At 42.6% G+C, this 105,877-nt stretch overlaps 1 protein-coding gene and 1 non-coding gene across 3 annotated transcripts; both read right to left on the bottom strand.

The window, feature by feature from the left end:
• Window positions 1-15,558: 15,558 nt before the first annotated feature.
• On the bottom strand, window positions 15,559-98,190 carry Cfdp1 (chromatin remodeling protein CFDP1). 2 transcript variants are annotated; one of them, XM_090357265.1, is made up of 7 exons: window positions 98,006-98,189; window positions 96,589-96,706; window positions 92,675-92,900; window positions 92,346-92,473; window positions 86,304-86,423; window positions 24,603-24,761; window positions 15,559-15,864 (listed from the first exon to the last, which is right to left on the bottom strand). In XM_090357265.1, exons 1-7 carry the CDS (start codon window positions 98,067-98,069, stop codon window positions 15,774-15,776), a joined length of 906 nt encoding a protein of 301 aa, XP_090213391.1. In that variant the 5' UTR covers window positions 98,070-98,189; the 3' UTR covers window positions 15,559-15,773. The 2 variants fall into 2 exon arrangements, with proteins under 2 accessions (XP_090213391.1, XP_090213392.1); XM_090357266.1 differs by lacking the exon at window positions 24,603-24,761 and having other exon boundaries at window positions 98,006-98,190.
• On the bottom strand, window positions 81,276-81,376 carry LOC150046855 (U6 spliceosomal RNA). The gene has a single exon (XR_016539578.1). It is a non-coding gene; the product is annotated as a U6 spliceosomal RNA (small nuclear RNA).
• Window positions 98,191-105,877: the final 7,687 nt, after the last annotated feature.

Raw genomic sequence — 105,877 nt, 5'->3', positions numbered from 1 at the left:
CCTGCATCCAGCTGGCACCCGGGCTCCTAAGTGGAGAGCAGCAGCTCAGCCTGGCGCCCGGGCTCCCAGCCACATGCTGCCTGCTGCGCTGACTCCCTGTCCCTCCCCTCCTCCTTGTCGCCCCAGGCTCCTGCCTCCCTTCCTGGTTTCTTTGGCTGTGCTGTCTCATCACCCACTTCTCTTTCCCCCTCTTCTCAGTGACCAGGCCAGAGCAGGGTGAGCAGTGGAGAATAAAGGGAAATGTACTCAGGAGGAGTGAAACGGAGGCTGTAGCCCTATGCTCTCCATCATCTTCGCCCTTGCCTCCAGCTGCCCAATAAGCAGCATCCAGAATTTGTCCCTTATACAGAGAGGGGGAGCCCTGGCAGATTGGTGTGAGGCAGGGATCCCAGCCAGAAAAGCCCTCAGGGACCCAGTACATTTCCCAGACATTACCTTCTAACCTTCAAGGTGATGGCTGTTCCTTCTTATTGGCCCTGCAGGCAAAACATCAAATCAAATCAAATCCAGGATGACTCAGTCCTCAGGAGAACGGCCTCTGAGAGCCTAATAACTGGTAGTCCAGACCAGAAGCAACAGTGAGGCACCAGCTCTAGAGGGTCCTTGAGGGCTAGCTTGGACTTCACACCATGGGCACCCACTCCGGACCCCACAGAGGTAGGGCTCATTGTTATTCCTGGAACTGAGAGAGAACGGAATTTGGGCATGGCTGTTTGGCCTTGTAAATCTGAGCAGAGACTAGCTTCACAGCCAACTGTCTGGATACCTCTGGCTCCCGTCATGGCTCTGTCATGTCTACAGGGACTGAGGGGTGGGAAGTGGCTTCGTGCCCTTTCCTCCTCAGGTAAGGGGACTGTGGTGAATGTGTAGGAGCCTCCCCACCCCCATACCAGGTAGCAACTTACTTTCCTTTCTTTTTTTTTTTTTTTTAAATCAATCATGGAGCTTGAACGCAGGGCCTGGGAGCTGTCCCAGAACTCTTTGCTCAAGGCTAGCACCCTACCTGGCCACAACTCCACCACTCCTGGTTTTCTGCTGGGTAGTTGGAGCTATGAGTCTCATAGACGTTCCTGCTCAGGCTGGCTTTGAACTGTGATCCTCAGAGCTCAGCTTCTTGAGTTGCTAGGATGATAAGCATAAACAAACTGTTGCCTGGCTAGACCAGTTCGCCTTCACTTGTCATGTCTCCTCCCTCACTAGGGAGGTTGAAGATCAATTTTTTTTTTTTTTTGTTTTTTTTGCCAGTCCTGGGCTTGGGCTCAGGGCCTGAGCACTGTCCTTGGACTTTCTCAAGGCTAGAGCTCTACCACTTGAGCCTCAGCACCACTTCTGGCTTTTTTCTATGTATGTGGTACCGAGGAATCGAACCCGGGTCTTCATGCATGCTAGGCAAGCACTTTAACCACTAGGCCAAACTCCCGGCCAGTTGAAGATCAATTTAGGGGCCACATTTAGCTGGCTTCAGGAGGCTTAGGAGGGCCCAATATTTCTCCTAATTCCCCATTTAGAGGCAGCTTTTGCCCTCAGGTTGCAGACCTGGGCAATACAGGGCCACTCATGACCCCCAGCAATTCCTCCTTCATTGAACATCACAGCCTGGGCTTCTAACATGGTTGTGAGACCAGTGCAGAAGTCCTGGGGCTCAGTGTAAGCCTATCTGTCTGTGATCAAGGGAACAAATGCAAATGCTGAGGCTTCACGAGATAGACTGGCAAGAGAAAACCAAGCCCCTCACCGGTATGAATGCTTTCGACCCCCTAAGTTTGGAATTTATTCTACAAAAATGCACCGATGGGCACCGATAGACACTGGTGGGCCTAAATCCTAAATCCCAAATCCTCAGGAGGCTGTGATCTGAGGATTGCAGTTTGAAGCCAGTCCAGGCAGATAAATCTGAGAGATTCTTACCTCCAAATTCATCAGCAAAAAGCTGGACATGATTATGTACTTATGGTTTATGTCTGTACTCCTAGCTACTCAGGAAGCTGAGATTTGAGGATCACAGTTCAAATCCAGGCAGGAAAAATCTGTGAGACTCTTATCATTAATTAACCAGCCAAAACCCAGAAGTGGAAGTATGGCTCAATTTGTAGAGAGCTAGCCTTGAGTGAAAAAGCCAACAAGTTTGTGAGGCCCTGAGTTCAAACCCCAGTACTAGCATACACATACACAGAGGTAGAATGGAGATGTGATTCAAATAGTAGGGCATCAGCCTTATGCCAAAAAAGCTAAACACAAACCAACAAACCAAACGTACTACTGAAGCCGTCATTAACTGCATTCCCAATATTGTGTAAATATTGTCCTTGTAACGCTTCTTTCCTTAGCCAGGCCAGAGAGGCTGCCTGATAGGACAGCTGAGCTGACGCAGACCTCTAGACTCCCAGAGCACTGGCTCCTGATCGCCTAGGACTACTGGGTCTTTGAGGCTATTTGTAAACGCCAGCAACCAGAGCCCCTGGCAGGAATGAACAACCTTCCTCAGTGGCTGTGACAAGCTGAATGTCACTGTTCAGTGGGAACAATCCCTAGGGCGCTGTGTTTCTGAATCTAGAGATGAAGCCAACCAGCTGAATAGTATACATTCTTTAAATTATTAGAGAGTCCAAAAGGGCGGCTGCCACATTGGGGTCACTAGTGCGCGTTCCCAGAGCCACAGTTTCATGTTCTCAGGGAGGACAGGTCACCAGGCACCTCCATCAGGTGCCTAAAGCCAAAGGGTCTGGGGGTGCACTGGGAAAAATGCCCACAAGTCCCAGGGAGGGAGGCAGATCTTTGTGAAAACAGAAAAGGACTCTGTGGTTGGAAGCCAACATCAGCCCTTTGATAAGAACCCAGGCTGCCTGTCACCTTTGACCTCCAGTGAGCTGGCAGAACCCAGGCTGAACCTGGGTTCTAATCCTACCCTGTGAACTTCTGCTTGGGTCTGGGCCTGGGCGCTATCCCTGACTTCTGCTCAAGGCTAGCATTCTACCACTTTGAGCCACAGTAGTTTTCCTAGTTTTTTGGTGGTTCATTGGAGAAAAGAATCGTACATACTTTCCTGCCCAGGCTGTCTTTGAACCCTCAGATCTCAGCCGTCTGAGTAGCCCAGCTAAATCTGAGACTCTTACCTTCAATTAACTACTCAAAAGCCAGAAATGAAACTGTGGCTCAAGTGCTGAGCAAAAACCCCAAAACAACAAACCAACAAAACAAAACAACAACAAAAAGCCCTCAGGGACAGGACCCACACAGCAAAACAGAACAAAACTGTATTGTCCAGTCTGACTCTAAGATGGATCCTTTTTTTGGTAGTTCAAGGCAGGTCTCACCCAAACACTAGGCCTGCACTCAGAGCAGGCCGACAGAGGGAGGGGGTAGGAACCCATTTCCTGGAGGGAATTAGTTAGGGCCCACTAGTTCAAAGCTTAGAAAATATGCAATTTCCCTGACAATAGGGAAGTAATTTAGATATAGCCATGGATGCAGATAAAACACTATTCATAATAAAATGTGAGTAAATTATAATTATAACCCTTTAAAAAAAATGTGGGGCTGGGATGTAGCTTAATGACAAAGTGCTTGCCTAGCAAGTGTGATATCCTGGGTTTGATCCTCAGTACGAAAAGAAAAAAAAGACCCCCCCCACCCAAAAAAAATGTAACTTCATCAGGAGTTTGAGGCCAGCCTGAGTTCTACAGCAAAATTCTGCCTCAAGAAAAGACAAGGGCGAGGGTGTGGTTCCGTGGTAGTGTACTTGCCAATCATATGCAAGACCCTGGATTTGATTCTTAGCACCATCTAAAAACTAAAAACAAATCAAAGCGGCATATAGCAGTGCATCTGCTAGAATCTTCCAGCAATGGAAATGCTCTGTGCCTCTACTGTCTAGCACCCATGCCACTGATCTCACATGACTCCAGAGGAAATCTGCATAGGGCATCTAAAACACTGCATGAAACTCTCTCTCTCTCTCCCCCTGTCTCTCAAGATGAAACCCAGGGCCTTCCACATGCTAGGTGTACATGCCATTACTAAGAGATCTACATCCCAATCCTTCCTTCCTCTCTCCCTCCCTCCCCCTCTCTCTTCCTCCCTTCCCACCCCCCCTTTCTTCCTTGTTCCAATACAAAGACTTCAACTCAGGGCCCTGGGCTTCCTGCATGCAAAAAAGAAAGAAAGAAAGGCCAGGAGTTTGGCCTAGTGGTAGAGTGTTTGCCTAATATGCACGAGGACCAGGGTTTGATTCCTCAGTACCACATACATAGAAAAAAGCTGGAAGTAGTGCCTGTGGCTCAAGTGGTTGAGCTCTAGTCCTGAGAAAGCCCGAGGGCAGTGCTCAGGCTCTGAGTTCAAGCCCCGGGACTGGCAAAAAAAAAAAAAAAGTTAATTGGAGATAAGAGTGCCATGAACTTTGCTGTCTGAGATGACTTCAAACCATGATCCTTACAATTTATGCCTCCTGAGAAGCTAGGATAAAGGTGTGAGCCACCAACGCCCAGCTTTTAATTTTAATAAATTACAATTTTTAGTGTATATAGAATCACATGAGTATAGCTCACTGCCAGTTACATTGAAGCTATGAAAAAACAAAAGAAACAAGACCTAAAGTTGTATTTTGTTTAATAGGGTGTTTTTTTTTTTTTTTTTTTTTGCCAGTCCTAGGGCTTGAACTCAGGGCCTGGGCACTGCCCTTGGTTTTTTTCTCAACCTACCCCTTGAGCCATAGCATCACTTCTGGCCTTTTCTATGTGTGTGGTACCAAGGACTCGAACCCCGGTCTTTGTGTATGCTAGGCAAGCACTCTACCACTAGGTCAAACTCCTGGCCATAGTTTTTTCTCCCCATTTCCTTTTCTTTTTTGGTTGTGGGGCTTGAACTCTGGTCCGAATGCTGTTCCTGAGCTCTTCAGCTCAAGTCTACCACCCTACCACTTGAGCCACAGCCCAACTTCCAGTTTTCTAGTGGTTAATTGGAGATAAGAGTGTCACGGACTTTGGTGTTGAACCACAATCCTCAGATCTCAGCCTCCTGAGTAGGAGTACAGGCATGAGCCACCGTGCTCAGCTCTGTGTTCTTTTTTTTCCTCCTCCCTGGGGGTGATATGCTAAGAATTACAATCCAGGACCTCATGAATGCTAAGCATTTTATCACAGAGGTACACTCTCAGCCCCTTCCTTCTATTAATCTGGATACCAGGAAGAAAAGTATCTGAAGAGGGGAGGGAGGAAAAGCAAAGCCCAAAGTAGGGCAAACTCCGGAAGGGCCTGTGCTGTCGGGGGTGGCCTGGAGCTGGGACAGTCCACCTTTCAGGGGTCGTTTTATGTGGTTGGGCTCTGTCCAAACAGCATGACCACCTAGCCAACACACTGCATACTCAGTGTGTGTGTGTGTGCACACATATACGTGCAAATGGAACTTACCATCTGTCGCCAACCTGCAGCACGGTGTTGCCTCTTCAGCTGTGTTTGTTGGGACTTGGGTGGATTTTATTGCTGGAATTTCTTGCCTGCTTCCAAGGTCTGAACTCAGCTGCTTCTTTTAAGTTCCTGACAGCTTTACGGAGGCTTCAGTTGAGTTCCTTGCTGAGATTTCAAAACCTTCATAAAGGAGCCAGCTCCTGCAGGTGAGTCTCAGCAGATGTGGCCAGGAACTAGGGCTGGCTTTGCTCATTACGGTTTTGCTGGTGCAGCAGGAATTTAGGAATTTGAATTATTTGAAGTGAAGATAAAGAAAGATGTAATTTCCCCAACTACATAGCTGGAGGCTGTAATTTTTTTTTTTAAACAGGTAGGGAGGCCCTAGGTCCTTAACAGTGCTTTTCAAATAGTTCTCAAACATTTCTGGGTTATATGGAAGCGATGCACCTGTAATTCCAGCAATTTTGGAGATTAAGGTAAGAGGCTAGTTTGAACACAGGAACCAGGACCAACCTAGGAAAAATAGAATTAATCTACTGAAACAAAACAAATGTTTCAGTAGTTTTTGTTGTTGTTGTTGTTTTGCCAGTCCTGAGCCTTGAACTCAGGTCCAGTGCACTGTCCTTGAGTTTTCTCAGGGCTAGTACTCTACCCCCTTGAGCCACAGCACCATTTCTGGCTTTTTCTATGTATGTGGTACTGAAGAATTGAACCAGGGTCTTTGTGCTTGGCATTCTACCACTAGGGCAACCTCCCATCCCTACCTCAGTAGATTTCTAATGTTAAACTCCAGGAACAATTCCATCCATTCCTTCATTTTACAGATGTAGCAATGGGGTCAGAGGTGGTGGCAGAAGGTCAAGTCACTAGGTCAGTAGGGCTGGGATTAGAGCCTGGTGTCTGTTTGTTTGTTTGTTTGTTTGTTTGTTTTTTTGCCAGTCCTGGGCTTGGGCTCAGGGCCTGAGCATTGTCCTTGGACTTTCTCAAGGCTAGAGCTCTACCACGTGAGCCTCAGCACCATTTCCGGCTTTTTTCTATGTATGTGGTACTGAGGAATCGAACCCGGGTCTTTGTGCATGCTAGGAAAGCATTCTACCACTAGGCCAAACTCCCGGCCCCTGATATGGCTGTTTTTAAGCCTATCACTCTGCAGCTTGTGATTTGCCTGTGGACGTTGGTTTGGCTTTAAGGGAAGTTGGATAATGGTGATTGTATGTGGTTTTTCTTAACATTAACTAGATATCCAACAATCCAATTTTAAAAATCATTGTGGGTGGGCCGGGAGTTTGGCCTAGTGGTTAAAGTGCTTGCCTGGCATGCATGAAGACCCGGGTTCGATTCCTCGGTACCACATACATAGAAAAAAGCCAGAAGTGGTGCTGAGGCTCAAGTGGTAGAGCTCTAGCCTTGAGAAAGTCCAAGGACAGTGCTCGGGCCCTGAGCTCAAGCCCAGGACTGGCAAAAAAAAAAAAAAAATCATTGTGGGTTTTTTTTTGTTTTTGTTTTTGTTGCTGGGCCTGGGGCTTGAACTCAGGGCCTGGATCCTGTCCTGTAGCTTTTTTTGCTCAAGGCTGGTGCTCTACCACTTTGAACCACAGCTCTACTTTTTAGCTTGTTGGTGGTTGATCGGAGATAAAAGTCTCATGAACTTTCTTGCCTGGGCTTGCTTCAAATTATGATCCTCGGATCTCAATCTCTTGAGTAGCTAGGATTCTGGGCGCTTAGTCCAGGTCAATTCTGACACTACCCTCAGTAGTTACCTACACAATCAAAGTAATGGTTCCAAATTGAGTCTAAGTTCAGCTGCCAGTTGCAAATGGGATGCCCAGGCAGTCGCACTTCTGTCCAGTTGTCTACAGATTTGGGGCCTCCCATACCCTCTTCCCTCTGTTAGGTTTGATTAATTTGCTAGAATACCTCACAGGCTCAGGAAAGTGCTAAATTACAAATAGGGTTTATTATATAGCATGCAAACATACCGTCAAATGGAGATATACACTAGATGAGGTCTAAATGGGAACAAACATTCCTACAGATTTGCACCACCACTGGGACATATGGATGTGTTCACCAGCCTCCCAGGACTATGTTGCTTAGGAGTTTTGCATTGTTACAATTGGTTAAGTCATTGGCTATTGGAACTTGACATACTAACTGTCGAATCATGCTGCATGTCTAATTCTTTACTAGCCTACATATGACAGTAAATTGCAAGGGTTTGGGGCTCTCTATGCCCAAAACAAAAAGCTACGGGCTCATTTTTGTTATACTAACATAGAGCAACTGCAGTTTGGGAGAATCACCATTAAACTGAAATGACAAAGCTAACTTGTGTAATGCTGCTTATTCTATTTTAGCCCAGTTGTTCGCAGCTGGCTCCAGGACACAGTAGAAAAGGGCTGGGAGGGTGTCAATGGGTTATGGACACCTTTCCCTCACGTATCTCAGAAGTTTGAACCTCCAAGATCTGATAATGAAGCTCAATGGCTGAGCAGCAGTCGAGCTGTGGGCCTGTTAGAGATAATGGGAAAGAGAAGAGAAAGCAATCCACCTGAGACAGCATTCTGAGGCATGGCTGCCAGGAGCTTTAAAAATGGCTTCCATCCATCAGTCAGGATGTCTCAAGCTCTACCAGGCCTCAAGCTCTGCCAGATCTAGGTTGCAATGTAAACATGTGGAGTGGAACAGGGACTAGGACACTGGCCAGAGGGCAGTTTTTCACCTTCCTTTCTTGGGATCTGAGCAGGAAGCTTAGCACAGACAGACTCATCCATGTGCTGAGGGATTTGGTCATATTTCTCATTAAGGGAAGACACCCAGTATGGTCTCTTGGTACCCACCTTGGCTGGGATGAGGGAGCCTGGGATAGCTCGAGATACTGAGCAGCGTTTGAAGATAAGCCATCCCACAGGAGATTTCTATTAGAAAACTAACATGGACTGTGATTTCTTTTAGAATTTTCAGATTTGAAACTCATTTATCCAGGTCAGGAACCATTTGTTTTACATCTAACAAGCTGAGACCTGCCATGGCATCTTTCTGGCCCTGTTCATCTGTCAGGACCATGTCGGTGAGGGTGAGGGGAGGCTGACAGAGCAGGCATCACACTATTGGCTGGAGAAGCAATTCTTCTGTGTGGCTGTGCCGAGAGCAGCCACATGGCCCCGCCAGTGCCCTCAGCGTCTCCAGCCATCCCAAACCTGCGTTTGAAGTGGGGTGTTACTCTTCTCCTGAGAAATGCTGCTGGCGCCATGTGGGAGGATCGCTTTAGAACGTCTCCTAGTACAGAATGGGTGCAGAGACAGCTCTGCATCCCGCTCATCACTATGGCAACACTGCCATCCTTCAACTGTCCTCCCTCTGGACTCTTGGAAAGGAGACTGAGGTGAAATAGTGAAATCTGTCAGAGAAATACAAATACATAATGAGGAGCAGTGGCACATATCCACAATCCTGGCACTTGGGAGGTTGAGGGAGGAGGATCCAGAGTTCTAAGCCAGCCTGGGCTACATCCTGAGAGGTATTTGTCTCTTCCAATTTACATACCTGTAAATGTAGCTCCAGATCTTTCTCTAACCATGGAGCCTTCTCTATCCCTTAAGACGTGGCTGTTAGCTGCACTTGTTTATTGTTATATAACACTGTCTAGCTATATTCCAAACCGATCAATATTTAGTATTATTTACATGTCTTAATTTTTTTAAATGGAGGTGAGATTCGTGAAAAACCGTTTATTTATTCATTCGCGGTGCTGGGGTTCAATCCAAGGGCCTCACACATGCTAGGTAAGTGCTATACCAATAAGATATATTCCTACACTGTGTGCCAGTGGTTCATTGCCTACAATCCTAGATACTCAGGAAGCCGAGATCTGGATAGTTCAAAGCCAACCCAGGCAGGAAAAGTAATGAAATTTTTTATTTTTTTTTTGTGGGTCATGGGGCTTGAACTCTGGGACTGGGCACTGTCCCTGAGCTCTTCAGCTCAAGGTTACCACCCTACACCTAGGCCTGGGCACTGTCTTTAACCACCAAACTGGAAGAGCAAAAGCAGATGGAATTCCCTTGTGAAATGTATCTTTCCTACACTAGATCTGCCTTCCTTCCTGCCTTGCCCACCCTCTCTCCTCTCTCCTTCTGTGCCAGTCCAACTAAGGGCCTGGACATTGTCCCTTAGTTTTTCCCACTCAAGGCTGCCCACAGCTCCATTTCTAGTGGTTTTTTTTGTCGTTTAATGGCGACAAGAGTCTCACAGACTTTCCTGCCTGGGCTGGCTGGAAGCTGGGATCCTTAGATCTCAGCCTTCTGAGTAGCTAGGATTATAGGTGTGAGCCACTAGAGCCCAAGCCCTTTGTTCTTTCTTATCACCAAGAACTGGAGGTCAGACTCAGAGAAATCTGTTCCAACAGGCTCACCCTTATCCTTCTAGCTACTCCCCACTCATCCCTTATCGCAGCCCTGGCTCCTCTGCCTCCTCAGGTTCTCTCTACTCTTTGGCAGACACAGGACATAAATAATCAACTCTGTATCCCTGGGTTTTCCTATTTCTTACTGAGGACTCCCACACATGTGTAAAAGAAAGATCCAAAGCTTGAATACTTTTTTCTCCTTCTGTTAACCTATCTATGTCAGTTGAATTCTTAGGCCCAGCTGGAGACCCTGAGGGTAGAGAAAAAGGGTTTTCCTCCACTCCAAGGGTTTCTAGGCTTTTTATGATTACAAGGAATCTTGCTTCTTTGCATGTGTGCTAGGACTTGCCTGGAGCAAACCAAGGAGGAGAGTCTGCTGTTGTGAGCCAGGTACACTCCACATTTATTAGGCATAATCAAAGTATTCTTCAACGCATCCTAATTTTTGCCCCCTAAGATTGGCTTTCAAGGGCCAAGGTGTGCAATTTAATTACAGCATCTTAATACTTAGGTTGTTTCACTTAATAAAATCTTGAGAAGTAGGCAGTGAAGTAGTACATATTCTCAGCAATCTTTTTTTTTTTTTGTGCTGGTACTGGGGCTTGAACTCTGGGCCTGGACACTTTTTCCACTCCCTGCGTATGTGCCCCCCTTCCCCCTCCCCCCCCCCCCCCGCTCCAATTTCCCAAAGCCAAGCTGTTTCCAAGTACAGAGGGCAGTGCCCTGATACCCCCTGGCACAGCTGTGTCTTCATGGAGCACAGCCTGGTTTTCTGTGATGGCCTCCCTTGCACTTCTCCTGGGCTCTGGCCAGGGCAGACAGGGTTCCAGGACCGGAGCTGCGGCCAGGGCACCACTGGTTGTGCTCTGTGCCAGTTTCCTCTCCTTGGCACTGGAGTCCTCCCCTCCCAGCAGGAATCATGAAATACTGTGGCGGGAGCCACAAGGTACCATCTTGTCCCTTCACATGACCCTCTGCTCATGTGCCATGCGTGTGCCCACCAGCTGGCTCTGATGACCTCCAGCCAACTTCCTGCTCTGGAAACTGGGGAGACTCAAATGGACAGTGGAGGAGGGAGCACCACCCCTTTTCAGGGAGTCCTCCATCCTCACAGAACTTCAGGTTTGTTTACTTCTGGTGTTTTGACCCACAGCTCAGGACAACACTTGTCAAGCACTCTGGAGCTCTGGCAGAGCAGGACTACACTATCCAAAACCTGTCGTCCTATTATGCCCTGTCCTAACTGATGGCACCAACCAGGCCATGAATGCCACCGCACACATCACCCACCACAGCTCAGCACACTGACCTATCATGTTCCCTGGGGCCAGGCAGCCAGCTTAGCTGGTGGGGAGCTTGTGCCCTGGTCTCGCAGGCCCACTGATCACTCAGTTCTCTGGGGGTTTCCTGGTCCTCCTGTAGCGCTTGCCACTCAGCTCATCTCCTGTACACACAGACCTCCAGCTAAGGGGCTGCCAGGCCCTTGCTCCACTTTCTCCTTCTTAGCTCTGACATCCGAGAGCTCGCTCATTCCAGATCTAGTTTTTAATGTGTCCTCATGGGTCCCTGGAGGCTTTTCTTCAGCGTTCCTAATTGGCACACTGCATTCCTCAGGAATTAGGTGAGCAGAGCACAGAATGAGGCTTGTTTCCATCTTTAATCTTACATTATTTTAGGGCAGCTTCTTCTGTAATGAGAAGGTAGCGGATGCTCTGCCAATGTGACATCTTCATCTGAGACACGAAAGGGACCGAGATTGATGGCCAGGAGACAACTCCTTGGGAGTCAGGGGACCCTGCAGGACAGTGCAGTGTCCTGGTTTGGGTCTCATCAGCCTTGGAAGCCACAGCGAGGGTCAGCAGCTGACCAACTATCCCAGAGCCCTGACTCATTCTTTCCATTTCCTGCAAACATTTCCTTGACAATTCCCAACTCCTGGGTAAAGGGACACCACTTCCTTTGACAGTGAGCTTTCACTAAATGTGGATGTAAAGAACTAGATCAAGTATTACTTGTTTTTTTCACAACTTAGGGCCTAGGCAGTATCTGCCATGGTTCAAACAAGGTGTGGATAAAAGGTAATTTTCCCCCCTCCATATAGTGCTAGAGATTGAACCCAGAGCCTTTCATGCCAGGCAAGTGCTCTAACCACGAAGCTACAATTCTGTTCCCTAAAATGGCAATTGTTTTAGTGGCACTAGAATTTTGAATTAGTACATTCCACTGGTTGAGTCAGGCCTTCCCTTCCCTTTCTTCCTTCCTTCCTTCCTTCCTTCCTTCCTTTCTTTCTTTCTTTCTTTCTTTCTTTCTTTCTTTCTTTCTTTCTTTCTTTCTTTCTTTCTTTCTTTTTGGTGGTTGGGCTTCAACTAGGTGCTGTCCCTGAGCTTCTTCTCCTCAAGGCTTTACCACTTGGGCCACAGCACCACTTCCAGCATTTTGGTGTAGTTTATTAGAGATAAGAGGCTCACAGACTTTTCTTTTTTTTTTTTTTGCCAGTCCTGGGCTTGAGCTCAGGGCCTGAGCACTGTCCTTGGACTTTCTCAAGGCTAGAGCTCTACCACTTGAGCCTCAGCACCACTTCCGACTTTTTTCTATGTATGTGGTACCGAGGAATCGAACCCGGGTCTTCATGCATGCTAGGCAAGCACTTTAACCACTAGGCCAAACTCCCGGCCCCTTTTTTCTTTTTTCTATGTATGTGGTACCAAGGAATTGAACCCGAGTCTTCGTGCATGCTAGGCAAGCACTCTACCACTAGGCCAAACTCCCAGCCTGCTCACAGACTTTTCTGTCCCTCTGGCTTTGACCCTCGACTCTCAGTTCTTAGCCTCCTAGCTACAATTATAGGTGTGCGCCACCGTGCCCAGCTTGCTCTAGTTATTTTTGAGAAACGGTTTCACTGTTTGCTATTTATGTTTCTCTCACTGCACCTGGAATGACAAGTACGTGCCACCATGCTCCATTTTTTTTTTTTGCCAGTCCTGGGACTTTCTTAAGGCTAAAGCTCTACCATTTGAGCTTCTGGATCTTAGTATATATGTGGTACCGAGGAATCAAACCCAGGTCTTTGTGCATGCTAGGCAAGCACTCTACCACTAGGCCAAACTCCTGGTCCCCGTGCTCAATTTTTTATTTGCTGAGATGGGGTCTCATGAATGTTTTTTGCCAAGGTTTTTGCCTCAAACTGCAATCTTTCTGGTTTTTCCTTCCTAAATTGCTAGGATTGCAGAAGTGTGAGCCACTGGCACCTGTCCAAAAGTAATTATTATTCTAAAATGCAATTTTGCTGTTATTACTAAGGTACCGTATAGAGTGGTTACCATATTATGTCAGGTAATGAGTACATTAAATGATCATTATTATTTGCAGCAGTGGGGATTGAATCTAGGGCCCTTTATGCTAGACAAGGCTTCTACCACTGAGCCATACCCTGATCATCAAAGAGTAATAATAATAATTATTTTTATTTTGCCAGTCCTGGGCTTGAGCTCAAGGCCTGAGCACTGTCCTTGGGTTTTCTCAAGGCTAGAGCTCTACCACTTAAACCACAGCACCACTTCCGGCTTTTTCTATGTATGTGATATCGAGAAATCAGACGCAGGTCTTCATGTATGCTAGGCAAGCACTCTACCATTAGGCCAAACTCCCGGCCTCTCAAACAGTAATTATTTAAAAGATGAACACACTTTAATCAGCCTGACCACCCCGCCAGGCCTTGTCTGTGGAGAAAGCAGTTCAGTACTCCGAGAGATAAAAAGCAGCTAGGACAGGTAGCAATGTGGCAGATGCTGCCACAGGCACTAGTGAGTTCACAGAAGCACCCACGTGCAAGAGAAGGCCTGAGGAAGGACCAGGTGCCTCAGCTACCCCATGGATGTTTAGACACCAGCTGCTCCTGCCCAGCCAGGGAGCTTGCCTTGCTGGCCAGTTCCTCAGTCCCTTGAACTTGACTATTTATAGTAAGGAGTGAACAAAGGGGCAGAGGAGGCACTTCAAAGTCTGGGAAGATAAGGTGGCCCAGGATCTACAAAGCTTCCCTTGACAGTTGTTCAACACTAGACCTGCTTAGGAGGCAGTGGACTCAGCAGCAGCAGGAACGTATCCTTGGGCTTCCACCACTGGAACCACAGCACCACTTCCAGCTTTTCTACATTTGTGGTACCAAGGAAACAAACCCGGGTCTTCGTGCATGCTAGGCAAGAACTCTACCACTAGGCCAAACTTCCAACTCCGCTGTTTGAGCTTTTTTGCTCAAGGCTAGTCCTTTACCATTTTTGAGCCACAGTGCTACTTTCAGTTTTCTAGTGATTAGTTGGGGGAGTCTTGGGACTTCCTGCCTTGGCTGGCTTTGAATCATGATCCTCAGGTATCAGTCTCCTGAGTAGCTAGGATACAGGCATGAGTCATTGGTGCCCAGCCATGGGTTTTTAGTTAGGAAAAAAATCGTATCTCTATAAAAGCAGAGAAAGGAATGGACAGAATCCACTCCTCTTCCAGCTTCCATAATTACCAGCACATGGCTCCTCTTGTTTCGTCTCTAGCCTACTCACTTCCCAGGGACAATTTTAAAGAACAAATGGAGAAAAGTTAGTAGTCCATGACAAAGAGAGTGTGCAGGGGACACCGGTTGGCCGACCTATCACCTAATTCTCATTTCCTTCCTTCCAGCCTGCCTTCCAGGGCAGGGAAATACCATCCCCCACAATGTTCCACTCTACTGTGCAAGGTGAAGCGATGGCCCAGATATGACCCAGGGCTGCCCTGAGGCTACCAGTGAGTGAAATACATTCGTTCTTAGGTGTACACGTGCCTTTTTAAATGTGCATGTACCCGTGTCACCCTGGGCACGTGAATCACCAATGAGCCTAAGTACATTCAGTACAGGAGGTTGAGATACTCCATGGCTGGATGACACAGGGTAAATGACAGTTTAAATGGGGGATACTGTGAGGGCATCTGTGTCAGGAACAGGGCAAAAGGTGGCAAGATTCTGTCCAAAGGAAGACCAGAGGGACTTTTCAGAAGACTCATGATGCAGAGTCTCTGCATGGAGATGGGTGGAAAAGATGCATCCATTGCTAGACAGCAGAGCCATGGCTGCCATGGAATGCAGAGCAGAAGATGGGCAGGCAAGGCCCAGGCACACAGCTGGGATCTTCGCGCCCCACGCCGGGAGTAGCCCATCCATGGGGAATACACCTTTCTTGCAACTTTCATCCTGACTTAAGCTTCAAAGATGTGAACATTTGCTACAAGAAGAAACCCTAATTTATCATGAGTTTAGTACCAATTATTTAGAGGATTCTGGATAATTTTCCAACAGGGAGAGAAGCCTGCTCATGTCCGTGGATACATTAGCCCTGAAGTGAAGAACTGGGCAAAAGAAGGATGAAGCACACGGAGAACAGGCAGTATCCCACAGGCAATGAGCAGTGCGAGATGCATGACAGCACTACTGGGAGATCTTGCTTGCCTCGAGTCTTGGCTGGCTCTGCCTTAGAATCTGGAGGTCATACCTTGCCCACTCTGGCTAGGCTTAGGTTAAAGGACCTCGCTCTGTTCTTGCTGTGTTCCAATATAGGACAACAACTGAGACCTCACAGGCCACCCATTTGGTCACAGCCTATACTGCTCTACTGTCAATCAGGTGTGGTTGCTAGGTAAGGCCTGAGATGTCCTGACTGGGTTGGGGTCATACTCTGCAGCCCAGCAAATGGAAGGTAAGTAACAGCTTCACCTTGACCAGCCTTGTAGAAGTCCAACTTTTATTTATTTATTTAACAACAAACTTTTAGAAGTCAAATGAATGAAATCACATGAGCATAAGATATATAAACAGAACTTCAATGTAGAAAAAAGGCCTTGCTAGGTAAGGGGATGAGGAACACTGGAACCATTTCAGAGACACACAGAAAGCTCACATTGTCAACAGGATTAAGCTGCTACAGATTCTCCCCAGAGCATCATGGTTTCATTTTGCTCAGTCTGAGATCTCGCTCAATTTCAAACTGTCTGTGGTCCACTCGGTCTAGAAAAGCTTTCCGTTCAATGTACCTGGAAGAAGATGAGAAAAGCACGTGTTAGTATTGTCAACAGAAACCTGAACTGTCCTACCCCAGGAATAAACCAGGCTGCAGTAAATGCAAGCAGATGAGCATGGCAAGTCTGGAAGGATGGAGATTCTGTACTACCATCCAAACCACCCCTGAGAACGATTCTGGCCTAGATATAGGTACAAATCAAACGCAAAGGACAGAGCAACAAGTATATCCAAGGGAAAGTACATCAGAGGTTCAGTGTCCAGAAGTCATTCATTTATAACAAGACTAAGTGAAAATAAAAAATGGTCAACACATAAGCTGGGAAATGCTGGATGAGATAGCCTTGCTCAGCCTCATTTTTCTCCACAGCAACATGGTGATGCTCCATTTCCTGGCCTTGGAGGTGTTTTCTTGGTGGGTGAGGGAAAGCTACACATCTTATCCATTCCTCACGACACAAAAAAATGTGCTTTAGAGAGCAGGTCGAATAGGACAGAAAGAAGACTCCCAAGCATTGATGTGTGGTTTATGAGCTGGACCCTTTAATTGTGCTTAACTAACTCTGACTACTGCTTGCTTCTCTTCCTGGTCCTCCACTCTGGCTGGGGCCCAGCTGTTTCAGCAGGGATGACAGGACAGGTCTTCCCCTAAAGTCATTTAAGGAATGAGATTATGATCAAGAGCTTCTTCCTCCAATGTCACACATAAGGAGGATCCCCTTAGAAGGCTGGCCCTCTGTTGGGGCTCTGGGGCCGCGGCAGGCAATCCCAGGCAGAGTGGGAAGGAGAGAAGCAGAGCTGAAGCAGGAGGCATGCTGGTGAGCAGTAAGGCTGGCTGCTTAATGAGACCCAGCTGCATTTTAATGTACCTTTTAGCCATTAAGTATGCTGCAATTTGCTTTGGGGGAGGAGATTTCTGCTAATTAATGTACTGAGAGAGCAAAAGTGCCATTGAAAATGGGAGACATAATTGAATCTCTGCACTAATTTTTCTTCTGTTGCACAGCATAAAATGTGCATCTGTCACTGCAAGGTTATTATGTTTACAGTGAGAATGTTACCAGGGTCAGGAACCTGTGTTTCTTGCTTAGGTTCAGGCCTTTATTCCCCTCCCAACAGCATCATGTGCAGTAAGGCCCATTTTACCTGCTTGCCAGCCACACACACAGCCATTAGCCTTATACTCATTCCCTATGGGCCAGAAGGCACTGAGTTACAAATCTTGACTATCACTGGCTGGTTGCATGACTCTAGGCAAGCCACTAATTCTGTTTCCTAATACACAACAACGATAACAAGAAAGAAGAACCTTCTGTAGGGAGGGCTGTGTGGATTACGTGAAATTGTATACATAGTGTTGAGCACAACACTATCTCTATGGTATTCCTTGAGCTCTTCTGTTCAAGGCTAGTGCTCTACCACTTTGAGCCACAGTGCCACTTTGTTTTGGAGTGATTCATTGAAGGTAAGAACTACACGAGGACTTTTCTTCGAGGGCTGGCTTTGAACTTTGACCCTCAGATCACAACCTTCTGAGTAGTTAGGGTGACAGCTGTGAGCCACCTGGCTCACACTACAGTATGCATGAGGGACTTGTGGTGTGTGTGTTATTAGCAAGCAGTAACTCTAACCTTGATGAAGAGTTACGCTGCCAGCAAGCGCAGGACGCAACTGGATTCCCAGGGTACAACCCCCACAAAGACCATCCAGACAGGGCTGGAGACCTCATTTTCCTACTCACAGCCACCAGCAGCTGCTAACAGGATCCTGTGACAATCTTGGTTCACCACCAAGAAATGACCATAAACAAACAAACCCCGCAATGGGCAGGGGTTCCTTTAGTGCCAAGACACAGAAAGGGAACTGAGGATGAGTGCCTTTGATATTTACTGCTTGTGCTCTGGGACAATATACGTACAATCTGACAAACTCTACCTTCAATTAATCAGCAAAATGGTGGACTGGAGATATGACTCAAGTGGTAGAGCTCAAGCTATGAGTAGAAAAAGCTGAGCATAAATCCCTGAGTTCAAGCCCCACTACAAGCACAAAAGAAGAAAACAAAACAAGATCCTATAGACTTTGCAATGAAAACTGGGAGACATGCTTTGTAAACAATAAAGTTATTAGGGTGGTTTTGGAGTTCTTTCGTCTTTTTTTGGATTGGGATGGCTTCACCTCCAGAGCCTCAGTCCTCAGGACAGTTGCAACAGAGGTTCCAGAAAGAAGGGCTGTCTCAAAGGCCTCCTGAGGGCTCACCCAGTTCTGCTGGGACTCATGGGTTTTAAGGCACTTTAGAAGTGGGCCACAGTTCCGTCACAGACCCACTGGCTGACAAGTGTGATGGCAACTGTGCTCTTGCTCATTTTCTGTCTTGGTGTGCTTGTGGCCTGTGCCCAGGGGAGCAGCCTGATTAAATCCAGTCCACAGGGAAGCATGGGGGTGGGGGTGAGGGAACACTGCGCCTTTTTCTGCTGCAGTTATCTTTTGTGGCCCAGTTAAGCAGCAGTTCTTTATTTTCATTAACAAAATATGCCAATATCATTAAGGACCAGTGGGATTTATTTTTCTAGGTTTTTCTTTTATAACCAGGTTAGACACACAGGTTTAAATACCTTTTGTATCTTTCAGCCCAAATTACATTTCTGGCCACAATTTCCCAGAAATCCAGAACAAAGGAAAGTGGAGGAGATTTGGAAATGAAGGACAAAGAAAGTGGGGGGGGGGATTGCCATCCGGGAAGGCAGAGACCCACTTAGAGGGCACTAGGCTCTGGGCTGGGAGGGCTCCGTGGTCAGCTGACCTCCCAAAACTCCAACACCCAGTTAGCATTCTGGCTAGACACCCACAAGACACTGCTCCTCCCGGACCCCCCCACACACTAGAGAGGAAAAGGGCCACCTGAGGCAGGCTCAGGTCACAGGACATTCAAGTGCTGGGTTACTACTTCCAGCACGTTGCGCTGCCAGTCCTGGTTCCCAGGTGAGCACATACTCAGGGTGGCAAGTGATGGGTTTTGGTTCCTAACTCTACAAAGAAGGAAACATTCTGGATTAATGGAATGGGATTGTAGCCTTCTGTCCTCAGAAATTGAAATGAAAGAAGCTAGCTGCCCAACACAGACGTGCCATTGCTCTGCCTCCAGGAGCTAACTTGCAATGATGTCATAGGCAGGCTTAAAAGGGTGGGTATTTTAATGATTTTTTTTCTCCACGGCTTTTCTTTCATATTATCTCAAGGCTGGGCTGGTTTTGGAAGAGGAACTCCTAAGGGTGGTAGAGACAGATTCTCTGGAAAAAGAAAATGAGTTTTTTTTTTTTTTTAAACCAGTCCTGGGCTTGAGCTCAGGGCCTGAGTACTGTCCCTGGATTTTCTCAAGGCTAGGGCTCTATCACTTGAGCCACAGCACCACTTCTGGCTTTTGGCTTTTTGCTACATATGTGGTACCAAGGAATCAAACCCGGCTCTTCGTGCATGCTAGGCAAGCACTCTACCACTAGGCCAAACTCCCAGCCCCAGAAAATGAGTTTTGTTGGTACTTCTTTCATGCCTCTCTGAGTCACAAAACACCTGGTTTCCAAGTCATTCGGCTCCCTGACCTTCAGTGTAACTGGACAGCAGCCACAGCTGGTGACAAAACATATATTTCCCTTCTTACTATATGCCTCGCCCCTCCACTGTGCTTGCTGGGTCATGCTGGGCAGCACTGCAAAGCTGCTCCAGGCACACCAGCAAGACACTGCATGCTAAGTTACACATCAGAGGAAGCTAAGCTCAGCATTCAAATGCAGTCTGCTGACAGGGGTCCTAGAATGCTGCACAGGCTGAGGGGCAGCTGGGGAAGGACCAGAGGAAAAGCAGCTGCTCCTCGCTAGACAGATGACTGCTCTTAGACAGGCATTTAAACCAACCCTGCTTGCTGACAATGATGTATTAGCACCCCCCCCCCCCCGAATCTTTTCAGTCATTCATTTTTTTTGGGTGGGGGAGTGTTGGTCCTAGAGTTGGAACTCAGGGCCTAGGCACTGTTCCCGAGCTTTTGTATTCAAGGCTAGTGCTTGACCATTATGAGCCACATGCCATTCCTAGCTTTTAAAGAATATTGGGCCGGGAGCTGGTGCTCATGCCTGTAATACTCTCATGGTTCAAAGCCAGTCTGGACACAAAAAGTCCCTGAGACTCTTATCTCCAATTAACTACCAGAAAACTGGAAATGGCACTGTGGCTCAAATGGTAGAGTGCTAGTCTTGAACACAGTTCAGGGATAACACCCAGGCCCAGAGTTCAAGCCCGACAACTGACCCGAAAAAAAAAAATTGGCATGGGCTGGGAATATGGCTTAGTGGTAAAGTGCTTGCCTAGCATGCATGAAGCCCTGGGTTTGATTCTTTAGTACCACATAAATAGAAAAAGCCAGAAGTGATGCTGTGGCTCAAGTGGCAGAGTGCTAGCCTTGAGCAAAAAAAACTCAGGGACAACACCCTTCCCTGAGTTCAAGCCCCACAACCAATTTATTATTATTATTATTGTTATTATTATTATTATCATTATTATTACCACCAGTTCCGGGGCTTGAACTCAGGGCCTAGGCACTGTTCCTGAGCTTTTTGCTCAAGGCTAGTGCTCTATCACTGTGAACCACAATGCCACTTCCGGTTTTCTGGTGGTTAACTGGAGGTAAGAGTCTCATAGACTTTCGTGCCAGGGCTGGCTTTGAACCAAGATTCTCATATCTCAGTGTCCTGAGTAGCTAAGATTTCAGGTGTGAGCCACTGGTACCCGGTTACTATTTTTTGTTGTTGGTCATGGGGCTTCAACTCTGGTCCTGAGCTCTTTTGTTCAAGGCTAATCTACCACTTTGAGCCACGGTGCCACTTCTGTGGTTAATTGGAGATAAGAGTCTCATAGACTTTTGTGCTGGGTTGGCTTTGAATGGAGATCCTCAGATCTCAGCCTCCTAAGTAGCTAGGATTATAGGTGTGATCCACTAGCAACCTGCAATGGCCTGTACTTTTTTTTGGGGGGGAGGGTTGATTGTGGGGCTTGAACTCTGGGCTTGGGCACTGTCCCTGGGCTCTTCAGCTCAAGGCTACCATCCTACTCCTTGAGCCTCAGCCCCACTTATGATTTTCTATGGTTAATGGAGATATGAGTCTCACGAACTTTAGTGCCTGGGCTGGCTTTGAACCTTGATCCTCAGATCTCAGCCTCTTGAGTAGCTAGGATTACAGGTGTGAGCCATGGAGCCTGGTTACCTTTTTTTTTTTTTTGCCAGTGCTGGGCTTGAACTCAGGGCCTGAGCACTGTCCTTGGGTTTTCTCAAGGCTAGAGCTCTATCATTTGAGCCTCAGCACTATTTCCGGCTTTTTTCTATGTATGTGGTATCAAGGGATCGAACCCGGGTCTTTGTGCATGCGAGGCAAGCACTCTACAATTAGGCCAAACTCCGGCCCCCTGGCCTAAACTTTTAAACTAACATTTCAGCAACTGGTGGAGAATAGATAAAAATATTCAGAGGTAGATGCAGGAGAGCAGACATCTGCTGCTTGTATAGGAGCAGTGGTGAGGTGAGGACGAGAGGGATGGCCTGAAATACTTTGTGGCTTGGACATTCAGATGGAACTATCAACCAATCAGCAGAAACCTAAGTCTAGAATTCAGTGAGATGGTTAAGCAGGAGAACTCTCAAGTCATCAACAGAAAATGATAGCCAAGTCTTGTTATGAGCTGTTCTAGGAAGGAAGATGAGGCAGATTCTCAGGGCCAGGGCTCCATAGTTGAATGTCCAGGGAAAGAAGAGAAGCCAGGAAGGTGGATGAGGAGATGCCCCCATGCTGTATTTCCCACCATACGAAAAATATTCCTGAAGACTTGGCAAGGATTTAAAGGGATAAAGCATGGAACTTGCTGGTCATGGTGGCTTACACCTGTAATCCTAGTTACTTAGGAGGCTGAGATTTGAGGATCAAGGTTCAAAGCCAGCCCAGGAACTAAAAAGTCCATCAGACTTTTTTTTTGGCCACTCCTGGGCTTAAGCTCAGGGCCTGAACACTGTCCTTGGACTTTCTCAAGGCTAGAGCTCTACCACTTGAGCCTCAGCACCACTTCTGGCTTTTTTCTATGTATGTGGTACCGAGGAATCGAACCCGGGTCTTCGTGCACTCAACCACTAGGCCAAACTCCCGGCCCCATCAGACTCATATTCAGTTAATCACTAGAAAAGAGGAAGTGGGGCTGTAGCTCTAGGGGTAGAGTGGCAGCCTTGAGCTGAAGAGCTCAGGGACAGCCCCCAGACCCCCAGAGGTCAAGCCCCATGGCCCACCCAAAAAAAAAAAAAAAAAAAGTATGGAACTTCCCAGTAAGGCCTCAGTCTTGGCAGAGAACTAGGGATGGGAGAAAGGGAGGGGACTCCTATTTATAAACATGTCTGGCATTTCTGTTACTTATTTAATTCCCACCACAACCTTGAGAGGTATATTAAAGTTTATAGATAAGAAACTGAGTCTGTGCTGGGAATGTGGCTTAGGGGTAGAGTGCTTGCCTAGCATGTATGAAACCCTGGGTTCAATTCCTTGGTACCACATAAACAGAAAAAGCCAGAGGTGGCACTGTGGCTCAAGTGGTAGAGTACTAGCCTTGAGCAAAAGAAGCTCAGGGACATTGCCCAGGCCCTGAGTTCAAGCAAAAAAAATAAAAAAGAAAACCTGAATTATTATAAAGTATTTTACAGAGCACTGTGGGGTATGTGTGTGTGTGTGTGTGTGTGTGTGTGTCCCTGTCCTGACAGCAGGCCAGAAGATCAGAGTGGAGCACAGAAACCACAGGATCTATGGCAGATTTATGACATCATCCAGTGGTGTTGAAGAGCTTTAGATGAAGGAGGGCAAAGCAGAGCACAGAAGAGGCATGCTATTAGTCATTCCCTAAATCAGTTACATGGTTTTCCAGTGCCTGACAAGTCCTCCTTGAGCAGATGGCCCCTTAATCTTGTTTTCTCTCCATTCTGTATGTTATCAACTCTTCTTATCTTCAACAGGTCCACACCTTACTTTTACAAACCTTCTATTTGCTTAAGTAGAAGGAATGTTGTCCAACTTATATGATCAACACTCAAGGAAGCAAGGAAGTGTAGCACACACTGGAACTGTCTCTGTGTCTGAGGTCCCTGAAGGAAGTGATCAGGGAAGCAGAGCTAGAGATGTGGGGCAAATGTCAGAGCCACCTGTTATTTTTTTTTTTTTTTTTGCCAGTCCTGGGCCTCAGCTCAGGGCCTGAGCACTGTCCTTGGACTTTCTCAAGGCTAGAGCTCTACCACTTGAGCCTCAGCACCACTTCCAGCTTTTTTCTATGTATGTGGTACCGAGGAATCGAACTCGGGTCTTCATGCATGCTAGGCAATCACTTTAACCACTAGGCCAAACTCCCGGCCCCGAGCCACCTGTTCTTAGAGAAATTACCCCAACTCATGTTTTGGCTTGTCCTGGGCTTCCCCAATAGCTTTAGCTCTTCTGCCTGTGTCTTGAGGCACAGACAGACTGACCTGGATTTGGTAATTAAGCAGACATATAAAATATTTTTTTCACTAAAAAGTATTTGAACATGTTGTTTGGTTCCTAGACTCATTCAAATAATATTGAGGCCTCATTTACAAATATGACCCCTGAACAAGGGGGTGGCCCATATCCACAATACCATGACTCAGGAGACTGAGGCAGGGAGATTATATGAGGCCAACCTGGGCTACCCAACCTGTCTCAGGTCCCCTAAGACTACGAAGCCCAAACCCAACACAGAACAACAAAGAACTATGACCTGTAAAGGAAATATCTAACTTGTTTTTAATTTAATATAGGTTATTAATAACATGGATGATTTGTACTTACTTCAGACTGATGTGTGGCAGGTATCCTCAAGGGCTTTGGGCATATTGCATATATGTAAGTAACACACATATTACATATCTTGTGAGAGATGCATAACCGCCTGCACTACTGAAGGTGGTGATACTGACAATGGAGCTGAACCTCAGACATACCTACTGTACTGGGAGGAGATCTTAGTCAGGGAGGACACCCAAATGGTAGGAGGGGCACGCCACACTTTCTTCCACTGTTAAGTGTAAAAAATATTGACATGGAGCCATGGACACGTCTGTAGTAACCTTATTAATACTTTCCTGGTTTTTCATTCGATCACTAGGAAAACAAATGTGACAAGCAAGGGACCATTTTTACAACTAGATGCAATTTACAGACATCCACTTTGTATTCCACAGTGGAAAGGAAGGGATAGGGCAACAGCCTGGGATGATGTCCAAGAGCCTGGTACATAATCCAGGTGACAGTCAAGGGTGAGGCCCCACCTTGGCCACAATGAAATAGACCAAAAAATCATGATGATGTTATACCACATAGGCACTCCACTGGCTTTACTTCTCAAGCATTTGAACTAGCCTGGCTTCTCAGAAGGTCAAATGATTCAGGTTAGGCCAAGGCTACTACCATTGAGTTAGATTTCAACCATGGGAATAAGCCAGGAAACTTACAGCTTACTAGAGATGTAATTCATCAAACTCAGCTTGATACACATGCTGGCTGGAAAAGTTATGTTCTCATATACCTTCCTTCCCTCACCCATGGTAGGACTTACCCCCTCCATGTTAGAACAACCTAAGCACTCTCATTTCTTCATTCCCCATGTTCCTGCTGGCTCAAACTGAGTGCCTCTACAATAAGTCATTTCAAGTTCTTACCCCTCTTTCCCTCGATTATGGATGGCCAGCTCTTCACCAATTCCTTCTTCCTCCTTGAAGCTTTCCCAGTCCAATTTGGACTTCTCAAGGGTGCTCATTTTCTGCTTCTTGGCTCCAATTTTCCCCAAGAGGCTGCTCATACCACTTGGTCTTTTTAAACTAAGAAACGAGAAAACAAATGCATGTGGCATATGAAAGACTGATCTCTTCAATAGATTTTTGGATGCACACAGGGTTGGAGCCATTTATCTTAATGGAAGCCATGTTCATACCTAGGGTTATTTCCTTCCTGGTATAGAGAACATTGTAAGTACAGCAGAATGCGAATGTGCTTTTCCTGTCTAATATCTGACTGCCCCACTCAGAGCTGACAGGAAGCGCTTGCCCCTCAGACTTTTGACTTTTGTGTGCCCATGTGGCAATTTCCACTTGCAGGAAGAGAGGAGGGGGTGGGCTCAGGAGAAGCTTTGGGGTCACATGGCCCAGTCCACATTCCATCTCTGCCTGAATGACTCAAGGCTAGTTATTTAACTACGTCTCCTAATCTCCAGTGAATGCTTGCTCATTGGGCTGTGGCCTACCTTCCATGTGAAGGATTAAAACAACACCCGGTCTGGGTTAAGATGCCACAAGCCCTGGCCACTTTGAATCACTGCTATTGTGCTTTAACGTCTCTGGAAATTCTTTCTTTTTTTTTTTTTTTTGGCTTGAACTCAGGGCCTAAGCACTATCCTTGGGTTTTCTCAAGGCTAGAGCTCTACCACTTGAGTCACAACACCATTTCTGGCTTTTTCTATGTATGTGTACTGAGGAATCAAACCCAGGTCTTCATGCATGCTAGGCAAGTGCTCTACCACTAGGCCAATCTCCTGGCCCCTGGAAATTCTTTTTTAAGAGTAAGAGCCAGTTCCCAGCACTGATGAGCAAAAAGTTACAGTAGGGTAAAAAATCCTTTTAAAGTTAGCAGTTCACTTGCCTTTCTACTTTTATTGAGCCAGTCCTGGTTTTCCCAGGAGGTGGAGAACATTCCTGAATACAGGGAATGTACAGCTTGTGCTCTATTTGCTGGTGATGCTATCAGGGGCTGTGGGAGAAACCCCATATGCCCAAATTCAAGTCTTGGCAGGCCAAATGTTTCCAGTCAATGTTACATATATGAGATAAAAGAAGAAAAACAGAAGACAGCTGGTTCGTAAGAAGGTGATATGAGGGGAAGGACTATGAAGGCACATGGCTTGTGATGTTTTTTTTGAGGGGGGGTGTCATAGGGCTTGAACTCTGGCCTGGGTGCTGTCCCTGAGCTCTTTAGCTCAAGGTTACTGCCCTACTCTTGTGCCACAGCCACACTTCTCATTTTTTCTAATGATTAATTGGAGATAAGAGTCTCCAGGCTGGCTTTGTGCTTCCTGGGCTCATTTTGAACTGTGATCTCAGCCTCCAGAGTAGCTAAGATTACAGGTGCCCGCAGCTTTTGATCTTTTTAAGAAACAATCTACCAGCACATGGATGGGAAACAGGAAGCTATTTCTGCCTCATAAAGATATGCAGTAGTGTTAAATCACCTAAACACTATGAGTTCACGTCACAGTGCTCATCCTCTGAATGCTTTCATAGTCACTTTCTTTCTCATTGGATGCTCACTACAGCCTAGGCCAAAGGACCATGGGTGGTGAGTCAAAGGGTCATCTTTCATCTTTGAGATCACTCATGTCAGCTTCAACCTAGTCCGAAACCCTGTACCCCAAGGGAGGACCGACAGGCTAGGCTAGTGTCCATATGAAACACTAAACTTTGGGAGCCAAAAAATCACCTTAAATATTATTCTATTAATATTAGTGTAGAGAAACCTGCTTCCTTGTCAAGTTTACACCCCACTACACACTGTGCTTAGATGAACTCAGAACAGGCCAGGCAGACGTCATCCTCATGTTGAGCTGGACAAATAAACAAAGTTCCGAGAGGTTAAATGAAACAACAAAGGTCAAACCAATAGAAAATGTAGCTCTGCATTTTCTCTAGTCTCTGAGTAGTGGACTGGAATTTATATGTGTGTGCTGGGGCTTGAACTTAAGGCCTGTGAGCTGTCCCTGAATTTCTTCACTGGCAGTCTAACACTTGAGCCACAGCTGTATTTCTGACTTTTTAGTGGTTAACTGAAGGTAAGAGTCTTCACAGACTTTCTGGCCAGGGCTGGCTTTGAACTGTGATTCTCAGATCTCAGTCTCCTCAGCAGTAAGGATTACAGGCTTGCACCATGGTGCCTGACTTAAATGGGATTCTGTCTGTCTGTCGTGGGACTTGAACTCTGGGCCTACGTGTTGTCCCTGAGCTCTTCAGCTCAAGGCTACCACCCTATCCAATCAGCCACAGAGCCACTTCTGGTGGCTCTGGCTTTCTGGTGGTTAACCGGGGATAAGAGTCTCGCAGATTTTAGTGCCTGGGCTGGCTTTGAACCACAATCCTAAAATCTTGGCCTTCTGAGTAGCTAGGATTACAGGCATAAGCTACTGTGCCAGCCTTACATGGGATTGATTGATTTCCTTCCTTCCTTCTTTCTTTCTTTCTTTTTTTTCTTTCTTTTTTTTGTGTCAGTCCTGGGGCCTGAACTCAGGGCCTAAGCACTGTCCTTGGGTTTTACTCAAGGCTATTGTTCTAAAATTGAGCCACAGCACCACTTCTGGCATTTTTTATGTATGTGGTACTGAGGAATCACAATGTCCCTCAGCTCTCCAGCTCAAGGCTACCGCCCTACCCTGGACCTGGGCATTGTCCCTGAGTTCTTCAGCCCAAGGCTACTGCCCTACTCTAGAGCCAAGCCCCATTTCTCATTTTCTAGAGGTTAACTGGAGATAAGAGTTAATTGGAGATAAGATCTCAACCTCCTGAGTAGCTAGGATTACAGGTGTGAGCCACAGGCCTGGCTTACATGGGATTTCTTTCTTTCTTTCTTTCTTTCTTTCTTTCTTTCTTTCTTTCTTTCTTTCTTTCTTTCTTTCTTTCTTTCTTTTGCCAGTCCTGGGCTTGAGCTCGGGGCCTGAGCACTGTCCTTGGACTTTCTCAAGGCTAGAGCTCTACCACATGAGCCACAGCATCACTTCTGGCTTTTTTTCTATATACATGGTACCAAGGAATCGAACCCTGGTCTTCATGCTTGCTAGGCAAGCACTCTACCACTAGGCCAAACTCCCATCCCTTACATGGCATTTCTAAGGGGAATAATTTCTACTTCTACTCACCCACCCATTCTCAATACCCCAGATCTTGTATTTGATGTGAGCCACACCCAGGCTATGTATACTATCTTGCCCTCCTCAGCCTATTCTTCAAATGGTATTACTCCCTGACCACATTATCTTTTTCTTCCTTTTGGTCAGCAATGGAGCTTGAACTCAAGGCCTGGGTACTGTGCCTGAGTTCTGTTGCTCTAGTGTAGCTATGGCTCAAAGTTAATTGGAGATAAGAGTCTCATGGACTTTCCTGCCCCATCTGGCTCTGAACCACAACCCTCAGATCTCAGCCTCCTGAGATGCCAGGATTACAGGTATGAGCCATCAGTACTAGGATACATAATTTTTGAAAAAATGTTTAGATAAGTGAAATGCTTCCCCCTTCCTGCCCCCCACCAATCCTGTGGCTTGAACTCAGCACCTGAGCACTGTCCTTGGGCTTTTTCAAGGCTAGAGCTCTACCACTTGAGCCACAGCACCAATTTAGCTTTTTTCTATGTATGTGGTACTGAGGAATTGGACCCTGGTCTTCATGCCTGCTAGACAAGTACTCTACCACTAGGCTAAACTCCTGGCCAGAAAAACGCCTTTTTTTTTTTTTTTTTTTTTAATTTTGCTGTAAAGTTGTGAGATGGTTTTCAGAAAAAATAAAAGAGCCACACGTACCTTTTCTCAGTCACCACTAACACCAGCAGGAAGGCACATATCTATGCTACTATGCTTGGGGAGGAGGAGAGCTTTCAACTCTGCCTTCACTGGGCCATTAACATGGTTTATAATATCTTAACCTGACAGCCTCTGAAGCAAAATAACCTATGTTTAATTGAGGCTAAATCAAAGCAAATGATGCCCTGATAGCAGCTAAAACAGTAATGTGTGTGCATGTGTGTGTGTGTGTACATACATACTCATCATCAAGTGACTAGAGTCTCTTCCTAGAATCTGTTATGTGGGCCCCGTATACTTTTTTTTTCATATATTTATTATTGTAATTAATAGAAGGGTTACATGATATTTGCCAGATAGATGGTGAATTAATTCCCATACATTGATACCCTTTCACATGTCTTGGTCCCCATTTCCCTCCCCCCGCCCCCACCCCGTATACTTTTGATAGCATTCCCAAACATCCCTTCCACCTTGCTATGGGATTTGAGTGGCACAATCCTGGCACCATTCCACCACAGCTTTCACAAGGGAGATTTACTATCACATTGTTCCTGTCTCTGTGGTTACAGTGCACTCCTCAGGCTTTCAGGAAGCCAAGGCAACTTAAAGTTGCCTTTTAGGCAGGTACCACTGGCTCAGCTATGAAGGAGTATCACAGAGTAGCTGAGAACTGCACAAGATAGAATGAAGTTAGCTTTGCATGAACTGGAAAGCTGAGGAAGGGGATGTCAGAACTCTCCTGGAGATTTCGGTTATCACCGGGACCCTGGGACCCAGTTCTGGATTCTAAGTCACAAAAATTGGCTTGAACTCTTTTTTCTTTCTTTTTTTTTTTTTTTTGGGGGTGGGTCATGGGGCTTGAATGGGCCTATACATGTCCCTGAGCTCTACAGCTCGAGGCTATCACCATACCCTTGAGCCAAACCCCATTTCCTGTTTTCTAGTGGTTAAGTGGAGATAAGAGTCTCAGGTCCTTTTGTGCTCGGACTGGCTTTGAACTCTGATCCTCAGATCTCAACCTCCTGAGTAGGTAGGCATTAATAAGTCACCACGCCTCGCTAAGAATTTTTTTTTTGAGGTCTTTAAAATGTGAAAGAGCAGGAGAAAAGGCAAAGAGTTACAGGATCACCAGCAGAACCCTCTTTTGGGACACCACAGAAGTCCCTTGTGAACACTGTGCTCAAGGCCTGTAGTCTAGTGGCCTTGAGGGATAAGTGACTTAAAACCAGTGGTGAGGAGATACCCTCTGATCTGGCTCTAGACCTCTAGGAAATGATACTTCTGAAATTCCCTTCCCCAGTGTTCCACCCAAAAGTGCTTTCTCTCCTCTGGGAATGATAATGCTAGGGCCATTCCTACCCTAGCAACTGCTCCAGCAGTTTCCTTCCTGGAACCATTCCCATGTGGGGACTACAGCAGGGAAGGTCACACTACTGTTTTTCAGCAGCACAGGAGGAAATGTACAGTTTAAAGGGAACTAGGATTAAACCTGGGGAGGGCATGCTTTACCCCTGATGTGTGAACCACTATGGCCTTCATCTGAATGAATAGATACAGCTGGAGCTGGAGCTAATAATTTGCTGATCAACCAAACGGACTAATTATACTTCTAGAGATGGATTTTTAAAAAAAAATTATTAAATTCAGATTCTAACAAAGCTCTTTTTTTTTCTTTATGCAGACCCCTGGGAGTTAGTTCAATGGAGGAAGACATGGCTCATTTTCCAGATACTGGTTCCATGTGGACTCCCAACCAATCACAAGTACAGAGGCCAAAAGGAGTGGAATGGAATCAGGATCTGACATCTGTTTGTCAGCCATGGCTTGAACTCAGGGATTAGGCACTGTCCCTGAGCTTGTTCATTCAAGGTTAGTGTTCTACCACTATGAGCCACAGTTCCACTTCCAGTTTTCTGGTGGTTAACTGGAGATAAGAGTCTCCCAGGGACATTTCTGCTCAGGTTGGCTTTGAACCATGACTCGCAGCTCTCAGTCTCCTGCATAGCTAGGATTATAGGCATCAGCCACCAACTCCCAGTAGACTTGGCACTTAGAAGGCAACAACCTCTCTGAAGGAGAACACTGCCTGGTTTTCCACCATGACCTGTGCTGAGCCAGCAAATGTCAGCCCTGCAATCCCAGGAAAACAATGGCCCTAGACCAACAGCACATCTTTCACCAACTATCCAGAGCAAGAAGCAAAGCAGACCAATGTGCTTCAATGATGGTCTGTCTGTTTGGCTAACTGTTGGCTAAGGGATGTGGCATACATTCTACACCTCAGTGTTCTGCCTTTTAACTTCCACTCCCCCCTTTCCTGCTGCCACAAGTCACTGCCTCCTTAGGAAAAACAAATCTGATGATAACATAAAATAAAATTTAAATTCCTGGGTACCTCCATGTTGAGGTCACATTTAAGCATCAGGACATGGGGAAGAGGGGGTGTCAGACCAGAAGTAATTCCTTTAGTTTTACATCATGGAGGCCTCATTTAAAACAGGTCATGTCTGCCCTTTTTAGAAAGGGGTAGGCACATTAGCCACATGGCTTTAAGTGAAACTCAGATGAGTTGGCTCACGTATATTTTACAAAATTATTCCCTATCCTTCTCCAACTTTTTTTTTTTTTTTTTTTTTTTTTGCCAGTCCTGGGCTTGAGCTCAGGGTCTGAACACAGTCCTTGGACTTTCTCAAGGCTAGAGCTCTACCCCTTGAGCCTCAGCACCACTTCTGGCTTTTTTCTATGTATGTGGTACCAAGGAATCGAACCCGGGTCTTCATGCGTGCTAGGCAAGCACTTTAACCACTAGGCCAAACTCCCGGCCCTCCTTCTCCAACTTTTAACTGGTACTAAACAAGCATGCAAAATCCCGAAATATAAAGAATCTGGAGGTTAGACACAGGCATGCCTGACATCTCAAAGTTATGTCTGGAGAGGAATGTATCTTATGGTCCTTTCATTAGATGAGGCTGAGAAGGTCATTTTTCAGCACTTGGCACTCCTCCCAAACCCCTTGGCAGTATCATTCATATCATTTCATCACTCAGTTGCTAGAGTAGCATCTCCGGCTCTGCAGTTCTGCTACAGTTCTGCTATTCTTACTGGAACGTGGTAGGCTTCACCCAGTCTGTCTTTCTCTCTCCAAGGGCAGCTTCCTGCTGTCCTCTAATAGCCAGATACACTATCACTAGCATCGGAAGTTTTTCCTGGACAGGCCACCTAACATAAGCCAGGATTTAAGGGCCCTTGGGGAACAGAGATCTGCACAAGCATATCAGAGGGATACTTTAACAGGAACCTAATACTGCTGGGGAAATACAATGGACTTTTTTTTTTTTTTTTTTTTTTTTGCTAGTCAGTCCTAAGGGCTGCTTAAACTCTGGGTTTTGGTGCTGTCTTTGAGCTTTTGTGTTCAAGTCTAGTGCTCTAGCACTTGAGCCACAACCTCACTTCTGGCTTTCTGTGGTTAATTAGAGATAAGACTCTTACAGACCTTTCTGGTTGGGCTGGCTTTGAACCATGATCCTTAGATCTCAGCCTCCTGAGTAGTTAGGATTATAAGCATGAGCTATCAGCATTCAGCTAATATAATGGGTTTTAACAAGTGTTTATTCCCATGCAGTTTAGTATTGAAAGCAAAAAACAAAAAAAAAAACAAAAAAAAAAACCTGTCTTTTTTTTTTTTAAACCGCATGAAGGAAATGGTTTTCATAGATGCTAGCCACAGCTAGGCCATCTGTAAACCACTACATGGTTTCTCTTTAATAAATGTAAGATTTTTATGTATTGCGTCACTGACCACCAAAAAGAGTTCCCATCTCTAAAGCAAGTGAAATGTTTAAGTAGAGCTTCCTCTAGTCTGCCAGGCAGAGATGGCCAAAGCAGCTTTTTCATACAGAAATACACTGTCTCTAAGGTTCCTATCATGTCTCTCTATTGCTGATTGGTGGATGAACCACTGAATAATTTCTATTCCTTTGCATTCTGGGATCCATTAAGAGCATATGCTTTTTTTTTTTTGTTTTTGTTTTTTTTTTGCCAGTCCTGGGCTTGAGCTCAGGGCCTGAGCACTGTCCTTGGACTTTCTTAAGGCTAGAGCTCTACCCCTTGAGCCTCAGCACCACTTCTGGCTTTTTTGTATGTATGTGGTACCAAGGAATTGAACCCTGGTCTTCATGCATGCTAGGCAAGCACTTTAACCACTAGGCCAAACTCCCAGCCCCGAGCATATGCTTTTTGTAACCATAGCCAGGTGAAAAATCATGGGTCATAATGAAAAATAGGGATTACAGGTCATGACCAAAATGTCTAAAAAGGTGTTTAGCAATTGCTGGCTGATCCTACTAGATTCAGAATGGGAGATATTCATAATAATAAAACCACTCACATGTGGCCAACTAAAGATCCACTAAAGAGGAGATGATTCAGCTCATTGATTTGTCCTTATATATCAGCCATGTGCTCTGGGAAACTTGGCATTACCCTCCCTACTGATAGAGAGGCCTCTGACCTGTGACTCCCAACTCTGAAGCCAGAGCACAGCCTGTGGGAGTTTGTGACTAACACCCTCTCCCAGAGGACCAGTGGCTTTGTGGCTCCTTCCTGTTAACTGAGAGACACTGTAAGCAAGACCATCATTCTCACAACCCAGATGCAGGAAGGAGACTCTGAACTGAAGAACACTGATTGTCTCATTTGAATGATTCATGCAAAAGATAGGGGCAGCCATACAAATCCCAGAACCAAATTCAAACCATGACTTCAGTCACACCAGAGTTTTCCTCTAGGAATGAAGATTATGGAAAAAATCCAAATATAAGCTACTAAGTCTGTGTTTTGAAAGAATGCTGGGAATTCTGATGACCGATGAGTTCTTATTCTCAGAGAATACTTTAATAACTTTACTGAGATGTAATTCACAAAGAAGCTCATCAACTAACTACACATTGGGTTGGGTACCTCTCAAGTGTATGTACCTAGTAAGGACAAGACTCATGTCCAAACCTCAGCCCTATCTTTCCCCCTTCACCAAAAGCGAGGAGGGGAGAGATACATTATTTGACTAAAGTGCACAGCCAACTTTTTTTTTATTATATTATCACTAATTTTAGAGCCAACTGTAAACCCTAACAAAACTCCTTATACTACTTATTAGCAGTCCTGTAGGATCTGGATCCCTTAGCAAATACTGATCTACTTTCTGCTATACTATTTTATTTTTACTCTGGACAAGTTAATTTCTCTGAGTCTCAAGTAACTAAATAATAAAATGAGAGCAATAATTTGGAAGGTGATAATCTGTGGCATGCCTTTGGTGTGCTGGACCCTTTGTTGGGCACTGGGGGACAGAGGCATAGATTTCTTCTCATTTAATTCACTCATAAGAGACAGATATACAAATCAGCACTAACACTGCAAGAGAACAATACAGGAAGCACAGCAGAGCAAGAAAACACAAAATGGGGAAGGCAGTAGAAGGATAAGAAGGACTCTGCTCAAAGGGCAAGCTGGAATAGGTTGCTGCCCAGTTGTCCCCACTCTGTCTTTGGATGTCCTTGAAAAGATAAGATGATGCTCTCTAGAACACAGGTGGGGTTTTTTTTGTTGTTTGTTTTTTTGTGTCATTGCTGCTCGGGAGAGAGTGAGGGAAGGGGGTGACACTGTTTTTGTTCAAAAACAAATGTACTATTTACCTGACTTATGTAACTGTTACCTCTGCATATCACCTTTATAGTAACAATTTTAAAAAGCAAAAAAATTTAAAAATTGCTGCTGTTAGGAAAAATCTCTGGATGTAGGATTTTGGCAGGAAAGTATATTTTAAATTTTTGTTTCTTTCTCTTATGCCATAAACTTGATGTTGAGACACTTCAAACCAATAAAAGTTGGATCCCTTTTAATTTAGAACAGCCTCGTTGCCTGTAGAATGGCCTGTAACTTGGACCTGTCTGTTAAGTTTCAGCTTCTTTGAAGGTATCTGGGGATCCTTCAGCATATATCCTCTGGGCTTTATGTGTGTACGTGTGTGTGCTAGTTTGTCAATACTAGGTCTTTAAGGGCCTTGCATTCTCACTTGGCCTTTTCGGCTGAAGGCTGGTGGTGCTTTAGCACTTGAACTACACCTCTCTATGTCCAGCTTGTTTTCAGTGGGGAATTGAGATAAGAGTTTTATGGACTTTGCTGTTGGCTTTGAACCAAAATCCCCAGATCTCAGCCTCTTGAGTAGATAAGATTATAAGCATGAGCCACTAGCACCTGGCCAATCTCTGGACTTTTCTTGAAGAACACTAACTTTGACTGTTGTGTTACCAGTCTCAAGGCTTATGTTCTATTACCTCAAGCACAAACCCACGTTAAGTCTTTCCTTTTGCCACTCAAGCCATTTCTTCTGCCCAGACTCCTCCCAGATCTCAATGGGCTTGCTAACCTCCCATGGCTCTTTACTAGAATCTTCATTGCTTACTGAGGTCAGCACTGACTATCCTAGGTAATGCTGCAACCCCAACTCCTTCCCATTCCCACATTCCAGATCCTCCACCTTCCTCACACTTAGCAAGAGCTGACAAAGCCCAGTCATTTATTTCTCATGCTACTGTTTGCTGTCTCTCTGCTGGAATGGAATCTCCTCTAGGGCTTGAACCATCTGGTTTTTGTTTTGTTTCTACAATGCTGAGGATGGACTCATGCCTGTGAGGTAAGTGCTTTGGCCAATCCTCCATGTGTTTTGTTCACTGATATAATCCAAATACCTGGCATAGTAAATAATTGTCAAGAAAAGGTATGGCCAGGCACCAGTGTGGCTCATGCCTGCAATCCTGGTCACTCAGGAGGCTGAGATCTGAGGCTCACAATTCAAAGCCAGGCAGGGTAGAAAAGTTTATGAGACTCTTATTTCCAGTTAACCAGAAAACCCGAAGTGGCTCTGTGGCTAAAAGTGGTAGAGTGCTGGCCTTAAAAAAAAAAAAAAAAAAAAAAAGGATAGGAATAGCATCCAAGCCCTATGATTGACCCAAAAAACAAAACAAAATAAAACAAAAAACAGTACAATGTCTAGTGCCAGCTGTTCATGCCAATAATCCTAGCTACTCAGAAGGCTGAGAACTGATGATCCTAGTTCAAAGCCAGCCCAGGGAAGGAAAGTCTGACAGCCTCCCTGATTAATCAGCAAAAAACTAGATTGAAGGGCCGGGAGTTTGGCCTAGTGGTTAAAGTGCTTGCCTAGCATGCACGAAGACCCAGGTTCGATTCCTTGGTACCACATACATAGAAAAAAGCCGGAAGTGGTGCTGAGGCTCAAGGGGTAGAGCTCTAGCCTTGAGAAAGTCCAAGGACAGTGCTCAGGCCCTGAGCTCAAGCCCAGGACTGGCAAAAAAAAAAAAAAAAAAAAAAAAAAAAAAACTAGATTGAAGATATGGCTCAAGTGGTAGAATGGCAGTCATAAGTGAAAAAGCCAAGCAAGAACATAAAGCTCTTGGGGCTGGTAGTTTGGCTTACTGGTAGAGTGCTTGCCTAGCATTCATGAAGACCATGGATCGACTCCTTGGTACCACATGTATAGAAAATCTGGAAATGGTGCTGTGGCTCAAGTGGTAGAGCACTAGCCTTGAGAAAGCCCAAGGATAGTGCTCAGGCCCTGAGCTCAAGCCCCCCAGGACTGGCACCAAGAAAAAAAAAAAAAAAGCAAACAAACATAAAGCTCTAAGTTTCTAAGTTCAAGCCCGTTCCTGGAACACAATAAGAAAACAAGAAAGAAAATATTAACTTTGTACATCCTAAAGAAAGTCCCCTAAGTGATACATACTGAAGTAACAACTTTATATTGGATAGTGTCTCATTTGCTGTCCTTCTTTAGCTAGGTCTCCACAGGGAGCTGCACACTTTATAGGAAGCAGAGGAAATACATTTGCTAATTGCAATACACAACCAACATATTTTGAATGGCTGGCAGCAGTCTGGAATTTGTCCTTAGGTTGGCCTGGGCACTACTCCCTTGGGGCCTGTGGAATGTTCTACAATCCTGTCATAAATTGTACTCTGAGACAGGGGTGAAGACATCTTAACTGACATATAAACAAGGGATAGAATTAAGAGGAAGACTGAATGAATCACTGAGTTTTCTTTTTCTCATGATAACAATATTCAGGGGTAGGGAGAGGCAGATAGATACAAAACAAAACAAAAAAACACCAAGCTGGATGAGGTGGCTCACGCCTATAATCCTAGTTACTCAGGAGGTTGAGATCTAAGGATCATAATTCAAAGCCAGCCTGGGCACTATATTGTCTGTGAGACTCTTACCTCCAATTAACTTCTAGAAAACCAGAAATGGGGCTGAGGCTTAAGAGATAGGGCAGTAGCCTTGAGCTGAAGAGCTCAGGGATAGTGCCCAGGCCCAGAGTCTAAGCCTCACAACTGACAAAAAACCCAACCCTCCAACCCCCCCCAAACCCAAAAGACCTTCACATATGCAGTTTTTCCTTGATAGTAGGTACAACATGACATTGTTCTTTTTGGGGGGGGGGTAGAAGCTAGTATTTTTGTTTTATTTTATTTTGTTTTGCTTTTGTTTTCAGTGCTGGGGATAGAACAGGGCCTCAAGTAGGATAAGCAAGCACTTTGCCACCGAGTTCTAACCCCAGCCCCAGGGAACCAGTTTTGACATCATATATATTGCTATGCTGTTGAACCAGAAGCCATGCCTGGATTCAGTTTGGAGGCTAAAAACCAACATTGGAACACTTAGCTAACTCAATACTCAGCCAACTGAACCATTTTTTGTCAGAGGGAAGACTTGAGCAGGACGGAGGCTCTAGATGGGATGTGTGGGATAGAGGAAGGAAAAGAACAGCATTCACAGATTACAGAATGTAAAGTTGGGCTGGTGATTCAGTGAGAGATGCTTGCTTTGGGCTTCAGCCCCAGTTCATAAAAGAAAAATTCTTCCAATCTCTACCTCTTGACTAGCCTGAATTGTAGGTATGAGCTGCCAGTGCCTGGCTCTAAGTACATTATCTTAAAATACAGACAAAAACACCAAAGGAAATAGCTACAAGTGTTAAATAATTTTCTATGAAACCCTGACCCAGAACTGGGTCCAGAGACCACATGGTTTATTCTGACCATGTGGTATATTTTGACTTATCAAACTATGCACCTGTATGACTTCCATTAAAAAAAAAAATCAGTGAAAATCAATCTGGGTTACTTTGAATGTCCCAGGAAAAGAGGAGAGAATGGGATTTTCTGGGGAGTACACAATCTGCCTGTTAAGTCTCTGACTTTCCTAAGTTTTTTTTTTTTTTTTTTTTTTGTGGGTTATAGGGCTTGAACTAGGCCTGGGCACTGTCCCTGAGCTCTTCAGCTCAAGGCTACCAACCTACCCTAGAGCCAAGCCCTACTTCCCATTTCCTACAGGTTAATTGGAGATAAGAGTCTCAGGTCCTTTTGTGCCTGGGCTGTTTTTGAACTTTGATCCTCAGATCAGCCTCCTGAGTAGTTAGGATTTCAGGTGTGAGCCCAAATGACCTACCTAATTTTAATTGGGCTCTATTTTATCTCTCCTGCTGCTCTCCTTTAACACATACACACACATATATTAAACATGTTTATATAGTTTATATATAGCACACACACACACACACACACACACACACACACACACACCCCCTCTCTGTTGTTGCTGGGGCCTGAACTCCAGGCCTTGCTGTCCTGAAATTCCTCTGCTCAAGGCTCTACCATTTTGAGCCACAGGTCATTTCTGGTTCTCTAGTGGTTAATTGAAGGTAAGAGTCTTACTTTGGGACTTTCCTTCCCAGGCTGGCTTTGAACCAGGATCCTATGATATACGCCTCCTGAGTAGCTAGGATTACAGTTAAGAGGCACCAGTGCCTGCCTAACGTGTTTTTCTACTGTTTGTTCTTTTTTTTTTTTTTTTTTTTTGGTGCTGGTATGTTAGGGCCTGGACAGTGTATTCTCCCTGAGCAGTTTTGCTCAAGGCTGGTACTCTACTACTTTGAGCCATAGTACTAGTTTTTTATTGTTGTTAGTAGTGGGACTTGAACTCTGGACCAGGGCGTTGTCCCTGAGCTCAAGGCTACTGCTCTACCATTGAGCCATAGTGCCACTTCCTGTTTTTCTGGTGATTAATTAGAGATAAGAGTCTCATGGACTTTAGTTTGAACCTCGATCCTCAGATCTCAGCCTCCTGAGTAGCTAGGATTACAGGAATGAGCCACGGCGCCCAGCCACAGTACTAGTTTCTAGGTTAATTGGAGATGAGACTTAAGGATATTTCCTGTCCAGTCTGACTTGGAATGATGATCCTCAGATCTCAGTCTCCAGAGCAGCTAGGATAACAGCATGTGTTCATTCTTTTTTTTTTTTTTGCCAGTCCTGGGCTTGGGCTCAGGGCCTGAGCACTGTCCTTGGATTTTCTCAAGGCTAGAGCTCTACCACTTGAGCCTCAGCACCACTTCCGGCTTTTTTCTATGTATGTGGTACCAAGGAATCGAACCTGGGTCTTTGTGCATGCTAGGCAAGCACTCTACCACTAGGCCAAACTCCCGGCCCGGTATGTGTTCATTCTTAATAAACAGGGCCTCTTTCCTAACCCCATGAATCAGACTCTGGGAGCAGGACTGCAGGATCAGCACTTTGCTGGGGGCACACTAAAGTTCATGGGCCATTTTAGAGCAAGCCCCTGATGTCTCTGGTTGAAGAACATTACCACAAAAGTAATTATCTAAACATTATGGTTTGGAGATAAGCTATCCTAAAATTTAGTCAAAGTTGTGGATTCAATTCGGGTCAATTGAGTGTTGTTATTAAAAGCTAGCAGGAAGACGACTTTCAAAGACAATGTATAGATTTAGGATAGAGGTGAGGCTAAGATGGGGTAGTCTATTGTCTAAATCTATTTTTGAACTCTCTTTAGGCAAAAATCACTCAACTCAACTTACTGTACTTTCCCCTCTGAAAATCTGATGAAATGTCAGACTAAGTGCACTGCTGAAGAGGAATGAAAAGCAAGAACATTCTCCTAGCACCTAGTATACAAAGTTTTTCAAAACCACACTTCTCAGTAGACTGTGCACTGCCAACCAGACTAGGAAGAATGCCTACCTCTCATGAGATGAGAATGACCCTCCCTTGACAATCAAGTCCCACTGTTCATCTCCAAGTACACTAAGTTCAAGTAGTACAATTTTGCTATTATTCTGCAGGCTGCCTCTCCAGCAGACGTTTCTTATGACCAACTAAAGCAAATACCAGCTATTAAATAAAATACAAAGTGGGCTTTATTCATCAGAGCTACTTCAATAGGCTCTGGGACTTATTCTACAACTATTCAGGACGAGCCTTCCCTGTTGTTGGCATTATGCCACCTGCTGCTGGTGGCATCAGGAGCTGATGGCCCAAAGCTTAAAAGGAGTAATAGAGTATCACCAGCTTTCACACCTGCCCAGTTTCAATGGGGGCTAAATGCAGTTTGTACCCTTGCCCAGGATGCATGCCTCCTAGAGGGGAAAAGGGTAAGTAATTACTCCAGTGTTTTCCAGGTTAACCCCTGCCTCTTCAAGAACTGAAACTTATATACAGTGAACCGTACAAATTACAGACACTTCAATTTTCTAGTCGTTTTAGTAAATGCATACTCCTGCACAACTCATACTTTCAGTCAAATACAGAACATTTCCATCCTGGAAAGTTCCCTTCCCAATTTCCCACTTCTGGCAATGACTACTCTGACACTGTTTTTGCTTTGCTTTGCACTGTATAAGATAGAATATATGGTATTGATTCTCTGAGTCTGGTTTCTTTCATGCAGACTGGTGTTTCTGACACACATGGTGTTATAGGAATCTGGGCTATGCTGTGTTATTCCACACACTTTGTTTATCCATCCACTTACTGCTGGACACCTAGGTTGTTGTGCAGTTTTTCACTATTAGGAGTAAAATAGGCTTGCATAAAAGTACCATGTTTTCGGGCCGGGAGTTTAGCCTAGTGGTTGAGCGCTTGCCCAGCATGCACGAAGACCCGGGTTCGATTCCTCGGTACCACATACATAGAAAAAAGCCAGAAGTGGTGCTGAGGCTCAAGTGGTAGAGCTCTAGCCTTGAGAAAGTCCAAGGACAGTGCTCAGGCCTTGAGCTCAAGCCCAGGACTGGCCAAAAAAAAAAAAAGTACCATGTTTTCTTTTTGGATGAAAACCTAGAAGCAAAATTACTGGTTGTACAGTAAGTATATGTCTAACGCTACAAAAAAAGTTCCAATGGTTCTCCAAAGCTGGGAACTCTCATGATTTATGTTCCCCATCCCATTGTTTCACATCCTTACAGCATTGGAGTGAGTGTATAAACTGAGACAGTGATTTTCTTACTGATCAATGCCCTTTTCATGTACTTATTTGAATACTCTCTCTTTTTTTTTTTTTGGTGGGTCATGGAGCTTCAACTTGGCCTGAGGGCTGTCCCTGAGCTCTTCAGCTCAAGGCTACAGCCCTACCCCTGGGCCTGGGCATTGTCCCTGAGCTCTTTAGCTCAAGGCTACCAACCTACCCTAGAGCCAAGCCATACTTCCCATTTCCTACAGGTTAATTGGAGATAAGAGTCTCAGGTCCTTTTGTGCCTGGGCTGGCTTTGAACCTCGATCCTCAGATCTCAGCCTCCCGAGTAGCAAGGATTAAAGGCGTGAGCCAACACAGCTTTAAATACCTATTTTCTTTTGATAGTCAGGGACTGGTGGCTCATATCTATAATAGCCACTCAGGAGGCTAACATCTGAGGATCAAGGTTCGAAATCAGCCCAGATAAATCTGAGAGACTCTTATCTACAATTAACCAGCAAAAAGTTAGAACTGGGAGGATATGTGGCTCAAGTGCCAATCTTTTTTTTTTTTTTTGTGGGTTGAACTCGGCCTGGGAGCTATCACTGAGCTCTTCAAGCCCAAGGCTATCACCCTAACCTTGAGCCAAACCCCACTTCCCGTTTTCTACATGTTAATTGGAGATAAGAGTCTCAGGTCCTTTTATGCCCAGGCTGGCTATGAACCTTGATCCTCAGACCTTAGCCTCTTGAGTAGCTAGGATTATAGGCATGAGCCACCAGTGCCCAGCAAGCGTGCCAGTCTTTAGCCAAAAAAAACCCCAAAACAAACAAACAAATAACACAGTAACAACAAAAAAAGAGCTGGAAGTTCTGAGTTCAAGACCCAGTATTAGCATTCACACAAAAGAAATGAATTGTGGACTAGAGATTTGGTTCAATTAGTAGAAGTACCAGTCAAGAAACAAGAAAGCAAAATGTGAGCTCAAGGTCCTGGGTTTAAACCACAGCACTAAAAAAAGTAAATCTAGTTTTTCTTTTAATTGCTGAATCAAGTAATCAAGTAAATATATGTTGTAAATAGTTCCTTTCTAACTCTGGATTGCCTACTCATATTCTATCTCTGTCTCTGTCTCAGTTGTAGGGCTTAAACTCTGAGCCTGAGTACTGTCCCTGAGCTCTTTAGTTCAAGGCTAGCGCTCTACCACTTTGAACCACAGCACCACTTTCAGTTTTCTGGTGATTAATTGGAGATAAAACAGTCTCACTGACTTTCATTCCCAGTCTGGCTTTGAGTAACAATCTTCAGATTTCAGCCTCTTGAGTAGCAAGGATTACAGGCATGAGCCACTGGTGGCTGGTGACTTTTTCTTTTTTTCTTTCTTTCCTTTCCTTTTTTTTATGTGCTGGTACTGGTGCTTGAAGTCAGGGTCCAGGTGCTGTCCCTGGAACAGAGATATTGACAACCCTGGAGCCTCCTTCAAATGACAATCACCTGATTTAAAGGAGACTGTTTTTGTCTAGTAAACTAAAGGTAGGACTTGTCTCCTTTGATAAGATGCCAGGTTAATGTTTCTATATGAAAGTAAAGATTTACTTTACCCATACATTGAAATGTTGACATGAAATTCAAACCACTTATGTTCTTGTATTTAAAGCAGTTTTTTTGTCAAGGGCAATGGGTGCAGAAATCCTTCACTAAAATGTCAGTCTTGGAGCATAAACACAAATCTAGTTTGGGCTGGAGATGCAACTGTATGGTAGAGCACTTCCCTATTATATGAGGCCTTGGATTTGACCCTCAGCACACCAAAAGGAGGGGGAAAAAGTGTGTGTGTGGGAGGGTAGTTGTATGAGTTTTATTAAGGCTCTGCAATAATGAGGTAGGCTAGATTGACATAAGAAAAATAACAGGCAAACTGCACAATGACTAGAGTTGATCATATGATTATTCAAACAGTAAAAAACAAGATCACCCCAAGATACACAAGACTGGCTCAGACCATTATAGTTCACTAATGAGATGACTCATTAACTGTCCTTTGCTTTACTATAATGGCATCTCTCTAATATCAGATTAGCAAAATCAGCTACTCCCATCATGCAGTTGACAACATATCTAAAAATCTCAAAAAAATTCCTGTTCTAGAAAAATTCTGACCCATTCCTGAAATGCCTTTTTTCCCTAGTTGTTTTTTTTTTTTTTTGCCAGTCCTGGGCTTGAGCTCAGGGCCTCAGCACTGTCCTTGGACTTTCTCAAGGCTAGAGCATTACCACTTGAGCCTCAGCACCACTTCCGGCTTTTTTTCTATGTATGTGGTACCAAGGAATCGAACCCGGGTCTTCATGCATGCCAGGCAAGCACTTTAACCACTAGGCCAAACTCCCAGCCCCAGTAGTTTTTTTTTTTTTTTTGCCAGTCCTAGCTTGAACTCAGGGGCTGAGCACTGTCCTTGGGCTTTCCCAAGGACAGAGTTCTACCACTTGAGTCACAGAATCACTTCCAGCTTTTTCCTATGTATGTGGTACCCAGGAATCAAACCCAGGTCTTCATGCACGCTAGGAAAGCACTCTACCACTAGGCCAAACTCCTGGCCCTTTCCCTAGTTCTAACTCATTAATGATTCTGTCCTCTATTCAATAAGATGTTCTCCAGAATTTTAGGTAGTGGGTCTATCTCTTTTGAGAAGACTACACTGCCTCTTGAGTATGAAATTGCACTCTGAACTAAACTTCCTTCCAACTTTGTCTCTGGATTCTTTATCCGACAGTGACAGAAACCTAGAAACATTACGTGGAGATCTTGATTGGTTCTCTAGCCTTTACCCTAGTCTTCATCCACTGGCAACATCAGGAGGAAAAAAAAATTGAGTGACATCTTGCTCCATAAATCAAGTTAAAAGTTCTGAAGTTCTAAATAAAAGGTACATAAAACATAGAAGCACCCTGACAAACTCTATTTCTTTTCTTGTTTTTTGGCCAGTCCTTGGGCTTGAACTCAGAGCCTGGATACTGTACTTGGTCTTTCTCAAGGCTAGCACTCTACCACTTGAGCCACAACACAACTTCTGGCCTTTTCTGTATATATGGTACTGAGGAATCAAACCAGGGCTTGTTGCATGCTAGGCAAGCACTCTACTACTAGGCTACACTCCTGGCCTGGCAAACTATTTCTTTGTCACATTATGTTCTGTTCTGTTTCTCATTTGCCGAGTAAGAAAGAGTTAACTCATAAATTAGAGGAATGTTGTTTTAGCTCTACAGAAAGCTTTTTAATGATGAGGTCAGTGCAAGGACCAGATTCTTTGCTAACTCATTAACAAGACAGGTCACTGTGGCCTAGGGTTCATTTATCAGCAGGAAAACCTCAGCTGGTAATGGCTGGTTGTTTCCTGCACATCTCAAAATGCAGAGTAGTGAGGGCGACTCCATTGTGAGTCTGTTTCCTGACTTGGAAGGAAAGAAAATATTTTCATGATGAGTATTCTTTTCTCAAGCTGGTGTTACATTTGGCCCAAAGGCATAATGGGCAAGTGTAGAACACTGCTCTCCACAAACTCCCTGTCCCCAGCACTTCCTAATGATTTTTGTTTTTGTTGTTGTTATTTTGTTTTGTTGTTGTTGTTGTTTTTCCTCCCTGGAATTATGTTCTAAAGATGCTGTGAATACCTCATTGGATTTAGCTGACAAAACACCAGTTTTTAAATGAATTTTATGTAAATGTACGTAGCTGTTAACAAGACAAGTTTCAGCAGCAATTGCCTGCCCACCTACCTGAACCACTCACCATCAGCTATAATCCTTGACCAGGTCCTACTGTTCCTAGTCCAAGCTATCGGTGAAGCTATGGAAGCCCAACTGGTTTTGCTATAATGTCCAGAAAGTCTTTCTTTTTAAATGTTGCACCTGGTATTCACCTTGAGGAAAACTTTACAATGCTGACAGGAGAAAACGGGAAGTTTTTTTCCAAAACAAGAAACTGGCTGGATTAGCCGAGATCCTGCAGCACAACTCCAAGGTAAAATTCTCTGTGGGCAGACTGTACTCAATGGGTATGCTTGGCATTGCTTTAGCAATTATGCCCTTGGAAGGCTTCTTTGCAAACAGCAGGTTGGGGGATGGGGAGTGGGGAAAAAAAAAAAACCTGAGCAAGCAAAACTGACATCTTTCCTAGGCCCAGCTACAGCAATTTTGAGAGGCCAAGCTGCTTAGTCTCTTCCCATTTTTGCTTTTTCTTTACTACATTTCTGAGATTCTCTTTTCTTATAGTGTGGTTCTTTGTGAAATAACTGACCAGAAGAATCAAAAGAAAAATCTTTTTAATCTGCTCTAGCCCTGGCCCTAGGCATTTTTTTTTTTTTTTTTTTGCTTAGGGCCTGAGCATTGTCCTAGGGCTTTCTCAAGGCTAGAGCTCTACCACTTGAGCCACAGCACCATTTCCAGCTTTTTCTATGTATGTGGTACCAAGGAATCAAACCCTGGTCTTTGTGCGTGATAGGCAAGCACTCTACCACTAGACCAAACTCTCAGCGCCCCCAGGGCCCTTCTGAGCTTCACATCCCAGTAGTCTCTTCGGGTTCTAAAACTCTAGGGGCAGTTAATAATTCCTATATTTGTATAGTACACACATTGGTATTGCAAAGAAGCACCTGATACTGCAGGCTATCAAAAGGAGAGTTCTGATTGGAACCATGTTGTCAAAAATCCACTGCCACAATCAATCATGTCATCTGTGTTTTGCCATAGTCTTTATAACCATCAGAGTTCACTTTATCTTAATATCGGAGCATATTTTATTTTATTTTTTGAACTACAGGATGCAGAAATGGGTAGTACTTTCTACTTGTTTTTCTTTTCCTTTTCTTTTTTTTTTTGGGGGGGGGGCCTTGAACTGTGGGCCTGGGCGCTGTCCCTGAGCTCTTCAGCTCAAGGCTAGCACTCCACCACTTGAGCCACAATGCCACTTCCAGTTTCCTGGTGGTTAATTAGAGAGTCTCACGGACATTTGTGCCCGGGCTGGCTTTAAACTGTGACCCTCAGATATCAGCCTCCTGAGCAGCTAGCATTATACGCATGAGCCACCAGCATGCAGCTTTCTGAGCTTATTTTGTTTAAGGCTAACCACTACCACTTATCGACAACTCCACTTCTGGCCCTTTTTTTGGGGTGGGGGGTGGTCAGTGACGGCACTTGAATTCTGGGCCTGGATGCTGTCCCTGAGCTTTTCAGCTCAAGGATACTGACTGCCCTACCCCAGGGGCCACAGCCCCACTTCTTGTTTTCTAGTGGTTAATTGGAGGTAAGAGTCTCAAGGACTTTAGTGCCCAGGCTGACTTTGAACAGCGATCCTCAGATCTCAGCCTTCAGAGTAGCTAGGATTACAGGCGTGAGCCACTAGGACCTGATTTTTTTTTTTTTTAACTACACTGGAGATAACGAGTCTCATAGACTTTTCTGCCTGGACTGGCTTCAAACCACAATCCTTAAGATCTCAGCCTCTTGAATAGCTAGGGTTACAGGTGTAAGCCACCAGTGCCTGGCTTTTACTACTGTTGGGGGTCGGGGGAAGGATCTAGGATGTATTATTCTGGAAAGCCACTGATCATGCTGTCACAAGTCCTTGGGGGCACTCCCATTCTCACTGGTACCCTTATCCTTTTCTATTTGCTTAAAAACAAGAGTTACAAAAAATAGGAACATGCCTCAGGAGGCTGAGATCTAAGGATCAAGCTCCAAAGCCAGCCTGGGTAGTTAAGTCTGTGAGACCCTCTACCTCCAATGAACTACTCAGGAAAAAGCTACAAGTGGCACTGTGGCTCAAGTGGAAGAGTGCTAAACTTTGAGCACAGAGAGGCCAGGGACACTGCTTAGGACCTAAGTTCAAGACTCAAGATTGGCATAAATAAATAAATGAATGAATGAATGAATGAGCGAGCGAGCAAGCAAACAAGCAAGCAAGCAAGCCAGGCGTGGTGGCTCAGGCCTGTAATCCTTGCTATTCAGAAGGCTGAGATCTGAGGATCATGGTTCAAAGCCACCCTGTGCCCTAAAGTCTGTGAGATTCTTATCTCCAATTAATCACTAGAAAAAACAAGAAGTATGGCTGTGGCTCCACACGTAGGTTGGCAGCCTGCTGAAGAGCTCACGGACAGCACTCAGGTCCCATGCCCTACCCCCCAAAGTAAAAATAAGCACACAAGCAAGCATATACACTCTGTCATGTTTCAGCTTCATAATAATGTTGACAGAAGAAGTATGCTTTCTTTACCAGCTGACTCATTAGCAGAAAGACAGTAAAAATTTGCTTAAGTGGAACAGGTGGACAAGTAGTAAGGAAGTCACTATTGGTACATCACTTCATATCTCAATGGTAGTAGAAACCAGGAGCAAAGTTACATTTCTGCCAGGTACCTTTATGCAATTTGCACATCAGATCTTTCTCCCTCTTAGAAAAAGATATCTTGAGGTTTAAGTGGCTGGGTTAAGAGTTGGGACAGGTTTCAGCACAGACTGGAGAAATTTTGGGTTGTGGGAATAGGAGAAGGAAAGAGGTATTCTGGGCACATGTGAGGAGAGGCTAGGGATGCCGTTAAACTATCCAGCCCAAAGGTCAGTGATGAAGAGGTTGAGAAGTCCTCCTTCACATGAAATGACAGTTCTTCTAATCTGTAATTCCGCAGGTCTGCTACAGTAAGGATAGTAATCTCTCCCATTTAGAGATCTAGGTTCTTGGACATAAACAAGTATATTTAAGGTGAGAACCATTAGTGAACATACCCCATAAGCACCAAGTTCTGCTTGTTTTGGAGAAGACTCTTGGTTGGTTCTTAGTTGGAAAAAGTCCCTGGGCTAACCTGACCCTATTGTATGACACAGACATTTTAGCATATCATTCAGCAAGAAATCCTTCATATTTTAGCTGGTTAGAAAACAATGTTCTCTCTTGTCTAATAGCAGTTACTTTGTTGAAGTTTCTACCTTCAAGATGCCCTTATGAGGTGAGTCTGGCCTAAAATTTTTTCAGAAAGGAAAAAACAAAGGTGCTGTTCCATCGAAATCATGCATATAAGGAACAACCCGCACATAACTGTCCCAAAATGGAAAGGAAATTTTAGAGCAAATATATGTGATAAAACAGCTTGGGCCATTCTAACAGTTGTCATCCTCTACCCCACATATAGGGAGGCCCCACAATGAATTTGTAACTTGATCATTCGTCTTTTCAAGCTTCTAAACAGCAAGTAAGTAATAACCTTTGGACTGTCTATGCTGGCAAACTAAGCAAAACTTTCAAAGGTGGCCTGAGGAAGTAAAAATGATCAGTTTTCTGGCACTTAACTCTTGTCTCTTTCCTGCTATGGTAAATCAGTTAAACCAACCCAATTCTCAAGCTCAGCTCCAGGAAGGTTGATTTCAAGAGAAGCAAAGAAAAAAGGAATAATTCAGTGGATGATTTGAGAGTTGAGTAGAGTAGGCTTCAGTTGAGTATAAAGCATTTTATGTGGAATTCTTAAAAGATTGCTTAATTATGACATTCCAAGAATATCTTGTAGGAAACACTTTCCCCCTTATTCCTAGATTAAAGCAGCACATTTTCAGAGCTTGCATTTTCTGCAATTATAGTAAGAAAACAGGCCGAAATAAGCCACAGTTAATTAAAACCCCAAAGATTAATTTCTTGGTTTCTGAATGAAGCTAACCTTCCTTTAGTCGTTTCAATGTGCAAATGCTGAGGCCAGTGAAAAGCTTGCCCTGTCAGCACAGATGAGGCTTTGGGGACCTATGCATGTTTTTTTTTTTTTTTTTAACTGTTCTACAAACATATGATGTCTGCATAACACTGTCTATGTACTAAATATAACTGGGTTGAACATTAAAAAAACAACAGTAATTTTATGTTATGCATGTTAGGCCAAATGAGAAAACAAAAGAATCAGAAGTCAAATATTTACTTGCTTTAGGAAACAAAATCATGAGAAGTAGGCCCAGTAGAGACGTATCTATAAAACACTGGTCCAAGTCATACCAAACCACCAGATTACTGCTCATATTCTGCTATTTTTCAGGAATATACTCATGAGGGGAAAACAATTTTTGAAAAAGGAAAGCTAAAAGACTACTCAAATTTTTAGATTAGGAATAGCAACCATTGAGAAGAGCCCAGAAGCCAATGGGATTTAGAAAGAAAATCCCCCAAAGCTATGAGTTTGGTAATAGGAGATCAAGAGATCAAGAAAACGCATTTTCCTATTATGATTGGTTTGAGGTAGATCAATGTGCAAGCTACATTGCAAGGAATGTAACTGAATGAACTTGAGTATTTTGAAAAAAGTTCATCTTTTTAAAGTATGTACTATCTGTGGTTCTAAAGTAGTCTTCAGCTGCTCCAAGAACAGTTCACCTAATCACTGACTAAACCAAGGCTGCCCCAGGGGTTACTCAAGGGCTTTTCAGGTGGCAAGTGAAAGTTCCTAGGTCTCTGCCTAATCAAGAAACCTGAGAAACAATGGCCCAGGAGGGCAACTGAGCAACAACATTCAAACATATTTCCCCATGAGTACTTCTTAAATCCTGTTTTAAGGCCAGTGCTTACTGGTATATGTCTAGTGTACGAGAGAGAGAGAGAGAGAGAGAGAGAGAGAGAGAGAGAGAGAGAGAGAGAGAGAGAGAGAGAGAGAGAGAGAGAGAGAGAGAGAGAGAGAGAGAGAGAGAGAGAGAGAGAGAAGAGAGAGAGAGAGAGAGAGAGAGAGAGAGAGAGAGAGAGAGAGAGAGAGAGAGAGAGAGAGAGAGGACTGGCGCGTGCACACACGCACACACACACGCTAAAAAAACAAAAAACATGAGAAGGGGTATCAACGTATATGAAGTAATGTACCTTCTATTTGGCGAATAAACCTGTAACCCTTCTATTAATTACAATAAAGAAATTAAAAAAAAAACCCAAAACCAGCACTCGATGCCAGCAAGGAGACTGAGGGGGGAAAAAAAGTGCTAAGACTATTTCCTGCGGTCCTGGAATTTTTTTTTTTTTTTTTTTTGTCAGTCCTGGGCTTGAGCTCAGGGCCTGAGCACTGTCCTTGGACTTTCTCAAGGCTAGAGCTCTACCACTTGAGCCTCAGCACCACTTATGGCTTTTTTCTATGTATGTGGTACCGAGGAATTGAACCCGGGTCTTTGTGCATGCTAGGCAACCACTCAACCACTAGGCCAAACTCCCAGCCTGGTCCTGGATTTTTGACATAAAATCTGAAGACAAATGTAAATGAAGTGGCTCAAGGACCATACATGTCTAACTGTTGAAGTTCTCTAGGGGTAAGTCACTGCTACACAGAGAACTAGATGGATTAAAAGGATGGAGGTAATCTCCACTAGATAGACTGATTTTCCAATGTTCTAAACTTCCATTAAGAAAAGGCAACACTCCTTGTGATAATTTACCCAAATTCTGGAAGTAACCCTGTTATGTACTATTCTGAGGCAGTATTTTGCTAATAAAGACTTAAAATCCTATCAGTCAATAGGATTTCCTTGTCCCATCCAGAAAAATGATTTCACATTCCTTTGGGAAATACAGAAAATATCAGCTCTCCTTCTATTTGACAGCAAGTAGTGGTGCCACAATACATTCTGGGAATATAAGCATAGTACCAAGGGTCTGTGTTTCTTTACTAATACCATAGGAAAAAAAAAGTATCCAAAAATAAAACTATAACCCCCAAAACAATAAAAATAAGATCTATTCAAATGAAAATATAAACTTTAACAGTAGAGAGGGGGAGAAACATGGCAGACTCCACGTTCACCACATAAGAAGCTTTATCAGAGGCATACATAGATAAGGAGGTTATATTACCATTCTGGTCCTTAACCTGTCCTTAACATTTGTAACTTCGGTCTAACCATGAGAAACTATGAGAAACTCAAATGGAGACATATTCTATGAAATTCCTGACCAATCTTTTTTCCTGACCAATCTTTTTTTTTTTGGGGGGGGGGCAGTCCTGGGGCTTAAATTCAGGGTTTGAGCACTGCCCTGGGCTTTCTCAAGGCTAAAGTTCTACCATTTGAGCCACAGCATCGCTTCCGGCTTTTTCTATGTATGTGGTACTGAGGAATCGACCTGGGTCTTTGTACATGTTAGGCAAGCACTCTATCACTAGGCCAAACTCCCGGCCCTCAATCTTCTCAAAAAGCATCAACATCATAAAAAACAAAGCAAAAACAAAACACAGACTGAGAAACTGTCAGAATGGAGGAGACTAAAGGGAAATGACAACCTTCTGCAAGCAAGGTGTAATAAAAATATAAAAGGATATTAGTGCAAAGATTGAATTAAAAATTTAATAATATTTAGGGCTATAGCAATGTTAGCATAAGGGGAGGTTGGGTGAAGTTAGTTTGATCCTTGATTCATCTATGCTAGTACTGGGCTCAGGGCTGTTTCTTTATCACGTGAGCCACAGCTCCACTTTTAGCCTTTTATGTTAACTAAAGGTGAGTCTCTCAAACTTGTCTGCCCAGCTAGCTGCAAAGTTCGATTCTCAGATTCTCAATCTCCATAACAGCTAGGATTATATAGGTGTAAGCCACCAGCACCTGACTAGTTTATATGATTTGCAGAATCAACTTACTAATTGCCACAAAGAAACCAACTGGAATTCTGATGCAGACTGCATGGAATCAGCAGGTCAGTTTTGGAAGTCTGTCATTAAAAAAAAATATCTTCAAAATCACTTTTAGTTTTCTGATGGTTAGTTAACTGGAAGTAAGAGCCACCAGCTCCTGGCATGTCTTCTAGTCTATGATTATTGTATATCCATTTATATCTTATTTAATTTCACTAGTATTTTGTAGATTTCAGTACATAAATTCTGCATTTCTTTTGTTAAATATATTCCTAAGTATCTTTTTAAAACTTTTTGTTTTTCAGTTGTGGGACTTGAACTATGGGCCTGGGTGTTGTCCCTAGCTATTCAGCTCAAGGCTACCACCCTACCTCTTGACCATAGCACCACTTTTGGTTTTCTGGTGGTTAATTGGAGATAAATCTCACAAACTTTAGTGTTGGGCTGGCTTTGATCCATGATCTTCAGATCTCAGCCTCCTGAGTAGATAGGATTACAATCATGAGCCGCTGATCCCAGCACTTTTTAAAACTTTTATAAATGAAAGTGCTTTAACTTCCTTTTTTTTTTTTTTTTTTTTGCTAGTCCTGGGCTTGAGCTCAGGGCCCGAGCACTAACCTTGGACTTTCTCAAGGCTCTACCACTTAAGCCTCAGCACCACTTCCAGCTTTTTTCCATATATGTGGTACCAAGGATTCGAACCTGACTCTTTGTGCATGCTAGGCAAGCACTCTACCACTAGGCCAAACTCCTGGCCCTTAACTTTCATTTTGAATTGTTCACTATTACTTTACAGAAATAAAATTCACTTTTATATATTGATCTGTACCCTGTTACCTTATACTTGTTTTTAATACATTCTACATGTATGGTAATGTTTAAGATGGAGCACAGTGGCTCACATCTGCAATCCTGTTATTTAGGAGGCTGAGATGGTTGATTCTAGATCAGTCTGGGCAAAAGAGTTTGTGAGGGGGCTGGAAGTTTGGCCTAGTGGTTGAGTGCTTGCTTAGCATGCATGAAGACCCAGGTTCGATTCCTCGGTACCACATACATAGAAAAAAAAAGCCAGAAGTGGTGCTGAGGCTCAAGTGGTAGAGCTCTAGCCTTGAGAAAGTCCAAGGACAGTGCTCAGACCCTGAGCTCAAGCCCAGAACTGGCCAAAAAAAAAAAAAAAAAAAGTTTGTGAGACTTCATTTCAAAAGAAAAAGCTGGATCTGACTCCCATATTATACCTTGCAGTAGGTTGTCATGTCCCTTTAATCTCCTATTCTGACAGTTTCTTAGTCTGTGTTTTGCTTTTCATGATTTTGATGTGTTTTAAGAAGATTGGGCTGGGCACGGTGGCTCACACCTGCAATCCTAGCTACTCAGGAAGCTGAGATCTGAGGATCAAGGTTCAAAGCCAGCCTGGGCACAAAAGAACATGAGACTCTTATTTTCAATTAACCTCTAGAAAACAGGAAGTGAGGCTTGGGTCCAGGGTAGGGTGGCAGCTTTGAGCTGAAGAACTTAGGGACAATGCCCAGGCCGAGTTCAAGCCCCATGACCCACCAAAAAAAAAAAAAAAAAAAAAAAGATTGGTGGGCTGGGAGCATGGCCTAGTGGTAGAGTACTTGCCTAACATACACAAAGACCTGGGTTCAATTCCTCAGTACTACATACATAGACTTGTTGTCCTAGCTATGTCAGGAAGCACAAATTAGAAGACTATAGTCCAGGTCAGACTGAGCAAAAAGTGACACCCTACCTCAAAGATAACCAGAGCAAAAAGAGCTAATGACATTTCTCAAGTACAAGAGCACCTGCCAGCATGCCTAAAGCCTTCAATTCAAACTCAAGTTCCACAAAAATAATTTTAAAAAATCATATAATGTGGTTGGTCACCCTGAGTTTGATGCCTAGCTCACAGCACCCCACCTTTACCACCCCCTCTCATGTCATCTGTGAAGGAATAGTCTAACTTCTCTCTTTCCAATCTGGATGCATCTTCTACTCTTTTTCAGTTTGGAGAAGTTTCCTCTTATCCCTGGTTTGCTGAATGTAGTTTATTTACTTTTATGGTAAAAAATGTCCCACTGTGGATGAACAGCATCTTGTTTGTCCTTTTATCAGTTGATGGCTGCTGGCTGTTTCCACGGCTTGGCACACCTGACTGTCAACTGTCTATGTGGACATATGCTTTCATTTCTCATGGCTTACACCTGTGAGTGGAAGTGCTGGGCCATAGTGTAACTCTTTAACATTTTGAGGAATTGCCAAACTCTTTACCAAGGTGGCAATACCATTTTACATCTGATTAGCAATTTAGAGGGCTTTCAAAATTTCAACACCATGGCCAAGACTTGCTATAATTTTCAGCCTTTAAAGTCGTGTGTGTGTGTGGTTGGTTATGGGGCTTGAACTCTGGGCCTGAGCACTGTCCCTGAGCTCTTCAGCTCAAGGCTAGTGCTCTATCACTTGAGCTACAGCACTTCTTCTGATTTTCTGGTGGTTAATTAGTGACAGTATCATGGACTTTTGAACCGTGATTCTCAGATGTCAGCCTTCTGATTAGCTAGGATTATAGGCATGAATGACTGGTCCCTGCTATGTGTGTGTAAGGCAGGGTGGTCTTGCTATGTAGCCCATGCTGGCCACGAACTCTCCATCTTCCTGCCTTATCATGCCAAACACTGGGATTGTAGACATGTGCTATTATGCCCTCGGGATCATGTCTATCTTTGTAACAGACATCTTAGTGGGTGTGAAGTGGAATCTCATTGTGGTCTGATTTGCATTTCCTTAATAAATAATTATACTCCACAGCTCTTTAAGTAAATATTATCTTAAAACTATTGCAGACACATATTTAATTGGCTACAACTTAAGTAGATGTTAGCCTTGTCATAGTGAAATCCTTGCCAAAACCTACAAAAATACAAGACATAAGACACTCATTGAAAACCTCTTTATAAACAAAACAGGAGAAATGACCCAAATGTTTAATCAAAGAAAATTAAATGAATAAACTCCAATAACTCACACAATGAAATAAATACCTTGTATATGAAAAAAATGAATGGGGAAACTCTAAGTACTACTATCAAGTGACTTCCAGACATAAATTCAGTGAAATTCAGAAAAAAGCTGTGTATGATATAATATGATGAAGTCTAAAAAAGAGGAGATATAAAAAATTTAAATAGAACAGAAGGAGTCACTATGAATATAAAACAAATAAATCTAATATGTACTCAATTATTGGTATTACCAAAGCAGTAGCAAAAATTATTCCAAGCCGGCGCAGTGGTTCATGTCTGTAATCCTAGCTACTCAGGAGGCTGAGATCTGAGGATTGCAGTTCTAAGCCAGCCCTCACCAAAGAACTGAGATTCTTATCTCCAATTAACCTCCAGAAAAAGGAAGTGGGACTTAGCTCCAGGGTAGGGAGTAGCCTTGAACTGAAGAGCTCAGGGACAGTACCCAGGCCAAATTCAAGCCCCATGACCCACCAAAAAAAAAAAAGAAAAGAAAAAAAGAAAAAGAAAAAAAAATTATTCCAAAGTGTCTTTAGAACAACACAATAATTTGACTATGCATATCTATGGAAAATACTATAAGGACAAAAAGAACTGCAAAAAACAAAATAAGCAAAACATAGTTTAAACTGCTAGTACGAATCATGCTAGGTACTTATATTGCCATTTTAAGATGTATAAAATGAAATGACATAAATGCTAGGAAGTGGTTATCAATGTTCAAGAAGTAATTTATGCCAGGAGTTTGGTCTAGTGATAGAGTGCTTACGTAGCTTGCACTCTTGAGTCTTCACCCAAGTTTGATTCCTTGGTACCACATACATAGAAAAAGCTGGAAATGGCGCTGTGGCTCCAGTGGTAAAGATCTAGCCTTGAGAAAACACAAGGACAGCGGTCAGGCCCTGAGTTCAAGCACCAGGACTGGTTAAAAAAAAAAAAAACAAGTAATGCATCCACTACTTCACAAATGTAATTGTAATCTATCTATACATCACCCCAACAATAAAAATTACAATAATAAAAAAACAATAAGCTATAAAAAAGAACATAAACGCATATTTATATGTTAATCTATCATTCTTGTTCTTCTTGGCTTAAGAATAGAGAAATTTCAAACTTAGTGTAACCTGGTGAGTTCTAAACTTGATTTGGAAATAGTAGCCATTACATTCCTTTTACAAAAAGGAAATAATAAAAAAAAATGGCCTTCTCATTATTAACTAGCATCCACTATCCTTAATATCTTGAAGCAGCTCCTACTAACTAAAAGGAACCAAGATTGATAGCTCATGCCTGTTATCCCAGCGATTCAGGACGAAGACAATTAGGAGGATTGTGATTTGAGGCCAGTCTGAACAAAAAGAAAAACCTCAACAACAGCCTGACAGCCAGATGTGGTGACACAACAACTGTCATTGAAGCTATGCAGGAAGTGTAAGTAGCAGAATCATAGCCCAGGCCAGTCTGCAATATGTTTCAAAAACAACCAAAGCAAAAAGAGAAAGGAGTAAAGGCATAGTTCAAGTGGTACAATGCTTGCCTAGCAAGTATGAGGTTGGAAATAGATGGAAATAGATGGAGGGAAAATATGAAATAGAAATCTAAAAATTACATGGTACTGAAAGATCAGAGGTTTGGGAATGTGGCTTAGTGGTAGAGTGCTTGCCTAGCATGCATGAAGCCCTGGGTTTGATTCCTCAGTACCACATAAACAGAAAAAGGCAGAAGTGCTGTGTCTCAAGTGTTAAGAATGCTATTTTGAGCACAAGTAGAGGCTCAAGGACAGTACCCAGGCTCTAAGTTCAAGCCCCAGGACTGGCAAAACAAAAAAAACAACAAAAAAGAAAAACAAGAATAAATGGGACCATGATGTTAAGACAGATAAAAATATTTTTTTTCTACAAAAAAGCTGTATATTATTTTACTGAATCTCTGTTCCCTTTTCTGGGAATAGAAGAGATTATTTGTAACTTCAAGCACAATGTTTATGCTCTCTGATTTATTTTTATGTATAAATGAAGAATTTCCAGAGAAATTATCCAATTCTCATTCTAAGGTCTAGAGATGTGGTTCTAGGGGTAGACTGCCTGACTAGTAGCATAAAGCTCTTGAGTTCAAACCCCAACATTGTCCCCTAAATCTTTACAAATCTTAACCATACTAACTGTGCTTCCAATGTAGAATTTCTCTTATACTGACACTGCAACTGATTTTATCTGTCTGTCTAGCTACACATCTACTTATTTATTTAGGTCCTATTAGGGTTTCAACTCAGGGCCTCACAATCAATGGGCTGGCCCTCTACTACTAAGCCACATCTCTTGCACAACCTATCTTTTCTTGAACTATACATAGTAAAAGTTTACCAGAAAAACAAATTTACTTACTTTGATGAGCTAAGTGGTCCTCTCTCTCTCTCTCCCTCTTTCCCTCTCTCTCTCTCCTACCTTCCTTCTTTTTTCCTTCCTTTCCTTTCTCTTTTTTCTTTCTTTCTCTGCTAGTCCTGGGGCTTGAACTAAGGACCTCAACCCTGTCTCAGAACTTCTTTTTGTTCAACGCTAGCACCCAACCATTTGAGCCCCAGTGCCACTTGTAGCATTTTCTGTTTATGCAATACTGAGGAATAGAACCCAGGGCTTCATGCATGCTAGGCAAGCACTCTACCACTAAGCCTAATTCCCAGCCCTCAATGAAGTAGTCTTTTTATTTTTATTTTTTGTGGGTCATGGGGCTTGAACTCAGCCTGGGCGTTGTCTCTCAGCTCTTCAGCAAAAGGCTACCACCCTACCCTTGAGCCAAGCTCCACTTCCTGTTTTCTTGAGGTTACCTGGAGATAAGAATTTCAGGTCCTTCTTTGCCAGGGCTGGCTTTGAACCTTGATGCTCAGATCTCAGCCTCCAGAGTAGCTAGGATTACAGGAGTGAGGTACCACCTCCAACAATGAAGTAGGTTTTACCAGAATATTTAACTAAACATATTTGTAATGATAAATGTAAATCTAAACCTTCATGTGATTTTTCTCTTGAAAAATAATTAAAGTTCACAAGAATGAAAATCCTTCACTTAGAAAATTGAGTTCAAGGGGCTGGGAGTTTGTCCTAGTGGTAGAGTGCTTGCCTAGCACGTACGAAGACTCAGGTTCGATTCCTCAGTAACACACATTCATAGAAGAAGTTGGAAATGGTGCTGTGGCTCAAATGGTAGAGCTCTAGCCTTGAGAAAGTGCAACCAGGCCCCGAGATCAAGCCCCAGGACTGGCAAAAAAGAAAAAAAGAAAATTGAGTTTTAGTTCTAGGACCAAAAAATGGTTGTGTTTGCCATGTGCTAGTTGCTCATGCCTATAATCCTCCCTAGTCAGGAGGCTGAGATCTGAGGATAGTGGTCCAAAGCCAGCCTGGGCAGGAAAGTCCCTGTCAGACTCTTATCTCCAATTAACCACCAGAAAACAGTTCAAATTGGTAGACACCTAAGCTCGAGCACAAGAGCTGAGGGACAGAGCTTAGGCCCTGAGTTCAAGCTCCATGACCACAAATAAAATAAAATAAAAATTTGGCACAGCAGGGTCCGGGAGTTTGGCCTAGTGGTAGAGTGCTTGTTTAGCATGCACAAAGGTCTGGGTTCGATTCCTCAGTACCACGTACATAGAAAAAAGCTGGAAGTGGTGCTGTGGCTCAAGTGGTAGAACTCTAGCCTTGAGAAAAGTCCAAGGACAATGCTCAGGCCCTGAGTTCAAGCACCAGGACTGGTATGTGGGAGATCTACTCCTGAATTGGGAATGTAGCTTACTGATAGAATGCTTGCCTAGTACGCATGGGGCTCTGGATTTTATTTCTTGGTACCATATAAACAAAACCAAATAAAACTAATTTTAAAAAGATCTCCCAAGTTAGGAGTGATGTGCAGAGGCCCTTGTAGAATTGTTGTGATGTGTGAAGAAACAGCAGATAGCCACATGCAGACACCAAATGGTTTTGTAAGTGGGCTAGAGATGACTGCTGCAGACCAATAATAAGAACTTGTTTTGAAGAGAGTTAAGAAAGATGTTTCCCTTCTTCAGTAAGTTCTGAGGTCTTTGGGAACAGGTTTTCTTCTATATCTTTAACAAAATGCTTTGCCAAAACATTTTTCCCTGTCAACTAGTTGAAAGGAAAAAACAAAAAAGGAATTCCACTTGAAAATGTAGTAGTCTATAGAATGCCTACCATTTCCCCCAGCATGGTCTCATGAGGTGTGCACTGCGTTTGCCCATTTGTAGAGAAGAAAGCTTTAAGAGGTCACACAGCAGGAATGGTAGGGCAGAGAACGAAACACTTCGTGCTGGCCAACTTTAAACTTGAGGGCACACAGACATGAGGGTTGTGGCCCTGGAGGGTCCACAAAGGCAGGTCACAGCTCCAGGGATATCCTTATGATGGTGTGAATGCCAGGTTACAGTAGCATCTTTAGTGGCTCACTTCTGACAACCAACCTGCAGTTATGGTGGCAAAGGACACACAGCCTCTCTGTTCTATCTCTGTAAGTCTTCTCTACATCTATAATTTATTTCCTTAATGAGGTAAAAGGGAAAATTACTGCCTTAAAAGCAGCTGGCTACATGCAGTGAAGTATCCTCCTGGCCTGGCTCCTGGGACAGCATAAGGATACTTGGAGGGTAAGAAAACAGGGAACCTTTTATACAGGGTAGAGTCTGGTTAAGGCTAATCACCTACTTTTGACAAATGTACCATAGTCACATTATTAAAAAAATATAAATAAAAATTTCCAAAAAGGCAATAATCCTTGGCACTTAATTGGGTTGCCTTTTTTATTTTTTATTATTGTCAGTCATGGGATTTGAACTCTGGGCCTGGGCGCTGACCCTGAGCTATTCAGCTCTTCAGTCAGGCTACTGACTTAACCCTTGAGCCACAGCATCACTTCCAATTTTCTGGTGATTAACTAGAGATAAGAATCTCCTGTACTTTTTTAGTGCCTGGGCTGGCTTTGAACCGAGATCCTTAGGTCTCAGCCTCTTGAATAGCTAGGATTACAAGCGTGAGCCACCTGGCTCAGCTTGCTTAAGTATTTTTATGGGGCTTGAACTTGGGGCTGGGAGCTGTGCTTAGATGCTTCAAGGCTAGCGCTCTACCACTTGAGCCAAAGCATCATTTCTGGCTTTTTTTTTAAATGTGTGTGGTACTGAGGAATCAAACTCAGGGCTTCATGCATACTAGGTGAGCACTGTATTCAGGAGGTTAGGGTCTCAGCCAAGTTTGTTTATTTTTAAATGAAAATGGGAAGAAATTATAAAGCACTTCTGCCATGAGTGGAGAGTTCTAAGAAAAGCATTTGTTCAACTCAGATGCAAGTGAAATGGTCTGCTTCGATAATGTAGCACCATTTTTAGCGACTGGCAGATAAACTAAACTATGGTTCTTCACACTTGGGCATCCGACAGACATTTTCTCATTTCTCGGAAATAAACACAGTAACTGTCATTTCAAGATCAACTGACAGTATCTGCAGCCAATGATTAATTTTAAGCTTTAGAATTTTGGAAAACTTGTGTGTACCACTGTGAGCTGGATAGCTTCCCAGTACTCTTTTGATGAGAGTGGCAGTGAGGTTAATGAATGTGACTAGCTGATACCATCTCTGAAATTAGTCAACATTAGAAGATCCACATAATCTAGCAAACATGTATTTTCCAAGTGACTAATACATACATATTGGTAAAAAGTTCATTCAAAGTATAAGTTTGAATGAAGGATTTTAATGTAACACCACTGAAAATTTATTTCCATGGTTTAGATTTCACCTTAACAGCTAATCTTTAAGAAACTATTACTGCTCACATTTTTGGTGTAGTATCATAAAATATCCAAAATCACTGAACAAGTATGAAAACATTCACTCCTTTCCCAACTATATATCTATAAGGATGGATTTTCTTCCTATGATTCAACTAAAGCAACCTGTCAAAACAGAATGAATGGTGACACAGATTTGAGATTAGAGTTTAGCTAGCCTCTATTAAGCAATGTTGCATTAAAAATATTTATAAACTCATGCTACTTTCTCTTTCTTTCTTTCTTTTTTATTTTTGTAGGTCATGGGGCTTGAACTCAGCCTGGGCACTGTCCTTTAGCTCTTCAGCTCTTCAGCTCAAGGCTACTGCCCTACCTCTGGGCCTGGGCATTGTCCCTGAGTTCTTCAGCTTAAGGCTACCATCCTACCCTTGAGCAAAGCCCCACTTCCCATTTTCTAGAGGTTAACTGGAAATAAGAATATCAGGTCCTCTTGTGCCCGGGCTGGTTTTGAACCTTGATCTCAGATCTTAGCCTCCAAAGTAGCTAGGATTATAGGCATGAGCCACCATGCCAGCTTCTCTCTCTCTCTGTCTCTCTCTTTCTTTCTTTTTATTTGCCAGTCATGGGAACTAAACTATGGACCTGAGCACTGTCCTTGCGCTTTCTCAAGGCTAGAGCCCTACCACTTGCGCCATAGCACCACTTCCAGCTTTTTTTCTATGTTGTGGTACCAAGGAATCGAACTCAGGTCTTCCTACATACTAGGCAAGCACTCTTACCACTAGGCCAAATTCCCAGCCCCCTTCTTTTTTTTAAGACAGTCTTACAATATAATTCAGGCTGACCTTGAACTTGCTATGTTATAATAGCCATAAGATAAACTTAACTACATCCTACCTTTACTTCTCAAGTTGTAGATACACAACGTATGCCACTATTCCTACTCACACTAATTTTTAAAAATGTAGTTTGTCAGTTGGGCCCCGCTGAGATCTGAGGATCGTGGTTCAAAGCCAGCCTGGGCATGAAAGTCCAGGAGCCTCTTATCTTCAATTAACCACTAGAGAACTGGAAATGGTGCTGTGGCAGTAAGTGTAGAGCATTAAGCCTTGAGATTAAGAGCTTAGGGACTGTGCTCAGGCCGAGTTCAAGCCTAACAACCAACAAAAATACACAGACATACAGATACATTCACACACATACACAGTTTGTCAGAGCTAGGGTGTGGTTCAAGTGGTAGAGTGCCAGTAATAAGCAGAGCAGGAGTCCCTGACTTCAAGCCCCTTACTAGCACAAAAAATATAGGTATATACATGAACTGAGAAAATACTTTAAACATTTGGTTTTAATTTTTCTACTAAAAATAACAATTACAGGGCTGGGAGTATAACTAAGTGGTATAGAGTGCTTGACTAGCATGCATGAAGCCCTGGGTTCGGTTCCTTGGTACCACATAGACAGAAAAAGCCAGAAGTGGTGCTGTGGTTCAAGTAGCATTGCACTAGCCTTGAGCAAAAAGTGTCCAAGGACAATGCTCAGGCCCTGAGTTCAAGCCCCAGGACTGGCAAAACAAACAAACAAACAAAACAACAAAAAAACCAAAACCAGTTACAATTTACTTAATGATTCTGAAGAGTATAAAGAGGTCCTGAGAGGGCAGGGAGTTTGGCCTAGAGTGCTTGCCTAGCATGCACGAAGACCCGCATTCGATTCCTCAGTACCACATGCACAAAAAAAAAAAAAAAAAAAGGGGGGGGGCCGGGAGTTTGGCCTAGTGGTTAAAGTGCTTGCCTAGCATGCATGAAGACCCAGGTTCGATTCCTCGGTACCACATACATAGTAAAAAAAAAAAAAGCCAGAAGTGGTGCTGAGGCTCAAGTGGTAGAGCTCTAGCCTTGAGAAAGTCCAAGGACAGTGCTCAGGCCCTGAGCCCAAGCCCAGGACTGGCAAAAAAAAAAAAAAAAAAAAAGCCGAAATGGTGCTGAGGCTCAAGTGGTAGAGCTCTAGCCTTGAGAAAGTCCAAGGACAGTGCTCAGACCCTGAGTTCAAGCCCAGGACTGGCCAAAAAAAAAAAAAAGAGGTCCTGAGAACAAGAAGTTCCAGAAAAGTTGATTTAGGTTAATGGGCACATAAGCTTCTTTTCTCCAGCAGGAAAAAAAAAAATCAGATTTTATTAGCAAGGAATAATTCACACCAATGGTTCCAAAAGGGCAAAGGTCTGTGAGACAAATATGCTGTGAAGTAGATCAAGTGAATTTTAGTTGATTTGTGAAATGATGTTATTTTTTTCAAAAAGACACTTAAAGTCAGGCATGGTGGCTCACACCTGTAATCCTAGCTACTCAGGAGGCTGAGATCTGAGGATCAAGGTTCAAAGCCAGCTCGGGCACAAAAGAACCTGAGACTCTTATCTCCAATTAACTTCTAGAAAACAAGAAGTAGGGCTTGGCTCAAAGCTAGGGTGGTAGCCTTGAGCTGAAGAGCTCAGGGATAGTGTCCAGGCCCAGAGTTCAAGTCCCAAAACTGACAAAAAAAAAAAAAAAAAAAGTTCAAGCCTGTAATCATAGCTACTTGAGAGGTAGAGATCAGGGTATCTCAATTTGAGGCCAGCCAAGACCCTCCCCCCCCAAAAAAAAAATTCTGCAGAGTCCATCTCAGCCAATGGTTTGGTAAGGTGGTATGCGCCAGTAATTCTAGAAATGAGGAGAAACACAAATAGGGGATTCAAAATCTAGGTTGGCCCAGGCATAAAATGAGGCCTTATTTCAAAAATAGCATAAAAAAAGTGCTAGAGGCATGGCTCAGTGGTAGACTACCTGCCCAGCAGTCATGAGGCTCTGAATTTTAAAAATCCCAACACTATCTTCGCTAAATACTAATAATATTCTTTGAATGTAAATAAAATAAGAACTTTACTTCTAGACCAAAAGGGATGTTCTGCTTAGCTATTTGACCAAAGCTAGTTTCCCTGAGTGTCAATCTTTCCTAGGTATCAATTCCATTGTGTTCTTTTGTGCTGTATCCAACCTCACATTTACAACTGCTAATGGTAGGATAATGGCTATGCTCCAGTGGAAAATGATCTGCTAAGAAACAACTGTTTTCTACTTGGATAAATCATCTATATTTTCTACCATTTACAACGTTTCATTTTTTCAGGCCGGGAGTGGGGGAGAGCAACTGTAGTTCCTGCTATTTGGGTGACTGAGATAGAAGTGCTTGTATCCACAAGTTTGAAACTGTTTAAACAAACTCCTCAAAACTCTGATGGGAATAAACCTTGAAATACCTGTTTTGTGACTGGTAACACTGAAGTATGCCAATTTAAGGACTGAGCATTAAGAACTCTTACTTTATGCTAGGCTGATTCCATCACCTTGAAAAACAAACTGACATAATCTTCTTAGATTAACACTTAAACATATTCCAAACTAGCAAATGCATTTTTAAAATAGTTTTTAAAAACTGCTTATTGTAGCCCTATGGAATATGAATCAAATTAGCAAGTCATAGCCAGTATTTTGTTACTTTATTTTTTGCCGTTCTGGGAATCAAACCAATAGCCTGGTGCATATTAGGCAAGAACTGTAATCAATGAGCAACACCTTCAGTCCTACACCCAGTATTTAAATGAAACACAACGGAACAATGTTTATTGCAATTTTGTCTCATTACTCATTGAACTTTTTTGTTTCTGCTGAGTGGACAAATTAGTATATGGATATAACTGGAGTCTTAGTGAAAATATGTTGCAAGGTTTAAACTTGAGGCTTCCCACTTGCTAAGCAGATATTCTATCAGTTGAGCCATGTTCCCAACCCAAAAGTGTATGCGTCCATGCACGTGTATGTGTGTACATGCATGCACCAGTACTGGAGCTTAACTCAGTGCCTGGGTATTGTCCTTTAACTATTTTTGTTTCTTTTCAAGACTAGTGCTGTACTGCTTATACCACTTGAATCACAGCTCCACTTACAGCTTTTTCTTTTTGCTACTTAATGAGAGATTATAGTCTCATGTACTTTTTTGCCTGGGCTAGGTTTGAACCCAATTCTCAGATCTCAATCTCCTGAGCAGCTAGAATTACAGGCATGAGCCACCAGCACCTATCCCCAAAAATGAATTTCTTGATATGGTATCATGTAAAAAGGTTTCACAGAAACCCTATACAATATTCATATGAAAACATGTACATAACTGTTCACAGCAGTATTTTCCTAACAGCAAACCCCCACCTAGAATGTAGGGAAACACCAAAAAGAACTCTTGCATATCCATACAATGGGATATAATTCAGCAGCAAACACAAATGAACTAAGATGACTGTACCAACAGGATCAAAACAATGTAAAGTGGCCACAGTGATGTTTATCATTGTAATCTTAGATATTTGTGCAGCAAATATGGGGAAGACTATAGTTCAAGGATAGCCTAGTCAAACTTCAGGGAGACCTTATCTTAACCAAGAAGCTGGGCATAATACAAGGTATGTTTTCTATAGGAGGCATAGGCGGGAGGATAAGACTGACCTTAGGCAAAAATGCAACAACCCGGGGGGCCAGGAGTTTGTCCTAGTAGTAGAGTGCTTGCTTAGCATGCACAAACACCTGGGTTCCATAGAAAAAAAAAAAACCGGAAGTAGTGCTGAGACTCAAGTGGTATGTAGCCTTAAGAAAGCCCAAGGACAGTGCTCAGGCCCTGAGCTCAAGCCAACAACTGGTAAAAAAAAAAAAAAAAAAAAAAAAAAAAAAAAAATTGTATAGGAAAGTAAAAGAACAAGCCAGACATGGTGACTCATGCTTGTAATCCTAGCTACTCAGGAGGCTGGTATCTGAGGACTGTGGTTCAAAGCCAGCCCAGGTACTAAAGTCTACATGACTCTAATTTTCAATTAACCACTAGAAAACTGGAAATGGCCTTCTGGCTTAAGGGGTAGGGTGGTAGCCTAGAGTGAAGAGCTCAGGGACAACGCGTAGGCCCAGAGTTTAAGTCCCATGATTAACCAAAAAAAAAAAAAGAAAAGAAGAAAAGGAAACAAGAAAAGAAAACTGGTGATGGTTACCTATCTCTTTCAGGTTTGCAAAGGGATATAATATAGTTACACAAAGAACGCTGAATAGTGTAGGTGGGTGTTTGGCCCTCATTTCTTACACAAACACACACACACGCACGCACACACGCACATTTTATATGTAGGAAATAGCCTGTAATGAGAAGCTCTCTTTACAACCATTCATCATGGGCTCCTCAAACTCAGATTTTGGTCTCAATTATTACTCTACTTGAAAAAAACAGGGCCCCTTGGTTAGAAGATACTTCTATATCTTGAGGCAGAAAACAGTAAAGAGGGCTGGAGTCTGAGTTGGTGGAGCAGGCCTGTAATCTAGGGGTAAGTGAGCTCAAGGCCAACCTGGGCTACATAGTGAGACTTTGTCTCAAAATAAAGAAAAACCTGAAAGCAAAAAACAAAAGAGTGGGCCAGGGATATAGCTCAATGGCAGTGCACTTGGATGGGATGCACAAGGCTCAGGCTTAATTGTTAGCACCACAAAATAAAATAAAACAAACAACAAGAGAAATCAAGACTGTAGAGACATTGTCAATACAGTCAGAAAACAAGTACACTTTTAAGACAGTTGAGAGTTGGTGCTGAAAGCACAAAGGAGATCAGCTTACAGGCAGTGCCATTAGCCAGTCTGCGATGATGTGATACCAACAAGAAAAATAACCATGGTTAACTGAAACAAACTCATTTTGTAATGATAGTTAAATTACAAAGTTAATTTGTAAAATAATTGAGTATAACCAGGTGCTGATGATACATGCCTATAATCCAGACTACTCAGGAGGCTCAGATTTGAGGCTCACAATTCAAAGTCAACTCCAGCAAGGAAGTCCTTGAGACTCTAATCTCCAGTTAATCACAGGAAAAAAAAGAAGTGGAGTTGTAGCTCAAATGGTAGAGTACTATCATTGAGAAAAAGTGTCTAAGGACAGTGCCTGGGCCCTGTGTTCAAGCCCCAGGACTGGTTTAAAAAAAAAAAAAAAAAAAAAAAAAAGCTGTTGATTGTTCACATGTTCTTGAGAAATAATTCAATTAAGATACAGAAATGCATCTTAATATTCTATCATTTCATATGTATCCACTTATTCCTTAATTTTCTTCATATAAACTCATGCATCAATTCAACAAATACATATTGAATATTGAATAGCTATTTTGAACAAACTACTCTAGATACTGCTGACTGAGAGGTAAGCAAACAACACTGACTGGGGCTGAGGTCTCAGCATGTAAACATGGCTCTGCATATGCTTACAGTACCTAGCCACTGCCCCATCACTGCACTTCCAGATACAGCCCAGTCCCTATATATACTGTCTCATCTTACTATCCAAATGATACTGAATTTGCTATTCTGGGACAAGACTGAAGCAAGAACTACAGTGTACTTTGAAAAACTAAATGTTAGGTCACACTGACAAGAACTTAAGGAATAGCCTCTGTGTGTGTGTGTGTTCACAACTGCGCGCGCTGGTCCCAGGACTTGAACTTAGAGCCTGGGCACTGTCCCTGAGCTTTTTATTTTTTTGTGGGTCGTGGGGCTTTAACTCAGCCTGGGTGCTGTCTCTGAGCTCTTCAGCTCAAAGCTACCACCCTACCCTTGAGCCAAGCCCCACTTCCCATTTTCTAGGGGTTAACTGGAGATAAAGAGTCTCAGGTCCTTTTGTGCCTGGGCTGGTTTTGAACCTTGATCCTCTGATTTTAGCCTCCTGAGTAGCTAGGATTACAGGCGTGAGCCACTGCACTGGGCTTATCCCTGAGCTTTTGTGCTCAAGGATAGTGTTCTACTACCACTTTGAGCCATTATGCCATTTCTGTATTTTTTTGTAGTTTTTTTGGAGACAAGAGTGTCACTGGCTGCTTGAATCCTCAGATTTCAGTGTCCTGAGTAGGTTGGATTATAGGCATGAGCCACTGAAACCCAGCTAGGAATAACCTTTTGAAAAGTTCACAGATTGAAAAAAATGTGTTTTTCACAATACACAATGGAACTGCTGAGACACCTGTACCCTCCATAAATATACTGTAGGAAACAACACTGAACACTCGAACTTGTTCTTTACTTGTCGGGTTTCTTTTGGAATTTCTCAGTGTCTGTTTCCTCTTTGGTTCCCCTGGTTTCCTTGTATTTTGTTTTCAAAACATTTGTTATTTCTTTGCTCTCTTCCTTCTACTCTGCAGTTTGCAGCTATGGCACTGGCTGGAAGTATGGCCTAAGAAAAACAAGCAAAATAGCCTATTTTGACCATAATTCTCACATCTACAGGAAGCCAGGTATTTCTTCCTTGAGATGTTTTTGCTGCCATCAACCAACTGCTAGAGCCTTCTTATGCTGTATAGCCTACATGGATTTGGTGCGTTTAGTCGGATGAATAGTCCTGAGGTGTGCACTGTCAGCTCCTGTTCTTATTTCAAGACAAGGCAACTGAACCTCTCATAGTAAGATAAAAGGTCTCCATATAGACAAAAGTATCCTCTACAGTTTACCTTGGGTAGACAAGCAGAATCAGGCTTTAGTTCTAAGAGTGCTGATATCGATACTGTGCTAAGATGGTAGAAAGGAATTTAGAACACATCATACTTCTCTTGTGAAGAGTCAACTTCTTCCATTCAAGACAATCAAATGCCCTGTGTTTTCCTGGAGAGTCCCAACTGTTTTACTTCTAAATGTGTACTTGTATTTGTCTGGGCTTATTTGTTTTGAAAGGGTTATGTAAGCTAGATTGTCCCAGAAGCTGCTATGTACCTCAGACTGACCTAGAACTCATGTTGCTCCTGCCTTACCACCCAAATGCTAGAATTGCAATGTAAAATCTTTCTGATAAGCCCACAAATAAAGGCCTGGCTGGCTTGGTGACACATGCCTGTAACCCCAGCTAATTAGCAGGCTGAGGCAGAAAGATTAGGTGTCTGTTGCTGGCCTGGGCAATTTAGCAAGACTGTCTCAAAATAAAAATAAAAAACGTTTAGGAATGTGGCTCAATGGAAGAATGCTTGCCTGGGCTGTGCTAAGCCCAGGGCAGATGGTTATTGGAGATACTTGGCAAAACAGGTTTGGAAAATAAATTTATTATAGCAACATGAAACCTATTAATAAAGACAATCTTAACCTAAACCCAAGCAGTAACCTGAAGAACTTTTCAGAAGACGATTTTCTGCTCTTCTGTCCTGTACTTGGTAAGCAAATCTTAGTTAGGGCTGATTAGTCAGAAGGAAAATAAATTAATGTGAAATTCAGGTTTCTCTATATTCCCCTACACTTGAGAGCAAGCCTTCTGCCCCATGGGGTTGTTTTATGTAAAGCAGGAAGTGATTTTTTTTTTTAAAACAATGACACAACATGGAGAAAGGAGGACATGAGGGTTTTGAATGGATCTTAATGTGGCAGCAAGAGCTCCAACTGGGGTTTTGTTGTAGATCTTGTAAAATGGACAGTCTTGTAGTTTACAAGTGAACTGCTGGCTTTGAAATTCATCCAGTTGCCTTCTGCCAGTAGTGTGTGAACTGGAAGCACTCAAAGATCACTACAAGGGAGAGATATTATTTTGGCCAACTTCATTCAGGCACAAAGAAGAGGTTAGTATTCTGGCACTGAAGTCATGTTTGACAAAACCAATGAAATCTTTTGGGGAAAAAATACTTATTTTGTTTATATAGATAAATATATAATAAACCAAAGAATAAACAGGAAATCTTTAAAACAGCATAGAGATTTCACATATGGAAGTGTGAGCACAAAAGAACTGTTTTGTGTTTCTTCCTACTTACTATCTCCTATTCATCCAGTGCACAATCTATGGGGAAAGGGTATGGAAATATTTTGTGCATGCAAGACAGGTATTTGGGGAAAATATATCACCCTCTGTAACTGTTTAGAACTGCTCAGCACTAACAAATGGTAAGATAGTGTTAGTTTCCAATACAGCCTCATTGATGTATCCATGCAATAGAACAAACCATTAAAAATAAAAAAGTAAGTCTACATCTATTTGTTAACTTTGTCTTCTTCTTCTTCTTTTTTTTTTTTTTTTTGCCAGTCCTGGGCTTGAGCTCAGGGCCTGAGCACTGTCCTTAGACTTTCTCAAGGCTAGAGCTCTACCACTTGAGCCTCAGCACCACTTCGGGCTTTTTTCTATGTATGTGGTACCGAGGAATCGAACCCGGGTCTTCATGCATGCTAGGCAAGCACTTAAACACTAGGCCAAACTCCCGGCCCTTAACTTTGTCTTCTATTTCCCCTAATAATTTTTTTACAGGAGGAGAGGGTTAGTACTAGAGAACTCCAGGGCATCATCTGAGCCATGCTTCCATCCTTTTTCCTTTTTTTTTTAGGAAGGGGGCAGTCCTAGGGCTTGAACTCACAGCCTGTGCACTGTCCTTAGACACTTAGCTCAAGCCTAGTGCTCTGCTAGTTGGGCCACAGTGCCATTTCCAGCTTATTCTGTGTAGATGGTACTGAGGAATCGAACCCAGGGCTTCATGCATGCTAAGCAAGCAGTATACCACTGGCCAGGCTCCCAGCCTCTAACTTAATTCTGATATGGGAATCAAAGAGCAATTCTCAACACATGCTGTTTGACAAATGATGAATAGATTTATAGAAGACAACAGAGAAAATAATAAAGCCTGGAGTATGAAGAATCATTAAAATATTCTCTATCATTTTTCTACCAGTAGATTCATGTAAATCCACACAAAACTCTTCAATTTATGTTACAATTTGTCATTTATAAATGAGACCAAGGAATACTAATCACAACTAAGATAACATTCTTGTCTCTCTGAAATCTTAGTTTATTTACAGCTCATTCCTTTCTTGAATATACCCAAGGGACATTTACATAACAAAGATACTGGCTGAGTAACTGGAAAAGAAAGAGAAAAGAAAAATGTGGCAAAAAAAAAGAGATAAATGTGATAGAAAACATGAAAAAGATTTTTTTTTGTTTAAGAATAATCTAGGAAAAAAATAGAATAAGCTAGTCATTAATATAATAGGGGGAAGACACGAGGCCACTAAATAGGCTCAAAGCAGAAACACAAGGAACCCTTAAAAAATGTCAAGAGTTCATGTTTTCACCTTCCCAAGCAGGGAGCCAGAAAAAGCTATAAAGTTCCCAAAGCAATCCACAGGCACTCCCCCTAAATCACCTTTGCAGTAAACAGAGTATCATATCCAGAGGCAGAATGTTCACCTGACATCACTGTCCATTTATTCATAGACTCAACCCAGCAACTTTGCTACGGGCCGAGTCACAGCCAGAACCCTTTAATAATGGCATATATCCATATCAAATAACTATATACATTTCACTCTCCAGCTAAATCATAATCATAATATGATTTATATGATTATACAACTACTTTAAAAAAATTATGCTAAATGGGAGGAAACAAGTGAAGGGCTTTTTTATCTATAAGCAACCCACAGATTAGCACAGGAAAGGCTGAGGGAGTGCCATGTACTTCCTTACTAGGAAATGAGGCTTGCAGACACCCAGCTAAACTTTTGCACAGTTCGACCAGGACATGTGTTGTAAAACATGTTACTGTGGAGGTAGCACCTTTACAAGAGGACATGCCAACCTGAAATGAAGGAAATAGCACCAGTTGCAAAATAGGTCTTGCAGAATGAGTAAGGAACGTCTCACATGTCTCTGCTTGAATTATGACATGATTAAACTGAAATAAAATGTCATTCCAATAATTTAATAGACATTACAGTCTGTCTCTGGGTTTAGTCACTTGCTGAACATATAAACTATAGAACTCAAAATACCTTGACGTTAAAACTAAGACTGACAGAATAAGTCATAGGGTAAGATTTAAATCTCCACAGGTCAAACTTATCTTTTAAAAGAGATGTGAATGGAGCTGGGGATGAAACCCAGGGCCTAGCAAACTAAGCACTACTACTGATCTATATCCTGAAATGACCTATTACTTTTTATATAATGATCTTTAATAAAACCTTTTCATAGGAAGGGAGGAGGATACAAACGGAGGGAGGAAGGGTAAGAATACAGTCCTTATATTCAATGTACATTATGTTAAAATTGAACTATAACTTTAGGGTGGGGAGAACAATGGAAGGGGTGACACTGATCAAGACACACTAGTCATAATCTGATTTGTGGAATTGAAGTCCCACATCTATACATCTATTTTAGAAAAGAAACTATTTCCTCTCAAATACAAATTTTTGCCACATGAGATAGGACAAACAAACAACAAAAAAGGTAAGGTCTATGTCCTCCATCTCACAAAGTGGTGGAGATCCACAAGTAAAACAAAACACAGAGTATAACATGGTAAGCATCATAATGAATAACGCTACTTGCAGCTGCAAGATGAACACTTACTTTGCAGCTGCAAAGGGGCATTAGGATTTCAGGTACAATACATGCACTGACTAGTTTAAACAGGAAAGGAATTTACTTAAAAAAGACACTGGACTTTGCAAGAGTCCCTGGAACATTCAAGACAAACCACATCCTGGACCATAAAACTAAGGCAACACATTTAAAAGACTTGATGTCATTAAGCTTGTGTTTCTACAAGAATAAGGAAAACAACCCTAAAGCAACAACAGACAACCTAAAAAACTTTGAACACTTGGAAATAAAATATTTTAAATAATTCATGAGTTAAAGACAAAGTCTCAAGGGAAATTAAAAAAGATCCTGGGGCCAGGAATGTGGCCTAGTAGTAGAGTGCTAGCCTAGCAGGCATGAAGACCTGGGTTTGATTCCTAGGTACCACAGAAAGAGAAAAAAGCCATGAGTGGTGCTGTGGCTTAAGTAGTAGAGCTCTATCCTTGAGAAAGCCCAAGAATAGTGCTCAGGCCCTGAGTTCAAGCCCCAGGACTGGCAATAAATACATACATACATACACACACACACACACACACACACACACACACACACACACACACACACACACACACACACACACGATCCTCTGTACTGGATAAGTGGTTTGGAATGGATGAGAAGTATGATAGAAGGGGTAAAGTTGATCAAGATGCATTACATTCATCATAAACTGACATGTTGAACTGATTGAACTGAGCCTTTTTTTTTTAACTAAATCTTTTTGTACATTTTTGTTGTTGTTGGTGGTCATGGACTTGAACTCTAGGCCTGGGCACTGTCCCTGAGCTCTGCAGCTCAAGGCTACCGCCCTACCCCTTGAACCATAGTACCATTTCTGATTTTCTAGTGGTTAATTGGAGATAAGAGTCTCAGACTTTAGTGCCCAGGCTGACTTTGAACCGTGATCCTCAGGTCTCAGCCTCCTGAGTAGCTACAATTACAGATATGAACCACCATGCACGGCTCTTTTTGTGCATTTTTATGAGTATATGTTGGTACTAGGGCTTGAACTTGGGGCCTATTGAAATTTTTTTTTCCCTCAAAAGGCTTGTACTCCACTATATATCTCTGCTTTCTGCTTTTTACTAATTCATTGGAATAAAGTCTCTTGGACCTTTTCATTCAGGCTGGCTTCAAACTGAGACCCTCAGATCTGTCTTCTGAGTAGTTAGGATTACAGGTGTAAGCCATTAGCAGTCAATGAATTATTTCCTTTAACTCCCTTCAAATTCATCTAATGTAAGTTACAGCTTTATGTTAGTTGCTAAGAAACATGAAAAAAAAAAGCACAAGAATATGTATCCTTAAAGAACAAGATGGATATTTAAGACAATCTAAACATTTTCTAGATAAAGAACTACACATACCAGACAAAATGTATAAAAAATAATTTTAAATGCACAGCTAATATCCTAAGAAAGGAAAACCTCTGGGGAGGTTTGAAGAAGGAACTGAAAACCACAATAATGACATGACCTAATAGAGTGGCTAGAGAGTGAGGGAAGGGAATTTCAATAACTTCCGGCCTTGGTTTTGCAAGATGTGTGAAAATAAGACTGAGCGTATGTAAGACAGAGAACCAGACTTAGATCCTGACTAAAGTGAAACTTTATGCATCCCCAACAAAGGATGAACTGGGAAAAATATTCTTCTAACAGCCCAGAACACAAACAAACTTTGGAAGTTTCTTTTGGGGGAAATGGAGGTAGAGAAAAGTCTCTTGACAATTAGAACTCTGCGCCTACAACTCACATAAATTTTTCATGTTCAAAGTAATAATTTCAGGGCCGGGAGTTTGGCCTAGCAGTAGAGTACTTGCCTAGCATGCATGAAGACCTGGATTTGATTCCTTGGTACCACATATATAGAAAATGCTGGAAGTGGTGCTGTGGCTCAAGTGGTAAAGCTCTAGTCTTGAGAAAGCCCAAGGACAGTGCTCAGGCCTTGAATTCAAGCCCCAGGACTGGCAAAAAAAATTAAAAAAAAATATATATAAGCAGGGTGTGGTGGCTCATGCCTATAATCCTAGCTACTCAGGAGGCTGAGATCTAAGGATCACGGTTCAAGGCCAGCCTGGGCACTAAAATGTCCGTGAGACTCTTATCCCCAATTAATCACCAGAAAACTGGAAGTGGCACTGTGGTCAAGGGATAGGGCGGTAGCCTTGAGCTGAAAAGCTTAGGGACAGTGCCCAGGCTCAGAGCTCAAGTTCCACAACTGAAATAATAATAATAATAATAATAATAATAATAATAATTTCAATTCCTGGATTAAATTCTAAACTATAAAATTAACATAAAAGTTAACCCACTCCAGACCCCAAAACAAGGAATCTAGAAGAAGCAAAGTTATACCCAGTTTGAAAAATACAATTTAACTTAACGCTTAGCCATATAGGAGAGCCACCTCAATAGCAAACAAACAGTACCTTTGGACCACAAGAATTTCTGATAAAGGAATTATCAGGGTTAAAAATATACTTTTAAAAATACATAATTATATATATATGTATATTCACTCATTTATTATGCCAGCATTGAGGCCTAAACTCAGGGCCCAAACTCCTGATCAGCTTTTTTACTGATGGTTGGCACTCCACTTGAATCAGTCCAGCATTTTGCTGGTAAACTGTAAATGGATTCTCTGGGATTTTTCTCTCCAGGATAGATTCAAACCAAGATCTTCAGACCTTAGCCTCCTGAGTAGCTAGGATAATAGCTATTGGCCACTGGTATTCAGATGAAATAAACTTAATGTGATGACAATTACAAAAGAAAGCTCTGCTACAGTGGTGGTGTACAAGTCCAATTCTAGTGCTTAGACACAGAGGCAGGAAATTTGTGGCCTGCTTGGTCTATACATTGATATTCAGGGCCTTCCTTGTGGGAAGGAAAAGGAGAAAGGTGAGGGGAAAGGAGAAGAGGGGAGGAGAGGTGAAATGAGAGGTCAAAACTACAAGAATAAGATTCTGTGGGAAAAGGACTGACAGATTGGAAAACAAAAACAAATAGGGAATTCTAAAATGGAAAAGTGGGGGGAGGGAAAGGGGACAAAAACACGAGAAGGGATATCAAGGTTGGAGAAGTACCCATTACCTGACCTATGTAAGTGTAACCCCTCTATACATTATCCTGACAATAAAATACAATTAAAAAACAAATAAAGCCGGGGGCGGTGACTCATACCTGTAATCCTAGCTACACAGGAGGCTGCAATCTGAGGATCGACGTTTAAAGCCAGCCTGGGCACTAAAGTCTGTGAGACTCTTACCTCCAATTAACCACCAGAAAACAGGAACTGGTGCTATGGCTCAAGGGATAGGGCAGTAGCCTTCAGCTAAAGAGCTCAGAGACAGTGCTCAGGCCTAGAGTTCAAGTCCCATGACAAAATAAACAAATAAATAAATGAAATTAAAAAAGTCACCGAAACTAAACATAACATATAAACAGATTACACATAGCTGAAGGAAAAGCAAAGAACCTGAACACAGGTTATTTCTCAGAGAAATAATGAGGTGGGAATTACCAAAGAGAAGCCACATGAAGGACAGAGTTAGAAGCAGACAGGAGCCCTAGAAGAAGGTAATACTAGTAATAGTCAAAGAGATAATGTCCGAGAATTTTCCAGATCTAATAGATTTAAGAAACAAAATTATGAGTAGGAGTTTGGCCTAGTGGTAGAGTGCTTGCCTAGCATGCATGATGACCAGGGTTCGAGTCCTCAATACCACGTACTTAGAAAAAGCCAGAAGTGGTGCTGTGGCTCAAATGGTAGAGCACTAGCCTTGAGACAGCCCAAGGACAATGCTCAGGCCCTGATTTCAAGCCAGCAAAATACAGATCTATCTATCTATCTATCTATCTATCTATCTATCTATCTATCTATCTATCTCAACATCAAAGCTCAGAGATTGTAAGTCAAAAGGACTATTTTTTTTTTTTTTTTTTACTGTCTGCCAAATGGAGTAACTCAGAAAAACATGAGATTGGTAAGAGATAAAGGAGGGAGTTACTCAACAGATCAGACTAAAAAATCTGAGTAGTAGACAGTAAGGATAAAATTTTTGAACAAGTGATATGATCTAAACAGAATCTCTGACAAATCATCTTGGCAATGGCATGTAGAGTGGATGTAGCAAAAGGGACTGGAGGTTTTAAGTAAGTGTAGGAAATGATTATAATAGCTCAAGCCTTTTTAAAGACTTAAAAATATTCCAATTACCTGAAGACAAATGCTTCAGAATGTAAGAATCAGAAAAAAGACAAAAGGTATGGGGAAAAAAAAGGAGACAACTATCAACTGTATATGTATGTGTTAAGGGAGCGAATATGAATCAATACTTAAGAGACATTTTAAGGGCAGCATTTAAAGTTATTGGATTAGGTCATTATAGAGAAGGGCAGAAAAGACAGGAAGGAAGAACTAAAGAAGATTCTGAGGATAGAGCCTCAGTAATTGAGAGAATACGGTTGGTAATCTCTACCATTTCTCCCAGAAACAGGTATTGGGAACTCTCCCCTTCTCTTCTTTCCCCCATCCTTCTGGCAAACTACCTAACTTCATAGATTGTTTCTTCAGCTATTAGAACCAAAGTCTCAGTTTTATGATATGGAAAGACTTAGCAAAATGAGTTAAATACTGGGCTAGTTATATAGTTGAAGAGAGTCAGAACAACCCTCCCTCTCTCCCCTCCCCCCAAGTAACTGCATATAGTAAGGATTTTCAATTCCTGACCAACATAATTAGAACATAGCTATCCAACCTCTTCCATAAGAAAAATTTTGCAACACAAATAAAAATGTTTAATAGAAATCTTTCTGCATAATTGTAAACATGTAAGAAATGGTACTAATGATTCTTTTATCAAAACTCTGCTTAGAACATAAACATCACTCATTTCATGCTTTAAATGAATGTCTTTACAGACATTAGAACATTGGAGATTAGTAACTTCCAATACAAGGGTATAGAGCATTTTCAATGATATAAGTTCTTCAAATAATTTACAATTGCTCTCAATGTTTGTAAAACAGTACTGCATCTTGAACTTACAGCCTCCTGTTTTGGCAGGCTTCAGCCCTGCTTTTTGCTAGTTGTTTTGAATAGGAGCCTAGCGGAACATTTTTATCAAGGCTGGCCTTAAACCATGATCCTCCAAATCTCAACCTCCTGATTAGGTAGGATTATAGGAATGAGCCATGGGCAACAGGCCTCAACTAAAATTCTTAAATAGTTGAGACTCCATTTTGATTATCTGATATACAAGGTTATAATACCCATGCCTTAATTTGGATATTTGGCAACATTTGACAAATGAACAAAAAAGTACCATTAGAGGCCTGTGCAATGTCTCATGCCTATAATCCTAGCTACTCAGGAGGCTGAGATCTGAGAATCTTGGTTCACAGCTAGCCAGGGCACTAAAGAACTTGAGACTCTTATGACCAATTCCTCCAATTCCTCACTAGAAAACAGGAAGTGGGGCTGTGGCTCAGGGATAGGGTGGTAGCCTTGAGCTGAAGATCTCAGGGACAATGCCCAGGCTCAGAGTTCAAGCCCCACACCCAACAAAATAAAATAAAAAAGTATCATTAGTTTAATTATAAGGGAAAAACTATTCTTGGTAAAGTTTTTGTTTTAAAATGGGGGTTTGAAGTAAGAGTTTCCTGCTTGCTAGCTAGCTAGGCTCTCCTACATCCTGTATCAGGCCTCCAGGTGCTCTGCATTGCTTTCTTCACTGGTCTTGAATTCTGTCAAAGGCTATATCATCTTATGCCTCTCCTCACTGCTGTGACGATAGGCACTCACTACTGTACCTAGTAACTCTATTTCTCTGGTAGCCAAGGGATGTTACCAGGATCCCCTAACCTCAGTCTCTCACATGGCTTGGAGTATAGGATGGAGACACAGCCTGGCTTGAAAAAGGGAAATAAAGGGAAAATTTTAAACCATTTCTCTAAGCAGTATATTATAATGATCCAGTTGTCAAAATGGTTATGGAGAAATCCCTAAACAAATACTGATAATGGTACACACAATGGGCTCTGTCAGGTAATACTGGCCAGATTTCAAACTGACCATATCTGGTGGTATCTGTTGGAATTTAAGATGCACATACCTGATAACACAGTAGTCCCACTTCTAAGAATCTGCCCTCTAGAAAGAACAGCATAGAAACAGAAATACATGTGCAAGAATTATTATGCAATTACTTACAAATGTAAAATTTAGAAAACTTAATTAGTAAGGAAAGGGTTTGTCAAATTATAGAATCTTAGCCAGGCACGGTGGCTCACGCCTATACAATCCTAGCTTCTCAGAATGCTGAGATCTGAGGATCCAGGTTCAAAACCTAAAGTCTGTGACACCTTTATCTCCAATTAACCACTAGAAAACCAGAAGTGGCGCTGTGGTTCAAGGGGTAGAGCAGTAGCCTTGAGCGGAAGAGCTCAGGGACAGAGCCTAGGCCCAGAGTTCAAGTTCCATGACCAACAACAGCAACAAAAAATATAGAATGTTCACTAAATGAAATACCATAAAAGTGATTTAAGGGGCTGGGAGTTTGGCCTAATGGTAGAGTGCTTGCCTAGCATGAGGCTCAAGTGGTAGAGCTCTAACCTTGAGAAAGTCCAAGGACAGTGCTCAGGCCCAGGACTGGCAAAAAAAAAAAAAGTGATTTAAAAAAAAAAAAGATATTCAAGGGCAGGGAGTTTGGCCTAGTGGTAGAGTGTTTGCCTAGCATGCATGAAGCCCTGGGTTCAATTCCTTGGTACAACATATACAGAAAGAGCCAGAGGTAGTGCTGTGATTCAAATGGTAGAGCGTTAGCCTTGAGCTGAAGAGCTCAGGGACTGCCCTGAGTTCAAGCCTCACTACTTACAAAAAAAAACCCCAAAGAAACAAACAAGAGAAGAAGTTATACTGAATCTCTAGGGATATCCAAAATAGCCAGGTGCAATGGCTCACGCCTGTCATCCTAGTTACTCAGGAGGCTGAGACTGAGATCTGAGGATCGCAGTTCAAAGCCAGCCCGGGCATTAAAGTCTTTGAGACTCTTATCTCCAATTAACCACTAGAAAAATGGAAGTGGGGCTGTGGCTCAAGGGGTAGGGCACCACCAACAACAATAGCCAAAACAGACTCATTAAAACTTTCTAAACATGTTGAGTTTCACACCAATAATCGACAATGACTCCACTTCTTATTTAACCCACCACATGCCACACATGTACATGGACAGAATGTGGGGAATAAAGGATCAGACAGACAAAAAGGAACTTCTATTGACTTTTTTCTAAAAAATTAAGTGGTAGAGGATAAGGGTTATTTTTACTTTCTTTCTTCCTTTTTAATTTTTTTTTGGGGGGGAGTTCGATTTTGGGGCTTGAACTCTGGGCCTGAGCTACTGCCCTACCCCTTGAGCCACAGAGCCACTTCCGATTTTCTAGTGTTTAATTGGAGATTAGAGTCAGACTTTTTTTAGTGCCTGGACTGGCTTTGATCCTCAGATCTCAGCCTCCTGAGTAGCTAGAATTATAAGCGTGAGCCACTGCACCCAGCTATTTTCTTATTTCTAAGTTAAAATACTTTTCAAAGATACTTCTCAAAGGACAAAAATTAAAGAAGAAAAAACATCTTTCACTTCCCAAACACCATAGGAAAAAAACAACAAATTTTAGTTTAAAAATGTAGAAGCTTTGGTCTAGTGGTAGAGTACTTTCCTAGCATGCATGAAGACCGGGGTTCAATGCCTAGGTGCCACATAAATAGAAAAAGCGGGAAGTGGTGCTGTGGTCCAAGTGGTTGAGCTCTATCCTTGAGAAAAGCCCAAGGACAGTGTTCAGACCCCGAGTTCAAGCCCCACAACTGGCAATAAAAAATTTTTTTTTTTACTGTAGAAGCTACATAGAAGAAAGAAATCTCATACCAAAGACTAATCTAATTAAGCAAAAAAAAAAAAAGCACAATGTTTCTATACCCAGTTATAGGAATGCTTCAAGAAGTTCCTGAGACTATGCCAAAAACAAATTATCTTTTTCATAGGGGAATTCCGCCCTCTAGTGCACACTAAAAGAAGATGAAGTCCACAAAGCAACTACTGTCAACAAATTCCTTCATTAAACTGGCCAGAATATCTTCTAGAGCATCTCCTTCTTAAGTGAAGGTCTATGCAGCCTTCCTTGGTCCCAAGTCCATTTCTACTACCATATTGAGAACATTTTTCAGAGTATCATCATTCAAATGCTTTTTTGATACACCCATGAAGTGCTAAAGGTACTTAATTACCTCGTTTTTCATAGCAAAAGAAATTTGGCCCAATCAAGGTTTTAAGAGTACAGCAAATAGTTTTATAATACAGATAGATGCCTGGTTCTTAAAAATTATGATTTTTAAAAAGTTGACACTGTAATTCAAGGTGAGAAGAAAAAAGCTGTTGTATAAAATAAAACCATTATTATTCTTGATCTACTAAGAACACTAGAATTATTTAACTCTGGACAATATTGGCAAGTATTAAGGTCACTTTTGAGGTTCATAGAATTTTCTATAGGAATTCAATCCAAACTCAAAAGCTCCTGGTAACTTGGGGCCGGGAGTTTGGCCCAGTGGTAGAGTGCTTGCCTAGCATGCACTAAGACCTGGGTTTGATTCCTGGGTACCACATACATAGAAAAAAGCCAGAAGTGGTATGCTGAGGCTCAAGTGGTAGAGCTCTAGCCTTGAGAAAGTCCAAGGACAATGAGCAGCTGAGATCACAGACAAAGGCACCATGCCCCGCCCTTTTGGTGAATCTCTAAAGCATTATTTTTCTAATTCAATTGATAACTTCTTTTATTTTTTTCCTTTGTCAGTCCTGGGGCTTGAACTAAGGGCCTGGGCACTGTCCCTGAGCTTCTTCTGCTCAAGTTTAGCATTCTACCACTTGAGCTGCAGTGCCACTTGCAGTCTTTTCTGTGTATGTGGTACTAAGGAATGAACCCAGGGCTTCATGCATGCTAGGCAAGCACTCTATCACCAAGCCACATTCCCAGCCCAATTTAAAATTTCTAATTTCAGTTGTAAATGCTTGCCACTAAATGAAGGAAAGCTCAGACATATATAACTGAAGGACTCCAATTCCCTAAAAAGGAGTTTCAAAGGGGACACTGCTGACAGTGAAGCAATTTATTCTGGTCGGGAGTTTGGTCTAGTGGTAGAGTGCTCACCTAGCATGCATGAAGAACCAGGTTTGATTCCTCAGTACCACACACGTAAAAAAAGCCGAAATGGTGCTGTAGCTCAAGAGGTAAAGCTCTAGCCTTGAGAAAACCCAAGGACAGTGCTCAGACCCTGAGTTCAAGCCCCAATACTCAAATAAAAAATAATAAATACATTAATTTATTCTATGTATAAACTATTCTATGCTATACGAAACATTTAGCTTCCCTCAACCCAATCAAATACCAGTTGTTTCTACTCACTGTGACAAAAACAAAACAAAACAAAAATCTTAGCACACATTGAATACCACCTACTGGCAGCACTATATCTGTTAAGTTTAACAAACTGGTTTTACACCCTTCCACCATACTCCCATAAAAATATGGAATGCTTCAGAATTTGTGTCATCCTTATGAAGGCACCATGTACATTTCTGTAGTGTTCTAACTTTAAGTTATGTGCTATTAATGCAAGCATGAGTAGTTTTTTTGTTTTTTTTTCTCCTGTCAGTCCTGGGGTTTGAACTCAGGATCTGGGCACTGTTCCTGAGCTTTGTTTTTTGTTTTTTTTTTTTTTCTCAAGGCTAACACTCTACCACTTGAGCCACAACACTTCACTTCTGCTTTTTCTTTTTTTATGGCCAGTCCTGGGCTTGGGCTTAGGGCCTGAGTACTATCCTTGGGTTTTCTCAAGGCTAGAGCACTACTACTAGAGCCACAGTACCACTTGTGGCTTTTTTCTATGTATGTAGTACTGAAGAATCGAACATGGGTCTTCGGGCATGCTAGGCAAGCACTCTACCATTAGGCCCCACTTCTGCTTTTTCTGTTTATGTGGTACTGAGTAATAGAACCCAAGGCTTCATTCATGCTAGGCAAGCATTCTATGACTAAGCCACATTCCCAGCCATCTAGAATTAATTCTGAGAAAAGGAAACTGCTCTTTTTTCCTCTCTATGACAGTTTCTTCTTAGTTTTTATCCTACTACAGAAGCTTACATAAAGTACTTCAGAGAAATGATTAAAGAAATCTAGGCATGCAGGTACCCTTACTTAGCTAGTCCTTACATATTTCTTTATTCCTCATTTTTCGATTTAAAAGCGTGTCCATGGTAAAATACCATATGACTCAGAAATTCCCCTTATATGTATACCCAAGAACAGTGAAAACACACAACCGAAGTCTGTATATGAATGTTTATATAGTTAAAAAGTGAAACTATCCTATGTCCAATAATTATCAAGTGGATATATAAAACTTGGTAAACTCATACCAAGTAGTAATCACTTATGCTGGGAAGGTGGCTTAGTTGCAGAGTGCTTGCTTAGCATGCATGAAGCCCTGGTTCAATTCCTTTGTACCACATAGACAAAAAAAGCCAGCAGTGAAGCTGTGGCTCAAGTGGTTAGAGTGCTAACCTTGAGCAAAAGAAGCTCAAGAACAGTGCCTAGGCCCTGAGTCAAGGCCCCAGTACTAGCGAAAATAAAGCACTAATCACTGCACTGTACAAATAAAAAGGACACAAGATAAATGCTATAACATTTATGAAAATACTATAAGTAAAAGGATCGATACAAGTGGAAAAAAATACTGCAAACTTCCATTCATATGAAATATCTGAAATGGCAAAGCTATACAAAGAAGTTGTCTGTAGGGCCGGGAGTTTTGCCTAGTGGTTAAAGTGTTTGCCTAGCATGCATGAAGACTGGGGTTCGATTCCTTGGTACCACATACATAGAAAAAAGCTGGAAGTGGTGCTGAGGGCCCAGGACTGGCAAAAAAAAAAAAAAGAAGTTGTCTGGAAATGGAGGAGTTAAAGGTGGAGTATGACTGCAGACAAGTTCAAGATTCTTTGGGGAAGTGATAGAAATGATTATGGCTTTCAGCACTATAAATGAATAACCTTGTGAATATTCCAAGAACCAACAAACTGAACTTAAACTGGTAAATTATATGTCTCAATAAAGCTGTTTTTGCAAGCAGTACATCCCTATACTCCCAGCATTTGAGAGGCTGTGGGAAGAAAAACTGAGACCCATTAAAAAAAAAGGAATATTAAAAAAAAAATCACGGACCGGGTGTTTGGCCTAGTGGTTAAAGTGCTTGCCTAGCATGCACGAAGACCCGGGTTCGATTCCTTGGTACCACATATATAGAAAAAGCTGGAAGTGGTGCTGAGGCTCAAGTGGTAGAGCTCTAGCCTTGAGAAAGTCCAAGGACAGTGCTCAGGCCCTGAGCTCAAGCCCAGGACTGGCAAAAAAAAAATCACATCCAATTAAAATTATTAAATTGGCAAAGAATCTATCCTCTTAAAGAATAACAACAAAAACATTATAGCCCATGTTTGTTAGACTATCTACTTCCCTCTAGTTTCCTGATTTATAGTTATCTTTTTGCTGCTGTTGTTGGTCGTGGGGCTTGAACTCTGAACCTGGGCATTGTCCCTGAACTCTTCAGCTCAAGGTTACTACTCTACCCCTTGGGCCACGGCAGTGCAGTACTTTCGGTTTTCTAGTAGTTAATTGGAGATAAGAGTCTCACAGACTTTAGTAGCACCAGGGCTGGCTTTGAACTAAGATCCTCAGATCTCAGCCTCCTGAGTAGCTGGGATTATAGGCATGAGCCACCCCGCCTGGCTAATTAAGTCTTTTGAAACTGAATTTCTTCTTCCTGGACTGGCTACCCTCCAAACATTATAACATTTCACCATTAGATCTGTTCATCAGGTACACTGTTATATGCCAACAGGTTAGGCATCTCATGTAAGGGTCAAATAGGAGATGAGGCCAAATTTTTGAAGCAGTTCATCTTTTTTGTTTTTATGGATATAAATACATTTGCTGTGAATAATTTAAGGGCTCTTTTATTTTAATGAAAACATGTATGATATAATTAGATCCAGCTTTGAAATGTTCCCCACAATTTGACAGCAATCCTATAAAAAAAAGCTTTAAAAAAATCAAAATGCTAGATGAGGTGGCTCATGCCTGTAATCCTAGCTGCTGTCTCTTCTATCTCTGTCTCTTCTATCTTTGGGACAAACACTGCTTCGATAGATGCTACCAAAGAGGTTTTTAGAGATTCAATAATTAGACTTTTTTCTTAGCTTAACAGACCAAGAAGGTAAGATAAATCCACATGGGTCAATCCTGTCTTTCTAGCTTATCTTACTGCTTTAAGGTTGTTTTCAGCCTTTAAGGAGGCAGCTAAAAACTAAGCCTTCTATAAAGCAAGCAAAAGCCTACAGCTAGGATTATAAATTTTGATGAGACTAAAAGAATAAGTACTAAATGCTGGGTTGAAAGTAGTTGCAAATGTGGAATTGAAGCCTAGCCAGCCAGCTAGATAAAGTTGGTACAAATGGCTATAATAGTGCTTGTAGTAAACACAGAAGGTACCAGGAAAAGAAGAATCAAGAACTTGGAATGATGAGACCCTGGGAATTTAGAGATACTAAGTAGACAGAGTACCTCTTACAGTCTGATTCCGGCGTCTAATTAAAAGAGGGCTTACTCCATTCCCAAAGTATAAACTTTGGCTTTTTATAGTCTAAGCAGTGTACTATTTTAAACATGTGGAGGAAATGCATTTTCAGTTACAAACATTTGCTCCTCTGAATCTGTTCTTCTTTGTTAGCTAACGATGTGAGACAGGATGTTTTACTGTACTGCTCTGATTTTCCTGCATTGCTTAAATTTGTTTAGAGAAAAGAAAAATAAGCCAATAACAATATTTCTGCTACACAATTTCCATCAACTGAAGCAGCTCCCCTCCTCCCCCACAACAAAGTCGGTAAAAGTTATTTTGCTATTTTTTCTTTTGATCTAGTAACTATTATTCTATAGATTCTTCCCTTGAAAAGGCTTCCCATACCCAGTATATAGAGTCTACAGCAGATTCTAAAGTTTGCACTGAAGAATAAATCCACTCTAACAGAGTAGCTCAATTATTCCTGACCTGATTCTTCTTGCCAAGCATAATTGTAACTATCAGATTAACCTTCAAGGTCATTCTGAATTCATCAGAAATTTAAGTTAATGATATAGCATGCACTTTACTGCAAATAAATGAATAAAAAGTAAATATGAATAAGTGTATTCCCCCTCTGTTTTTTTGTTGTTATTGTTGGTGGTGGTGGCGGTGGTCATGGGACTTCAACTCTGGGCCTGGGCATTGTCCTTGAGCTCTTCAGCTCAAGGATATCACCTTAGCCCTTAAGCCACACCACTACTGCTTATTTTCTAGTGGTTAATTGGAGATCAGAGTCTTATGGACTTTTGTGCCCTTTCGCGCTAGGTTTGAACCGGGATCCTCAGATCTCAGTCTCCTGAGTAGCTAGGATTATAGGTTTTGAGATCAGGAGGATGTGATTAAATATTCTATTCAAATATTCCATAAAAGTTCTGATTGCTGAGAACACAGCTCAGTAGCAGAACGTTTATTTAGCATTCATGACATCTTAGGTTTGATTCTTGTACCAAGGAGAGGGGCAATTTGATAAACTGCCGATAATGCTATTCAAAAATTACTTAGATGGTGGCTGGGAGTGTGACATAGTGGTAGAGTGCTTGCCTAGCATACATGAAGCTCTGGGCTCAATTCCTTGGTACCACATACACAGAAAAGTTTGGAAATGGTGCTGTGGCTTAAGTGGTAGAACACTAGTCTTGAGAAAGCTCAAGAACAGTACCCAGATCCTGAGTTCAAGCCCCATGAGTGGCAAAAAAACCAACATATATATTTATATATATTATAATATGTATTTATAAAGATTAAAACAGAATATATATAAATATATATATTTAGATGCAAAATTTACAAATTCAACTTTGCAGTGAGCACTAAAATCTAGAGCTTTTTTAAAGATGGAATTAAGAAAGCAAGTAGTTGGGCACAGTGGTTCACGCCTGTAATCCTAGCTACTTAGGAAGCTGAGATCTGAGGATCTCAGTTCAAAGCCAGCCCAGGCACTAAAGATCGTGAGACTGTTATCTCTAATTAAACAAGAGAAAACGGAAGTGGGAAGTGGGGTCGGAAGTGGGAAGTGGGGTTGAGGCTCAAGGGGTAGGCAGTAGCCTTGAGGTGAAGAGCTCAGGGACAGCACCCAGACCCAGAATTCAAACCCCATGACACACACACCCCTGAAAAAAACAAAAAAAACAAACAACAACAAAAAAACCCCAACCAACCAAACCCCTCCACCCCCCCAAAAAAAACAGCAAGTAATTTTTGTTGTATTTTCCCTCTTGGTAAATACTTTGAGAAAGGCAGATGAACTAATAATTCCCTTAAATTCTCCCCTTGGCAAAGAACATTAGAGTGCTATAGTTCTTAAAGAAGGTCCTTCGGAAAACAGCTGTCCCAAGTGTCAAGTACACCTGGGTCTGAGCCTCAAAATACTCACCCTGATCCAGCAGGAAGTGATGGCACAGATGAAGGTACATTAGCCTGTGGTTTTTCTTTCTCATTCTGCTTCAAGAAGGATTTGGCTTCTTTAGATGTAGCATCCACTTCCTTAGTCACCCTATTCCAAGGAAAGAAACATCAAATTTACAAGAGGGTAAGGAGAAGCAAAAATCTGGAAAAACTGCCCTCAGTAAACCTGCACTCTATGGGTCAAATAAGGATACATATGGTGCCTGAAATTTCAGATAAACATAAGAGAATTATCTAATGCTTGCTATGGCTTACCACTTGACAAAACCATGAGGAATGTTATTTAATTTCTAATCTGTCAGTAGGAGAGTCCAAAAATATGGACACTATATAGTAAGTGTTCTACCAGATTTTCCAATAAAAGATGGGCCAAGAATGACTGGTACATTCTCTAAATTCCACCTCTGAGGGAATGCAAGTTTCTGTTTATTCACCTTCCAGGTGGATTTTTGTGCCTGCCTTTAGTATTGTGAATCAAATATATATACGGCACAAAGTAAAGGTAAAGCCTACATCCAAATAGATCAGCCAAATCCCAGATACTCAGATGTACACGAGCAGCGGCAAATAAGCGTTTTTGTGGGACGGGAGCACATCCTAGTAGTATAGTGCTTGTCTAGCATGCATGTAGGCATGAAGCCCTGGGTTCGATTCCTTAGCACCACATACTCAGAAAAAAACAGCAGTGAAGCTGTGGCTTAAGTGGTAGAGTGCTACTGTTGAGCAAAAAAGTGTCCAAGGAGGCCCTGAGTTCAAGCACCAGGACTGGCAAGAAAAAAAGGGTGGAGGGAGGACTTGGGGAGTTAGCTCAGCAGAAGAGCCCTTGTCTGGCAAGTGGCAAGTGCAAGGCCCTGAATTTGGTCTTCAGCTCTGGGGACAAAAAAGAAGGTGTAGAGGGAGCAGATTCAACATAATTAATGAAGAACTAGAAGTTCCCATTTATTCTCTACTCTTCCTACCAGATATCCTATTAAACAATAAACAAATTTAAAAACTACTATATATGAAAATATTGAGAAATCTAACAGAAAAGAGACTCGAATCAAATTTTTAGGAAACAGAAAAAAACAGTCATTGTTTTTGGTTTATTTTCTCTTATCACTATGGAATGGCCAACAATAAGCAAGTCAATTTGTACCACAGAATCCTAGATTCTTTAAAGGGCTGGAAGTGTGGCTCAAGTGGTAAAGTGTTTGCTTAGCAAATGTAAAGCTCTAGGTTCAATCCCCAATAGTACCTATAAATAAATAAATAAGCAAGCTGCATGAAAGTCTGAGACTCATCTCCAATTAAACACCAGAAAATCAGAAGTAGTACTGTGGCTCAAAGTGGTAAAGCACTTAGCCTTGAGCTGAAGAGCTCAGGGACAGCTCCCAGGCCCATCAAGCCCCACAATTGATAAAAAATAAATGTAAACAAACGGATACTTTGAAGGTGGACAAGAGTGGGCTGAAAACTTGTATCAGCAACACAGATTCCTTGCCTCAAAATACCACCTGTCATTCCCCACAGAGAGGGAGAGAGAGGAGGAAGAAAGAGAGGGAGAGGGAGAGGGAAAAGGAGAAAGAGAGACAGAGACAGAGAGAGAGACAGAGAGACAGAGAGAGCGGGAGAGAGGGAGAGAGGGAGGGAGGGAGAGAGAGAGAGAGAGGGAGCGAGGGGGGGAGGGAGAGGGGGAGAGGGGGAGAGAGGGGGAGAGAGAGGGAGGGAGAGAGAGAGAGAGAGAGAGAGAGAGAGAGAGAGAGAGAGAGAGAGAGAGAGAGAGAGAGAGAGAGAGAGAGAGAGATTAGCTTACCAAAGCATACTCAAGTAGTAGGGAACTAAGTCATAGGGAACCCTGGGCTGGAAGCATGGCCTAGTGGTCCAGTGCTCACCTAGCATGCATGAAACCCTGGGTCCAAGTCCTCTGTACTACATACACAGTAAAAAAGCCAGAAGTGGTGCTATGGCTCAAAGGGGTAGTGCTCTAGCCTTGCCCTGAATTCAAGCCCCAGGACTGGCAAAAAAATAAATAAAATAAAAATTTAAGAAGGGAGGAATCCTAACAGGAAAAGGTCTGATTCTTTTCTTGAGGGGAGATTAAGGGTGGGGAGTAGAGGGAAGAGGTTGGCCATGAAGCTTGAACTTGGGCCTAGGTGCTATCCCTGAATTTTTTTTGCTTAATGCTAAACACTATCACTCTGAGCCAAAATGCCACTTCAGGTTTTCTCATGATTAACTAGAGATGAAGAGTCTCACAGATTTTCCTGCCCAGGCTGGCTCTGAACCACAATGCTCAGATCTCAGCTTCCTGAATAGTTAAGATTACAGACAGGAGCCACCAGGCCCCGATGGAAAAGGCCTATTATTGGCAACAATTAATTTAGGTATTCTCAGCAGAAATTCCATTTTAAATTCATTTTCACTTACTCAGTACTTCCTGAAAAGTCTCATTTGGGCAGAAACTTTCCATGACTGGACTTTTCCAAAAGGTGAATCATTTAGGAAACTCTGAGTTAGATGGCTCAGCTGGTTATATGATAAGGAATGATTAAAAACACTATTTCCCACATTTCCCAAGGTTAATACACATACATAGAAAAAATGCCAGGGGGGGGGAGGGAAATGGGTACCAAGACATGTGAAAGGGTATCAATGTATGTGAATTAATGCACCTTCTATCTGGCAAATATCATGTAACCCTTTTACTAATTACAATAAAAAAAATTAAAAAGAAAAAATGCCAGAGGTGGTGCTGAGGCTCAAAAGCTAGAACTCTAGCCTTGAGAAAGTCCAAGGACAGTGCTCAGCCCTAAGCTCAAGCCCATGACTGGCAAAAAAAAAAATCATTAGAAAAAAATAAGGCTACTTTTGTGCTAACACTACCTGATGCTTACACTTGCAGGTTCTTCCCAGCCATTACTAGCTTTCTCACATTTCTTAAAGATGCAGTACTGTTCTTAACTTAATACACACACACACACACACACAAAAGCAGAACAATGATATTAAGAGATGAAAAGAGCCAGGTGTCAGTACTTCAGGCCTATAATCCTAGCTACTCAGGAGGCTTAGATCTGAGGATTACAGTTTGAATCCAGCCTGAGCAGAAAAGTCCCCATGAGACTCCATTTTATCTCCAATCAACCTCTAAAAAGACAAACTATAAGTAGAACTGTGGCTCAAAGTGGTAGATTGCTAGCCTTGCACAAAAAAAGAGCTCTGGAGGCCAGGACTTTACTCTAGTGGTAGAGTGCTTGCCTAGCATGCACGAAGGCCCAGGTTCAATTCCTCGGTACATACACAGAAAAAAGCTGGAAATGGTTCTGTGGCTCAAGTGGTAGAGCTTTGGCCTTGAGAAAAAGTCCAAGGAGAGTGCTCAGGCCCTGAGTTCAAGTCCCATGCCTAGCAAAAAAAAAAAAGAGCACGTGGACAGTGCCCAGGCCCTGAATTTAAGTCCGTGACCAACCAAAAAAAAGAACAAGACAGAACGATAAGCTTAAATGCAGACAATCAAGCCAGGCATGGTAGCTCACGCCTATATTCCTAGCTCCTCAGGAGGCTGAGATCTGAGGATCGCAGCCCAAAGCCAGCCTGGGCACTAAAATCCCTGAGATTCTTATCTCCAATTAATCACCAGAAAACCAAAAGTGGTGCTGTGGCTCAAGGGGTAGGACAGTAGCCTTGAGCTGATGTGCTCATACCCAGCATTCAAGTCCCACAACCAACAAGAACAAAAAATCCAGACAAGAAATTTGTGTCTAGGGTGTCAATTAAAATTCAAATCTCTCAAGTTCCCTCAAGATGATTAGTTATAGCAACTAAAGTTAAATATGAACAAGGTATTAAAAAAAATTCCTGCCAACATACCAAGTATTAATAGTTTCCATACACTTTAGGAAGAGGGAGTTAAAAGAATGCTTTCTTGGGCTGGGATGTAGCTCAGTGGCAAAGTACTTGCCTAGCAAGTATAATCCTAGGTTTGATCCCCAGTACCAAAAAAGAAAAAAAAAAAAACAGAAAGAAAATGCAAATAAAATCAAAGAGTACTTTCTCTTGTCTTCCAATGTATGGCTATTTACAAATAATATACATACATTACTCTCAGGAATAAAACGTGTGTGCAGGAGTACATAATTTGTAGAGAAAAAAGTTCTTCAATACTTGTTTCTTTTTGATAGAGTTGGTACTGCCCTCTTCTGACAAATTGTGGAAATAGCAAATTCCTTGAATACTCAGCCCATATCAAAATTTGCTGCTTGCTTTCAAAAATCAAGTGGTAAACAAGCCAAAATTTTAATGTGATCAGCATACCACCAGCTTTTTGAACTTTCTTTGTAGGCTACTAGTGAAGTTATAAATAACTCTTCCTTGGATATTCTATATGCCACATGGGATATAATCCAGGTAAAGGCAGACTTAACTTGCAAAAGTTTTTGTTTTTTAATCTGTATGTCTAGTGCATCATCAACACAGTGCATAATAATTATTATTTTGCCAGTCCTGGGGCTTGATTCAAGGTTTGAGCACTGATCCTGGGCTTTTGTGCTCAAAGCTAACACTCTACCACAGCTAAAACAGCCTACTCCCAGCTTTTTGGTGATTAACTGGAGATAAAAGTCTCACAGACTTTCCTACATGGCCAGGCTTTGAACCATTATCTCAGCCTCCTAAGTAGCTAGGATTACAGGCATGAGCTATCAGCACCCAGCTGACTCTATACTATACTATTTTTATAGGACTTATCAATGATTGATTTATTGTCACTGTTCTCTTTAACTCCACTGGATAATTCAATAGCTTCTAAATGAGTTACCAATTCATATCATCACTTTTGAATGGATCCCCAAACTAGTTCGCAAGGAAAAGAGTACCTTATAATAGACAATTCTAACTGATGTGATCTGATTAACTTGTCATAACCAATACTGGGTCTCCTAAAGAATAAAAAGCATTGTCAGATACTGCCTCAATACCACATACAAAAGCCGGAAGTGGTGCTGTGGCTCAAGTGGTAGAGCTCTAGCCTTGAGAAACTCCAAGGACAGTGCTCAAGCCCTGAGTTCAAGCACTGGAACTGGCAAAAAAAAAAATTGCATAATTTAATCTTCAATTGCATCTTAGACAAAAATAAGTGAAAAGGAGATCACTGAGATAATTGGGGGAAATTTTGAACAGAACCATAAATAGTGCCACTCATTTGGGCTACAAAACTATATGCTAGTGAAAAGAAAAAAGGAAAAAAAATTGAAGAACAAAAAAATTCCACTTTTTTTAGTCTAAGACAAAATGTATGGAAATTGGAAACACACAGCAATTTGCTTAAGACAGTGTTATAACATTAAGACATGACCAGCTGGGTGTGGTGGCTCACTCTTGTAATCCTAGCTACTCAGGAGGCTGCATCCAGGCCGAGTGCAAGCCCCATGACCCACCAAAAAAAAAAAAACAAAAAGAAAGAAAGAAAAGAATATTCTTGTTTTGTTAGGTGCTAAAGGCTTATACCTATAACCCTAGCTACTCAGGAGGCTGAGATCAGAGGATCAAAGGCCAACCTGGGGCAGAAAAGTCTGTGAAACTCTTATCTCCAATAACAACCAGAAAACCAAAGGAGCTGTAGCTCAAAATAGTAGAGTGTTTAGCCTTGAGCATCCTGAGTTTAAGCCCCAATAACAAAAAAAGAACATCTTGTTTTTTTAGGAGACCTGCTGAAGTATGTAAGAACTATGTGCTACAATGTTTACAAACAATTCCCAAATGGATTAAACAAAACAAAAAAATATAAGCATATTAAAGAGAGGCAAAACACTGAACAATAATGAATGAGCATATGGGTATTCATTCCTCTGGCAACATTTCCTTTCTTTCTCTTTTTTTTGCCAGTCCTACAAATTTTTGTCAGATATCTAAAACATTCCCAAAATGTTAAGATGGATTGAAATGAAGACAGATGCTAACACTGCTTAAGGAGTTGCTCCCTTTTAAAAGCATTAATTCTTCTGACTTCATTAGTATGTAAAGTTCCTCTTACCTCACTTCCTCACCAGCAAAGTCAAACACCTTGGTGATTTTAACTTTTTCAGTTTCTTTAGGTTTCTCTAGATCATCTGTCTTTGCCAACAATTTATTTGAACTTTTCTCTTCGCTCTCTTCTCCTGTCTGTGAAAAGATAAAGAAATCCAATTAGTTACAACAAGGTATAAACTTAGCCTCCACAAAAAGGCACTAAGTCTGTTTTCTGCTATAAGATTCAAATCTCAGTTTGCAAATTAAAAAGAAAAGAGAAAGAAAAAAGAAACAAAAAAACCCCTCAAAACTTCAGATGGATATTTCTGGAGAGGTATTCACCTCTAAGCTTACCTTAACTTGTGTACTTGGGGATGCTTTTGATTTTGGTCCCACATCATTGAGGAAACTGGCCCACAGTTCATCTTCTTTCTTTTTCCTTGCAACCTCTGACCCAATGCTTTTTTCTTGCTCTTCTCCATCTTCTTCTTCACTACTAGTTCCTCCAGATTCTGCCTTGGTATCCTCCTCTTCCTCCTCCTCCTCTTCTTCTAACAAGAGGCCACTTTGTTTCCTTTTCCTAATCACCAACAGTCACCAGGAAGAATGATAAGACAGACAGGTACGAAATTATTTTTATCCCTTGCATATCTGAAAAAAAAAAAAACTAGGGCTACTAATTACAAGGGGAACAAGGAAAGGAACCTGAAATCTGTAAAAAAAATAAATACAGTTCTCACGGTCCCCATTTTCTCCAATCACTTTAAATCGTTTACATCAAAATATGCTGTTGTAAGCCAGGCAAAGCTTTTATTAAGAAAATACACATATTGCTTCATAGCACTAATCTGTTCATAAAGAGTATTCTAAGAACATAGATATACTAACTTTTTAAAAACTTTTCAAGGTCCTCTATTTGAAGAATAATTTTATTTTATTTTGAGCTCAGGGCCTGAGCCTTGGACTTTCTCAAGGCTAGAGCTCTACCACTTGAGCCTCAGCACCACTTCCGGCTTTTTTTCTATGCATGTGGTACCAAGGAATCAAACCCAGGTCTTCGTGCATGCTAGGCAAGCACCCTACCACTAGGCCAAACTTCTGGACCCATAAATTTTATTGGGAAAAGTGTCAAGTTCATTTCTGTTATTTCCTCCAGAAGCTCTCAGGAGAAAATAAATACTCTGTAGCACTTTGTAAAGAAATGAAAATCAGAATACAAAAAAAAATGTATAGATACCCCCCAAGATGTATCAGTATATTGATCTTATAGCATTTTGACTTTTAATGATCATTTAATATTTAAAGTTCCCTTATTTCTTCTCGTAAACTGTTTCAGTATTCAGGAAGACAAAAATAAGGTATTCTTATTTGAATTAAAAATTAATGAGAAGCTGGGGGGACTGGGAGTTTGTGGTGAGTGCTTGCCTAGCATGCACGAAGACCCGGGTTCAATTTCTCTGTACCACATACATAAAAAAAGCCAGGAATGGTGCTGAGGCTCAAGTGGAAGAGCTCTAACCTTGAGAAAAATCCAAGGACAGTGCTCAGTCCCTGAGCTCAAGCCCACAACTAACAACAACAACAAAAAAAATTAATGAGAAGCTGGGTTCACACCTAGCTACTCAGGAGGCTGAGATCTGAGGAACTCAGTTTCAAGCCTGCTCAGGCAGAAGAGTCCCCATGAGACTCTTATGTCCAATTAACCACCTAAAAAACTGACAGTGGTGCTGTGGTTCAAGTAGTTGAGTGCTAAACTTGAGCACAAACAGGCTCAGAAACAGCACCCAGGCCCCGAGTTCAAGCCCTACAACCAACAAATCAATCAATCAATCAATCAAAGGATGACACAAGAAGTATATTTATTATTTGACTTACATAACTATAGCCCCCCCCCCCACCCCGGACATTTTTTTTTTCCAGTCCTGTGGAGCCACAGCACCACAGCCAGTGTTTTTTTATGTATGTGGTACCAAGGAATCAAACCAGGTCTTTGAGCATGCTAGGCATGCACTGTACCACTAGGCCAAACTCCCAGCCACTATAACAATAAATTTTTTTTAAAACATTTTTGAAGGAGAGGGTGGGGACAAAAACACTAGAAGGGGTTTCAATGTGTGAGAAGTAATGCACCTACTACCTGACGAATGTAACTGTAACCCTTCTATGCACTATCCTGACAATAAAATTAATTAATTAAAAAAATTTTGAAGGTACTTTTAAAGAAATAAAACTGCTAGGCCCAGTGGCTCACACCTGTAATTCTACCTACTCAGGAGGTTGAGATCTGAGGATGGAGGTTCAAAGCCAGCGGTTCAAAGCCAGTCCCAGCACAAAATTCCATGAGGCTCTTATCTCCAATTAACCAGCAGAAAACGGGAAGTTGTGCTGTGGCTCAAGTGGTAGACAGAGCACTAGCCTTGAGCTGAAGGGCTCAGGGACAGTGTCCAGACCCTGAGTTCAAGCCCGATGACCAACCAAAAAAAGAAAAAAAAAAAAAGAAAGAAAGAAAACTGTCAGGCACTGTGGCTCACACCTGTAATCCTACTCAGGATAGCAGTTCAAAGCCAATCTGGGTAAGAAAGTCCATGGGTAAGAAAGTCCATGAGACACTTATATCCATATCCAATTAGCCACCAGAAAACCAGAAGTGGAGCTGTGGCTCCAAGTGGTACAGCACCAGCCTTGAGCAAAAAAGCTCAGCGGCAGTACCCAGGCCCTGAGTTCAAGCCCCAAGATCAAAAAGAAAGAAAGAAAGAAAGCTTTGTAATTCTTAAATTATTAAAAAAAAAATTAGCCAGAGAGTGGCTCATGCCTGTAATCCTAGCTACTCAAGAGGCTGAGATCTGAGGATCAGTTCAAAGCCAGCCTGGGCACTAAAGTATGTAAGACTCTTATCTTCCCTTAATCACCAAAAAACCACAAGTGGCTTATGGTTCAAGGAGTAGAGTGGTAGCCTTGAGCTGAAGAGCTCAGGGACAATACACAGGCCCAGAGTTCAAGCCCCACTACCAAAAAAAAAAAAAATTAACTACATATAACTTCAGATCAAACTATTTTTACATTTATGAGTTTGACTTATAGACTTGTGCATGTAAGTACATGTAATACAAAGAGTAATCATTGCAATCTTGTTTTAGTATAGATGAGGTAAAATTCTTGAGGTTCAATACTCCTTAATAAGGAAATACTTAAGTAAAGTAAGGTCTAATCATACAAGGAATACCTTACAGTCACTGAAAAAAGGGAGATATGTCTAAATGTACAGTCACTGTACTATCCTAGGCTGTGAATTAAGGGAAACAATGTTAGGCAGGTATGGTAGCCCACACTCAGCTACTCAAGAGACTGAGGACAGAAGCCCAACCTGGATAACACTGGAAAGATTGAGATCATATGTAAAGTATGCTATCATTGTACTTTTTAAATGAAGAGGACAGTGAATATATATATGTACATGTTGTATATGCACAGCGTGTCTAATAACATAGCTGTTGGCAAGGCATTAAATGCTAGGGGCTACTCAAGACAGGGTATTCATTTTTATAGCAATGGAGCTTTGTTTTATTCGGGGCACAATTTTTTCTATATTTTTAAATTAAAAACTAGAAATCTGGTCAGACTTAGTGACTCACACCTGTAAACCTAGGTACTCAGGAGGCAGAGATCAAGGACCACAATTCAAAGCCAGTATGAGCAGAAAGGATAGATTTGTGGCTCAAGTGGTAGAGCACTAATCTTAAGCACAAAAGCTCCAAGATAGCACCCAGGCTGAGTTTTAAACTTCAAGACTGGTACAACAAATTTTAAAAAAAAGAAAAAAAAATTTAACTTGCCAAAGATCACCAAGAATTTAATTTTACAACATCAAATGTTTCCCTCAAAAAGGGAAAAGACAGAATTCTGGACTTTTTTTGTTGTTGTTGTCGGTCATAGGACTTGAACTCTGGGCTTGGGGCACTGTCCCTGAGCTCTTCATCTTCAGCTCAAGGTTACTGCCCTACCCCTTGAGCCACAGCACCATTTCCAAGTTTCTGGTAGTTAATTGGAGATTAGAGTCTCCCCGACTTTTAGTGCCTGGGCTGGCTTTGAATCACGATCCTCAGATCATGAGGATCCTCAGCCTGAGTAGCCAGGATTATAGATGTGAATCACCATGCCCTGCTCTGGACCAGAGGCAATTTTTCTAAGAAGCAAAAACAAAACAAAACAAAAAAACCCCTGTCATCCGATCAATCTCAGTATTCAAAAGGCCTCGAGAGCAGCATCACCTGGCTGGAATGCTCTGAGCCTTCCTTTTTGTCCCTTTGGTTTTCTGGGTCTGTTCTTCACCATCCACTTCATCTTCCTTCACTAATTCATTTACATCATCTTCACTATACTCCCCACCTGGAATCATACAATAATGTGGTCAGATAGAAATAAAAGTTCTCACATAAAGACATTTGCGTTGGGGGTGGGGGCACGGAATGAAGGGACAAGGGATGGGAACAACAATAACTACTAAGGAAAATAACTCCCCAGGAGCAAGGCACCCTTATGAATGTAATGCTGGTTACTCAGGAGGCAGAAACAGAGGTTAGAAGCAAACCTCAGGAGAAAAGTCCACAAGACTTAACAAGTAAAAATCGGGAAGTGGAGCTGTGGCTCAAGTGGTAGCCCACCAATCTTGAACGAATCAAGGTAAGTTGAATTCAAGATGCAGTTCCAACACGTGATATGTAGACCCTATATAATTTATCCAGAAGTGGGTCGACTAGAGGAGTAAGAACGACTGGGGCAAGCTGTTTTTCATCTGACTGTGTGAACAAAAAAGTTGAAGGACATTGGCAAGACTCGGCACCTATAATTCTTGCTAGCTACTTGGGAGGCAGAGACCTGAGGATCGTGGTTCAAAACCAGCCCACGCCGAAAAGTCCGTGAGACTGTTATCTCCAAGGCTCCAACAAAAAGCCTGAAGTGGAGCTACGCTTCAAGTTGGTTGAGCGTTTGCCTTGGACGAAAACAACCAAAAAACTACGCAGGAACAGCGCCCAGGTTCTGAGTTCAAGCACCGGGTGCACAAAGAAAAGGAAGAAAAAAAAAAAAAAGAAGTTCCGCGACGACAGCGAGGCACAGAGCAGGCTTGGGCCTTGAACTCAGGGCTTGGGCACTGTCCGTGGGCTTCCTCAAGGCCGGAGCGCTACCACTGGAGCCACAGCGCCCCTTCTGGGTCTTTCCGTGTCCGTGGTCCCGAGGACTCGGCACTGTCGAGCCACCAGCTCCGCGGCGGCGCGGGCAGTGGGCAGCCCCGTGCTGGACGTGGTGGCGGTGGTGGTGGCACGGCCTGCCAGGACTTGACAACAAGCTCGCGGGCCGCTGGCTTCGGGGAGCCCCGGGGCGGCGCTGCCGTCGGGCGCACAGACGGCGTCCCCGGAGACGAGCGGCGCTCACGTGCCGGTTCCCGCCCTCCGAGAGGGGGCGGCGGCCCGGGCGGGCCCACGGGAGCCGCCGCGCGGGGCAGGCCCGCGCACGCCCCGGGCCCGGGCGGCCGGGAGGAAGTGACAGGGGTCTGGGCGCGGAGTCTACCGGCCTCGGGGCCACCGCGGCGGCGGCGGGGCCCACCCGGGCTGGGGGGGAGACCCGGTGCGCCTCACGTGAGGCGCCGGGCGGGGCCGTCTACCGCTCGCCTCAGGCCAAGTCGCTCACCCGACGGCACGTAATCCTCGTCTTCTTCCGAGGTGGAGAAGTCTTCGGAGTCGAACTCTTCCATGTCGTCGCAGCTCGGGGTCGCGCAACCCACCAGGACCCGGGCGGCCACCCCCTCCTGGAAAGCTCTAGGGAGGGACCATAGAGCCTGGGCGGTGACTGCTAGGGCGGCCCCCCCGGAGGCCTGTGCACATGCGCACAGAGTGCCACGTGGTCAAAACACGCCACTTCCGGCCACCATCCCTGGGCCCAAGCCGGAGCCCGGGCTCTCCCGAGCGCTGTGCATGCTGGTACTTGTAGTCTTCGGCATGACATCACTCCGTTGACCCAGCGCATCTACTTAAACTGTCTGGAAATACAGTTGCCTTTTGGCTCTGTATTTTCAAACTCTCTGGAAAGCTAAATTTTAGCCTTGTAGTCCTCAAATCGATAATCATTGCTCCCTGGGCTCATTCCTGGGCATGTCCAGAGGATGGAAGCTTGCAGTGTGAAAATTCCGGCTGTGATCCTCTAGGCTCAACCTTCCCGCAGTGAAGAAGTGTCCTTTTTCGCCTGAACTCTGGGCCTGGGCGCTGTCCCTGAGCTCTTCAGTTCAAGGCCACTGCCCTACCCCTTGAGCCACAGCGCCACTTCCTGGTGGCTAATTGGAGATAAGAGTCTCACGGACTTTAGTGCCCGGGCTGGCTTTGAACCGCGATCCTCCGATCTCAGCCTCTGCGCCTGGCATTGCTGACTTTTTAGGGCCACTCTCCCCCCTCCATTTTTGCGGGTGACTTTGGCTCTGGAGCAGGCCGCTTCGGGGCTGTCTAGAGCTCCTCCTAGGCGTAGGAAGCCGTGGGTCACAGCTTGAGAAGACGCGGTTCCCCGCGGGCTGCCTGCGGGCGGGACAGCTCACATCCCAGGGAGGAGCGAGGAAACTGCTGTGGTAGCCAAAGGGATCCACCTAGGGTCACAGGAGCCAGGGTCAGAGAAACGCAAAACCTTGCTGGTGAGTGCAGCCAAGCCACGTGGAAAACATGTGAAACTTAAAAGCCAGGCAGGAGACCGTGGAAGGATTGAACAACTCTGTCACTTAGGGTAAGTTATGTGAAGAGAAGGGTTTCAACGCTGATGAGAATGGTTTTTCTTTGTGATCGGTGGTGAGGCTTGAACTCAGGGCCTGGGTGCTGTCCCTGAGCTTCCCCCACCCTCCAGGCTAGGCTCTACTATTTGAGCCACAGCTCCATTCCCGGTTTTCTGGTGGTTAATTGAAGATAAAAGTCTTATAGACTTTCCTGCCCGGGCTGGCTTTGAACCACAATCCTCACATCTCAGTTTCCTGAATAGCTAGGATTACAGTCCTGAGCCAGCAGCCCCTAGCTTTAAGAGACTGGCTTATTTTAACAAGGATGCTGACATACAATGCAAATGGCCTCTAGAACTCTTCTCTTTAAATCATTCCAAAACTATGTAACCTTGTTATTGTGTGCCATTGTCAAAGGCAACCCTAAATGCAAACCCTTTATGTGGTACAGAACCCACAATTCATATGCACTTACAAGGAAAAACGCAAACCACATACCAGCCTATTAGTGGAATAAAAAAAAGCATGCGGAAGAAACCTTGCTTTCAAAGTTTTACTAATGCCCTATGTCCACTGCCATGAAGAACTGGAATACACACACCCAATGCACAAGTGATTTTGTTGTTGTGGGGGTTTTTTGTTTGTTTTTAATGTCCCCAAACATTACATCTCTTATTCAACTACTTGATCAGGGCTTTCAAGGCACACTATGCAAGTAAGCTTTACATGAAGGCTTGGAAGACCCTCCTCGCCAACAAGGAAACCACAATAATGAACAGCTGTTAGTCACTCAATATACGCAATGTTATAATTACATAGGAATGACTTGGAATAACATCAACTCAACTGTTTAAAAAAATGTTTGGCCACCCTTAGCCTAATTTGGATTAAGTTCTAAAAACTAAGTCCCAGTGATTGTATATAGAGATTCCCTTCTTGAACACTTGTTTGTTAAACTTGTCATTTGAAATATGATGTAAAAAATCAATGTTAATAAATTCTTTAATAAAAAAAATGTTTGGCCAGACTGTGTGGAAAGTGTCACAGAATGTATCAAAACTATTGCATGGCAAATAATTGGAGGACCTTAGGGCAATGAAGGAAAAAGATATGGAGGAATTTTTGGCAGACAAGGTAATAGAACTCACCAAATGAAGACTTAGATAAGGTGTAGAAGTCAGCTATGAGGGGGCGATGACAGCCCAAAACTCGAAGAATTGTCCCGTTCACAGAAGCCAAAACAACAGAATAGAATTCTGCCCTGCAAAAGATTTTTAATGACATGGAGGAGTGTGACCCTGTGCTTGGCTGCAACCTCAAATTTAAGTCCCTCACCTCCACTGCATTTGCCCTTTATAGAGATGCTTAAAAAATATGAGGCAGAGACCAGGAGTTTGGCCTAGTGGTAGAGTGCTTGCTTAGCATGCAGGAAGACCTGGGTTTGATTCCTCAGTACCACATACATAGAAAAAGCCGGAAGTGGTGCTGAGGCTCAAGTGGTAGAGCTCTAGCCTTGAGAAAGTCCAAGGACAGTGCTCAGGCCCTAAGTTCAAGCCCAGGACTGGCAAAAAAAAAAAAAGAGGCAGAAAGCCAAGCAAAGCTGGTGCAGTTCTTCAAACCTGACTGAGCGGACCCATTCCATCAACATGTGGAGATAGCCAAACTTTTAAGGAAGAACTGCCTGCCAGATGTCTATGTGCTACTCTTTCTCTCTTCTGCAGAATTCCACCTAGTTCTTGCCGGGTCTTCAGAGGCCAAAGCTGTGTTGAATCACACAGGGCATTCATTGTTCCAGCACATCCTGCAATGCAATTCCATCAACAGTAAGCATGTAATGTTTCTGAACTTTTATTTTGTCGGTTGTGGAGCTTGAACTCAGGGCCTGGGCACTGTCCCTGAGCTCTTTGCTCAAGGTTAGTGCTCTATCACTTTGAGCTATAGATCCACTTCAGGTTTTCAAGTGGTTAATTGGGTGAAAGGCTCACAGGGACTTTTCTGCCTGGGCTGGCTTTGAACAGTTATCCTCAGACCTCAACCTCCTAAATAGCTAGGATTACAGGTGTGAGCAACTGGTGCCTGGCTTTTTTTTTTCCCCCAGTCCTGGCTTGAGTCCTGAACTCAGGGCCTGAGCACTGTTCTTGGACTTTCTCAAGGCTAGAGCTCTACCACTTGAGCCTCAGCACCACTTCCAGCTTTTTTCTATGTATGTGGTACCAACAAAACAAACCCGGGTCTTCGTGCATGCTAGGCAAGCACTCTATCACTAGGCCAAACTCTGGGCTCTAAACTTTTTTTTTTTTGCCAGTCCTGGGCTTGAGCTCAGGGCCTGAGCACTGTCCTTGGGCTTTCTCAAGGCTAGAGCTCTACCACTTGAGCCTCAGCACCACTTCCAGCTTTTTTCTATGTATGTGGTACTGAGGAATCGAACCCGGGTCTTCATGCATGCTAGGCAAGCACTTTAACCACTAGGCCAAACTCCCGGCCCCTGGGCTCTAAACTTTTTAAATGCTAAATTCTCTTTAAATTTTCAGGATCTTATTTGTATTGCTGTATAGCATTTACAGTACAATTTACTGTGATAATTGTACAGTACGTGATACTATGCGTATTTACTGTATTATGTGGACTATAACTGAAATTTTTGTCTCAAATACTACATATAATTCTTTTTCTTTTCCTTTTTTTTTGTCATTGTGGGGCTTGAACCCAGCGCTTGGGTGCTATCCCTGAGCCTCTTTGTGCTCAAGGCTAGTGCTCTACCACTTGAGCTACAGTGTCACTTACAGTTTTGGAGATAAGAGTCTTACAGGAGCTGGCACTGGTGTTTCATGCCTTTAATCCTAGCTACTCAGGAGGCTGAGATCTGAGGATTGTAGTTCAAAGCCATCTTTTTTTTTTTTTTTTTTTTGCCAGTCCTGGGCTTGAGCTCAGGGCCTGAGCACTGTCCTTGGACTTTCTCAAGGCTAGAGCTCTACCACTTGAGCCTCAGCACCACTTCCGGCTTTTTTCTATGTATGTGGTACCGAGGAATCGAACCCGGGTCTTCATGCATGCTAGGCAAGCACTTTAACCACTAGGCCAAACTCCCGGCCCCAAAGCCATCTTTAAGTAAGAATTTTCCTGTAACATAGAAAGAAGTTGACATGGGCTGGGAATATAGCTTTGTAGTAGAGTGCCTGCCTAGCATGCATGAAAACCTGGGTTCAATTCCTCAGTACCACATAAACAGAAAAAGCTGGAAGTGGTGTTGTGGCTCAAGTGGTGGAGTGCTAGTCTTGAGCAAAAGCAGCTCAGGAACAACCAGGCTGTGATGGCTCATGCTTATAATCCTAGCTACTTAAGAGGCTGAGATGTAAGGATTGCAGTTGGAAGCCAGCCTGTAAGAAAAGTCCCCATGAGACTCTTTATTTCCAATTAACCATTCAAAATCTAGAAGTGGCACTGTAGCTCAAGTGGTAGAATGCTAGCCTTGAACACAAAGAGGCTCAGGGTGGCCAGGCCCTGAATTCAAGCCTCAAGCCCAGCGGGGAGGGAAGGGTTGGGGGTGTGAGCAAAACTGATTAACTTTATTACAAAAGATAAACTCTTTGGCTACTGAAAAAGAAATGCAATTCCAACTCACAGAATTTAAAGTAATTCTTTATTGATAAACATTTACATTAGAATTAGAAATGTCAGTAGAAAAATAAAGTTTAAATAATTTCCCATTGTACAAAGATTTGATCGTTTTGACTGCAGCAGTTAGTGAAATCACCTAATTTTAAAAAGTTAAGCTGATTTTGGTCACAACCAGCCTCACAGAATGTACACACGCAAAAAGATATGCAACTTCACAAACTTCTGTATGTGAACTGCTAATGGCACCAGGGCATCACATTCCAGGCAACAGCTCTAGAGGAAAGGGTGATGTGCTCTTCAGCGTTATAAGAACTTAGTGCCAGCCAGGATGGTCAGAAAGAGCACCGGAACCAAAAGCCTAACTACGCGTGATTAAAAACGAGAAGGGATGTAGGAAGGATGTGCTTCTCACCAGTTGAAACATTTCTTCAGTGGTTATCTTGATGCATTTTAGCAGACATTGGCAAATACACATAGTACAGGGACATCTTTCCTGTGTAATATTCATTTTACTCTTCCATATGAGTTTTTTAATTTCTCACAAGATGCTTTCACCCCAAAAGACTATTGAAGAATTGATAGGGTTGATTTTTTAGTTTTTAAAAAATTACTGGGGGCTGTTTCTCTTTCATAGCACTTACAGAGACTAAAGTTGGAAACTATGGTTGCATATTCTCTAAGAAAGTCAGAGTTGTTGGCAAAAATTCTCAAAAAAAACTTTATTAGGTAAAATGTTCCACATGAATGCCAACATTCTGCCATCTACGCAACCATGTATAAAAAAATCTGTTTTTGAGACAAAAGACAGAAAAAACCAAAGTAGAATACATTCTTTGTTATCATTCAAATTTTCTCCCTGAAAACATTTAAGCTATGCAGATTAATCTATATAAGTTCTATATACATTTATTCAGAAGAGAATGCTTCACAAACTGGGACAAGTAAAACATTAATAATCTGGAGATATATTTTATATTTGAAGTGTTTAAAAAGAGATAAAATATATCAAACAAGAAACAAACAAAAATAAAGATCTTTCAAAATGCCCTAACTTGTTCATCTTGGCTCCAAATAAAAATAACATTTTTATCATGGGTCAATATGTTCAAAAGTTAGAATTCAGGAGAACAGTCCCCTAGCTACTGGTTCACATGTTTAGTTTGTGAAATTATACCATGAAGAATGTTTTAGATGAAACCTCTAAAGAGATCATCAAAATCATCCTCTAGTGTAGGTTTCTTAAACTGCAGGGACATCTTTTTTTTTCCCTTTTTTCCTTCCTTCCCTCCTTCCTTGTGTATGCATGCGTGTGTGTGTGTATGTGCGCGTATACAGGAGCACTGGGGCTTAACACACGATCTGGATACTGCACCTTAGCTTTTTTGTTCAAGGTTGGTGCTCCACCACTTGATCCACAGCTCTACTTTCAGCTTTTTGGTGGTCAATTAGAGATAAGAGTCTCATAAGGCCCAGGCCAGCTTTGAACCATAATCCTCTGATGTGGGCCTTCAGAATAGCTAGGCTTACAGGTATGGTTTGAAAGGATATTTTCTAAAAACCACATCTCTTTGAACTAAAAATGGAAATCTTTAAAAATTTGTTGGAAGAAAGCTGAATTTCCTGGCTGGGGATGTGGCATAGTGGTAGAATGCTTGCCTAGCATGCATGAAGTCCTGGGTTCTATTCCCAAGTACCACATAAATAGAAAAAGCAGGAAGTGGCACTATGGCTCAAGTGGTAGAGCGTTAGCCTTGAGCAAACAAAGCTCAGGGACAGCGCCCAGGCCCTGAGTTCAAGCCCCAAGACTGGCAAAAAAAAAGAAAAACAAAAAAGGAAAGGAAGCAAGCAAACATGCATGAAAGCAAGCTGCGCTTCCTGTTAGGAAATCTGAAAAGACATTTAAGTGTACTCACAATTTTCCTCCTACTTTGATATATGCCACTCTAATTTTGATAAGTAACAAGGCAAATCCATCCTTCTGATCCTTCTAATCAGAAGCCACAGGTTTTAAATAAATTCACATGCATTTGAGCTTACAGACTGGGACCTTTCATCTCACAATGAAAACCCTCCTTTAAGATAACAGCTATTATCCAGAAGCTATCTGAAAACAGAAGAAAATAACAACATTGACTGTACCTTGTATTAACCAGTTTAGGTGGTAAAAGTTAATTTTTGCAATTGTTTCCCTTTTGAAGGTCACAGTTTTCAGGCCTTTCAGTTAAAAAAAAAAAAAAAAAGCTCAGAACAGAATAAAAAATGAGAGCTAAAAATTGAGTTTAAAAAACAAAAACAAAACTGGGGTCGGGAGTTTAGCCTAGTGGTAGAGTGCTTGCCTAGCATGCATGAAGTCACAGGTTTGATTCCTTGGTACCACATATACATAGAAAAAAACAAATGGTGCTGTGGCTCACATGGTAAAGCTCTAGCCTTGAGAAAGCCCAAGGACAGTGCTCAGGCCCTGAGTTCAAGGCCTAGGACTGGTAGAAAAATAATAATAATTAAAAAAAAAAAAACTCAAAAATTGCCAGGCAAGATGGCTCACGCCTGTAATCCTAGCTACTCAGGAGGCTGAGATCTGAGGATCTTGGTTCAAAGCCAGCCTGGGCACTAAAGAATGTAAGACTCTTATCTACAATTAATCACTAAAAAAAAAAAACAGGAAGTGGGACTGTGGCTCAAGGGGTAGGGCAGTAGCCTTGAGCTGAAGAGCTCAGGGACAGTATACAGGCCCAGAGTTCAAGCCCCATGACCCACAAAAACAAAAAGAAAAACAAAACCCTCAAAAACATCCAAAAATTAAAACCTTGACTTCTCTTTAAGGATAAAAATTCTCTTGACTAAAAGTTGAAATGGGTGGGGCAGAGGCAAGGAAACTTCTGGCACTTTCCGGGAGATAAAGCTCCCATACTGTAAAGTCGGTTATGGGGCCATGTCAGGTAAACTTACATCCCAACCCCCAAATTCTCAACACCAGTCCTCATTTCAGCCACACTCCCTCAATCTATAAACCAAAGTCTCTAAGAAAAACAATCGCAGCATGTCAGAAGTATATTTGTGCCTCCATGCCTAAAGGGTAAGGGTAGCCTAACCCAATCTGGCTTAAAATTTTAACTCAAACTTCTGAACAGGGTCTGTATCTTTCCAACCAAACTAAAATTTAAAATGATTTTCTTTTTCAAATGGGATCT

Source organism: Megascapheus bottae, chromosome 24 (assembly GCF_031878675.1).
Source record: "Megascapheus bottae isolate mThoBot1 chromosome 24, mThoBot2.hap1, whole genome shotgun sequence".
Classification (NCBI taxonomy): domain Eukaryota; kingdom Metazoa; phylum Chordata; class Mammalia; order Rodentia; family Geomyidae; genus Megascapheus; species Megascapheus bottae.
Note: the sequence above shows the minus strand (reverse complement) of the source record. Positions and strands in the feature narration are given on the sequence as shown.

Bases quoted from the DNA above. Each gene is read 5' to 3' on its own strand.
- Cfdp1 (XM_090357265.1), bottom strand. From the start codon at position 98,069: ATGGAAGAGTTCGACTCCGAAGACTTCTCCACCTCGGAAGAAGACGAG. The intron at 92,901-96,588 runs GTGATGCTGCTC...GTTGGTGATTAG, and splicing joins GCTCAGAGCATTCCAGCCAG to GAAAAGGAAACAAAGTGGCC. The intron at 15,865-24,602 runs GTAAGAACTTGA...ATCTTCTTCCAG, and splicing joins CATAATCGAGGGAAAGAGGG to GTACATTGAACGGAAAGCTT.